The 128,438-nt window shown below is 44.1% G+C and overlaps 3 protein-coding genes and 1 pseudogene across 4 annotated transcripts; 1 reads left to right on the plus strand and 3 right to left on the minus strand.

The window, feature by feature from the left end:
* Positions 1–1,512: 1,512 nt before the first annotated feature.
* On the minus strand, positions 1,513–42,281 carry LOC311102164 (von Willebrand factor A domain-containing protein 5A-like). Its single transcript, XM_084143405.1, has 23 exons — positions 42,137–42,281; positions 37,489–37,539; positions 33,823–34,025; positions 32,910–33,132; positions 32,291–32,466; positions 31,911–32,025; positions 31,539–31,714; positions 31,266–31,354; positions 30,855–30,999; positions 25,501–25,580; positions 23,291–23,405; positions 22,977–23,135; positions 22,635–22,738; positions 12,301–12,518; positions 12,063–12,092; positions 11,781–11,900; positions 11,563–11,613; positions 11,361–11,378; positions 11,233–11,280; positions 11,000–11,035; positions 3,189–3,331; positions 2,748–2,871; positions 1,513–2,483 (listed from the first exon to the last, which is right to left on the minus strand). Exons 2-23 carry the CDS (start codon positions 37,529–37,531, stop codon positions 2,404–2,406), a joined length of 2,496 nt encoding a protein of 831 aa, XP_083999531.1. The 5' UTR covers positions 37,532–37,539; positions 42,137–42,281; the 3' UTR covers positions 1,513–2,403.
* A 1,411-nt stretch (positions 42,282–43,692) lies between these two features.
* On the minus strand, positions 43,693–68,921 carry LOC311102163 (von Willebrand factor A domain-containing protein 5A-like). Its single transcript, XM_084143404.1, has 19 exons — positions 68,841–68,921; positions 55,774–55,824; positions 55,334–55,536; positions 54,422–54,644; positions 53,802–53,977; positions 53,416–53,530; positions 53,044–53,219; positions 52,768–52,856; positions 52,361–52,505; positions 51,233–51,312; positions 49,263–49,377; positions 48,948–49,106; positions 48,528–48,631; positions 47,963–48,180; positions 47,483–47,749; positions 46,062–46,219; positions 45,637–45,760; positions 44,428–45,372; positions 43,693–43,899 (listed from the first exon to the last, which is right to left on the minus strand). The coding sequence occupies exons 2-18, from the start codon at positions 55,814–55,816 to the stop codon at positions 45,293–45,295; spliced, it is 2,475 nt and encodes an 824-aa protein (XP_083999530.1). The 5' UTR covers positions 55,817–55,824; positions 68,841–68,921; the 3' UTR covers positions 43,693–43,899; positions 44,428–45,292.
* An 11,652-nt stretch (positions 68,922–80,573) lies between these two features.
* vwa7 (von Willebrand factor A domain containing 7) lies at positions 80,574–105,277 on the plus strand (the record flags this gene model as incomplete). The annotated part of the gene is given in 18 exon segments (XM_084143221.1): positions 80,574–80,599; positions 80,601–80,688; positions 83,252–83,503; positions 95,485–95,718; positions 95,903–95,999; positions 96,050–96,211; positions 96,440–96,635; positions 96,885–97,054; positions 99,060–99,172; positions 99,371–99,487; positions 99,583–99,783; positions 100,090–100,222; positions 100,325–100,477; positions 100,637–100,729; positions 100,864–101,144; positions 102,197–102,333; positions 102,560–102,719; positions 104,690–105,277. Coding segments are annotated over 18 exon segments (3,201 nt in total).
* A 3,730-nt stretch (positions 105,278–109,007) lies between these two features.
* LOC311101595 (hereditary hemochromatosis protein homolog) lies at positions 109,008–110,939 on the minus strand (annotated as a pseudogene). Its single transcript, XR_014615768.1, has 5 exons — positions 110,889–110,939; positions 110,344–110,603; positions 109,767–110,051; positions 109,365–109,520; positions 109,008–109,246 (listed from the first exon to the last, which is right to left on the minus strand). The product of XR_014615768.1 is annotated as a hereditary hemochromatosis protein homolog (transcript).
* Positions 110,940–128,438: the final 17,499 nt, after the last annotated feature.

Below are 128,438 nucleotides of genomic sequence, written 5' to 3' on the forward strand. Positions count from 1 at the left end.
CACCTACTCATTCAAGGGTTTCTTTATTTTTACTATTTTTTACATTGTAGAATAATAGTGAAGACATCAAAACTATGAAATAACACATACAGAATCATGTAGTAACCAAAAAAGTGTTAAACAAATCAAAATATATTTTATATTTGAGATTCTTCAAATAGCCACCCTTTGCCTTGCATGGCGGTTGCAACACCAGGCTTGTGGGTTCGATTCCCACGGGGGGCCAGTATGAAAAATGTATGCACTCACTAACTGTAAGTCGCTCTGGATAAGAGCGTCTGCTAAATGACTAAAATGTAAAATGTAAATGTAATGACAGCTTTGCACATTATTGGCATTCTCTCAACCAGCTTCATGAGGTAGTCACCTGGAATGTATTTCAATTAACAGCTGTGCCTTCTTAAAAGTTAATTTGTGGAATTTCTTTCCTTCTTAATGCGTTTGAGCCAATCAGTTGTGTTGTGACAAGGTAGGGGGGGTATACAGAAGATAGCCCTATTTGGTAAAAGACCAAGTCCATATTATGGCAAGAACAGCTCAAATAAGCAAAGAGAAATGACAGTCCATCATTACTTTAAGACATGAAGGTCAGTCAATACAGAACATTTCAAGAACTTCAAAAATTTCTTCAAGTGCAGTTGCAAAAACCATCAAGCGCTATGATGAAACTGGCTCTCATAAGGACCGCCACAGGAATGGAAGACCCAGAGTTACCTCTGCTGCAGAGGATAAGTTCATTAGAGTTACCAGCCTCAGAAATTGCAGCCCAAATAAATGCAAAGTCACAGACACATCTCAACATCAACTGTTCAGAGGGCACTGTGTGAATCAGGCCTTCATGGTCGAATTTCTGCAAAGAAACCACTACTAAAGGGCACCAATAATAAGAAGAGACCTGCTTGTGCCAAGAAACACGAGCAATGGACATTAGACCGGTGGAAATTTGTCCTTTGGTCTGGAGTCCAAATTTGAGATTTTTGATTCCAGCCGCCATGTCTTTTTGAGACGCGGTGTGGGTGAACGGATGATCTCTGCATGTGTATTTCCCACCGTAAAGCACAGAGGAGGAGGTGTTATGGTGTGGGGTTGCTTTGCTGGTGACACTGTGTGATTAATTTAGAATTCAAGTCACACTTAATTAGCATGGCTACCACAACATTCTGCAGCGATACGCCATCCCATCTGGTTTGGGCTTAGTGTGACTATCATTTGTTTTTTAACAGGACAATGACCCAACACACCTCCAGGCTGTGTAAGGGCTATTTTACCAAGAAGTGATGGAGTGCTGCATCAGATGACCTGGCCTCCACAATCCCCCGACTTCAACCCAATTGAGATGGTTTGGGATGAGTCGGACAGCAGAGTGAAGGAAAAGCAGTCAACAAGTGCTCAGCATATGTGGGAACTCCTTCAAGACTGTTGGAAAAGCCTTTCAGGTGAAGCTGTGTTATGATGAGTTTCTGGTGTTTAGAAGTTCAGGATGCAAGACAGTAAGTTACACAGAGGATATTTGATTCAATCATTATTTAATGTTTATAATAATGGATTCACAAACGGTGACTACGTGCTTAGCCTCTTGTCATATGAATGATTTCCATGCTTTCTCTCAGCTTATATACTGCTCTTCCAACCTATTTTTATCTTATCCAGTTGCTAACCATTATTGATTGTCACTCATCTACGACCATATCATTCCTTTCCTTGGTGTAGTGTGGCACCCTAGCCAGGCCATTCCATCCCGCACCAATCCTAAGATTAGCACCAGTGGCCCCCAATCTATCTTGGCACACTGACCTTCTATTCCTCACTCGTGACACCACTAACACATGGTGTGTCCCTGTTCATTGTCACTCATTCAGCTTAGGAGTTTACACACATTAATGAATATTGTATCATAAATCATCATATCAAGCTGCTTGAGAGAATGCCAAGAGTGTGCAAAGCTGTCATCAAGGCAAAGGGTAGCGATTTGAAGAATCTCAAATATAAAATATATTTTGATTTCTTTAACACTTTTTTGGTTACTACATGATTCCATATGTGTTATTTCATAGTTTTGAGGTCTTCACTATTATTCTACAAAGTAGAAAATAGTAAAAAAGAAAGAAAGAAAAACCCTTGAATGAGTAGGTGTGTCCAAACTTTTGACTGGTACTGTAGATTAATATTGATATGTTAATAACAACCAACACAATGAGATACATAAGTGTGCTAACAGTAAATTACAGTAGACTATTATAGGTTAGAGGTTGATAATTAGGCTTGTTCAGACCGGTACAGTTGCTAGCTCCACAGGTTGCTTGAAGCAGGTGACTAAAAGCAGGCAGGGAAGCGTGTGTATCTGACCCCAGGTAGAGTAGCAGGCGCATGGGGGACAGAGAGAGGACAGGCAGGGTGAACCTCTCAGAGCCCCAGGGTGTCTTTCTGCACCTGGCAACCCAGAAGGTTATTTCCAGCCTGGACACACTCGGACACACTGGCCACTGAAACACACAACATCACCAGAACAGGTATCATTATACTGTGGCATCATGGTGGCAAGGATGGGCAAAATGTATCTTCAACACTTGTTTGAATACAAAATACCACCAACATTGTATTGTGAATGATTATATAAAAAAAAACAAATATATTTGTCATTGGATCCCTACTAGGAAATTGCTTTCACCTAAACAACTTATTTCCAATCAGGGCAGATGAAGGACAAGAGTTTAGATGCCAGGACTATGAGAGTGAGCTATAGCTACCTTTCTGAGCCTGGATCCATGATGCTGCCTTCATGGCCAGAAACTGCCATTCCTCCTGAGCCTCCATCTTGAAACCATAGAGCCATACCAGGGCTAGAACCGTGGCCCACACCTCATGGTCCACCTGAGAGAGAGACGGAGAGAGAGCAAGAGAAAGACAGATGGAGAGACAGAGCGCGAGAGAGAGAGAGAGAGAGAGAGAGAGAGAGAGAGGAAAGAGGCAGAAGATAAGGACGCTGAGACATGGGTATTTTGGGGAGATTCAGTTCAATGGTCATCATGCCTTTGTCCAGAGCTGATGGTCTTTCTATAGAACACACGTGCAGATACTCTGTGTGAGTGCATCATCTTGCAGCATGCTCATCTGCAATATTTTCGGTTCATCTTGCTGCCTGTGGAAACGCCATATCACTGAGTGTCAGTTGAACTCTGTGGACCTACCTGTGCAGGCTTTGGCTTGGCCACCTCCTCCTCAGTCTTCCCCAGCACCTCAGCCAACGCTGGCTCCAGGACCCAGGAACCAGAGGCCTTCTGAAGGGAGATCAGCTGGAGGAGAGGGTCCCTCACAGGCTTAGAGGTTGGGGCTGGAGAGAAAAAGTTTGATGGGATGGGAAAACATAATCGAAATGCTTCCATAATGTACATGAATACCTCAACCCGAACCGTTGCAGTAAAATTATTGTGCTGTGTTGAGTAATAAAGTCACACTAAAAATAACAATTTAGGGAGCATCAAACAGTGTAACAATTTGCATGAATTTGGAATTAGGTTAACACAGTCATTAACACCAGTCCCAAATTAACTTATTCGTCACATTCAAGCATCATAATCTGAAAAACGGTCAATTGGTAATGTTTGTCGTATATTCCCTTAACACAAGTCTATCAATAACTGATCATAATAAAAAATTATAATTACAGTTTACTTCTATCGAAAATAAATCAATATTAATTATGTGATTCTAACACTTCTCTAAAAGCTATGAAATGTGAAAAGGATAAAGCTATAAACTGTATATTGTCGAGGGCTTCCGATGACGCAACTTAGGAAATTGCTGCCTGATTTTTCATACTGCACATCGATTGGGTATTTCCCTGCCCTAAATTCAACTATTTACTCTTAGCATTATATTAACTTACATTAAAATGAAAAGGGGAAGGTAGGAAAAGGTCGAGGTGCTACAACAATAGTCCGTAACAAGACAGGAGAAGCTATATTCGTGGATGAAAACAGAGATGGCTAATGCTAGCACAAACAAGCTAACAGCAGGAAAAGAACCCTCATTCTGTGAGGTGATAAAGGATGAATTACACGAGGCGCTTGCAGGCTTTCGACAGGAACTTCGAGAAGATGTACGAAAATAACTACATGAGTTCAACAAGGAAATTAACCAGAAACTCGTAAGAACTTCACAGCATATCTACAAGAATGGGGGTTGCAGAACAGCGCATTGGGATAACGGACACATTGAACACTACAGTGAAGGACGCACTTGTACAGTCTTTGAAAAGCCATCATGCACTACAGGCAAAAGTGACAGAACGCTAAGGTTTTTCACGTCGTAATAACATTAGACTTTATTCCGTGGCAGAGGGCGCAGAAAAAGACTCGATGCCCACATTCGTGGAGGGTCTATTCAAATAAATACTTGAAGAAGACACTGACATGGGACTCGAGAGAGAGCACACCAAGCTGTGGCCTCAAAACCACCCAGCGGCGCCCCACCAAGATCCATAGTTGTACGGTTCCTACAATTCTCAGTCAAAGAGAAAGTCCTCCGCGCAGCCTGGAAAAAGCCTGTTAACTTCCAAGTCCAACTAGTGTTCGTTTATCATGACTACGCGGGAGAGATACTGAAAAGAAGATAGGAATACACCCCCATCAAGAAAGCACTAAAAGAGAAGGGGATTCGCTTCTAAACACCATTCCCGGCAAAAAATCGTATATTTCTGGATAATGGCCCGGTTACATACGACCATGCAGACGAGGCGGCTGAGGACCTGAAGTCGAGGGGCATCCCAGTGCAGTATACCGCCAGGATAAAGGTGTCTAAACCGGTGGAAAGACTGGAGCAGGTCTTCCCATGGACCGTGGTCGGCGAGCAGAGTCGCGGAGAAAGAGGGAAGTCATCTCGGCAAGAGGACGTTCACATTCGAGAGAGACTCAGGCATTTCCAACGAGAAGATGGAAGACACTGAATCGGATTTAATAGTTACCGTGAGCTGTTAGACATATTGGGTTGTTACGGTTGACATTGCAATAGGTAAAACGTCTCCCCTATTTTCCGCCACTGCTGAGGAAGGCTGAGTAGCCAAATGTACGTGGCCTTTATGGACACATTATGTATGGTCACGTTAATAACATATCTATTAGCTAATGATGAATGACACTGTGACAACAGGGTGACAGAAGGGCATATCATGGCGAGGATTCATGATATGCACGCATTACCTATATATTTTTCTCTTGTAATTAACCGATGTGTGTAAGCGACGAAAAGGGTGCCCTTTTTATGTGTGGTTCCAACAGGTGTTGTCTGCGTCACGCATTTTGATATTTGAGCGAGGGGCCCCTCCAACGGGCATGCTCATCCCCTCAAACTCCAGAGGCATGAGACAGTCCTCCGACATGGGAGTCCAAATTACAAAGTATTTACCACTTTGGTTTACTTTTTTATTGTTCTTGTTTTTTCGTTCATTTTTAGGTTCATGTTCAGCAGGCTGTTATATGGTGCACAGGGTTTTTGGTTTATCGGGAATTGAAGGTCATAAGTCTCAATGTAAACTGACTGGTGAGTGCCATCAAGAGAAGTAAGGTAATAGCAAAGATGAAACGGGAGAGAGTTGACCTACTATTCTGGCAGTAAACTCACTTATCCCCCACTGAACACGAGAAACTCAAGAAAATGGGATATAGGAATACCGTTTTTTCTTCTTATAAAATGGGTAGAAGTGGCGTTGCAATCTTGATCCCAAATTCAGTTAATTTTGAGTTTATATCAGAAATAAAAGACAAGGAGGGGAGATTTACATTTGTTAAATGTAAACTGGATAACAAGTTACATTATTTAATGTATAGGCGCCTCCGGGGAGTGACATGGTCTTCTACAGGAAGGTGTTTGATTTAATTGCCACAGAAACCTCTGGCACTTATCTGTGGAGGGGATTTTGAACTCAAAATTGGACAGCACAAATCAAAATAGGAAAATGAGCCTGATTGCTAAAAAGATCAATAGGATATGACAGGATTTAGGACTGCTTGATGTATGGCGTGACATCCACATGTCAGATAAGTAATATACCTTTTACTCAGCCCGCCACACTGAATACAACAGATTAAGACTACTTTATCATGTACAGTGCAGATAGGCACAGGCTTAAGGATTGTAGGATCGGGCAGAGCGACTTATCAGATCGTAATGGAGTTTACCTAACTCTACACCTTGAGAGCAAACCAAGAAATACTCTATGGAGGCTTAATACAAGCATGCTGAATGATCCAGCATTCAAGGAATCAATAAAGACAGAATTGAACGTCTATCTGGAGAATAATGATAACGGGGAAGTATCTCCGGCTACATCGTGGGATGCAGCTAAGGCGGGTATCAGAGGGGAGATTATAGCCACATCATCTCCCAAGAAAAAGATTAAAGCACAGAAACTGTTGAAATTACAGGAAAAATGAGTAAGGTTAGAACGATCTCATACTCATTTCAAAGACCCTCTTATATTACGCGAGATTCAAAAGGTAAAACAGGAAATTGACAAGATTTATAGTGAAGAAGTAGAGAAAAAGCTCAGCTTCCTGAAACAAGGATATTACGAAGCAGGCTCAAAGGCAACACAATTACTAGCATGGAGTGTAAGAAAACAACTAGCACAAAATAACATTTTCTAAATAAAAGACCCCAAAACAAAGAAGATTACATGCAGATTAGATGAAATACAGAATGCATTTGAATCATACTATAAATATCTGTACAAGCAACCAGAGAAGGCAGATGCACAGACAATAGAGCATTTTTTAAACTCTTCATCTCCCCTCAATTGGGACAGAGCAAAATGATAAGACTTACTTCAGAAATAACCACTTCAGGAATTAATAATGCAATATCTCATCTAAAAGCAAACAGATCTCCAGGCACTGATGGCTTCCCTTCAGAATGGTTCAAAGCCTTCAGAGAACAACTAACACCTGGACTTCAGGCCTGTTTTAACTGGACTCTGCGGGAGGGGGATCCTCCACCATCGTGGAGAGGAGCCATAATGCAATGCAGAAAAAGCATTTGATTCAGTGGGATGGAATTATCTATTCCAAGTTATGGATAGATTTGGTTTCAACTAAGAAGTGATACAGTGCATCATAACATGTCCGACTGCTAGAATAAAGATCAAGGACATTTGTCACGAACCATAAGTCTAGAACGAGGGGCAAGACAAGGCTGTAATCTTTCACCCATGCTCTTCTCCTTGTACCTCGAACCATTAGCACAGGCAATAAGACAGGAGCCTAGAGGGAGTAACAGTAAGAGGCTGTGAACATTAGATATGCATGTATGCTGATGACATTCTCTTATTCCTTAAAGACCCAGGTTCAAGTGTACGTAGATTGATGGATGTTTTACAAACATTTGGAAGATATTCAGGGTGTGCTTAACGTACACCAGACCCAAGCCCTAGTATATAATTATACCCCACAGCAAGAGCTGAAGAGCAGATAGAACTTCCAGTGGACCTCTTCATCCATTAAATATCTTGGGAGTAAATCTACCAAAAGATACACCCAAACTCTACGACATGAATTACGCTCACATCAACAAGAAAATATATGATGACCTGGACAGGTGGAATTCACTTCCTTTGGATATTAGTAGTAGAATTGAAACAATCAAAATGAATATTGTTCTAATCACTGCCAATAGAAATCCCACGTAAACAGTATAGGGAATGGGATAAACGAATATCAAGATTTATCTGGAACAGTAAGAGGCCAAGCATTAGATATACAACATTACAATTACCAAAAAACAGGGTGGACGGAGTATGGCCTTACCAAGCCTAAAATAATATTTTGTGTCGGCCCAATTGAGACCTCTGGTGTGTTGGTGCAATTCAGAATACGAATCCAAATGGAAAGACATCGAGACTATTTTGACAGAGATACCCATCCAGTCAGTTTTGGGTAATAAGGACATGGCAATAGAAATATACAATAGACAAAATCTGTGGATTAATTTCCCTCTTAAGACATGGTTTAGGGTAGTTAAGCAAATTCATTTAGACAGAGAGGTCAAACTGCTGAGTTGGCCCACATACGACCCCAGCTTCATCCCTGCAATTCAGGATAGCAGATTTTAAAACAGTGGACGCAGAAAGGATCACATCATTTTGTACAATTATAAGGAATGGGGATCTAGAGAACTTCCAGGACCTAAGTAAAAAACATGGCTTGGATAAACAAGATTTTTACAGGTACAGTGAGGGAAAAAAGTTTTTGATCGCCTGCTGATTTTGTACGTTTGCCCACTGACAAAGACATGATCAGTCTATAATTTTAATAGTAGGTTTATTTGAACAGTGAGAAACAGAATAACAACAAAAAAATCCAGAAAAACGCATGTCAAAAATGTTATAAATTGATTTGCATTTTAAATGAGGGAAATAAGTATTTGACCCCTCTGCAAAACATGACTTAGTACTTGGTGGCAAAACCCTTGTTGGCAATCACAGAGGTCAGACGTTTCTTGTAGTTGACCACCAGGTTTGCACACATCTCAAGAGGGATCTTGTCCCACTCCTCTTTGCAGATCTTCACCAAGTCATTAAGGTTTCGAGGCCGACGTTTGGCAACTCGAACCTTCAACTCCCTCCACAGATTTTCTATGGGATTAAGGTCTGGAGACTGGCTAGGCCACTCCAGGTCCTTAATTTATTTCTTCTTGAGCCACTCCTTTGTTGCCTTGGCCGTGTGTTTTGGGTCATTGTCATGCTGGAATACCCATCCATGACCCATTTTCAATGCCCTGGCTGAGGGAAGGTGGTTCTCACCCAAGATTTGACGGTACATGGCCCTGTCCATCATCCCTTTGATGCGGTGAAGTTGTCCTGTCCCCTTAGCAGAAAAACACCCCCAAAGCATAATGTTTCCACCTCCATGTTTGACGGTGGGGATGGTGTTCTTGGGGTCATAGGCAGCATTCCTCCTCCTCCAAACACGGCAATTTGAGTTGATGCCAAAGAGCTCGATTTTGGTCTCATCTGACCACAACACTTTCACCCAGTTCTCCTCTGAATCATTCAGATGTTCATTGGCAAACTTCAGACGGCCCTATATATGTGCTTTCTTGAGCAGGGGGACCTTGCGGGCGCTGCAGGATTTCAGTCCTTCACGGCGTAGTGTGTTACCAATTGTTTTCTTGGTGACTATGGTCCCAGCTCCCTTGAGATCATTGACAAGATCCTCCTGTGTAGTTCTGGGCTGATTCCTCACCGTTCTCATGATCATTGCAAATCCACGAGGTGAGATCTTGCATGGAGCCCCAGGCCAAGGGAGATTGACAGTTATTTTGTGTTTCTTCCATTTGCGAATAATCGCACCAACTGTTGTCACCTTCTCACCAAGCTGCTTGGCGATGGTCTTGTAGCCCATTCCAGCCTTGTGTAGGTCTACAATCTTGTCCCTGACATCCTTGGAGAGCTCTTTGGTCTTGGCCATGGTGGAGAGTTTGGAATCTGATTGATTGATTGCTTCTGTGGACAGGTGTCTTTTATACAGGTAACAAGCTGAGATTAGGAGCACCCCCTTTAAGAGTGTGCTCCTAATCTCAGCTCGTTACCTGTTTAAAAGACACCTGGGAGCCAGAAATCTTTCTGATTGAGAGGGGGTCAAATACTTATTTCCCATTTTTGACATGCGTTTTTCTGGATTTTTTTGTTGTTATTCTGTCTCTCACTGTTCAAATAAACCTACCATTAAAATTATAGACTGATCATGTCTTTGTCAGTGGGCAAACGTACAAAATCAGCAGGGGATCAAAAACTTTTTTCCCTCACTGTACCTGTAAAAATCTTGTTTATCCAAGCCATGTTTTTTACTTAGGTCCTGGAAGTTCTCTAGATCCCCATTCCTTATAATTGTACAAAATGATGTGATGCCTTTCTGCGTCCACTGTTTTAAAATCTGCTATCCTGAATTGCAGGGATGAAGCTGGGGTCGTATGCGGGCCAACTCAGCAGTTTGACCTCTCTGTCTAAATGAATTTGCTTAACTACCCTAAACCATGTCTTAAGAGGGAAATTAATCCACAGATTTTGTCTATTGTATATTTCTATTGCCATGTCCTTATTACCCAAAACTGACTGGATGGGTATCTCTGTCAAAATAGTCTCGATGTCTTTCCATTTGGATTCGTATTCAGAGGGGGTCAAATACTTATTTCCCTCATTAAAATGCAAATCAATTAATAACATTTTTGACATGCGTTTTTTTCTGGATCTTTTTGTTGTTATTCTGTCTCTCACTGTTCAAATAAACCTTTCATTAAAATTATAGACTGATCAATTATTTGTCAATGGGCAAACGTACAAAATCAGCAGGGGATCAAATACTTTTTGTATTTGACAATTGACATTTGACATTTACATTTACAGTAAATGTCAATTGCAATTGACATTTACTGGGGATAAATAAGTTCTAACATTGGAAAAAATAATGGGTTTTGACGTAAAACAAACATTCATTTCATTTGTATTTGGGTGAAATACCTGATAACTTACACAATAGCAAAAAGTACCTGTTGAAGGGTCTACTGGCAGCCAGTAAAAAGGCTATCAATAGGAAGGCTACAAAAAGATCCTCCCACCGTGACACAATGGATAGATAATGTTAAAGAAATACACTATATGGAGCGTATGACCTTTGCTTTAAGAACTCATGAGGAGAGAGGTCAGGAATACTGGGAAAAATGGGTTTCGTACTTGAAAAAAGTATAATTCAAAGATGACGTTACTTTAGCTAATCTGATGAAAGTATGATGTGTGCTGTACCTGCCAGTCCTTTATTTTTTACTTTTTTTTAGTAGTTGTTGTTTTACTTAATTTTTAAGTGTTCTTCATGAACAACAAGGTATATGCATTTTTTTTTTATATTGTCAATTCAGCATTGTCAAATTCTATTATTATTTGAATTGTCCCTGAAATTAATAAAACATGTAGTTTCATCAAAACATGCAGACTTAAAATTTGAGTACATACAGTTGGAGTTGTCAGCCATGCCCATAGGACCACAATCTGCACAAAACATGAAAACAAGATCAACCTAATCCACAACCCAAATGATAAAGTGGTTAGATTTCCACCCACACCACCAATGGTATTACTTTAAAGAAGAATCAGACAATTCACCTTGTATGAGTACCTTGTATTGTTTGTTCAAATTAAATGGATCAGCAACAGTAACAAAGTAAGATTGGCAAAGTAGCACAAACCTGCTGCCATCGCAACTGGAGATGGTCCACAGCGTAAAAGGGTTGCAGCTAAGAAAATACATGAACATTCAAATGAGTATTTTGTTTTTTAAAAATCTAAATTTGAACAAAATGTGTAAATAACACACCTTGCTTAGAGAAGAATCCTACTTGCACCAGGACAGAATAAACCAGGAGGTATAAACCAGGAGGAATAAACCAGGAGGAATAAACCAGGAGGTAAAGGACAAAGAACAGTATTAGTTCTACATCAACTCAATCATTCTACATCAATCACACAAATTAAAACTTAATTCGTTTTTTAACTAAACAAGGTTAGTTTACACGTACCCTTCACCTTAGAGGTGAGCGAACCTTTGGCCTTCTTCTTAGCAGACATATCTTAATACAAATGAACAGTGATTGTATTAACAGGGTTTAGTATTAGTATGTTTATTATGAACTCATAAGTGATACTTGTGCATAATCAAAATATGGTCATGTGCTTGAATCATGCAAATTTGTATCTAAATCAAATATACTTTTTCTTTTACGCATCTTACACTTACTATTTGTTCCGACGTCAAACTCTGATGCAGCGCACTTAAGCTGATCAGCCCGGTCATCCAGTTCAGATAGTTTCATATCGCGATCAAGTACCTTACCCACACTACTGCTACAATCACAATCTGCACAAAACATGAACACAAGATCAACATAATCCACAACCCCAATTATAAAGTGGTTAGATTTCCACCCACACCACCAATGGTATTACTTTACAGAAGAATCAGACAATTCACCTTGTAACAGTAACAGTAACAAAGTAACAGTGGCAAAGTAGCACAAACCTGTCAGTACATATTCCCGTAGATAAAGCACTAAAAAAGAAGGGAAAAACACAGGTCACTGGGTTACAAACAAAGGTACACGCACAGAACACATTAATGACTAAACAATGACGACTCCGTCTTACACGTGCAGAGGGCACAGTTTGCGACACCACAGCTCGCGGTTACCACTTATTTAGCGCGGTTTACATATATACATAAAATAATTTCCTTGCCTCTCTGTAACACACACACTCACTCGGCGTGGGGACTTGTCTGCGTAGCAGCTGTCCTTGCAGGGCCTCTCCATCTCCTTTGTGGACAGCGATGAATGCAGTAAAGGCACTGCTCACTCCTGATTGGACGCTGAGCTCTACCACCTTCTCTTTCACTCCCTCCTTCTCCCCATCCTGCTCCCTCTCTTCCACCTCCAGGGATCGGATCAGGGTTCGAGCCCCCAGCCTGTGGACGGTCAGTCTGGAGAGGAGGGACAGAGAGAAGAAGAAGTGGGAAAAAGGAGAGAGAGAGAGAGACAGAGACAGAGACAGAGACAGAGAGAGAGAGAGAGAGAGAGAGAGAGAGAGAGAGAGAGAGAGAGGGGTTGAAGGTGGGAGGAGGGTTAGAGAGATTAAGTCGGTAGAGTGGGGGAGAGGAGGGTGATAGATTAATTAGTAATGACTAATTATTACACCCTGAAACTGTGTATAATGTGTGAGTGTAGGACCAGTAAAGGCTATGGCATTGAGCCACTATTTAGCAATGTGAGTAAGAGTCAGGCCAGACAACAAAGACAACTGAGAAACTAAGATAAAGAGGCCTCCCAATTTAGGGAGGGGAGAAACTGTTATGAAAACATGGTGCAGAATATTGTGAGAACGGCAATAACTGAGTAAAGCAGGGAGTAGGATATGTGTGTGTGTGTGTGTATGTATGTGTGTATGCATGTGTGTATATGTGTGTGTGTGTGAACTGAAGGTCAGTAGAGCAGTTTTAGAGTGGAAAACTACAGCCTGCCTACAGAGGGAAGGGATTTCTTTTTGTATGACGTATGAGTATAAAAGATGGACTCTGAAATTGTGATGGCAGAATTCTCAATGAATAAATATCTCTGACTATGCAGACCGGGACTCTGGCCGTTACTTAAATCCCAAAAGACTTACAACCTTTTGGGAGACGCACAGAGACACTAAAATAGTTTGTTAAATAATTCACATAACAGCTTGGTCCTTCTGAGCCGGACTCCAATACCCTGTTTCTGTCATTCCAGGTAACTCTGAAAACCGTCGACGGGCGAATGATACATTCGTAAATAGAAAGTCCTGCCCTTTGACATTAAGGGTTAAAACAGGCCAGAGGACACCTGATTAATGACAGAGACGGTGACGGAATCCAAACCTACATTGAATCTCGGCTGCAAGGATAAGGTCAGTAGTCTTTATTCATTAACTTGGTGAAATTGATTTGAGAACTTGCTAAAATATTGAAAAGTAGCAAATTGATCAATGCGTAGCCATTTTAAGTGAAATGTGGGGTTGACTGTCAGGAATTATCAAGATTGCATTGTGAGGATAGACTCCTCCGTAAAGTATGAGATAATTCTGGGGGACTAGTCAACCTGGTGGTGGGTCCGTAATGATTCACGGTAATAGGCCATTACCAAAAGAAACTACCCGGTGTTGAAATAGAAGGAACTATTAAAAGTACACCTATGGGATGTAACCTGTAAGAGATTATTGAGCAGTCAACAAATAATCCGGGTTAAACAAATACAAAAAGTACACCAGAAGGAATTAAAATAGCATGTGTGAGAAATAGAATATTAGTTAAGTCAAAAGTCACAAACAACTGTAGATTTTGCTGTAACTCTATCCGTTCTGGAGCCTTATAAACTCCAGGTTACCGATACAACACCAATAATCATGTAAGGTTGTATACGTGTGAGACCTAATGTTTGCTCAAAAGTCACATGAATAATTCCAGGTGGTTGTATAGAGGAGGGAGAACCCATTCCTGTTGTATGAGACTGTCAGGAATTATCAAGATTACATTGTGGGGATCAATCCCTCTGTAAAAGTATGAGATAATTCTGGGGGACTAGTCAAGACTACATATACAGGGAGAGGTGGTTGTATAGAGGAGGGAGAACCCATTCCTGTTGTATGAGACTGTCAGGAATTATCAAGATTACATTGTGGGGATCAATCCCTCTGTAAAAGTATGAGATAATTCTGGGGGACTAGTCAAGATTACATATACAGGAAGGGGTGATTCAAGGTGTTGTTGTGTGAAGCTATTTTGAATTACTTGTTAAATTGACTTGTTATATAGAAGAGGTGGCTAAGGGATTTTTAACAGTACCAACCATGGGGGGGCAAATCCTCACAAGAGGTCCCAGAATTTGCTGGGGACGAGAAATACTTGATGTAATTAAAATGGAATCCAGGGATAGAAGAAATCTCCATTATGTAACCAGGTGGAGGGAGAGGTAGGGTTTTGAGGGACGTCTAGACGCAGATAAACTCGAATCCATGCTTAAACAGATACATAAGGTGTGTAAAGGAGAAATAAGCAGTGAGAGAGAGAGAGAGTAGGAGGGGGCCAGTACCCACTGATAGCCTTACCTAATCTATTGGCGGGGAATGAAAGGGGCCCCAGCAACCTTAGATGTATACAGTAATAATAATAATATGCCATTTAGCAGACAGGCCATGAACACAGAGGACGTGGCCAGAGCGGTAGAAGGAATGACCCACCCCAAAACAGGAATAGTAAGGTTTGGGCTGCCGTTAGAGGGCAGTGGGTTTCAGGGGATGCCCAGAGGACACTTTTGCCATGGGCCGATTACGGAGAGTATGTTGGGAAAATAACTGAATTGTGTAATAGCCTCAGAGAGACATGCAATCCATCATGAGCAGAATAACAGACAGGACAGAGCCAAGAAAGAAGAGGAAGATGCAGAGTAACTAATTGCCACTCTGGGAGAGATGGCGGGTAGAACTAGAAACTTAGGAGAGAGAGGAGATAAGGCAGGAAGAAAAGAGAAGTGAGTGAGAGGGAAAGAGAAGTGAAGGTTGAGGTCTCCGTGCCTCCCCCAGAGCAGAGGGCAGAAAGGTTATATCCAAACTTGGCAGACCAGGCATGGAGAGAAAATCCAGATGATGAATACATAGGGAGGAGAAGGAGAGTGCAGGGGAATAATGTTGCCCCCCACCGGCCCCACCTCCCTATGAGGAAGAAGGGGCTGGAGGAGGAAGGGAAGATGAAGGTGAGGAAGAGCCAGAGGTAGAGGAGTACAGGACAAGAGCAGAGAAAGTCAGACAGGAGAGAAAAGAGAGAAAAGAGAGAAGAGAGAGAGAGAAGTCCATCCCCCAGCTTTGAGCGTGAGGAAGAGGAAGATAAGGCGTGACTAGTCCTTGAGGGAGAAATAGTAGACTCTAGTGGGGGGAAGACTAAGGAACCCTTTGATCCAAATTGTGAGGTGTTTGAATTGGCTACTATTGACTTAGCACTTCAACAGGAACAGAAACCTTATTTGACATTGACAGTAATGGGTATGAAAATTAAATTCCTTTGTGATACGGGAGCCTGCAGGACAGCAACCTGTGCAACAGACAAGCCAGATGGAGTCAGGATTGATGGGGAGAAAATCATAGTGCGATCTGCCTCTGGTCATCAATTTATTGAAAGGTTATCAGCCCCAATAACCCTAAAACATGACCAATCAGGATGAGAGGCAACCATACCCATCCTGATATCTAAGCTGTGTCGGGTAAATTTACTAGGACGTGATGTAATGACTAAATTGAATGTGGCTGTCATTTCCGCTGAGAGGGGAATGAAAGTACACATAGTCAGAGACAATATGGTGGTCTGTGGGGAAGGGGAGCCATGTTATTGGGATAGGCAATATTTGTTTAGGGGGGGAATAACTGATATTCCCCGAACCTTGATGGAACTTGCTGATGATGTAGTACCAGGCCCCACTAAAATGTCCCCGATGACCTACACTGTACTCTCTGGTATAACAAACACCCAGGTCCAGATGCAATCTATGAGAAAGCATTATTTAAAACCACAGAAAGGACTATAGCCTTGAAATGGTTTCACTATGACAACACCCACGCAGTAGTGGAGGTGGAAATAGGGCCCCAAAGTCAGAGACTGTTCAGGGAAATATGGAGCCCACATGTGTCCCTAGCAAAGGAGCCAGCAGAGGACTGGAAAGACATGGGCCAGTGGGTATCCAAGGGTAAGAGGATCACTGATTGGGTCAATATTGTGAGTGGCGATCAACACAGCCCATCCACAGATAGTACATTTAGATGAGAATAGCAGATGCTGCGGAGAGGAATACCTGTTGACAGAACAACAGGAGTCAGATTTAAAAGAAGTTCCAGAGCATTTGTGGTCCCGGGGTCCAGCAGACGTAGGATTAATAAAAGGGGTAATTCCAGTACAGGTGATACCCAAATCTAATCATAGGCCATATCAGAAGCAATGCCCTATGAAACCAGAAGCAATAAAAGGTTTGCAGTTTACCAAGAGCAGATTGGGAGGGACCTTGAGGGAGGGCCAATTCCCGGGGAGATAGTGAGGCCAGAAACAAAGGTGCAGTGTCCTGGAAATCACAGTCTGTTTTGTTTTTTTCAGTTCTGCTGGGAGTACATTGGATGATGGGGTTTTGTGTTGAATTAGAGACAGTGAGACTATTAGTCAATACCTAGGAGAGAAGAGAGGTTACGGTAGCAAAGACCGACAAGAAGGAAATGGAAATAGTGGAGACAGGAGTGAGTGGAAGTGTTACAATTGTGACAAAACGGGACATTTTGCTAGAGAATGTGAGGAACCGTGTAGTTACTGTGCAAGGAAAGGGCACCAGTTAAGAAACTGTAGGCAGAAGGGGAAGAGAGAAATCAGGAGTCCTCATGACCTGGCTGTTTGGTTGTTGTTTTTTAATTGGGGTTTTCAAATAAAAAACAACACACCTAGTATGATGTTTATAAAGCCTTGTTGTTTCAATTTTGGGGGGTTTTCAGCAGGTCAAGGGTGATAGGTCTTAGAGGAGCACACAGTGAATTTTATGGAGTTTTTTTGGTTTTGGCTGAGTTTGGGGTATATATGATTTCTTATGAGAATGAATGTCATGAGGATTAATGAACACTTGGGATAAGTAACATTTATTAAATATTTAGAATAATGGTAATGTTTGGTATACTATGGGATGGAATTTCAATTGCCTCTGAACTCTGTTTTAACTTTCTGGTGTTAGTTAATCATCCACACTGGTAAATTCTAAAGGCATGAGAGGAGGACTTTAAGATAGTTTATTTTACCAATAAATAAAAATAAGGGATGGCAATTGGATGATAAATTACCAATATTACCTAAGTGATTGTTAGGTAGGTGATACTATTGACACATGGGCAGTGACATGTGTCAAAAGGAGGGATGGATGGTAGAACAGATTAGACAACACTTTGTTGCACATGGGATTACTAATTATTTTTAAAAATATATGTTATCTGTGCTCAAAATAATCACCAGGGCAGACAAAGGGCACCTCAGGGTGGGTATCCTCCGGCTAAGTACCCTTTCCAGCAATTGGAAATGGATTTTATAGAGTTATCACGGAGTGAAGGGAAGAAATTTAGAGTAACCCCAGATGAAGATGGGTTATCCCCCTTTGAGAAAGTGTTTGGAAGACCTTACAGAATGCCACAGTTGGCAGGACCAGACAGGCAGACATAGAACTAGAGAGCACCCTAGCAGAACACGTGAGAAGGTAGTTTATTAACCACACCTGTATGTCAGAGGTTTTGTGCCCCACAGGTGAACTAAAGGAGAAGGTGACCCACTCTATCTAACCAGGAGACTGAAGCAGGCCTGGCGGGAAGGGCCCTACCAAGTACTGCCTTTGCCAGCAGAATAGCTGAGAGATCCATCTGGGTGCATGTCACTCACTGCAAAAAGGTAAACCCAGCTACACCTGACGAACAAACACAGAGTTAGGAGAAAGATCCGATCACCACTAGGGCTCGGGGGTTGGCTCCTTAACGAAGATTCCCTTACCCTGTCTGATCATCCCTGTGTGAGTTCGATAGAAGGTGAAGCAATGGGTTGGCCTCTGGCGTCTGACATGTTCTCAGGGCGAGGGTGGGGATTCACAGGTCTCCCGACGGTAGGTAGCTGTCTGATTGTGGGGGCCATATTCCTAACACACACGGACCCTCCTGTTTCAGCCAGGAGTGGTAGTTAACCTAACACAAGTTGAAAAGGCATAGGAGACAGCTAGACGTAGGGAAAGGGGAAATACTAGGGACTTTAGGGAAGGACATCACCATATGTATGTCACCATGTACATCCTGGGACTATGTAGTTGCTTATACCAAGCGGGGGGGGGGGATATGTCAATCTCCTTACACAGTTTAGGGACAGGTGTAGTATTGTGAAAGTAGGGAATTATCAGAAATGGCAGTGCGACCCATATAAGGGTAGGTACTGTCTGAAAGTCTGAATTACGCTAAAACAGGTAAAGGCTACGGATGAGGGAATGTGGTACATAGGATTTGACCGCAAATGTTGTGGAGACCCATTAGTGGCTTTCTGGGTAGTAATCAACCCAGCAGATGTTACAGACCTGACAAGTGAGATATCCTCTTCAACTGGGGCACCCTATAGAGTAAACCTCTCTGAGGGAGGTAGTGAGACCGGGGCCGTGGTGAAGATAGTGCAAACTATAGACCTGAAGGAAGTAGTACAGGTGGAGAGGGGGTATAGGGATCCTAACCTGTGGTTGGAATGGATTCAGTATACGGCAAGAACTATGTCTAAAGAGGACTGTTATGCCTGTAGGACAGCCAAACCAAGGTTAACAACTACTCCGTTCCCCTTGACAGGCTTTAACTCTCTGTCAGGTTCCATGCAAGCCACCTGGGAATGTGGTGAAAGAGTCTTGTAGTAACTTGCACTATCTGTATCCCCCGATAACAAAGTCATCCCGACCTGGGTTGCCTCCGTTTGAAGTCATAGGGGAGTCTTATTGTTTTTCTAGGACTAATAAGATAGGATACAGGGTAAGGCATCTTAGCTCCTGCTCCCACACAGAGAATATCACAACTAAAAGAGACCATGACTAATCTCTCCTCTTTGTTGCAGCCAGAGGATTTTAGGAACCAAAACCAGGCCCGTGCTGACATCTGATGGTTGTGTGGTGATAACTGATTGTGAACTCACCTACATACGCAAACAATCAAACGTGTCAGAGACTGGTGAGTTGTCACGTAGAAAGTAGAACCTCCTCCCGGGATCCTTTGATGAAAGGATATATTGATGGGATAGGAGTACCTCGAGGGGTTCCAGAACAATTCAAAGCTAGGAATCAGATCGCAGCTGGGTTTGAATCAAGTCTTTTCTGGTGGTCAACAATTAATAAAAACGTAGATTGGATGAATGATATTTACTATAACCAGCAAAGATTTATAAACCACACTCGTGATGCAATAAAGGGATTAGCTGAGCAGACAGCGGCAACTATCTTAATAGCATGGCAGAATAGAATAGCTTTAGATATGCTTTTGGCTGAGCGGGACGGGGTTTGTGTTCTGTTTGGATCTATGTGCTGTACTTTCATCCCCAAACAATACAGCACCGGACGGGTCCGTGACCAAAACGCTTCAGGGACTCAGCACGCTGGCAAACGAACTGGCTGAGAACTCTGGTATTGATAGCTCCATAAACGGTTAGTTTGATAACATATTTGGTAAATGGAAAACTATTGTTGTAACTATTCTGGGTGAAGTTATAGCTTCTATGGGTATACTTGTTCTTTGTGGATGTTGTCTTATTCCCTGTGTCTGAGGGTTGGTGAGCAAGGCGGTTTCCCAACAGATGGTGAGATACGGCCCAATCCCGGACTCCGACTGAAGGATATGACCTACCAGGCTTGGTGGAGGACGACGACGATCCAGATAGTTTGAGACTGGATGTTTTCCTAGAACTATAAATCTCTAGTTTAAAAGTTATTGTAATGATCTTTTGTGTATTAAAGTCTCGTTTTAAGTATGATGTACTAGTTACCATTGCTAAAAAGTAACGTTATGCTTTTAATCATGGGGTAACCCTGATGAACCTGTAATGTTTTAATATGCAAACCAACTTATATACTTCAATGAGTGTGATTCATTTCTATAACAACATATATTTTGTATGTGTGTAATATTTAGTCAAAGGGTGGAATTGATAGATTAATTAGTAATGACTAATTATTACACCCTGAAACTGTGTATAATGTGTGAGTGTAGGACCAGTAAAGGCTATGGCATTGAGCCACTATTTAGCAATGTGAGTAAGAGTCAGGCCAGACAACAAAGACAACTGAGAAACTAAGATAAAGAGGCCTCCCAATTTAGGGAGGGGAGAAACTGTTATGAAAACATGGTGCAGAATATTGTGAGAACAGCAATAACTGAGTAAAGCAGGGAGTAGGATATGTGTGTGTGTGTGTGTATGTATGTGTGTATGCATGTGTGTATATGTGTGTGTGTGTGAACTGAAGGTCAGTAGAGCAGTTTTAGAGTGGAAAACTACAGCCTGCCTACAGAGGGAAGGGATTTCTTTTTGTATTACATTTACATTTTACATTTTAGTCATTTAGCAGACGCTCTTATCCAGAGCGACTTACAGGAGCAATTGGGGTTAAGTGCCTTGCTCAAGGGCATGACGTATGAGTATAAAAGATGGACTCTGAAATTGTGATGGCAGAATTCTCAATGAATAAATATCTCTGACTATGCAGACCGGGACTCTGGCCGTTACTTAAATCCCAAAAGACTTACAACCTTTTGGGAGACGCACAGAGACACTAAAATAGTTTGTTAAATAATTCACATAACAGAGGGTTGATGATAAGATGGGGGTACCTACAGTACTAAATGTATCAAATCATACTACATACAGTTGAAGTCAGAAGTTTACATAGACTTAGGTTGGAGTCATTAAAACACGTTTTTTCAACCACTCCACAAATTTCTTGTTAACAAACTAGTTTTGGCAAGTTGGTTAGGACATCTACTTTGTGCATGACACAAGTAATTTTTCCAACAATTGTTTACAAACAGATTATTTGACTTATAATTCACTGTATCACAATTCCAGTGGGTCAGAAGTTAACATACACTAAGTTGACTGTGCCTTTAAAATTCCAGAAAATTATGTCATGGCTTTAGAAGCTTCTGATAGGCTAATTGACATTATTTGAGTCAATTGGAGGTGTACCTGTGGATGTATTTCAAGGCCTACCTTCAAACTCAGTGCCTCTTTGCTTGACATCATGGGAAAATCAAAAGAAAATCAGACAAGACCTCAGAAAAATAATTGTAGACCTCCACAAGTCTGGTTCATCCTTGGGAGCAATTTCCAAACGCCTGAAGGTACCACGTTCATCTGTCCAAACAATAGTACGCAAGTATAAACACCACGGGACCACGCAGACGACATACCGCTCAGGAAGGAGAAGCGTTCTGTCTCCTAGAGATTAACGTATTTTGGTGCGAAAAGTGCAAATCAATCCCAGAACATTAGCAAAGGACCTTGTGAAGATGCTGGAGGAAACAGGTACAAAAGTATCTATATCCACAGTAAAACGAGTCCTATATCGACATAGCCTGAAAGGCCACTCAGCAAGGAAGAAGCCACTGCTCCAAAACCGCCATAAAAAAGCCAGACTACGGTTTGCAACTGCACATGGGGACAAAGATCGTACTTTTTTGAGAAATGTCCTCTGGTCTGATGAAACAAAAATAGAACTGTTTGGCCCTAATGACCATCGTTATGGGGAACGCTGGCAAGCCGAAGAACACCATCCCAACCGTGAAGCACGGGGGTGGCAGCATCATGCTGTGGGGGTGCTTTGCTGCTTGGTCGCAAATGGGTCTTCCAAATGGCCAATGACCTCCAGCATACTTCCAAAGTTGTGGCAAAATGGCTTAAGGACAACAAAGTCAAGGTATTGGAGTGGCCATCACAAAGCCCTGACCTCAAACCTACAGAAAAGGTGTGGGCAGAACTGAAAAAGCGTGTGTGAGCAAGGAGGCCTACAAACCTGACTCAGTTATACCAGCTCTGTCAGGAGGAATGGGCCAAAATTCACCCAACTTATTGTGGGAAGCTTGTGGAAGGCTACCCGAAACGTTTGACCCAAGTTAAACAATTTAAGGGCAATGCTACCAAATACTAATTGAGTGTATGTAAACTTCTGACCCACTGGGAATGTGATGAAAGAAATAAAAGTTGAAATAAATAATTATCTCTAATATTATTCTGACATTTCACATTCTTAAAATAAAGTGGTGATCCCCAGCCTAAGACAGGACATTTTTACTAGGATTAAATGTCAGGAATTGTGAAAAACTGAGTTTAAATCTATTTGGCTAAGGTGTATGTAAACTTCCGACTTCAACTGTAACAGAAATGCATTAGAAGTGCTGGCATAGTTTCTGTTAATGGAACGTCATGGCAGTCTTGCCTGTAAATAGCGACACATTCCCTTAACGCATCTGACCAAGGCCTGCACAGTGTAAACAGTGTTGTTTTTACCCAGTGTCCTCTGCAGGCTTGAGACTGAAGCTCAGCTGGTTCTCAACAGGCTGCTCAGCCAGGCTGTACTTCACTGTCACTGAGCCCTCTGTGTCCCCTGAGCTCTGAGAGAGGGAGAGAAGGAGAGAGAGAAAGAGAGAGACAGACAGACAGACAGACAGACAGACAGAACGAGAGAACGAGAAAACAAGGAAATACAGGGTTGAGTTAAAGACGTGGACCGTGACCCAAAAAATGGTTGTCTTGCAAATAATGTATGACCTTCCCAGTGTCCTTTGAACATTGACACACTGTATGTTCAACAATATTAACACTCATAACAGTAGAAGGCAGAGCCCTCACCTCCCCAGTGAGCTGGGCATACAGAAGTGCCCTTTGACCCTGGAAGAGCACTCTGATTGGTGGAGATAGAGGGGTGACAGACACCTCCTTTGGGACATTCCACTTGACTGAGATGTCCACCACAGCAGGCTGCAGGGCAAACCGGAGGGACTGCATCACCTGAGGGAGGAGAGTGAAGGAGGGGCAGAGTAAAAAAAGGAAATAAAAAGGAAAGAGAAAAAGCAATAGAGAGAATAATGGAGGTGATGAAAATGTTTGTAACCAATACAACCCTCTCTTTACAGACACACACACACACTAATAAGCTCTCTTACTTTGGGCTGCATCCTGTCCTGTCCTGTGATAAACTGTGCATGCCCTCCGGCCTGTTTGGCCACCCCAGAGATGAGAGCAGTGCTGGCCCCCTCCCCAATCCCAAAGGAGAAGCACCTGGCATGGACACACCCAGGAAACAGTATTATTGTTGTGGTTGTTGTCAAATACCAAAATAAGGCTATCAACCAAATCCCTATTACTTGTATCATTTTCTTGTGCTTGTGGGCTGACTGAATTAAAACATAACTGTACAGGAAGAATCATCAAAACAAAAGCATTAATTTTCTCACAGGGGTGAAAAAACCCTAACCTACATAATTCTCCCACACTGCTGCTCACAGACAGGTTGGGTAGGTTTACTTTAGATTGGGTTTTACAAATAATATTTTGAGTCAAAAATACCAGTGGTTAGAGCCTTGTTGACATACACTTCCAGTCAAAAGTTTGGAAACTTCCACAACAGACCAACACAGTCAGAAACAATAGACAGCCAATCACTGTTAAGACACTGGCCCTTCAGAAGCTGGATCGGGTCTTGGGAACTGTGGACATCTACAGCAGCAGTCAAAAGTTTGGACACACCTACTCATTCAAGGGTTTTTCTTTATTTTTACTATTTTCTACATTGTAGAATAATAGAAGACATCAAAACTATGAAATAACATATATGGAAACATGTAGTAATCAAAAAAGTGTTAAGCAAATGAAAATATATTTTATATTTGAGATTCTTCAAATAGCCACCCTTTGCCTTCATGACAGCTTTGCACACTCTTGGCATTCTCTCAACCAGCTTCATGAGGTAGTCACCTGGAATGCATTTGAATTAACAGGTGTGCCTTCTTAAAAGTTAATATGTGGAATTTCTTTACTTCTTAATACGTTTGATCCAATCATTTGTGTTGTGACAAGGTGTGTGTGGGGGGAATGAAGGTCAGTCAATACGGAACATTTCAAGAACTTTGAAAGTTTCCTCAAGTGCAGTCACAAAAATCATCAAGCTCTATGATGAAACTGGCTCTCATGAGGACTGCCACAGGAATGGAAGACCCAGAGTTACCTCTGCTGCAGAATAAGTTCATTAGAGTTAACAGCCTCAGAAATTGCAGCCCAAATAAATACTTCACAGAGTTCAAGTAACAGACACATCTCTACATCAACTGTTCAGAGGGGACTGTGTGAATCAGGCCTTCATGGTCGAATTGCTGCAAAGAAACCACTACTAAAGGACACCAATAAGAAGAAGAGACCTGCTTGGGCCAAGAAACACGAGCAATGGACATTAGACCGGTGGAAATGTGTCGTTTGGTCTGGTGTCCAAATTTGAGATTTTTGCCTTAAAACCGGCGTGTCTTTGTGAGACGCGGTGTGGGTGAACGGATGAGCTCTGCATGTGTAGTTCCCACCGTAAAGCACGGAGGAGGAGATGTTATGGTGTGGGAGTGCTTTAATGGTGACACAGTCTGTGATTTATTTAGAATTCAAGGCACACTTAACCAGCATGGCTACCCCAGCATTCTGCAGCGATACGCCATCCCATCTGGTTTGGACTCAGTGGGACGATCATTTGTTTCTCAACAGGACAATGACCCAACACACTTCCAGGCTGTGTAAGGGCTATTTAACCAAGAAAGAGAGTGATGGAGCACTGCATCAGATGACCTGGCCTCCACAATTCCCCGACCTCAACCCAATTGAGATGGTTTGGGATGAGTCAGACGACAGAGTGGAGGAAAAGCAGCCAATAAGTGCTCAGCATATGTGAGAATTCCTTCAAGATTGTTGGTAAAGCATTCCAGGTGAAGCTGCTTGAGAGAATGCCAAGAGTGTGCAAAGCTGTCATCAAGGCAAAGGGTGGCTATTTGAAGAATCTCAAATATAAAATATATTTTGATTTGTTTAACACTTTTTTGGTTACTACATGATTCCATATGTGTTATTTCATAGTTTTGATGTCTTCACTATTATTCTACAATGTAAAAAATAGTACAAATAAAGAAAAACCCTTGAATGAGTAGGTGTGTCCAAATTCTTGACTGATACTGTAGTTTCCACTGGTTTACTTTCCAGACAGGTGCAATGGCCTCTGTAACAAACCCTCTATTAAAACCTGTTAGTGTAAATCTTTCAGGTGGGAGGTAACAGAGCTAGCTATGGGATCTCTGCCCCAAGTAGGTAATGATAGGGGAAACAGTGCTTGTGGGTCCACCTGTGAGAACCGGCGTTCGTCTTCACTAGATCCAGGACTTCCTTGGTGTTTCTCACCTCACCATCAGTGAACAAGAAGAGCTGAGGATGACAGAGGGTATGTTCATCATGTGTTAACGTTAAATAATGTATGTGCAGCCCTGAAGTATACTGACTATTTTTGGTTACTGGTTTCTCCAGTAACCAAAAAACACAGGTCTATTTGCTGTCCCAGTAAGCCAGGTGTGGTACTGCAAATACCACACTCAAAAGACACTGTTTGGTTGGGTGTAACTCTGTAACTAAACATGCCATTGGTTGGGTGTAACTCAGTAACTAAACATGCCATTGGTTGGGTGTAAGTCAGTAACTAAACATGCCATTGGTTGGCTGTAACTCTGTAACTAAACATGCCATCGGTTGGGTGTAACTCAGTAACTAAACATGCCATTGGTTGGGTGTAAGTCAGTAACTAAACATGCCATTGGTTGGCTGTAACTCTGTAACTAAACATGCCATTGGTTGGGTGTAACTCAGTAACTAAACATGCCATTGGTTGGGTGTAAGTCAGTAACTAAACATGCCATTGGTTGGGTGTAACTCTGTAACTAAACATGCCTAAAGCCCAAAAGGGAATTTCCTCTTGGTGTAAGATGTTGGTTGCCCCCATGGGAGACCCGGGTTCATATCTTGCATGTTACATTGGCGCCCAACATGGGGCGGGCTCTCGTGAGGGAGGGGGGAATGTAGCGGACATGAGTTAGTCATGGTCTTGTCATGAGGTAGCCCCGACTGCAAACTTCAAAACCAGTGTCTGGGGTCGGTCCAGTGTCTGGGGTCAGTTCATATCCCTCCCGCGTGTTACACATGGAAAGGTGGGAGGAGTTTCAGGTGTTTCAGGAGGAACCTGTATGAATCTCAGTGTGTAAGGTATGTAGAAGGCCAATGAATGAGTTGATTAGAGGTTAAAACAAATATTAAAGTGCCACTCCACAATAACTGACAGATTTTTTTAAACCACATTGTGGACCACTCAGATAGTTGAGACACTAAAAAACAAACCTAGTCAAACATGGTACAGTTGTTCCTTAGGCGTTGTCACGCTCGTTCATTAACGAGAAGGACCAAGGCGCAGCGTGATATGCATCCATATTTAGTTACGTATTGAACACATGACAAAACAACAAACGAAACGTGAAGTCCAAGGTAGACAAAATAACATACCTCAACGGAACAAGATCCCACACAGACTGGTGCCAAAAGGCTGCCTACGTATTGTCCCCAATCAGAGACAACGAGCTACAGCTGCCTCTGATTGGGAACCACCCTGGCCAACATAGATCTAAACGATCTAGAAACTAAACATAGAAATAAACACAACACAAAATATACACACCCTGACTCAACAAATAACCGTCCCCTGAGTCAGGGCGTGACAGTACTGCTCTGGATCTGGGGTGGAGCCGCTGACCGGAACTGGATCAGGCACCGGTGGAGCGGACTGCTCTGGCTCCGGAGTGGAGCCGCTGACCGGAGCTGGACTGGACCCCGGTGGAGCGGATTGCTCTGGCTCCGGAGTGGAGCAGCTGACCGGTGCCGGACCAGGCACCGGTGGAACAGGCCCGGGCAGTGCCGGACTGGACACACGCACCACTGGCTTGGTGCGGGGAGCAGGAACGGGCCGGACTGGGCTGACGACGCGCACCCCTGGCTTGGTGCGGGGAGCAGGAACGGGCCGGACTGGGCTGATGACGCGCACCACTGGCCTGGTGCGGGGAGCAGGAACGGACTGGGCTGACGACGCGCACCACTGGCTTGGTGCGGGGAGCAGGTACGGGCCGGACTGGGCTGACGACGCGCACCACTGGCTTGGTGCGGGGAGCAGGAACGGGCCGGATTGGGCTGACGATGCGCACCACTGGCTTGGTGTGGGGAGCAGGAACGGGCCGTACCGGACTGGCGACGCGCACCACTGGCCTGGTGCGGGGAGCAGGAACGGGCCGGACTGGGCTGACGACGCGCACCACTGGCCTGGTGCGGGGAGCAGGAACGGGCCGGACTGGGCTGACGACGCGCACCACTGGCTTGGTGCGGGGAGTAGGAACGGGCCGGACTGGGCTGATGACGCGCACCACTGGCTTGGTGTGGGGAGCAGGAACGGGCCGTACCGGACTGGCGACGCGCACCACTGGCCTGGTGCGGGGAGCAGGAACGGGCCGGACTGGGCTGACGACGCGCACCCCTGGCTTGTTGCGGGAATCAGGAACGGGCCGGACCGGACTGGCGACACGCACCACTTGATTGGTGCGAGGAGCGGGACTGGGTTCCTTCATTAACCCCCACTCCTTCTGCTGCCTAACCAGCTCCTCTCGCCGTGCCTCTACACTTTCCTTCTGCTCCCTCTGCACCAATGACCCCCTTAATCTGGCGGCCTCCTCTGCTAAACGGCTGAACCGCTCTATCGCGGCCTCCTGCTGCCTCGTCGTCCACGGCGTGAGTCCCCCCCTACATTTTTTTTGGGCTTGTCTCTCCCCCGTGATCATGGCCTCCATCCCTCTTGCCAGACTCTCGCTCATCTCCTCCCAAGTCCATCCTCTCTCCTCGTCACGCTGGTTGATCCAGGCTTGGTGGGATCTTCTGTCACGCTCGTTCATTAATGAGAAGGACCAAGGCGCAGCGTGATATGCATCCATATTTATTTACGTATTGAACACACGACAAAACAACAAACGAAACGTGAAGCCCAAGGTAGACAAAATAACATACCTCAACGGAACAAGATCCCACACAGACTGGTGCCAAAAGGCTGCCTAAGTATGGTCCCCAATCAGAGACAACGAGCTACAGCTGCCTCTGATTGGGAACCACCCTGGCCAACATAGATCTAAACGATCTAGAAACTAAACATAGAAATAAACACAACACAAAATATACACACCCTGACTCAACAAATAACCGTCCCCTGAGTCAGGGCGTGACAGTACTGCTCTGGATCTGGGGTGGAGCCGCTGACCGGAACTGGATCAGGCACCGGTGGAGCGGACTGCTCTGGCTCCGGAGTGGAGCCGCTGACCGGAGCTGGACTGGACCCCGGTGGAGCGGATTGCTCTGGCTCCGGAGTGGAGCAGCTGACCGGTGCCGGACCAGGCACCGGTGGAACAGGCCCGGGCAGTGCCGGACTGGACACACGCACCACTGGCTTGGTGCGGGGAGCAGGAACGGGCCGGACTGGGCTGACGACGCGCACCCCTGGCTTGGTGCGGGGAGCAGGAACGGGCCGGACTGGGCTGATGACGCGCACCACTGGCCTGGTGCGGGGAGCAGGAACGGGCTGGACTGGGCTGACGACGCGCACCACTGGCTTGGTGCGGGGAGCAGGTACGGGCCGGACTGGGCCGACGACGCGCACCACTGGCTTGGTGCGGGGAGCAGGAACGGGCCGGATTGGGCTGACGACGCGCACCACTGGCTTGGTGTGGGGAGCAGGAACGGGCCGTACCGGACTGGCGACGCGCACCACTGGCCTGGTGCGGGGAGCAGGAACGGGCCGGACTGGGCTGACGACGCGCACCACTGGCCAGGTGCGGGGAGCAGGAACGGGCCGGACTGGGCTGACGATGCGCACCACTGGCTTGGTGCGGGGAGTAGGAACGGGCCGGACTGGGCTGATGACGCGCACCACTGGCTTGGTGTGGGGAGCAGGAACGGGCCGTACCGGACTGGCGACGCGCACCACTGGCCTGGTGCGGGGAGCAGGAACGGGCCGGACTGGGCTGACGACGCGCACCCCTGGCTTGTTGCGGGAATCAGGAACGGGCCGGACCGGACTGGCGACACGCACCACTTGATTGGTGCGAGGAGCGGGACTGGGTTCCTTCATTAACCCCCACTCCTTCTGCTGCCTAACCAGCTCCTCTCGCCGTGCCTCTACACTTTCCTTCTGCTCCCTCTGCACCAATGACCCCCTTAATCTGGCGGCCTCCTCTGCTAAACGGCTGAACCGCTCTATCGCGGCCTCCTGCTGCCTCGTCGTCCACGGCGTGAGTCCCCCCCTACATTTTTTTTGGGCTTGTCTCTCCCCCGTGATCATGGCCTCCATCCCTCTTGCCAGACTCTCGCTCATCTCCTCCCAAGTCCATCCTCTCTCCTCGTCACGCTGGTTGATCCAGGCTTGGTGGGATCTTCTGTCACGCTCGTTCATTAATGAGAAGGACCAAGGCGCAGCGTGATATGCATCCATATTTATTTACGTATTGAACACACGACAAAACAACAAACGAAACGTGAAGCCCAAGGTAGACAAAATAACATACCTCAACGGAACAAGATCCCACACAGACTGGTGCCAAAAGGCTGCCTAAGTATGGTCCCCAATCAGAGACAACGAGCTACAGCTGCCTCTGATTGGGAACCACCCTGGCCAACATAGATCTAAACGATCTAGAAACTAAACATAGAAATAAACAATACGAAATATACACACCCTGACTCAACAAATAACCGTCCCCTGAGTCAGGGCGTGACAGGCGTCATCGATAATACATCACATCATCTACATTTTTGGTAACAGTTATTATACATTACGTCATCTATACAAGTATGCATAAACAAAACTAAGTAAAGTAGTTTTTTTTCTCCCTCACTAACTTTAAGCATCAGTTGTCAGAGCACCTTACCGATCACTGCACCTGTACACAGCCCATCTGAAATTAGCCCGCCCAACTACCTCATCCCTATATTGTTATTTATTTTGCTCATTTGTACCCCAGTATCTCTATTTGCACATCATCTCTTGCTCATCATTCCAGTGTTAATACTAAATTGTAATTATTTTGCACTATAGCCTATTTTATTGCCTTACCTCCATAACTTGCTAAATTTGCACACTGTATATTAATTGTATTTCTGTTGTATTTTTGATTTTGTTTTACCCCATATGTAACTCTGTGTTGTTGTTTTTATCGCACTGCTTTGCTTTATCTTGGCCAGGTCGCAGTTGTAAATGAGAACTTGTTCTCAACTGGTTTACCTGGTTAAATAAAGGTGAAATAAAAAATAAAATAAAAAAATAAAGTAGATAAAAGGACATTCAGGAACTTATAAAGAAACGTCTCTGTTGGAGGATACGTTGGCAGGCTTTAGCAGAGGCATTTACATTATTGTTACCTAATAACATTTCACACAATTTATTATTTTCAGCTAGATTGTTAAAATTAGCATTTTGGCTGGACAGCTGACGAAAAAGATCATCCCTAATGTCATTGTATAACCCACAGTAAAGCAAGGCATGAGGTTCTGTTTCAATGGAACCATCGTTACAGAAAGTACAGACATTTCTCTATGGGAGTGGTTGTGTATGTAAGGTGTGTAAGTTACCTGTCTGGGCTGGTCGGGGATGCAGGGCTGGCTGTAGATATGTTTTAAAGGCTGGAGGATCTCTGTACCTCCCATGTCAGCACTCATTCCCTTCACCTTCTGTAGAGCCTCATCCATAGTCTTCTGGCTGTACTCCATACTCTTACTGACGTCCAGATAGACACACACACAAGGTCAAAGGGTCATCACCACAACATATTACAGACCAACGCCATGGACATTTTCATCTTTAACCTACCTGCTGCAAATGTTTAGATGTAAACATTAACTGTCACACAATGTCACTGTTTATCTTTGAATACGGATTACTTGGTGCAACATACATGATAAAACCCTAGAACGACATTGCTAAATGTGTTTAGAAACAACTTGAACTGATTGAGACGGGGGTTGGAAGGAGAGAACACTCACGGAAAGAAGGACTTATAACTGGACCCAAAGCCGATGATGTTGAAGTAGCAACCCATTGGCAGGCTTTTCAGCAAGAGCAGCAGAGTATCCTGCAAGAGAGAAATCCAACAAGTGTCTTTACTCCTCAATAAACCTTATAGGACAGTCTTAAAGAACTTGTACAGAGTAACCACTGTGTCCTGGATTTCACTCCAAACTATCTCTTGGTGAATGCTGTGTAGATTGAGTTGTTCATTTACTAGAATAGGATTGTGTGTGTGTGTGTATTCATACCCTGGCACTGCCAATACGGTCCTGTGCCCCAGACCCATTGTGCATGGGGCATCCCATGCTGCCAGAGCGATCCACCACGAACAGGAACTCCCCGTGTGAGGTCAGCGATGACATCACATCCTTGGGGAACTCTGGGTACAGGCTCAGCATGACCACTGGGTCACCCATCAGAGAGCCTGGGGGGGAGAGAAAAGAAAGAAACAAAAGTAAGAAAGAAGAAAGGTCCAACAGTCTTTCTCCATTTCTACAGGACACCTCTCCATCTGTCTCACCATGTCATTCTCTGTAAACATGGATGAAGGTAGTAGACTAGACTACTCATTAATCTCATATACACCAATCTACAACAGAGTACACCCACCACCCACTCACCTGGCTTGGCAGAAGCCTGTCCTGCCTCTACTATAGCAGTAGGCTGATGGGTGTCTTGGTAATACAACAACAGCTCAACGTCCCGGTCAAACTGATGACCTGCAGCCAGACTGACCTGCAGTTAGAACAACATTCACATGAAGACAGAGCAGTCAGAGGGAATTTAACAACTATGAAGGATTCTGATGGTTCATGATGCTAGTGAGAGTGCAATTACACAGACATACTGTACACACACACACACACACACACAGACACACACACACACACACACACACACACACACACAGACAAACCGTACACACACACATTCATATGTGCGTAAAGAAACACACTTCCACATGCATATGAACACAAACACAGACAGACACACACAGTACCGTGGCTTGGGTTTTCTCTGTGTTGAGGTAGTTGAGTGGGTCCAGGGGACAGTTGGACTCTACTCTAGAGATGGGATGAGGGGACGACACGCGGGCACTGAGGGACAGACTGTAGGGCACAGAACCAGCGGGCACTGAGGACACCTGGGCACTGCCATCACTACCACTGTCTGACCCTTAGAGAGAGAGAGATGGGGTGAGGGAGAAAGGAAGAGAGAGAGATGGGGTGAGGGAGAGAGACAGGGTCAGGGAGAGAGGAAGAGGGAGAGAGAGAGACAGAAGAAAGAAGGAGAGAGAGGAGAGAGAGAGAGAGAGAGAGAGAGAGAGAGAGAGACCAACAAATTAGCATGTTTTTGCTCCAGCCCAGCACTACCACCTTTCAACTCACCAACTCACCAAGACCTTGATTAATTCACTCAGGTGTATTAAAACTGGACTGGAACTAAAGCCTACACCATCCAATGTGGGTCTCAAAGAGCAGGACTGAAGACCACTGCCCTATGGGACCAGGTACTGGTTCCTAGTCACACTGCTGCCCACAAGGTTTTTACTTTGTTTTGCACTGCCCTATGACGTATTACTGGTTTGTGTCTCTCTATACAGGTGTCCATGTTCTTACCCTGGGGTTGGTAGCGGGGGTTGAGCACGGCGGGCAGGCAGAGCCTCAGGCTGTCGTCAGCCTGTACAGCCAGCTCTGTCACATAGTCCAGGCTGACAGAGGCCTTCTCTCCTGGAGGCAGACTACCCACACTCAGCTTGAACACGTCCGGGCTCTCATCACTCTCCTCCAATAGGAAGGCTTGCTGTCCCGAGCTCAATGCATCATCATACTGCTCCTGCGCCTGAGGGGGGACAGAGGAAGACAGGGACGCATCATCAACCTGAGACACAGCATAGTACAGTAGCATACATCCAGGGGAGGGTGCTGTCTGACTGACACTAGTCAGGTCAATGGGGTTTGACAGAGAGTAGGATTTGACAAAGCAGTGGATGGAGAACCAGTTTTACAGGGTCAAAATCTAATACTGAGAGCAGAGAGCTGCTGGTTAACCAATAAGTGATAATAATAAGTAATGGATTGGATTTATATAGCGCCTTTCTACCAACTGAGGTACTCAAAGCAGTTTACATTGTAATGGGGAAACTCCCCTCATCCACCATCAATGTGTGGCACCCACCTGGGTGATGCACAGCAACCATTTTGTAACAGAACGCTCACCACACATCAGATCGCATGGTGGAGAGGAGTGATATATGCCAATTAGGAATGAAGGGGATTATTAGGTGGCCATGATGGAAATGGGGCCAGGTTAGTCGGCCGGTAACACTTAACACCAAGTTGCTCTTAAACCTGTGTAATAACGCTGTAACTACACTAGTAACAACATTTGAACTAACATGTTATTACTTGGTATTAACATGAAATTAACCCAAATCCTGCTATAAATTATACTTTTGTAGATCTCAGAAAATGTCTTAAAAAATGTCTACAGTTGCATTTGTCTCGATGTTGACTTGTCATCTCTCCTCACCTTCTGTTTCTCCTGAACCTCAGCCACCACCTCAGTCTGTCCTATCTTGGCGCTGAACCTGCAGACAGCAGCCTCTCCTGGTAGAGGGAAAACAAAGATGGCCTCCAGAGGGCTTTTCTCCTGGTTCTCATACTGCAGAGTGGAGCTCACAGTGGCCACATGCCCCTGCACACTCACCTCCACAGCAATACTCTTCAGAGGCACTGAGAGAGGGAGGTATGGAGGGAGAGAGGGATAGATGGAAGAGAGAAAACTTACGATGACAATGTTTGGGAACCACTTGGAGATAGTAAATGTGATTTAACGCTCATCTCATGGAAATGTTTAATTTAGTGAAAAACAATATACAGTTGAAGTCGGAAGTTTACATACACCTTAGCCAAATACATTTAAACTCAGTTTTTCACAATTCCTGACATTTAATCATAGTAAAAATTCACTGTTTTAGGTCAGATAGGATCACCACTTTATTTTAAGAATGTGAAATGTCAGAATAATAGTAGAGAGAATGATTTATTTCAGCTTTATTTCTTTCATTTGGTCAGAAGTTTACATACACTCAATTAGTATTTGGTAGCATTGCCTTTAAATTGTTTAACTTGGGTCAAACGTTTCGGGTAGCCTTCCACCAGCTTCCCACAATAAGTTGGGTGAATTTTGGCCCATTCCTCCTGACAGAGCTGGTGTAACTGAGTCAGGTTTGTAGGCCTACTTGCTCGCACACGCCTTTTCAGTTCTGCCCACAAATTTTCTATGGGATTGAGGTCAGGGCTTTGTGATGGCCACTCCAATACCTTGACTTTGTTGTCCTTAAGCCATTTTGCCACAACTTTGGAAGTATGCTTGGGGTCATTGTCCATTTGGAAGACCCATTTGCGACCAAGCTTTAACTTCCTAACTGATGTCTTGAGATGTTGCTTCAATATATCCACATAATTTTCATTCTTCATGATGCCATCTATTTTGTGAAGTGCACCAGTCCCTCCTGCAGTAAAGCACCCCCACAGCATGATGCTGCCACCCCCGTGCTTCACGGTTGGGATGGTGTTCTTCGGCTTGCAAGCTACCCCCTTTTTCCTCCAAACATAACGATGGTCATTATGGCCAAACAGTTCTATTTTTGTTTCATCAGACCAGAGGACATTTCTCCAAAAAGTACGATCTTTGTCCCAATGTGCGGTTGCAAAACGTAGGTGTTTATACTTGCATACTATTGTTTGTACAGATGAACGTGGTACCTTCAGGCGTTTGGAAGTTGCTCCCAAGGATGAACCAGATTTGTGGAGGTTTTCTTTTGATTTTCCACATGATGTCAAGCAAAGAGGCACTGAGTTTGAAGGTAGGCCTTGAAATATATCCACAGGCAGGGGCGGTGTGTTCATTAGGGCGATATGGGCGACGCACTGCCAAACGGGAAAAGGAAGGGATTTTTTTCCTAATCAATTATATCACGGCAACAGTAGTTATCAGTGTTCTAATCTAGACGTCTGATCTGCCACTAAATGTCCAATCAGGCTAAAGTCGTGCTTCAAATGGCCCCGCCCCTTTTGGGGCGGTTTCAGTCAGGTTGAAAATCGCCCAGAAGTGTCTCATAGCCTCTCATGTAAAATCTTTTTTTTTTCAAATATCAGAGCTTTCAATACAATCTCTATGGGTTTCTGAGGGCTTGCACTTACGCGCTTTCGTCATACGTAACATAACCATGAACGTAACTAAGAAAAGAGCGGGTAGCAGCGTCAATCAATTCACGTACTACTATCAAGATGGCTAGCGTTCAGTGCAACTCGATTGTCTCTTTGAAAGAAGTTCACATCAAAGACCATTCAAAACGAGCTACTGGAGTGTATGCTAGCGGTCATGAGGGAACATATTGTGGAGGAGGGGAAGTCGGCGAACTTCGTAGCTATCCAAGCTGACGAGACCACGGACGTTTCTACACAGACACAGCTGGTGCTTGTGCTGAGGTACATAGATAGCAACCACAAAGTGCAGGAGCGCTTTTTTGAGTTCCTTCCCATCTCGGAATCAACCTCAGTCTCAATCGCTAGTGTGCTTTTGGAGAGACTGAACGGTCTTTTTGCCGATGACGAGAAAGTCAAACTGTGGTGCACTGGCACTGTACCAGGTTCTCATGAGCTACAACCTCCAGGAGACGTTCTCTGAGACTGTGACTCTGTTGAACATCCTCATAACTACTCCCATGACAACAGCTGAAGCTGAGAGATGTTTCTCAACTTTGACACGAGTTAAGACATTCCTGCGACATTCAATGGGCCAGGAACGTCTGAATGCACTGGCCATGCTTTCCATGGAGAGGGAACTAGTCCTCAGCATGCCTGATTTCAATGAGAAAGTCATTGACCGCTTTGCTGCATTGAAAGAGAGAAGAGAACAGTTTCAGTACAAGTAATGTAGCCTCTCTCTCTCTTTGTCCCTCCCTGTCTGTCTCTTTAACACACACACACGCCCAAATCAGTTCACAGTTGATGTTGTTTAAAATAGTTATTTTTCATGTAAAAAAAAAATAATAATCTGTTCATGTTCATTTTTACAAATCTATACAGTTGGCCAGAATATGGTTGTTCATATTTACAAATCTATACAATTGGCCAGAATATGGTTGTTCATTTTTACAAAGCCATACAGATAGCTGTGTTTACCTTTTCTAGAAATTATTTTCAAATTCTGTTTTCAGGCAAAATGTATATCACTGTTCATTTTCACAAATCTATACAAGAGGGCAGAATATGGAAGTCTATAAAAATGTCTTATTACCAATAACTTGCATCAATGTTTTCAGTAGCCTCTATCAAAAGCTCCTGCTTGCTTGTTGTGAATTATGCTCAGGTGCACATATTTCCAATTCAACCATGAGGCAAAAAATGTGGTAAAAGCTCTTGTTGATCCTGCAATCTGAACAAATACCAAGATGCTGTATTTTCAGCTGATATTTCATTTGTTTATGGAAATGCATATTGTTTATGCAGTGTTGAGGAATGTGAAAGTACACCCTTGATTATTTTTACTGTGATAACTTATTTTGCTTTTGTAAGCCAACACTTTTGAGATCAGTCAATAAATGCTTCTGGCATTGACTTATATGCTGCCCCTGTCTTCATGTTGTTGCTGGACATATCTTTTTTAAAATGTGTGTAGGTCACCAAAATCATCAGAAAAATTGCCACCCCTGAAAAAATTTTCAGGAGCCGCCACTGTCCACAGGTACATCTCCAATTGACTCAAATTATGTCAATTAGCCTATCAGAAGCTTCTAAAGCCATGACATCATTTTCTGGAATTTTCAAAGCTGTTTATAGGCACAGTCAACTTAGTGTATGTAAACTTCTGACCCACCGGAATTGTGTTACAGTGAATTATAAGTGAAATAATCTGTCTGTAAACAATTGTTGGAAAAAATGTCCTAACCGACTTGCCAAAACTATAGTTAGTTAAAAATAAATTTGTGGAGTGGTTGAAAAACAAGTTTTAATGACTCCAACCTAAGTGTATGTAAACTTCCGACTTCAACTGTAAATGTGGTGGAATGTTCTGAAGTATTTCTTTAATAAAAATATATAAACAGCATAATGATGAGAACTCATGTCTGGGAGAAGGAAGAAACACAGACATCGGAGGTAAACAATCATTTCTGCTTTCAAACCGTACCTGGTTCATTCTTGACAGTTACCAATCCACAAGAGTCCACCATTTTGGCTCCTGTATGGGGAAGTCAGGTGTCATATCATTGTCCTCTTACCGGCCTCTTAATTTAATGAAGTTAATTGCCGTGCAACAGTAAACAGTTAATCATAATATGCCAAGTGTCTATGATAAATTGTTTTATAAAGGCAGCCACAGAATGTAACTACTGACTGTAGGAGGAGAGTCATTGAGAGGTTTATCTAACCATGTTGGCAGGGCTCTACAACAATGTTCCCTCCAATTGTTTTTGCCACTGAGAGCGTTTACTGTGAACGCTGAGGCTGTACCCATTTTAACTTACAGTTTTAACAGTAGCCAAGTAGGCTACTGTGGCTATTTGATCATAATGTAGCCCTACCAGTGGCCTACCATCAAAAACAATGGAGAAAATGCACCCCATAACATTTTAACATGGAAATAGCTGTTATATCATTCAGCCTACAGTAGCAGCAAATGTGTGGTGTTCAATGTAGGACTACATTCCATGAGAATGTTGAAAAAATATATGCAGGGTTTGACATTAACCTGCTCATCCACTTGTCCTTCAGACAAGGAGGCGACTGAAAACATTGTTGTGTTGTTTGATGCAAGAAACCACGTTACAAAATATCATGCATTATTATTCCCAAACCATTATAACAGAGAATCAGACAAATTATGCTACCCTTTTTAAAAATACAACATATAACTGGGCTAATAACTCACTAACTAGCAAAGGATATGAACAAAACGTGCACACGTGGCTACATGCATCTTTTTCTTTGATCTCAAAACAAGCGCATCTACTCATGACCACAGCTGTAAACACAGTCCAGTTCAAAGTAAATGGCACAGATCCACATATCCTTTTGGCAAACTCCAAGCGGGCTGTAACTTCCGTCTGGCCACTCTACCATAAAGGCCTGATTGGTGGAGTACTGCAGAGATGGTTGTCCTTCTGGAAGGCTCTCCCATCTCCACAGAGGAACTCTGGAGCTCTGTCAGAGTGACCATCGGGTTCTTGGTCATGTCAAAGTTGCGTCAATTCAAATCTGGCATTAGGAACAAAAGAGGTCAACACGACTTCTAAGATATACTAGTAGGACTAGGACCCATGTGGTCCTCTGTAGCTCAGCTGGTAGAGCACGGCGCTTGTAACGCCAAGGTAGTGGGTTCGATCCCCGGGACCACCCATACACAAAAATGTATGCACGCATGACTGTAAGTCGCTTTGGATAAAAGCGTCTGCTAAATGGCATATTATTATTATTATTAGTTATTTTAATTAATGCAAAAACCTTCAATGGTAAATATGATGTTTCGTATATACGGGCTCTTTGAAATACCTCGCAGGGCACTTCAGAGAACTAATCCATTGTTTCAGATTCAATACTCAAATACTCTGACAGAGAGTTTCCCACCTCTCTGCTGACCAATTAGAGTAGACTTGAGCGTGGTTTAAACTTACTCAGCCAATCCGTTGATGCATCTCTGTTACCAGGCATATGTCCATATCATAACAACCTGTCATAGTGAGAAGAGCCAGCTCCCTTAGACACCATTCCTACGTCCAAGGAAGGTTCACAGATCACAAAGAACCAGTATATTCCAGCATTTGGAGACACAAATCCCTATCTCACTTTACCCTCTAAAACAGCTCTTCACATCAATCACAGCTTGCCAGGTGTCACAACCTACATTAGCACAGTCCAGAATGCATTCTTTCTAAGTTAGTCATCCCATCAATTATAAAAAATAATAAAATCTCTCACAGTCACCTCCCTGACCAAGGCCCTTCTCCCCCGATTGCTCAGTTTGGCCGGGCGGCCAAAGGTGCTTCAACAAAGTACTGAGTAAAGGGTCTGAATACTGATGTAAATGTTTTATTATTTTTTATTTTTTATATATAGATTTCTAAAAACCTGTTTTTGCTTCGTCATTATGGGGTATTGTATATAGATTGATGAGGGGGTAAAAAACAACAACAATTGAATACATTTTAGAATAAGGCTGTAACATAACAAATTGTGGAAAAAGTCAAGGGGTCTGAATACTTTCCGAAGGCACTGTTTGTGTGCAGCGCACGTGTGATTAATAAACAACATAATGAACAAACAGCTTTGGGAATCCATCTGTATTTTGATCAATTATATAGGATAGATTAAAAATAGCATAGTTACAACAACAATAAATGACTGACACAAGCGGGCCACTGACAGGAATGATGGACTGGCCAGGAGTGTTTAACCTCCCCCTGGCAGCCCTGTATGTGGACAGGTGCATTCTAGTGCTGTTGTTGCCTCTTCAGAAAGTTGGTTTATTTGTTGGTCAATTGCACATTACTGTTTGAATAAATAATTTCATTTTAATAAAACATTGAAAAGCAAATTGTGAACTAAAAAACGAATGTGACCAGGCACATTTTTCACTGGCAGCCTTGCGACCAATTCAAAATGTGTGTCGCACTGCCGAGTCAAACGGTCGCAAATACAACTGTTTTGGTCGCAGTATCAAGCCCTGGTAGGTCATGCACCATAACTGCAGGTTGTTGATAAAGAATATTGCTTTGTACAGTAATACAATTTTGGTCTTCCCAGAACTTTCTTGTTCTCAACTCCAATGGCTGGATGCCGCTGGGGCCTGATGGATGTTTCCCTGCCTTGTCATCTGTCCCTATCCGAATGGCCTGTGCTACCTGGAACTTGCCTGCCAAGGAAGTCGTCTCCATTCTCCATCCTGTAGTGAAGTAGACGGAGAACAGCAAGAAGAATGTTCCAATCAGCGCTGGTCCCATGTCACAAGTCGTTGGAACCGAAGGCAGTGGCATGCTGCTAAGCGGACGGGGGTGACTGCGAGAGGTTCGGAGCAGATTGACATAAGGAATAGCTTCTCTGCACTGGTGCCCACCTGTGCCTTCATCGCTGGGATTGCCTGTGTCTGCGACGGCGGTGCTGACTCCAACTATGCTGACTCCAGCGGCGGCTTCAACGTCGAGTTCAGCTCCTTTCCCTCTCTCTGGATCTGATGGGGCACTGACTGCTGTGGTAGGTCTAGACCTATCGCCGGGAGCAGCGGGCGTATGCTATCCTGCTTCTCGTGGGCCCGTGAAAGGTTAAACAAATTGTGTGAGGGGTAGGAATGGCCGGATTTCTCCATGACCTTTTCCAGCCGTTGTATTGGGCAGTTCAATGGTGAAAAATGTCTCAGTCCCTGGAGCAAAAACGATGTGCTATCCAGGAGCACGAGTACAGGACATCAATAAGCTGCTCCCAAACATTTTAAACCAGCATCAGGATATTGAGTCTATCATAGTTCATGTGGGATTCAATGACATTATGAAGGGCAGCGCAGAACAGCTGAAGATGGATTTCAAAGAACTGATTGGGTCACTACTTGACACCAACAAACGCCCCATAATAGCTGGCCCTCTGCCCTCCCTAAATCGTGGCATTGAACGGTTCAGCAGACTTTTGGCCCTCCATAACTAGCTACGAGACTACTGCAGCTCTGTGGGTACATTTATTGACAATTTTGAAACCTTCTGGAAACAAAGCTTGTTTTATAAGAAGGATCCACCCAAATCATTTGGGTTCCTGGATCCTTTCACAGCATTATAAGGCTGCGTTGAGACAATTACTTATCAATGACCCAAGCCCAGCTCAGCTAATCCCTACCATTGTGTTGCCAAGTTGTCATAATGCAGTGGTTTCCCAACCTTTTTCAGTTACTGTACCACCAAGTACATTTTGCTCTGTTCAGAGTACCTCTTAATTACCTCCTAATGTGCATTTGACCAGTTAGCCTGTGGTCTCATGAGTCTTCTCAAGTACCCTCTGTGGATAGGCCAAGTACCTCCAGGGGTAGAATGCCAAGTAAATTGCAAACAATATATTCTGGGCACTATCAGACTACTCAATATGTTTTGAAAAGGTACAAAATGGTCATGCAGAAACAGGAGAGTAACTGTAAATATTGGTTATGTACAGAAATACCTATATATTTTTGCAAAACCATTAAATGTATCTATGATAATATGTAGCCTAGGATGCCAAGTGGGCGCTAGATCTGCACCAGGCTAGATCTGCACATCGGCTGCCTAGGCTAGATAATGTGCTAATTTATAAATATTAATGATATAGAAGTTCAGTGAGTTTATTTTTCGATTCATCAGGGGCTGCTTCAGCACCCCTACTTCCCGCGGCTATGGATGGAAGTGTCTTATATAAGGAAATGACAGGCCTAGTTCAAGTGGACCCTGTGAAATAGAGTAAAACACACACCAAAAAAATCACAATTGCCCCCGGTCTCCCCAACATGATTCATTTCTGAACGTTCTGTAACGTTGCGCACTCTAGAACAGACCCTGGGGCGTGGTCACTTTGCGTGCTACTCTACACAGTCATTGCGTCTATTCTAGCAACCTAAACCAAACGTCCATAAAATAAGGATAGTGTGATATGTGGATGATATCGAATTGAATGGCTATTTCTGGCCACCAACAATAATAAGCAAAATAGGTTAACGTCATTTCAACATATGTCGTCTGATCAAATGTAGAATATTTTGAGAACCTGAACGCTTTCACATTAATAGGCGAATCATCCCCATATGACGCAGTTCTGTAACATATTACCTTGACATCTGTGATAGGCTAGTTTTCAATGATAGCGTTTTACTGGTCCTGGCGATAAAATCCCACCGTTTCTACTTTCGTTTAGCATTAATATCCGAGTAACCTACTTCTTCTTGGTTTATTACGAAAAACGTAAATCGTAAACATTTCGTAGACACGCCTACTATCTTCCTTGCCATTGGTGAAAAGACACATTGGGCCTATTCAACCAATCGTTGTTCTTGCGTCTGTAGTGCAGGTTTTTTTCTACCTTATAACGCTTTAAACGTATTATTAGGCATATATTTCTATAGGCTATAGCAATTCGTCAATGGACTGAACACTAAACATAGCTGTCTGGTCATTGTGCTTATAGCTGGTCAATTCATTGGATATCTCCTGTCAGATTGAAGTACGGTGTTACGACATTCAGCTGACCATATTAGGCTTAATAAAACGTTAAGATTCTCTCTCACTAAAGCAGAAAAAACTCAAAGGCTTTTAGAGAATAAGTGAGTTGCAAAGGGGTCTGGACACTGTTGAAGCAGCGTAGAAGAGTGGCGTGTGGGGTTGATCTCGAGTGGCGCAGCGGTCTAAGGCACTGCATCTCAGTACTTGAGGCATCATTACAGACCCCCTGGTTCTATTCCAGGCTGTATCACAACCGGCCGTGATTGGGAGTCCCATAGGGCGGGGTACAATTGGCCCAGCGTCGTCTGGGTTTGGCTGGTGTAGGCCGTCATTGTAAATAAGAATTTGTTCTTAACTGACTTGCCTAGTTAAATAAAGAGTGTCTGTGTGTGGGCGGTCTTCTAGCCTACTCTTCCTCATAAGGAGGTACCAAACACTCCTCGTGGACCCTATTAATCCGGTGTGTTCAACAGTGGCAGAAAAAGTATTTGAGTAAAGATACCTTAATAGAAAATGACTCAAGTAAAAGTGAAAGTCACCCAGTAAAGTACTACTTGAGTAAAAGTATGTGGTTTTACACATACTTAAGTATCAAAAGTAAATGTAATTGCTAAAATATACTTAAGTATCAAAAGTAAAAGTATAAATCATTTCAAATTCCTTATATTAAGCAAATCACACTGCACTATATATATATATTTTTTTTTTTAAGGATAGGGCACGCTCCAAAACTAAGACATAATTTACAAGCAAAGAATGTATGTTTAATTAGTCTGCCAGATCAGAGGCAGTAGAGATGACCAGGGATGTTCTCTTGATAAGTGTGTGAATCGCACCATTTTCCTGTCCTGCTAAGCATTCAAAATGTAACTACTACGTCTGGGTGTCAGGGAAAAAAGTACATGATTTTCATTAGGAACGCAGTGAAGTAAAAGTAAAAGTTGTCCAAAAATATAAATAGTAAAGCAAAGTACAGATACCCAAAAACTACTTAAGTAGTACTTTTTACTTAAGTACTTTACACCACTGGTGTTCAAGCAGGGCTGGAACAAAAGCCGGCACACCCAGTGGCTCTCCAGGAGGGGTTGGAAACTCCTGCTGTAGGTTTCATGCAGAAGGAACAGAGTTGAGTCATTAATAAAAATAGATACAATGACCAATAAAGATGTAGATTATGATAGATTTTTATCAAGTGCAGTCGTATATGAGGACTTACATGAATACAGAGACACAGTGTTACATGATCACACAGTAAAGGCACTGGGATAGGCACACATCTGGCTTCCCATATTGTCCACAACTCCTTCCTGCATGCATTTGGCCCCATATACGTGGATAATGGATACGTACAATAATAACCCACTGGGCGCACACTGGTTGCATCAACGTTGTTTACACGTCATTTCATTGACATTGAATTGACATCTGTGCCCAGTGGGAAGGCATTTTACCAAGCATTTTGAGAAATTAAGGCAATCATTTTGGTTAGTGATGACAAGTACTATAGACACATTGTTCCCAGTAGCCCCCCCCCCCCCCCCCCCCCACGCTGCTGCTATTCCCTGTTTATTATCTATGCATTGTCACTTTAATAACTCTACCTACATGTACATATTACCTCAATTACCTCGACTAACCGGTGAACCCCGCACATTGACTTGGTACCGGTACCCCCTGTATATAGCCTCGCTATTGTTATTTTACTGCTGCTCTTTAATTTTTTTTTTTTTTTTTTTTTTTTATGTATTCTTTCGTTAAACTGCATTGTTGGTTAAGGGCTTGTAAGTAAGCATTTCACTGTAAGGTCTACACCTGTTGTATTCGGTGCATGTGACAAATAAAATTGATTTGATTTGACAATGAGATACATAAGTGTGCTAACAGTAAATTACAGTAGACACACTGGTTGCATCAACATTGTTTACACATAATTTCAATTAAATTACATTGAATTGACAACTGTGCTCAGCGGGAAGGCATTTTATCAAGCATTTTGTGAAATTAAGGAAATCATTTTGGTTAGTGATGACAAGTACTATAGACACATTGTTTCCAGTAGCCTATATGGAATTGATAACCAAAACAAAGTCTAACAAGTATAGCTGTATATGGAACATATAGATTCATATTGATATGTTAATAACACCCAATACAAGAGGCTTCTAAACAGCTTCTACCCCCAAGCTATGAGACTCCTGTACATCTAATTAAATGGCTTCCCAGACTATTTGCATTGACCCCCCCCCCCCTTCTTTTACGCTGCTGCTATTCCCTGTTTATTATCTATGCATTGTCACTTTAATAACTCTACCTACATGTACATATTACCTCAATTACCTCGACTAACCGGTGCCCCCACACATTGACTCGGTACCGGTACCCCCTGTATATAGCCTCGCTATTGTTATTTTACTGCTTATTATTATATATTTTTTTTATGTATTCTTTCGTTAAACTGCATTGTTGGCTAAGGGCTTCTTAGTAAGCATTTCACTGTAAGGTCTACACCTGTTGTATTCGGTGCATGTGACAAATAAAATTGGATTTGATTTGACAATGAGATACATAAGTGTGCTAACAGTAAATTACAGTAGACTATTATAGGTAAGAGGTTGATAATTAGGCTTGTTCAGACCGGTACAGTTGCTAGCTCCACAGGTTGCTTGAAGCAGGTGACTAAAAGCAGGCAGGGAAGCGTGTGTATCTGACCCCAGGTAGAGTAGCAGGCGCATGGGGCACAGAGAGAGGACAGGCAGGGTGAACCTCTCAGAGCCCCAGGGTGTCTTTCTGCACCTGGCAACCCAGAAGGTTATTTCCAGCCTGGACACACTCGGACACACTGGCCACTGAAACACACAACATCACCAGAACAGGTATCATTATACTGTGGCATCATGGTGGCAAGGATGGGCAAAATGTATCTTCAACACTTGTTTGAAGACAAAATACCACCAACATTGTATTGTGAATGATTATATTCAAAAAAACAAATATATTTGTCATTGGATCCCTACTAGGAAATTGCTTTCACCTAAACAACTTATTTCCAATCAGGGCAGATGAAGGACAAGAGTTTAGATGCCAGGACTATGAGAGTAAACTATAGCTACCTTTCTGAGCCTGGATCCATGATGCTGCCTTCATGGCCAGAAACTGCCATTCCTCCTGAGCCTCCATCTTGAAACCATAGAGCCATACCAGGGCTAGAACCGTGGCCCACACCTCATGGTCCACCTGAGAGAGAGAGAGAGACGGAGAGAGAGCAAGAGAAAGACAGATGGAGAGACAGAGCGAGAGAGAGAGAGAGGAAAGAGGCAGAAGATAAGGACGCTGAGACATGGGTATTTTGGGGAGATTCAGTTCAATGGTCATCATGCCTTTGTCCAGAGCTGATGGTCTTTCTATAGAGCACACGTGCAGATACTCTGTGTGAGTGCATCATCTTGCAGCATGCTCATCTGCAATATTTTTGGTTAATCTTGCTGCCTGTGGAAACGCCATATCACTGAGTGTCAGTTGAACTCTGTGGACTTACCTGTGCAGGCTTTGGCTTGGCCACCTCCTCCTCAGTCTTCCCCAGCACCACAGCCAACGCTGCCTCCAGGCCCCAGGAACCAGAGGCCTTCTGAAGGGAGATCAGCTGGAGGAGAGGGTCCCTCACAGGCTTAGAGGTTGGGGCTGGAGAGTCAAAGTCTGATGGGATGGGAAAACATAATGGTCAGAAATGGTTACAAATGATCAAAATGCTTACAACCCGAACCCTAACCGTTGCAGTAAAATCCTTGAGCTGTGCTTGAGTATTAAAGTCACAATAAAAATAGTAACAATTAGCATGTATTTGGAATTAGGTTAACACAGACATTAACTCTTAAAATGACCTTCCTAACAGTCTTTGCCTGAAACCCAATGTAAATTGGTTATGTTAGTGCCGTACATTCCCATTTCCCCTTTGCCAAGATAATCCATCCACTTGACAGGTGTGCCATATCAAGAAGCTGATTAAACAGCATGATCATTACACAGGTGAACCTTGTGCTGGGGACAATAAAAGGCCACTCTAAAATGTGCAGTTTTGTCATACCACACAATGCCACAGATGTCTCAAGTTTTGAGGGAGCATGCAATTATCATGCTGACTGCAGGAATGACCACCAGAGCTGTTGCCAGAGAATGAATGTTCATTTCTCTACCATAAGCCGGCGCCAACGTAGTTTTAGAGAATTTAGCAGTACGTCCAACTGGCCTCACAACCTGCAGACCATGTGTATGGCGTTGTGTGGGCGAGCGGTTTGCTGATGTCAACGTTGTGAACAGAGTGCCCCATGGTGGTGGTGGGGTTATGGTATGGGCAGGCATACGCTACGGACAACCAACACAATTGTTATTTGAATATCATGATGAGATCATGAGGCCCATTTTCTTTAAGGTATCTGTGACCAACAGATGCATATCTATATTCCCAGTCATGTGAAATCCATAGATTAGGGCCTAATTAATGTATTTCAATTGACTGATTTCCTCATATGAACTGTAACTCTGTGAAATCAATTAAATTGTTGCATGTTGCGTTTATATTTTTGTTCAGTATAATTCAACATTAACAATTATTTTGTTTCCAACATTTCTGTAAAAGATATGAAATGTGAAAATGATCAAAGTTATGAAATGTGTCAATTCCACATTGTCAAATTTAATTATTATTTGAATTGACAATGAAATTAATAAAACATGTAGTTTCATCAAAACATGCAGACTTTAAACATGAACCCATAAGATCACTATCTTAATACAAATTAACAGTATTATTATTAACTCATAATAGTGATATGTAAGCATATTGAAATAGAGTCATGAACTTGAGACATGCAACTTGTTTCTTAACCAAATAGACTTGGTGCTGACCTTCAAGCTTACTCTTTTTGCTGAACGTTAACCCTTCGCCTGGGGTATACATACCAGCTTGGACATCCTTTAACCTATTCATTTTAATGGCACTCCCCAAAATGATGTGCTCGGGGCTGGACCGAGCCTTTCCACATCCCATCATTATGGGCTTGGGGCTGGAGAGAGCCCTTCTCATTTTTAGCAAGGGGCTGGACCGAGCCTTTTCACATCCCATCATTATGGGCATGGGGCTGGAAGGAGCCCTTCTCATTATGTGCCTGGGGCTGGAAGGAGCCATTCCACATCCCATTATCAAGGGTATGGGGCTGTGATACAACACTGAGAAAGAAGGAAAAAACACAGGTCACTGGGTTACAAACAAAGGTACACGCACAGAACACATTAATGACTAAACAATGACGACTCCGTCTTACACGTGCAGAGGGCACAGTTTGCGACACCACAGCTCGTGGTTACCACTTATTTAGCGCGGTTTACATATATGCATAAAATAATTTCCTTGCACAGCCTCTCTGTAACACACACACTCACTCGGCGTGGGGACTTGTCTGCGTAGCAGCTGTCCTTGCAGGGCCTCTCCATCTCCTTTGTGGACAGCGATGAAGGCAGTAAAGGCACTGCTCACTCCTGATTGGACGCTGAGCTCTACCACCTTCTCTTTCACTCCCTCCTTCTCCCCATCCTGCTCCCTCTCTTCCACCTCCAGGGATCGGATCAGGGTTCGAGCCCCCAGCCTGTGGACGGTCAGTCTGGAGAGGAGGGACAGAGAGAAGAAGAAGTGGGAAAAAGGAGAGAGAGAGAGAGAGAGAGAGAGAGAGAGAGAGAGAGAGAGAGAGAGAGAGAGAGAGAGGGGTTGAAGGTGGGAGGAGGGTTAGAGAGATTAAGTTGGTAGAGTGGGGGAGAGGAGGGTTGATGATAAGTTGGGGGTACCTACAGTATTAAATGTATCAAATCATATAACATAACTGAAATGCATTAGAAGTGCTGGGACAGATTCTGTTAATGGAACGTCATGGCAGTCTTGCCTGTAAATAGTGGCACGTTCCCTTAATGCATCTGACCAAGGCCTGCACAGTGTAAACAGTGTTGTTTTTACCCAGTGTCCTCTGCAGGTTTGAGACTGAAGCTCAGCTGATTCTCAACAGGCTGCTCAGCCAGGCTGTACTTCACTGTCACCGAGCCCTCTGTGTCCCCTGAGCTCTGAGAGAGGGAGAGAAGGAGAGAGAGAAAGACAGACAGACAGACAGACAGACAGACAGACAGACAGACAGACAGACAGACAGACAGACAGACAGACAGACAGACAGACAGACAGACAGACAGACAGACAGACAGACAGACAGACAGACAGAACGAGAGAAAACAAGGAAATACAGGGTTGAGTTAAAGACGTGGACCGTGACCCAAAAAATTGTTGTCTTGCAAATAAGTTATGACCTTCCCAGTGTCCTTTGAACATTGACACACTGTATGTTCAACAATATTAACACTCATAACATGAAGGCAGAGCCCTCACCTCCCCAGTGAGCTGGGCATACAGAAGTGCCCTTTGACCCTGGAAGAGCACTCTGATTGGTGGAGATAGAGGGGTGACAGACACCTCCTTTGGGACATTCCACTTGACTGAGATGTCCACCACAGCAGGCTGCAGGGCAAACCGGAGGGACTGCATCACCTGAGGGAGGAGAGTGAAGGAGGGGGCAGAGTAAAAAAAGGAAATAAAAAGGAAAGAGAAAAAGCAATAGAGAGAATAATGGAGGTGATGAAAATGTTTGTAACCAATACAGCCCTCTCTTTACAGACACACACACACACTAATAAGCTCTCTTACTTTGGGCTGCATCCTGTCCTGTCCTGTGATAAACTGTGCATGCCCTCCGGCCTGTTTGGCCACCCCAGAGATGAGAGCAGTGCTGGCCCCCTCCCCAATCCCAAAGGAGAAGCACCTGGCAGGGACACACCCAGGAAACAGTATTATTGTTGTGGTTGTTGTCAAATACTAAAATAAGGCTATCAACCAAATCCCTATCACTTGTATCATTTTCTTGTGCTTGTGGGCTGACTGAATTAAAACATAACTGTACAGGAAGAATCATCAATACAAAAGCTTTCATTTTCTCACAGGGGTGAAAAAACCCTAACCTACATAACTCTCCCACACTGCTGCTCACAGACAGGTTGGGTAGGTTTACTTTAGATTGGGTTTTACAATGAATCTTTTGAGTCAAATAGACCAGTGGTTAGAGCATTGTTGATATACACTACCAGTCAAAAGTTTGGACACACCTACTCATTCAACGGTTTTTCTTTATTTTTACTATTTTCTACATTGTAGAATAATAGTGAAGACATCACAACTATGAAATAACACATATGGAATCATGTAGTAACCAAAAAAGTGTTAAACAAATCAAAACATATTTTATATTTGAGATTCTTCAAATAGCCACCCTTTGCCTTGATGACAGATTTGCACACTCTTGGCATTCTCTCAACCAGCTTCATGAGGTAGTCACATGGAATGCATTTGAATTAACAGGTGTGCCTTCTTAAAAGTTAATTTGTGGAATTTCTTTACTTCTTAAGTGCAGTCGCAAAAAACATCAAGCTCTATGATGAAACTGGCTCTCATGAGGACTGCCACAGGAATGGAAGACCCAGAGTTACCTCTGCTGCAGTGGATAAATTCATTAGAGTTACCAGCCTCAGAAATTGTAGCCCAAATAAATGCTTCACAGAGTTCAAGTAACAGACACATCTCAACATCAACTGTTCAGAGGGGACTGTGTGAATCAGACCTTCATGGTCGAATTGCTGCAAAGAAACCACTACTAAAGGACACCAATAAGAAGAAGAGAAATGTTTGGCCAAAGAAACACGAGCAATGGACATTAGACCGGTGGAAATTTGTCCTTTGGTCTGGAGTCCAAATTGGAGATTTTTGTCTTTGTGAGACGCGGTGTGAGTGAACGGCTGATCTCCGCATGTGTATTTCCCACCGTAAAGCATGGAGGAGGAGGTGTTATGGTGTGGGGATGCTTTCTGCTGACACTGTCTGTGATTTATTTAGAATTCAAGGCACACTTAACCAGCATGGCTACCACAGCATTCTGCAGCAATACGCCATCCCATCTAGTTTGGGCTTATTGGGACTATCAATTGTTTTTCAACAGGACAATGACCCAACACACCTCCAGGCTGTGTAAGGGCTATTTAACCAAGAAAGAGAGTGATGGAGTGCTGCATCAGATGACCTGGCCTCCACAATCCCCCGACCTCAACCCAATTGAGATGGTTTGAGATGAGTCAGACGGCAGAGTGAAGGAAAAGCAGCCAACAAGTGCTCAGCATGTGAGAAGTCCTTCAAGACTGTTGGAAAAACATTCCAGGTGAAGCTGGTTGAGATCATGCCAAGAGTGTGCAAAGCTGTCATCAAGGCAAAGGGTGGCTATTTGAAGAATCTCAAATATAAAATATTTTTGGATTTGTTTAACACTTTTTTGGTTACTACATGATTCCATATGTGTTATTTCATAGTTTTGATGTCTTCACTATTATTCTACAATGTAAAAAATAGTAAAAACAAAGAAAAACCCTTGAATGAGTAGGTGTGTCCAAACCTTTGACTGGTACTGTAGTTTCCACTGGTTTACTTTCCAGACAGGTGCAATGGCCTCTGTAACAAACTCTCTATTAAAACCAGGTAGTGTAAATATTTCACAGGTGGGAGGTAACAGAGCTAGCTATGGGATCTCTGCCCCAAGTAGGTAATGATAGGGGAAACAGTGCTTGTGGGTCTACCTGTGAGAACCAGCATTCGTCTTCACCAGATCCAGGACTTCCTTGGTGTTTCTCACCTCACCATCAGTGAACAAGAAGAGCTGAGGATGACAGAGGGTATGTTCATCATGTGTTAACGTTAAATAATGTATGTGCAGCCCTGAGGTATACTGAGTATGTTTCCCCAGTAACCAAAAAACACAGGTCTATTTGCTGTCCCAGTAAGCCAGGCGTGGTACTGCAAATACCACACTCAAAAGACACTGTTTGGTTGGGTGTAACTCTGTAACTAAACATGCCATTGGTTGGCTGTAACGCAGTAACTAAACATGCCATTGGCTCTCGTGAGGGGGGGGGGTGAATGTAGCGGACATGAGTTAGTCATGGTCTTGTCATGAGGTAGCCCCGCCTGCAAACTTCAGAACCAGTGTCTGTACTCGGCCCAGGCGGGAATGTCCTCATGGACTAAGACAAATGGTTGCTGCCGTGGGAGACCCAGGTTCATATCCCTCCCGTGTGTTCCACATGGAAAGGTGGGAGGAGTTTGAGGTGTTTCAGGAGGAACCTGTATGGATCTCAGTGTGTAAGGTATGTAGAAGGCCAATGAATGAGGTGATTAGAGGTTAGAACAAATATTAAAGTGCCACTCCACAATAACTGACAGATTTTTTTAAACCACATTGTGGACCTCTCAGATAGTTGAGACACTAAAAAACAAACCTAGTCAAACATGGTACAGTTGTTCCTTTCGCGTCATCGATAATACATCACATCATCTACATTTTTGGTAACCGTTATTATACATTACGTCATCTATACACGTATGCATAAACAAAACTAAGTAAAGTAGATAAAAGGACATTCAGGAACTTATAAAGAAACTTCTCTGTTGGAGGATACGTTGGCAGGCTTTAGCAGAGGCATTTATATTATTGTTACCTAATAACATTTCACACAATTTATTATTTTCAGCTAGATTGTTAAAATTAGCATTTTGGCTGGACAGCTGACGAAAAAGATCATCCCTAATGTCATTGTATAACCCACAGTAAAGCAAGGCATGAGGTTCTGTTTCAATGGAACCATCGTTACAGAAAGTACAGACATTTCTCTATGGGAGTGGTTGTGTATGTAAGGTGTGTAAGTTACCTGTCTGGGCTGGTCGGGGAGGCAGGGCTGGCTGTAGATATGTTTTAAAGGCTGGAGGATCTCTGTACCTCCCATGTCAGCACTCATTCCCTTCACCTTCTGTAGAGCCTCATCCATAGTCTTCTGGCTGTACTCCACACTCTTACTGACGTCCAGATAGACACACAAGGTCAAAGGGTCATCACCACTACATATTACAGACCGAAGCCATGGACATTTTCATCTTTAACCTACCTGCTGCAAATGATTAGATGTAAACATTAACTGTCACACAATGTCACTGTTTATCTTTGAATACGGATTACTTGGTGCAACATACATGATAAAACCCTAGAACGACATTACTAAATGTGTTTAGAAACAACTTGAACTGATTGAGACGGGGGTTGGAAGGAGAGAACACTCACGGAAAGAAGGACTTATAACTGGACCCAAAGCCGATGACGTTGAAGTAGCAACCCATTGGCAGGCTTTTCAGCAAGAGCAGCAGAGTATCCTGCAAGAGAGAAATCCAACAAGTGTCTTTACTCCTCAATAAACCTTATAGGACAGTCTTAAAGAACTAGTACAGAATAGTAACCACTGTGTCCTGGATTTCACTCCAAACTATCTCTTGGTGAATGCTGTGTAGCTTGAGCTGTTCATTTACTAGAATAGGATTGTGTGTGTGTGTGTATTCATACCCTGGCACTGCCAATACGGTCCTGTGCCCCAGACCCATTGTGCATGGGGCATCCCATGCTGCCAGAGCGATCCACCACGAACAGGAACTCCCCGTGTGAGGTCAGCGATGACATCACATCCTTGGGGAACTCTGGGTACAGGCTCAGCATGACCACTGGGTCACCCATCAGAGAGCCTGGGGGGGAGAGAAAAGAAAGAAACAAAAGTAAGAAAGAAGAAAGGTCCAACAGTCTTTCTCCATTTCTACAGGACATCTCTCCATCTGTCTCACCATGTCACTCTCTGTAAACATGGATGAAGGTAGTAGACTAGACTACTCATTAATCTCATATACACCAATCTACAACAGAGTACACCCACCACCCACTCACCTGGCTTGGCAGAAGCCTGTCCTGCCTCTACTATAGCAGTAGGCTGATGGGTGTCTTGGTAATACAACAACAGCTCAACGTCCCGGTCAAACTGATGACCTGCAGCCAGACTGACCTGCAGTTAGAACAACATTCACATGAAGACAGAGCAGTCAGAGGGAATTTAACAACTATGAAGGATTCTGATGGTTCATGATGCTAGTGAGAGTGCAATTACACAGACATACTGTACACACACACACACACACACACACACACACACACACACACACACACACACACACACACACACACAGACAAACCGTACACACACACATTCATATGTACGTAAAGAAACACACTTCCACATGCATATGAACACAAACACAGACAGACACACACAGTACCGTGGCTTGGGTTTTCTCTGTGTTGAGGTAGTTGAGTGGGTCCAGGGGACAGTTGGACTCTACTCTAGAGATGGGATGAGGGGACGACACGCGGGCACTGAGGGACAGACTGTAGGGCACAGAACCAGCGGGCACTGAGGACACCTGGGCACTGCCATCACTACCACTGTCTGACCCTTAGAGAGAGAGAGATGGGGTGAGGGAGAAAGGAAGAGAGAGAGATGGGGTGAGGGAGAGAGACAGGGTCAGGGAGAGAGGAAGAGGGAGAGAGAGAGACAGAAGAAAGAAGGAGAGAGAGGAGAGAGAGAGAGAGAGAGAGAGAGAGAGAGAGAGACCAACAAATTAGCATGTTTTTGCTCCAGCCCAGCACTACCACCTTTCAACTCACCAACTCACCAAGACCTTGATTCATTCACTCAGGTGTATTAAAACTGGACTGGAACTAAAGCCTACACCATCCAATGTGGGTCTCAAAGAGCAGGACTGAAGACCACTGCCCTATGGGACCAGGTCCTGGTTCCTAGTCACACTGCTGCCCACATAGGTTTTTACTTTGTTTTGTACTGCCCTATGACGTATTACTGGTTTGTGTCTCTCTATACAGGTGTCCATGTTCTTACCCTGGGGTTGGTAGCGGGGGTTGAGCACGGCGGGCAGGCAGAGCCTCAGGCTGTCGTCAGCCTGTACAGCCAGCTCTGTCACATAGTCCAGGCTGACAGAGGCCTTCTCCCCTGGAGGTAGACTACCCACACTCAGCTTGAACACGTCCGGGCTCTCATCACTCTCCTCCAATAGGAAGGCTTGCTGTCCCGAGCTCAATGCATCATCATACTGCTCCCGCGCCTGAGGGGGGACAGAGGAAGACAGGGACGCATCATCAACCTGAGACACAGCATAGTACAGTAGCATACATCCAGGGGAGGGTGCTGTCTGACTGACACTAGTCAGGTCAATGGGGTTTGACAGAGAGTAGGATTTGACAAAGCAGTGGATGGAGAACCAGTTTTATAGGGTCAAAATCTAATACTGAGAGCAGAGAGCTGCTGGTTAACCAATAAGTGATAATAATAAGTAATGGATTGGATTTATATAGCGCCTTTCTACCAACTGAGGTACTCAAAGCAGTTTACATAGTAATGGGGAAACTCCCCTCATCCACCATCAATGTGTGGCACCCACCTGGGTGATGCACAGCAACCATTTTGTAACAGAACGCTCACCACACATCAGATCGCATGGTGGAGAGGAGTGATATATGCCAATTAGGAATGAAGGGGATTATTAGGTGGCCATGATGGAAATGGGGCCAGGTTAGTCGGCCGGTAACACTTAACACCAAGTTGCTCTTAAACCTGTGTAATAACGCTGTAACTACACTAGTAACAACATTTGTACCAACATGTTATTGATTGGTATTAACATGAAATTAACCCAAATCCTGCTATAAATTATACTTTTGTACATCTCAGAAAATGTCTTAAAAATGTCTACAGTTGCATTTGTCTCTATGTTGACTTGTCATCTCTCCTCACCTTCTGTTTCTCCTGAACCTCAGCCACCACCTCAGTCTGTCCTATCTTGGCGCTGAACCTGCAGACAGCAGCCTCTCCTGGTAGAGGGAAAACAAAGATGGCCTCCAGAGGGCTTTCCTCCTGGTTCTCATACTGCAGAGTGGAGCTCACAGTGGCCACATGCCCCTGCACACTCACCTCCACAGCAATACTCTTCAGAGGCACTGAGAGAGGGAGGTATGGAGGGAGAGAGGGATAGATGGAAGAGAGAAAACTTACGATGACAACGTTTGGGAACCACTTGGAGATAGTAAATGTGATTTAACGCTCATCTCATGGAAATGTTTAATTGAGTGAAAAACAATATAAATGTGGTGGAATGTTCTTTAGTATTTCTTTAATAAAAAAGGAAGAGAAACAGACACTGGAAGTAAACAATCATTTCTGCTTTAAAACCGTACCTGGTTTATTCTTGACAGTTACCAATCCACAGCAGTCCACCATTTTGGCTCCTGTATGGGGAAGTCAGGTGTCATATTATAATCCTCTTACTGGGAAACAGGCACTGCTGGTTTATTGATTTGTACTGTATCAATATTGATAGAACCAGGCAATAAAACAATATTGGTCTTCCTAGCAGAGGGAACATATTTACTCATACAAATCAAATCAAATGTATTCCTCACATGCTTTATAAACAACCAGACTGGTCTCATAGACTAGACGTAACATAGTAAACGTAAATCCTGGACACTCAATTTAGTATGGTATGTTACGTTTGGCATGGTTACATAAGACAGAAGGGTACTTAAGGCAAAAATGAAAAGATGGTGGTTGGCGGAGTGGATGGGTTGGCGTATAACATGAACGTCTAGCAACCCAAAGGGTGTGTGTTCAAATCTCATCACGGACAACTTTAGGATTTTAGTTAATTAGCTACTTTGCAACTACTTCCACATAACCCTAACCTTAACCCTTTAATCTAACTCCCAACCCTAACCTTAAACCCTAACCCCTAGCCTAGCTAGCGATAGCCACAACAAATTAGAATTCGTAACATATCATACATTTTGCTAATTGTATTGCACGATTTGCTAATTCGGAACGTATCGTACAAACTGTAATTCGTAACATATCATACAAATTGTAATTAGTAACATATTATATATATGTTGGTTCCAGTGCTTTACCAGTGATAGTGTATACTGACCATAACCCCTTAGTTTTTCTCCACCTGATGTACAACCAGAACCAACGCCTTATGCGTTGGGCACTTGTAGTGCAAAATTATAATTTGGAGATCCGCCACAAAAAGGGGTCGGATAATGTGTTGGCTGATGCTTTGTCTCGTGTTTAAAGATCTAGTTTTTTTTTTGTTATCCCGTCAGGATGCGGTCGATCTTTGGATTTTGGGTGTTGTGATGGTACGTGTGTCGCAAACCCTTGTGGTTTGCTCTTTTAAGGGTGGGAGTGTTACGGATACAGGTATCCTGTGTGTGTTTTTGTGTTTTTCCTCTCCTTATGCCCTAATCACAGGTGTCCTTTATGTTCCTGATTGGTGGTCATTGGGGTGTCCCACCTGTCCGACATCCGTTTGTCTGCTGATTGCTGAGGTGGACCAATCAGTGGACATTCCTCTGCATTGCACCACCTGTTTCTGGTTTTTCACTCACATCACACATCCCATTGTTTTAAAAGCCAGTCAGTTGTGTTTGTTGAGAGAGACTATTTCCGTATGTGAGTATGGATACTGTGGTGTCCTGTGTTTTGTGTACTCACCCATTTGCTGGTTACTCTGTTTGGTAACTTTGTTGTGTGTTTCTGGGAAAAGGGGGATTTAAGCAAGTTGCCCTTGGGCATACATTACCCGTAGGAAGAAAATAGTCTAAAAACACTAGTTAGACCTGAGCGGACCACCCACTGTAATTTTTGTATGATTAGCAGTAGCTTAGCGGTTCTTGAGGCAGGCAAGATCAGTTTAGTTTTTTTTTTACATTATTGTTTCATTTCTTGCGTCCTGCTCAGCCCTTTTTCCCAAACCTTTACCGTGTGTTAAAAATAAACATCTTGTGTTTGACGGTAGTTTATGGTTGTCGGTGTATTTTTTGTTCTCACTGTTTCCATGTCATGATACTAATTTGCATGAATTATGTTACGGGTCTCTGTTCCATCCACCCTAGACTTTTAAAGCCACGGGGTTCGTAACACATATCATACAAATTGTAATTCGTAACATATCATACAAATTGTAATTCGTAACATATCATAAGAAATGGATGATGGATTTCCACAAATTAACATACCATATGAAACATACATTTCATACTAAATGGAGTGTCTTGGATTTACGTACAGAATAATAACAAATGTTCTGTAACTTTGCAAACTTTCTGATTTACGTACAGAATAATACGAAATGCTCTGAGACCACGTTGAAACAACAGGTGTAGACTAACAGTGAAATGCTTACTTATGGGCCCTTCCCAACAATGCAGAGAGAAATAAAATAGAGAACCGACAGATTCTTTGTGCAAAAAGGGAAATGACCAAACCTGAAGTTCTGGTGAACAATAAAATATGAAATAATCACAGCAGCCTGATGCAATAATGCCAATCTCTGTCCAGTGTCCATCCTGTGTAACCTCTGGTTGAACTAGTCAGACATCCTATTAAATTGGTTCTAATTCATAATTCTATTGGACTTGTAAAATAGGATGGAATGCAGTAGTTAAGTGGGTGATTTTAAGTCAGGAGGTAGGCCTACCTACCACCTGGAGGGTGTTGGTCAGGTAGGCTATTTCATCATTTCAGAGATTGAGGTGAACACAAATTGATTTACAGGAGGCAAGTAAACATTTTGCACTTGTTTGACAAAATTTATTAAATTAAAGTGTAGCAAAAAGCATCTCAGGACAAACACGCACACATGGATTTAGGCTACTTTATCCCATCACACCAGCGGTAGAATATTCAATAGGGTGTAACTAACCGTAGCTGATTTTCTAATTTTTCTTATAGGGTAACACTTCATTTTAAGCACCACCTGTTTCTGGTTTTTCACTCACATCACACATCCCATTGTTTTAAAAGCCAGTCAGTTGTGTTTGTTGAGAGAGACTATTTCCGTATGTGAGTATGGATACTGTGGTGTCCTGTGTTTTGTGTACTCACCCATTTGCTGGTTACTCTGTTTGGTAACTTTGTTGTGTGTTTCTGGGAAAAGGGGGATTTAAGCAAGTTGCCCTTGGGCATACATTACCCGTAGGAAGAAAATTGTCTAAAAACACTAGTTAGACCTGAGCGGACCACCCACTGTAATTTTTGTATGGTTAGCAGTAGCTTAGCGGTTCTTGGGGCAGACAAGATCAGTTTAGTTTTTTTTTACATTATTGTTTCATTCCTTGGGTCCTGCTCAGCCTTTTTTCCCAAACCTTTACCGTGTGTTCAAAATAAACATCTTGTGTTTGACGGTAGTTTATGGTTGTCTGTGTATTTTTTGTTCTCACTGTTTCCATGTCATTATACTAATTTGCATGAATTATGTTACGGGTCTCTGTTCCATCCACCCTAGACTTTTAAAGCCACGGGGTTCGTAACATAACGTGGGGGCTCGTCTGGGATCATTCTCATTGATACCCATGCTACTCATGCAAATTAGTTTAGTGTCTGGTTCAGTGTTGAGCTTGGCAGCTGTAACTAACTGGTTTTGTGTTCAGTATTCGTCGGCTCGTGTTGCTAGTTTAAGATGGCTACTTTTGAGTTGGATGCCTTTTTGGAAAACCCTACGTGGGAGGTTTTTGAGAATTGCCATAGAGTGGATCTACAGGCTTTGGCTGACCACTTTTCTGTACCCATTTCAAGGGTTTTAGTGAAAGCAGAAGTTAGGAAAGCAGTGTTAGAGATATTATTGAACGAGCGAGTGCTTGAGTTACCGCCGCCTGAGCCTGCTGCTCCTGTAGTGGATGTGGTTGCTACTTCTGTAAGCCTGTCGGTGTCTGAGTACGAGGCTCCACCCACATTGCCCCGTTTTGACCCACTCTCCCCACTGTCCGACAGTGATGCCAGGATGGATGTCCGCTCGACACGGCTCCAAATGGAGGCGGAAGAGCGGGCACAAATCAGGCAAGACAAGCTGGAAACAGAACAGGAGACGTGTAAGCTAGAGGCAGAACAGGAGACGCGGAAGATGGAACTGGAGACGTGTAGGCTTGATCAAGAACTGGAGTTGCGTAAGATGGAACTGGAGATGCGTAAAATGGAACTAGAGGCAGAAACAGCGAGGTTAGTCTCTGCTCATACTATGCCTGCTAGTGAGCCGTCCTCACCAGCTGTGTCGTCTGCTACTTTTGATATTAGTAGACAGATCACCTTGGTACCTGTGTTTAGGGAGTCAGAGGTTGATTCCTATTTCAGTGTTTTTGAGCGTATAGCAGTAGCATTGAAATGGCCCGAAGAGGTACTTTACATCAGTGTAAATTAACAGGTAAAGCCCAAGAGGTTCTGGCAGCGCTACCTCTTGAAGACAGCTTGAATTATGACGTGGTCAAAGCTACTGTTCTTCGTGCCTATGAGCTGGTTCCTGAGGCATATCGACAGAGATTTAGGTCTCATAAAAAGTATTCTACTTGCTAGAGAAAAAGGAAATCTGTTTGACAAATGGCACACTGCTAGTAAGGTAACTGATTTTAACTCTCTACGGGAGTTAATCTTGTTAGAAGAGTTTACAAATTGCTTACCCGAACGCATTGTAGTTTATCTGAACGAAAGTATCCTCACTGTCGGAAGCGTCTGTATTGGCAGACGAGTTTGTGTTGACGCATAAGAGCGTGTTTTCGGCTCGTGCGGAGAGCAGGGCCGCAGAGTTGCTAACTTTTAGTCCTAGTCGTCCAGCAGTACATCCAGCACGCCCAAAAGATGTGCGTCACTGTTTCTATTGTCATAAGGTGGGACATATCGTTAATGATTGCTTTCTGCTAAAACGCAAACAGGGGATGCCTCAGCACGCCAGGCCGCCAACGGGTGTTGGGCTGATACGTACGGTTGTAAGGCCGGAATCAAAACATATGCCTCATAGTGAATGTGGTTTGAAAGTCCCAGTCCCAGATCACAGTTATGAACCGTTCATTTTTGAGGGGTTTGTTTCCATATCAGATGACGAAGCGTCTCAGCGTCCGGTTAGAATCCTCAGAGATACTGGTGCGGCGCAGTCGTTCATACTATCTGATGTGTTGCCCTTGTCCAATAATACATATTGTGGTTCCAGTGTGTTAGTACAAGGAATTGAAATGGTATTCGTCCCAGTGCCATTGCACTTTGTGAACGTTCACTCTGAATTAGTCAGTGGATTGTTCAGAGTTGGAGTACGTCCTATGTTGCCAATAAAAGGTGTGACATTTATAATGGGCAACGATATTGCCGGAGGAAAGGTGATACCCGTATTGGAGGTAATGGATAAAAGTGACCAGTCTCTCTCCGAGGAGCTGGCACAGGGTTATCCAGATGTGTTCCCCGCTTGTGCTGTCACACGTGCTCAAGCACGACAAGTGGGTGACGTGATAGATTTGTCGAACACGATTCTATTCAGAGTGTGACCCAGAGGATAGCTTGGGTGCTACCTCTGGTAAGTTGGTGCAGTCTGACCAACAGCCCAGGAAAAGGAAGAAGTATGTGGAACTTGTAGCCGAGGCAATACAGTTACCAGTCACTCGTGAGCAGCTGATCGCTAACCAGAAGGTTGACATTAGCCTGGCTAAATGTTTTTCTAGTGTTGTCTCAGAGGAGGAGCTAAAGAAGAAAAACATGGCATACTTCATTGATTGTAATCTCCTCATGCGTAAATGGACATCCCATGTTGACGCTGGCGGAGATTGGAATGATGTTTACCAAATAGTGATTCCTACAGCCTTTTGACAAAATGTTTTATCCCTCGCTCATGATCACCAGTGGTCCGTACATCTGGGAGTCACCAAGACTTATGATCTGGTTTTGCGACATTTCTTTTGGCCTGGTTTAAAACAAGATGTGGCTCAGTTCTGTCAACTTGCCACACCTGTCAAGTAACTGGGAAACCGAACCAGGTTATTCCCCCCGCGCCTCTTTGTCCCATACCGGCCATAGGTGAGCCATTCGAACATGTGATGGTTGATTGTGTTGGACCATTACCAAAAACAAAATCTGGTAACCAGTTTCTGTTGATGATTATGTGTGTGGCCACCAGGTACCCAGAGGCCATTCCTCTGCGAAGGATTACTGCTCCGGTGGTGAGTAAAGCGTTGATCAAATACTTCTCAACTTTTGGGTTACCTAAGGTGGTACAAACTGATCAGGGTACGAATTTCCTTTCTAAGCTTTTCAAACAAGTGTTAAAATCCTTGCCAGTTACACACCGTGTGTCAAGCGCATATCACCCAGAGTCTCAGGGTGCGATTGAACGTTGGCATCAGACGCTGAAGTCTATGCTCCGTAAATATTGCTTGGAATCTGAGAAGGATTGGGATGAGGGAGTTCCTCTAGTTTTGTTTGCTGTCCGTGAGACAGTACAGGAATCCCTAGTGTTCAGCCCAGCTGAACTGGTGTTTTGACACACCATGAGAGGACCTATGAAAGTCCTTAAGGATCAGTTTTTATCACAAGAGTTGTGTGCGAAAGAAAATGTGTTGGACTACGTTAGTCGCTTTCGTGAGCGCCTACATGGTGCCTGTGCTCTAGCAAAGGAAGCGCTGTCTTCCTCACAGAGACAGATGAAACGGCATTATGACAACCAGGCTGTTTCTCGTTCACTGCAGCCAGGTGACCAAGTTCTTGTATTGTTGCCTGTGCCAGGAGCGTCATTGTCAGCACGTTTCTCTGGTCCTTATGTAATTGAAAAGAAACTAAGTGAAACTGACTATGTGATACAGACTCCTGAAAGAAAACGCCAATCTCGTGTGTGCCACTTTAACATGTTGAAGACATACCACACCAGACCCGTCACTCAGATAGACAGTCCAGAGAAACTGGCCGACTCGGCTGTCTCTATTGCTGCTACGGCTGTAGTGGGAGGTCATGTTAATGATGTGGACGGAGATGGTTTGGAGTTGCGCAATACTCAGCAGCAGTGTGCTAGATTGCCCAATTCAGAGATGCTGCTGTCTCTCCTTTCAAGCCTGATTCATTTAACGGACAGACATTCAGATGATATTGTGAGGCTATTACACAGCTTTCCATGTCTTTTTAATAATGTTCCTACATGCACAAATGTGTTAGAACATGACATTAATGTTGGAAACGCTGCACCTATCAAGCAACATGCTTATCGTGTCAACGTCTCTAAAAGAAAGATAATGAGGGATGAGGTCGGTTATTTGCTGGAGAATAACCTTGCTATGCCAAGTTCAAGTCCTTGGAGTTCTCCGTGCATTCTGGTTCCTAAACCTGATGGGACATCCAGGTTATGTACGGACTATCGGAAGGTCAATGCTGTCACAGTGCCCGACTCGTTCCCGTTACCCAGACTGGATGACTGTATTGACACTGTTGGTGCTGCTACTTATGTAACCAAACTAGATCTTCTAAAAGGTTACTGGCAGGTGCCGTTAACCTCACGTGCCTCCGACATCTCTGCCTTTGTGACCCCAGATCACTTCCTACAATATGCTGTCATGGCATTTAGGATGCGGAACGCACCAACCACTTTCCAACGCCTGGTTAACACAGTATTGCCTGGAGTTCCTAATTGTAGTGCTTACCTTGATGATCTGGTAATTTATTCAACTGAGTGGTCTGATCATGTTAACACTCTAAGGGTAGTGTGTGAACGTCTAGCAGCCGCTTCTCTAACCCTGAACTTAGCAAAGTGCGAGTTTGGGAAGGCCACTGTTACTTATCTCGGTAAACAGGTCGGCCATGGTCAGGTGCGCTCTGTAGATGCCAAGGTCTCAGCTATAAATGCATTTCCCGCACCTACCACCAGAAGAGAGCTACGCCGTTTTTTAGGGATGGTTGGCTACTACCGTAGTTTCTGTAAAAATGTCTCTGCGGTAGTTGCACCATTAACGGATTTGCTCAGTCCGGCAAGAAAATGTGTATGGTCTGAAGATTGTCGTACTGCTTTCAACACTGCTAAAGCACTCTTATGTAGTACTCCTGTTCTTGCTGCGCCAGATTTTGAACAACCGTTTAAACTGGAGGTAGATGCAAGTGCCAGAGGTGCTGGTGCTGTTCTACTGCAGCCGGACCAGAGTGGAGTGGACCATCCTGTCTTGTATTTTTCGCGGAAATTTAACAAATGTCAGACAAACTATTCCACCATTGAACAAGAAGCTCTAGCTTTGTTGTTAGCTCTGCAGTACTTTGAAGTATATGTTGGTTCCAGTGCATTACCAGTGATAGTGTATACTGACCATAACCCCTTAGTTTTTCTCCACCGGATGTACAACCAGAACCAACGCCTTATGCGTTGGGCACTTGTAGTGCAAAATTATAATTTGGAGATCTGCCACAAAAAGGGGTTGGATAATGTGTTGGCTGAGTCTCGTGTTTAAAGAACTGGGTTTTTTTTGTTATCCCGTCAGGATGTGGTTGATCTTTTGAATTTTGGGTGTTGTGATGGTGTGTCGCAAACCCTTGTGGTTTGCTCTTTAAAGGGTGGGAGTGTTACGGATACAGGTATCCTGTGTGTGTTTTTGTGTTTTTCCTCTCCTTCTGCCCTAATCACAGATGTCCTTTATGTTCCTGATTGGTGGTCATTGGGGTGTCCCACCTGTCCGACATCCGTTTGTCTGCTGATTGCTGAGGTGGACCAATCAGTGGACATTCCTCTGTATTGCACCACCTGTTTCTGGTTTCCCACTCACACCTCCCATTGTTTTAAAAGCCAGTCAGTTGTGTTTGTTGGGAGAGACTATTTCCGTATGTGAGTATGGATACTGTGGTGTCCTGTGTTTTGTGTACTCACTCATTTGCTGGTTACTCTGTTTGGTAACTTTGTTGTGTGTTTCTGGGAAAAGGGGGATTTAAGCAAGTTGCCCTTGGGCATACATTACCCGTAGGAAGAAAATAGTCTAAAAACACTAGTTAGACCTGAGCGGACCACCCACTGTAATTTTTGTATGATTAGCAGTAGCTTAGCGGTTCTTGAGGCAGGCAAGATCAGTTTAGTTTTTTTTTTACATTATTGTTTCATTTCTTGCGTCCTGCTCAGCCCTTTTTCCCAAACCTTTACCGTGTGTTAAAAATAAACATCTTGTGTTTGACGGTAGTTTATGGTTGTCGGTGTATTTTTTGTTCTCACTGTTTCCATGTCATGATACTAATTTGCATGAATTATGTTACGGGTCTCTGTTCCATCCACCCTAGACTTTTAAAGCCACGGGGTTCGTAACACATATCATACAAATTGTAATTCGTAACATATCATACAAATTGTAATTCGTAACATATCATAAGAAATGGATGATGGATTTCCACAAATTAACATACCATATGAAACATACATTTCATACTAAATGGAGTGTCTTGGATTTACGTACAGAATAATAACAAATGTTCTGTAACTTTGCAAACTTTCTGATTTACGTACAGAATAATACGAAATGCTCTGAGACCACGTTGAAACAACAGGTGTAGACTAACAGTGAAATGCTTACTTATGGGCCCTTCCCAACAATGCAGAGAGAAATAAAATAGAGAACCGACAGATTCTTTGTGCAAAAAGGGAAATGACCAAACCTGAAGTTCTGGTGAACAATAAAATATGAAATAATCACAGCAGCCTGATGCAATAATGCCAATCTCTGTCCAGTGTCCATCCTGTGTAACCTCTGGTTGAACTAGTCAGACATCCTATTAAATTGGTTCTAATTCATAATTCTATTGGACTTGTAAAATAGGATGGAATGCAGTAGTTAAGTGGGTGATTTTAAGTCAGGAGGTAGGCCTACCTACCACCTGGAGGGTGTTGGTCAGGTAGGCTATTTCATCATTTCAGAGATTGAGGTGAACACAAATTGATTTACAGGAGGCAAGTAAACATTTTGCACTTGTTTGACAAAATTTATTAAATTAAAGTGTAGCAAAAAGCATCTCAGGACAAACACGCACACATGGATTTAGGCTACTTTATCCCATCACACCAGCGGTAGAATATTCAATAGGGTGTAACTAACCGTAGCTGATTTTCTAATTTTTCTTATAGGGTAACACTTCATTTTAAGGGGTCCTTATTACAGTCTAATTACATGTGTAATTACACTGTAACAAGTATTGTAGTTAATTGTAACAACCAATAGTTACACGGTAATAACAACATATAACTGGTAGTAGTTGCGGTCTGTAATTACAACGGTGTAACAATGAATGCTTGTTACCATGCTCGTTACAAACGGGCAGGTTTCCACTAAATTCACAAACTTAGTGTTTTGTTTCATCTCAGCTGCATCCGATTCAGTAACAACAGTCACAAAGGTTGTGACCCCTCGTGGATGCGCTGTCCGAGAGATTAGGCTCTAATTACTTACAGTGAGGGAAAAAAGTATTTGATCCCTTGCTGATTTTGTAAGTTTGCCCACTGACAAAGACATGATCAGTCTATAATTTTAATGGTAGGTTTATTTGAACAGTGAGAGACAGAATAACAAACAAAAAATCCAGAAAAACGCATGTCAAAAATGTTATTAATTGATTTGCATTTTAATGAGGGAAATAAGTATTTGACCCCCTCTCAATCAGAAAGAGTTCTGGCTCCCAGATGTATTTTATACAGGTAACGAGCTGAGATTAGGAGCACACTCTTAAAGGGAGTGCTCCTAATCTCAGCATGTTACATGTATAAAAGACACCTGTCCACAGAAGCAATCAATCAATCAGATTCCAAACTCTCCACCATGGCCAAGACCAAAGAGCTCTCCAAGGATGTCAGGGACAAGATTGTAGACCTACACAAGGCTGGAATGGGCTACAAGACCATCGCCAAGCAGCTTGGTGAGAAGGTGACAACAGTTGGTGCGATTATTCGCAAATGGAAGAAACACAAAAGAACTGTCAATCTCCCTCAACCTGGGGCTCCATGCAAGATCTCACCTTATGGAGTTGCAATGATCATAAGAATGGTGAGGAATCAGCCCAGAACTCCACGGGAGGATCTTGTCAATGATCACAAGGCAGCTGGGACCATAGTCACCAAGAAAACAATTGGTAACACACTACGCCGTGAAGGACTGAAATCCTGCAGCGCCCGCAAGGTCCCCCTGCTCAAGAAAGCACATATACAGGCCCGTCTGAAGTTTGCCAATGAACATCTGAATGATTCAGAGGAGAACAGGGTGAAAGTGTTGTGATCAGATGAGACCAAAATTGAGCTCTTTGCCATCAACTCAACTCGCCGTGTTTGGAGGAGGAGGAATGCTGCCTATGACCCCAAGAACACCCTCCCCACCGTCAAACATGGAGGTGGAAACATTATGCTTTGGGGGTGTTTTTCTGCTAAGGGGACAGGACAACTTCACCGCATCAAAGGGACGATGGACGGGGCCATGTACCGTCAAATCTTGGGAGAGAACCTCCTTCCCTCAGCCAGGGCATTGAAAATGGATCATGGATGGGTATTTCAGCATGACAATGACCCAAAACACAAGGCCAAGGCAACAAAGGAGTGGCTCAAGAAGAAGCACATTAAGGTCCTGGAGTGGCCTAGCCAGTCTCCAGACCTTAATCCCATAGAAAATCTGTGGAGGGAGCTGAAGGTTTGTTGCCAAATGTCAGCCTCGAAACCGTAATGACTTGGAGAAGATCCCTCCTGAGATGTGTGCAAACCTGGTGGCCAACTACAAGAAACGTCTGACCTCTGTGAATGCCAACAAGGGTTTTGCCACCAAGTACTAAGTCATGTTTTGCAGAGGGGTCAAATACTTATTTCCCTCATTAAAATGCAAATCAATTTATATAACATTTTTTACATGCATTTTTCTGGATTTGTTTTGTTGTTATTCTGTCTCCCACTGTTCAAATAAACATACCATTAAAATTATAGACTGATCATGTTTTTGTCAGTGGGCAAACTTACAAAATCAGCAGGGGATCAAAATACTTTTTTCCCTCACTGTACCCATGAATGTGCACTGATGAAACTATATCTCCACTCAACGTTATTGCTAGCACTTGCCACCAAAATAAAGTGTACCATCTGGGTTAATTTGGTCATCCCAGATTAGGAAAAACACACTATTTCAAAGAATAGTACATGAAATGTTTGCCTAAGTACAATGTAATTACTAGGTGTTAAACAGGATTTAGCTTGTTAAATTGAAGTGTATCTTGAGGGGTTCTTACTTGTAGTTAATGTGTACTTATATAGTACATTACCCATCCTGACAACCTGGCCCTAATTGAAAGCTTCTGGAAGTATTACTTAATTTCTGTACATTATTGTGTAATGAAGTGAAACTTCCAGAAGCTTAAAAGCTGCAATATTTAACTTTTTGGGCGACCCTACCAAATTCACATAGAAATGTTAGTTATAGATCTGTCACGCTCATTGAAAGCAAGTCTATGAAGCGGTAGATCTGTTCTATGTTCTCTATTTCTGTGCTTCCCATTCTTAAGTCTCGTTTTTGCGTCTTTTACTTTCGGTTTTGTACACCAGCTTCAAACAGTTGAAAATACAATATTTTTGGTTATTTTCAAATATACTTCACAGCAGTTTAGATAGTACAATGATTCTCTACATTATGCATTGCTTGTTTTGTCACATAAACTGAAATTAGGCGAGCTATTAGAAATTTAGCAACCAGGAAATGGTTTCTGCATATTGCACCTTTAAAATGAAGGCCAGGTTGTCAGGATGGATAATGTACTGTATAAGTACACATTAATTACAAGTAAGTACCCCTCAAGATACACATAATTTTAATTGGCTAAATCTTGTGTAATAACTGGTAATTACATTGTAGCGTACTTAGGCAAACATTACATGTACTATGCTTTGAAATTGTGTATTTTTCCACAACTGCGATGCCACCCATATTAGAATTTAGTGGAAACCTGCCCATTTGTAACAAGCATGGTAATAAGCATTCATTGATACACCTCTGTAATTACATTCTGCAATTACTACCAGTTACAAGTTGTTATTACACATGAACTATGAGTTGTTACAGTTAACTACAATACCTGTTACAGTGTAATAATGACGCGTTAAAATGAAGCGTTACCCCCAAAAAAATTATGTATAGCGCCTGTGATTCATGTCTGTTCAATAAACATGATAACATTGGTAACGTTGCGCACTCTTGAACAGACTCTGAGGTGCAGTCACATGTTGCGCGTCTATTCTAGCAAGCTAAACCAAATCTCCATAAAATAAGGTTATTGTGATATGTTGATGCTATCGAATTTGATGGTTCAAATAAGTATATTTATAACATTTTTGGCCAACAAAAATACGCATAGTAAATGTAATTTCAATATCTGATCAAATGTTGAATCTTTTTTTAGCAAACCTGAATGCTTTCACAAAGTAATCATCCCCAAACAAGGCATTTATGTAACATACCTTCAAATCTGTGATAGGATGGTTTTCAATTACTGCTCTGCAGGTCCTGGTGATTCGTTTAGAATGAATATGCATCGGAGTACACTACTTCTTCCTGGTTTATAAAGGCGCACGTCAACAGTAAACACTTGTAGGCGGTTGACAAATCAGTGTAAAGGATGCTAATGTAGGTGGAGTTTCCCGGCATCGCCAGGCGTCGTCTAGAGTTTGTGTTCTCGAATACACACAGCCAACATTGAAGTAGCAGTAAATAAACTACACAAGGAGGAATGAGAGGCTGTGTGTGATCAATTAAATATTATGTGAGTTAGGGGAACGAGAGAATGACCCAGACAGACATAGACGGGTGGTCTGTGGCAGTGGGGACCCATCTTTTTTTGGGGGGGGGGGGTGGGGGGTGTTGCAATTTTGCATGTTATTTTTGCATTAATAGAGGTGTCACATATCAGTTTGCAAACAATGTAAAAAAATAAAATAATAATCATTGAGTTAATAAAGCCTCCATACAAACATGGTCTCTTTTTTTGCTTTCTTGAATAAGGCAGCTCCAAAATGCAGGTATTTCAGCCTAGCTCAGTGCTTTCTTTGGTGGCCCCTTGGACAGTGTTGATGAAGCTCTCTTATTTTTTTTTTTACACTGTTTTATTTAAAGCTTCATGCAAAGTTATTGTTACCAGTCTCTGTCATTCAGTCTATTATTGAAGAATTTCAAGATATTCATGACCTTGGTCAATCACATCTTCTTTCAAAGCTCAAGGAGAAGTTGATATACTTGGCATTCCTGAGAATGATATAAGAAATGTAATTGAAGAGCTCCAAAAGGAGGATCTTCTCAAGGCCTATAATGGTTATTTACTAACAAATCAGCGTCGGAAAGGGTTGTTCTTTATTTTTTAGTATTTTCTACATTGAAGAATAATAGTGAAGACATCAAAACTATGAAATAACACATATGTTGTAACCAAAAAAGTGATTAAAAAATCTAAATATATTTTATAATTGAGATTCTTCAAATAGCCGATCCTTTGCCTTGATGACAGCTTTGTACACTCTTGGCATTCTCTCAACCAGCTTCACCTGGAATGCTTTTCCAACAGTCTTGAAGGAGTTCCCACATATGCTGAGCACTTGTTGGCAGCTTTTCCTTCACTCTGCGGTCCGACTCATCCCAAACCATCTCAATTGGGTTGAGGTCGAGGGATTGTTTAGGCCAGGTCATCTGATGCAGCACTCCATCACTCTCCTTCTTGGTAATATAGCCCTTACACAGCCTGGAGGTGTGTTGGGTCATTGTCCTGTTGAAAAACAAATGACAGTCCCACTAAGCCCAAACCAGATGGGATGGCGTATCGTGGCAGAATGCTTTGGTAGCCATGCTGGTTAAGTGTGCCTTGAATTCTAAATAAATCACTGACAGTGTCAGCAGCAAAGCACCCCCCATACCATAACACCTCCTCCTCCATGCTTTACGGTGGGAAATACACATGCGGAGATCATCCGTTCACCCACACCACGTCTTACAAAGCCACGGCGGTTGGAACCAAAAATCTCCAATTTGGACTCCAGACCAAATGACAGATTTCCACCAGTCTAATGTCCATTGCTCGTGTTTCATTGCCCAAGCAAGTCTCTTCTTCTTATTGGTGTCCTTTAGTAATGGTTTCTTTGCAACAATTTGACCATGAAGGCCTGATTCACACAGTCTCCTCTGAACAGTTGAGATGTGTCTGTTACTTGAACTCTGTGAAGCATTTATTTGGGCTGCAATTTCTGAGGCTGGTAACTCTAATGAACTTATCCTCTGCAGCAGAGGTAACTCTGGGTCTTCCATTCCTGTGGCGGTCCTCATGAGGGACAGTTTAATCATAGCGCTTGATGATTTTTGCGACTGCACTTGAAAAAACTTTCAAAGTTCTTGAAATGTTCCGTATTGACTGACCTTCATGTCTTAAAGTAATGATGGACTGTTGTTTCTCTTTGCTTTTTTGAGCTGTTCTTGCCATAATATGGACTTGGTCTTTTACCAAATAGGGCTATCTTCTATATACCCCACCTACCTTGTCACAACACAACTGATTGGCTCAAACGCATTAAGAAGGAAAGAAATTCCACAAATTAACTTTTAACAAGGCACACCTGTTAATTGAAATGCATTCCAGGTGACTACTTCATGAAGCTGGTTGAGAGAATGCCAAGAGTGTGCAAAGATGTCATCAAGGCAAAGGGTGGCTATTTGAAAAATCTCAAATATAAAATTTGTTTAACACTTTTTGGGTTACTACATGAATCCATATGTGTTATTTCATAGTTTTGATGTCTTCACTATTATTCTACTGTAATGAAGATGCTGTGAGTCGAGAAGCAGGTGCAGGTGAAACGTTTAATAAAACAAAAAACATGGAACGAGACCACATAGCAGTAGCATCTACGCATAACCACAGAAACAATACTGACTGGGGAAAGAACCTAAGGGAGTGCCAGATATAGGGGAGGTAATAAGTGAGGTAATGGAGTCCAGGTGTGCCTCATGATGACGCGCAGGTGCGTGTAATGATGGATGCCAGGTGTGCGTAATGATGGATCCCATGAACCACCGGCCTGAGAAGGGAGACATGAAAAGAAGGTGAGATACGGTAGTCACTGGGAAGCTGAAACCTATACGTCACCTCGTTGACCCTCCAGAGAACCTTGAACGGCCCCACAAACCGAGGACTCAGCTTCTTGCAGGGTAGGCGGAGTGGGAGGTTCCTGGTAGAGAGCCAGACACGATCCCCAGGGTGGTAAACGGGGGGGGGGGGGGGTCGCACTGAGGTGGCAGTCTGCCTGCTCCTTTTGATGGTGGACGGTGAACCATTCATCAGCTGCAGGAGCGTTGGTCTGGCCCGGGGTCCACGGAGCCAGGGTCGGCTGAAAACCCAGAACACACTGGAACGGGGTCAACCCAGTGGAGGAGTGACGTAGTGAGTTCTGGGCATCCTCCGCCCACAGAAGGAATTGAGCCCACACTCCCTGCTGGTCCTGACAGTGACTCCTCAGGAACCTCTCCAGCTCCTGGTTAATCCTCTACACCTGCCCGTTGGACTGAGGCCTATACCTGGAAGTAAGGCTGACCGTGATCCTGAGCTTTTCCATTAAGGCTCTCCATACCCGTGATGTGAATTGGGGGCCACGGTCATAGACAATGTCCTCTGGAAGGCCATAATGCCGGAAGACCTGCTGGAATAGTACCTCAGTGACCTGGAGAGCAGTAGGGAGACCAGAAAGAGGGAGTAAACGTCAGGATTTTGAAAATCTATCCACAACCACCAAAATGGTGGTGAAACCATCAGAGGAGGGGAGATCAGTAACAAAGTCAATGGATAGGGGAAGGAGTTTCCCTGCTGGAGCGTTTCGGGGGGATTTGGTTTGGGCACATACGGAACAGGAGTTGACATAGCGAATGACGTCCTGTGCCAAGGTGGGCCACCAGTACTTCTCAGAGATGGATTGGTAGTGCAAGAAATACCTGGATGTCCAGCGACGACAGCTGTGTGTGCCCAGGTCAGCAGCCGATCCCTTATCCCCGTGGGAACGTAGATGCGCTCGGGAGGACAGTTAGTGGGTGCGGGCTCCCTCTCCAGAGCCTGGCGAATGTCCACATCTACGTCCCAGACCACAGGAGCTACGACTCGGGAGGAAGGGATTATAGGTGCACTTAGGACAGGACCCTCTCCCGAATCGTAGAGACGGGACAGGGCATCAGCCTTCGTGTTCTTTGAACCTGGGCAAAAGGTCAGCGTGAAATCGAACCTTGTGAAGAAAAGGGCCCACTTTGCTTGGCGCGGATTCAGCCTCCTCGCTCTCTGTATGTGCTCCAGGTTCCGATGGTCGGTGAGGATAACGAATGGTTCCTTGGCGCCATCCAGCCATTGCCTCCACTCCTCTAATGCCAACTTCACCGCCAGGAGCTCTCAATCACCGGCGCCGTAATTCCTTTCTGCAGGGGACAGTTTCTTAGAGTAATATGCAGACGGATACCATTTCTGTGGATTATCCTTTCGTTGAGACAGAACTGCCCCCACGCCCACCTCTGAAGCGTCCACCTCCACCACAAAGGATATCGTGGGATCTGGGTGTTTGAGCAATGGGGCGGAGGTGAAATGTCCATTGAGTAGACGAAGGCCTCGTCGGCAGCTGGGCTCCACACCAACCTACAGGGACCACCCTTGAGGAGAGAGGTGAGAGGGGCGGCGACGGAGCTGTAGTTCCTGATGAACCGGTGGTAGAAGTTGGCAAACCCCAAAAACCGTTGTAACCCCTTTATGGTGGTCGGGACTGACCATGACCTGACCACATCTACCTTCTTACATTTACATTTACATTTACGTCATTTAGCAGACGCTCTTATCCAGAGCGACTTACAAATTGGTGCATTCACCTTATAGCCAGTGGGATAACCACTTTACAATTGTTTTTTTTGTTTTTTGTTTTTTTGGGGGGGGGGGCGTAGAATGATTACTTTATCCTATCCCAGGTATTCCTTAAAAGAGGTGGGGTTTCAAATGTCTCCGGAAGGTGGTGAGTGACTCCGCTGTCCTGGCGTCGTGAGGGAGCTTGTTCCACCATTGGGGTGCCAGAGCAGCGAACAGTTTTGACTGGGCTGAGCGGGAACTATGCTTCCGCAGAGGAAGGGGAGCCAGCAGGCCAGAGGTGGATGAACGCAATGCCCTCATTTGGGTGTAGGGACTGATCAGAGCCTGAAGGTACGGAGGTGCCGTTCCCCTCACAGCTCCATAGGCAAGCACCATGGTCTTGTAACAGATGCGAGCTTCAACTGGAAGCCAGTGGAGTGTGCGGAGGAGCGGGGTGATGTGAGAGAACTTGGGAAGGTTGAACACCAGACGGGCTGCGGCATTCTGGATGAGTTGTAGGGGTTTAATGGCATAGGCAGGGAGCCCAGCCAACAGCGAGTTGCAGTAATCCAGACGGGAGATGACAAGTGCCTGGATTAGGACCTGTGCCGCTTCCTGTGTAAGGCAGGGTCGTAATCTCCGAATGTTGTAGAGCATGAACCTACAGGATCGCGTCACCGCCTTGATGTTAGCGGAGAACGACAGGGTGTTGTCCAGGGTCACGCCAAGGCTCTTCGCACTCTGGGAGGAGGACACAACAGAGTTGTCAACCGTGATGGCGAGATCATGGAACGGGCAGTCCTTCCCCGGGAGGAAGAGCAGCTCCGTCTTGCCAAGGTTCAGCTTGAGGTGGTGATCCGTCATCCATACTGATATGTCTGCCAGACATGCAGAGATGCGATTCGCCACCTGGTTATCAGAAGGGGGAAAGGAGAAGATTAGTTGTGTATCGTCAGCGTAGCAATGATAGGAGAGGCCATGTGAGGATATGACAGAGCCAAGTGACTTCTTGTCGTCCATGCAGGTCATTCACTAGGTCCCCCAGTGTGGTTCTGGGATTTTTGCTCACCGTTCTTGTGATCATTTTGACCTCACGGGGTGAGATCTTGCGTGGAGCCCCAGATCGAGGGAGATTATCAGTGGTCTTGTATGTCTTCCATTTCCTAATAATTGCTCCCACAGTTGATTTCTTCAAACCAAGCTGCTTACCTATTGCAGATTCAGTCTTCCCAGCCTGGTGCAGGTCTACAATTTTGTTTCTAGTGTCCTTTGACAGCTCTTTGGTCTTGGCCATAGTGGAGTTTGGAGTGTGACTGTTTGAGGTTGTGGACAGGTGTCTTTTATACTGATAACAGGTGCCATTAATACAGGTAACGAGTGGAGGACAGAGGAGTCTCTTAAAGAAGAAGTTACAGGTCTGTGAGAGCCAGAAATCTTGCTTGTTTGTAGGTGACCAAATACTTATTTTCCACCATAATTTGCAAATAAATTCATAAAAAATCCTACAATGTGTGTTTTTGGGATTTTTTGAATTTGTCTGTCATAGTTGATGTGTACCTATGATGAAAATTACAGGCCTCTCTCATCTTTTTAAGTGGGAGAACTTGCACAATTGGTGGCTGACTAATTACTTTTTTCCCCCACTGTACGGTATACCAGTGACTTTCTTATCTGTGGTCCTCTGTAGCTCAATTGGTAGATCATGGCGCTTGTAACGCTAGGGTAGTGGGTTCAATCCCCGGGACCACCCATACGTAAAAATTAGGGGTGTAACGATTACATTTACATTTTAGTCATTTAGCAGACACTCTTATCCAGAGCGACTTACAGTTAGTGAATACATCTTTTTTTTTTATACTGGCCCCCCACAACCCTGGCGTTGCAAACGCCATGCTCTATCAACTGAGTTACATCCCTGCCGGCCATTCCCTCCCCTACCCTGGACGACGCTGGGCCAATTGTGCGCCGCCCATGAGTCTCCCGGTCGCGGCCGGCTGCGACAGAGCCTGGATTCGAACCAGGATCTAGTGGCACAGTTAGCACTGCGATGCAGTGCCTTAGACCACTGCGCCACTCAGGAGTATGATCCATCTACTACGATCCATCTACTACATCGATGTATCGATTTATATTCATATGATCCAACTACATCGATCTGTGCTCGGCGAGTTGGCCTTTTGGACAACATATATCGATCTAACATCGTTTCAAAATGTAATAAATCGATTGTATCGATACTAGGAAATAACCCATTGGATTTAAGCACGTCAGACTTTATATGCAGAGGTGCACATAACTGGTACGCAGATACGCAAGCGCGACAAAAATCAGGAATGCGTAATGTCACTTGTGTTACTACGCGCCTTTGCGTACTTGACCGATCTTCTCATCTAACCTTACACATGACATGTTGCTTGTCAACTACTGTCAGGGATGTCCAAAAAGCAACAGACATTAAGCAGCTTCTTTGGCGTTTCGCCACCTACAAAGAAACGCCAACTGGAGCCAGAGCCGAAGAAAATAATTTTTTCGGAAAAGTGGCTCCAAGATGTGCAGTGGCTTGAAGCTAACGATGAGCGCACTGAAATGTGGTGCAAGATTTGCCGCTCAAATCCACATCTAGCAGACAAAACAGGTGCATTTTATAAAGGCTCAAAGAATTTCAACCATCCTTTATTTGACAAACATGAAAAGAGCAAGGAGCACACGAATGTGGCGCAAGCCATTGCTAAAAGCTAGCCGAGAATAAATGTCCAGTCGCCCACTTGCCAGATGGTGAGACAAGCTGAATGAAGAACAGCGGCAAGCTCTGTTTAATATTTTTCTCTTTCCATAAAGCTAAACACGCACGTCCCATGTCTTCCTATTCTGAGGATGTTCCTTTACTGAATGCTTTTTGATGGATCTGAGGACATCACAAAAACTGAGCAGGAAATAGTTTACATTGTGTCTGTGTCCAGCAACGGAGAGTTTACTTTGGACTTTATTGGACTGATTGAATTGGGTGCTGACCGAACCACACAGGCCATAACAGACGGACTTGTGAGACTTTTCCAGGACACAGGCTTGGATGACTGGACAACAAAGTTGGTCGCTGTGTGCACAGACGGGGCTGCTGTCAACGTAGGTATGGGTAAGTTTCATAATACCAGATGGTCTGCATGGAGGCATGAAACACTGTTAAAAATATCAAGACTATTGCCAGCCATTAAAATGCAACTGGTTACCAGGTATTTATTTCAGTCACACTGGTTGAATTTTTGGCTAAAAGGTTACTGAATCGATTTCAAGTCACTGAATCGTTTCGGATCGTATCGTTCTAAATGAACCAATATCGTCCTTGAATCGTATCGACAACCACGAATCGTGATACAAATCGAATCGTTGTTAAAACGAATCGTTACACCCCTAGTAAAAATGTATGCACACATGACTTTAAGTTGCTTTGGATAAAAGCGTCTGCTAAATGGCATATTGTAATTCTGTCACTTTATATGCTGGAACTGTTATAAACATGCACCTTATTCAGGACGTTGATCTATTTTGAAGATTGATACATTTGAAACCTTTTTGTTGAAAAAAATGGCTTTGCATCTGAATGCAGAATAGCCTTGTGACAAACTATCATAATTTTTTATGTCACATACAAGCTAGAATATCATTAGACATAATTTTGCGCAATTTTTCAATTTGTAAAGGAAGATGCTTCTCAGTTTTGTGGATGTGGTGGTTGCATCCATCCTAACTAATGCTATAATGGAAACCCTTGATTTTGTGAAGTTATGTCATACCAATACTGTTAAGATTAACAATTGTATTCTGTCCAGATGAATCATTTTCAAATTTACACTTTTTGATAGGTGCTAGGGGAAAGGTGTAGGTTTGTAATTGAGGCATTTGTAATGCAGCCCATTTGGCTTCAGTTTATTGGCATTTCCTACGAGCAACGGTGAATTTGTACTATGGGAGCTTATTGAATGTGTTTATTGTCACTTTTTTGGTTTGTTTACATTAAACCATGCTTAAGAACATATTATTTGTATTGCGTTTACTTGTTTTGGTAATGCAAATGTTTTAGATGTTTACTGTACTGTTGGCATATTTTATCTGTAAATGTCATATGCTACTGTAAAAGCACATACAACAGATAACTTTAGTTTTACAGCAAAAATACTGCAAAATAAATTACAGTAATTTAACGGCAATTCGAGTTGCCAAGTAAATCCTGTAAATTTCGTAGATACAAGTAATTACTGTAAAATAGAAGTACAATTGTCACGGATGCTGCCGAGGCTGCTCCTCCTCCTTGCTCGGGCAGGCTTCGGCGTTCGTCGTCCCCGGAGTACTAGCTGCTACCGTTTGATGTTTTCGATGTTTGTTTTGTCATGTCTAGTTAGTGCACCTGTCTCGTATTCTGTATTGATTGTGTCTCCTATAAGTTCCCCTATGTTATGTTTGTATCTTGTGTGTTATTGTTCCACCTGTCGTGTTTTGATAGGTTCGGTGCCTTGGCTCTACGTAGTTGTTTACGCACTCCGCGTATTTTGACTCTTCTTGTTGTTTTACGCACTGCGCGTATTTATTTTCGCCTCCAGTGTTTTGAGGCCGTTTATTTTTGTGTCTATTTCAAGTGTTAGTAAAGTCGTCTTGACTTAGCCTCTGTGTCCTGCGCTTGACTCTACCACCGCATCCACATCAGCACACTCTGACAACAATAATATATTGTAATTAGAAAGGCGTACAGGTACTGTAAAAATACAGCAAATTGCTGTTATTTATAAACAGTAAGTTATTGTAGTACATCTACAACAACATGTTGTAATTCTAATTTACAGTAAATCACTGTTGTTTTACAGTCCTTTTACTGCAACTTTTTTGCCGTTAATTTACTGTACTTTTTACAGTCAATTTTTTACAGTGTACAGTACCTTTGATTGGACTGATCATGTCAACATCATACTTTCAAAATCTTAGCTAGCAGTCATCATCATGAATCAAGTCAACAATCTACTGGCATATCAAGAGAAATAATGAACAGAAATTATAGATAAAATGTATCGGTGCTCATCAGCCAGTGGACATAAACATTACACAACAAGTTGGAAATTGCAAATTCAACGATGAGTGGTTTGGAAGGAATCAGTGGCTACCTGCAAGCATTGCAAATCAATCACTAGCCTGCTATTCAGTGGAGTGGGTGTGTGGTCCCAAGTCTGGGTTTAAGGGTCTCTTTTCCAAGCTTAAAATGATAAACACTCAACATTGGCCATGCTGTCAATCCAGCATGATTTCTGCGGCGCTCAAAACAACTATTAACTCGGAACTGGGAAATCTGACTTCAGTGAGTTCAAGACAACTGGGAACTCAGGAAATAACTAGCTCCGACTGGCAAAAATACATTTTGAACGGTCATCCAACTTGGAATTGTAAGTCAGTAACTTAGGCCTCTTTCTAGAGCTAAGACCTGAAGATCACTGACGTCATCATGATTCTACCTTGTTTTTTTCAGAGTTCCCAGTTGTCTTGAAAGCACCATAAATCCAGAGAATGCCAGACTTTGATTACAAAGTTTGATGACAAAATTTGTCCATGAAGGACCGCCACGCCACCTTCCTGTTCAAGTGAGCACAGCACAACAAGGTGAGCCCAAAAATATATTGTACGCTGCTGCATAAATTATGTAATATGCCAGGGAGATATGTATACTGTAGCTAAGAAATAATACTAAGTGTATGTTGTGTAGTAAGCTGTTAGTAGCCCATGTGCCTCACCCTAAAAATGTGGTCTATTTTCCCCTCTTAATTTCACCTACTGTTCTAATTTGGTGGTGCACTTGTAGCCTATAACCTATTTTAGAGAAATGTAATCATCAAATATTGTAAGAGCTTTCATTGTCTGCTTATATGCCCCCTTTATTTATCCTACGGTTCTGACTTGGTGTACAGGGAGAACAAGGTAAGAACGGCCCAGGTTCTGAATTCTGTTGCTGTACATTTCAAAAGTGCTGAACAAATAATTATATTGACTACGTCCGTCCTAGCTCGCTCATTAATGTCTTAATCGAAATTACGGATTGCCGCTTATCTGCTTGTCGTCCACTTATGCAATAGTTTGTACATCTCAATTGTCAGTGGAAACCACATTTGTTTAAGCAAGTCAGCCATATCAGCTATGTTTTTTTAAAAGGCAGTAAATGAGGCTGAATGAACTGTTTCACTGCCAGACAAGGCTCCGCTGATAGCCAGGTGTAACAGTGGTAAGGTGTTGGGACTCTGCTGTTGGGACAGCTTTATGGGCACCGTTTGTCACCGTTATAGTGCAATTAATGTATTGTTTAGTGTTGTGTTGTGTTGTGTAGTGACTTTGCTGGCATGCATCCCCCCCCAAAAACATGTGCTTGCCCCACCAAGATTTACATGCTAAAATCGCCACTGGTCTGTGGATATCCAGTCTGTCAGCTGGCGCCTGGCTGCTTGAACAGGATCATATGATTAACTGCCTGGGCTGAGTTACTAGAGACACGCAGCGAGAGCATGGCTGGAATGGAATACTATCTATACAATTCAGGTAAGCAGCAGAAGGCCCCCCCTCACTTTTCTGGATATGGTGCAGCTAGGGTGGACTGTGCATGGTTTCACAATATTCACTTTCACGATCTCTCTCTCTCACCATATTTCCTCCATGTCACCTCAAAGCCTGACTCAGATTCCAATTAATTCACTCTCACTGTTGCTTACTGTTTCATTGTCAATCATCTGTTGAGTCATTCACCCAAGCTCTGGTTCATTCTCTAACTCATCTGCTCCCATGTCTCTCATTTTCATGTTTATATTGATGCATGGAAATAAACAATACTAAATAATTTCCCCCCTTTTCTCTGACACTCCCTCTCTAGCTCACACACTCTTCTCAGTCTCATTCACAATTCCCTTCTCCTGTAGAAATATACGGGTTTAAGTTATAGAGCAGCTCTGCTTCCTCTGGGGGTCCGGCCCAAACCCTCTCTGTGCCCCATCTCTTCTTAGAACAAACAGGCCAACGAGCTGAAGTGCAATGCTGAGTCTCTCGTTGGTTAGCAACTGACCTCTTTATAAAGTCATAAGAAAGGATCTACTAGGAGGGAGAGGGTGTGGAGAGGGTGTTTTTCATCGGAGAGGCCGCCACAACGCTTTTCTTCCTGGGAGGGATTGAGAGAAGGGGGAGGGGGGCCTTCACTATGGCTGGTAATATATGCAGCCTTATTGTGGAGAGTCAATGCACCGTGCAGTAATGGGGGGGACAGGGGAATGCCTTCAGCCTTCCGTTTAGCCCCTCAGAAAGACTCAGTGTCAACCAGACTCTCATGCAAGCTGCAACAGCGGCGCCCATCCCATCCATTACTTATTTATGTATTTTCACTCCAGAGAGGACATCTTGAGACAAGGCCCAAGGACAATGGACTGGAAGACTCAATAATGGTGTGATATCATCAGCAACTTTTCTCTGGTTACAGACTGTGGTTGAAGGCTCAGCGGAACTCACATGTGGATTTCCTCTACAGACACTTGACACACAACGTCTGACACGTACGCCAATAGTTTCTGAACTCAGGAGATATATCCAACTTACTTATCAAGCAGGAAGTAGAAGGAACAGGACCAAGAACCAAGACAGGTCATGAACAAAGGTGAAAAAATTACTATGTGTCATACATACGTACAGCAATATGTTATATTATCAAGTTGAAGATGAAGCCTTTCCTCATCTGATATACACTAAGAAATTATAGTAACTATAGTAATTATATGTAACAACTGCTTATGAAATGCAATGCCAAATCCATGGTTGCAAGTCAGCACATGGCACTAAAATTGTTTACCTAACACAATATGATATAATACATGTACGTACAACTTTGTTTACTTTATTACTATGGCGATGATCATGGACATGATTAGTTAACTTTGGGTAAGTTCGTAAATACATTTTTATCTATCTACTCCGATTTCAGAGCACTCTCCTTTGAGTGTGCCAGAGCACAGAATAACTGATGAATTTACGAAAGCACAACACCCGTTGAATATGACAGGTGTCAGTAAAGGTTGGCAAAAAACTGAATTAAATTCTTGCTAGCAGCACAGTTAAAGTTACTAACGCTCTGGATAACATGAAAACAGCCTAACTAGCTTTGCTAGGGTGAGTAAAATGGTCAGAGTGAGGTGTTCTCTCATTTGTGTCTGGAAGTAGCTAGCAAGCTAGCCAACTTTAGCCAGTTAGCTTGGGCGCTTGACTGCAGTTGTGAGGTCAGAACGCTCGGCTCAACCCTACTCCTCAGCCAGAGTGTTCAGTGTGTGCGCTGAATGCTATGAACGGACAATCTGACAACGCTCTGTATTTACGAATAGCCCAGAGCGCACTCTGACACACTGGAGGCAATTTATGAACGCACCCTTTAAGGCAGGTAGCTTAGTGGTAAAGAGCGTTGTGCCAGTAACTGAAAGGTTGCTGGTTCTAATCCCCGAGCCAACTAGGTGAAAAATCTGTCGATGTGCCCTTGAGCAAGGCACTTAACCCTAATTGCTCCTGTAAGTCGCTCTGGATAAAAGCGTCTGCTAAATGACAAAAAAAAAAAGAAGTTAAGAAAACATCCCAATGATGGGGACCACCCACAATCCAGTTAATCTAGTCATCAAGACATGTTATGTCAGGTAAGCATCATTATTTCAGTAAAGTGTACAAATGTGACTCTTCACCGTGTCATTTTTGGTGAGCACATACTTCAAAGTTCAATTAGGCTCCACTGTGCTAAACATTTTAACAAATTCCTACAGCATACACTAGTTAGATAAGCAGAGAGAGAGATAGAAAAAAATATGTTTTCGGAATTGATGGGACATGCAGCAAAAGTGGTTGAGGTTAGAGACATGAAACTGATAGTCACTGTGGTGAGTATGCACAACAGAGAATGTGCTAGAAGGCTTCAGAGATTCCGGAACACATTTGGTGTGGGGTATTTAGGGGATTTCACTGATCAATGCCCCATAAACATGGTGGCTAAATACAAAAGGGTTCATGGCCTATTTTGCTCTACTTGGAAAATCTCTGTGACCACAAACAAATGTTTATGTGGCCACAAGGTTCAAGACACACATGTTTTCGGAATCGATAGGACATGCAGCAAAAGTGGTTGAGGTTAGAGACATGAAACTGATAGTCACTGTGGTGAGTATGCACAACAGAGAATGTGCTAGAAGGCTTCAGAGATTCCGGAACACATTTGGTGTGGGGTATTTAGGGGATTTCACTGATCAATGCCCCATAAACATGGTGGCTAAATACAAAAGGGTTCATGGCCTATTTTGCTCTACTTGGAAAATCTCTGTGACCACAAACAAATGTTTATGTGGCCACAAGGTTCAAGACACACATGTTTTCGGAATCGATAGGACATGCAGCAAAAGTGGTTGAGGTTAGAGACATGAAATTGATAGTCACTGTGGTGAGTATGCACAACAGAGAATGTGCTAGAAGGCTTCAGAGATTCTGGAACACATTTGGTGTGGGGTATTTAGGGGACTTCACTGATCAATGCCCCATAAACATGGTGGCTAAATACAAAAGGGTTCATGGCCTATTTTGCTCTACTAGGAAAATCTCTGTCACCACATTTACCAGACGTAAATTAGGGTTAAGGGCCTTGCTCAAGGGCACATCGACAGATATTTCACCTAGTCGGCTCGGGGATTAGAACCAGCAACCTTTCGGTTACTGGCACAACGCTCTTAACCACTAAGCTACCTGCCGCCCCACAAATGTTTATGTGGCCACAAGGTTCAAGACACACATCCTCCTGTTCTCACAACTAACACAACACACATGGGCATATAACACACGTAACACACTGGTTTGCCTTTCGTGTAAAGATACAATTATCAAAAACCTTGAAAGTCTACCGGTACCAACATACCTAAGACCAAAGTCTAATGGAAATAATGTTATGTTTCAGGTGTAATATCTTCTTCTCCACACCCTATTCCCCAGGAAGTGATGATGTCACAGAGTATGGGTCACGGTGGGTCAGGGGTTCGGATGAGAGGGCTGTATGTTCTGCTGTGTGTGGTACTGGCTCTACCAGGCTGCAGAGCCTTCCTCCCAAACTTCTGGTCCCGTGTGTTAACCCTGTCCTTGGACTCCTACACACACCAGTTCATCACCGAGCAGGGTGTCCTCAACGTCACTCTGGAGACACTGAGCATGGCCAACACACACCAGCACCGACACACACAGGAGCAGGTGAGGCTGTGGTGTGTGTGAACACACACACACACACACACACAATCACATTGCAGTAGTGTGTTCCATCTTTAAAGCGTTTAACTCAGCTCCAGGTAATTGAGGATGCATGGAAGGCTGTCTATAGACACAAACATGAAAATAACATAATTATGATGATGATGGTGATGATGATGATGGTGGTGGTGGTGATGACTGCTGTCAGTATCACTATCAGCATTATTGTGTTATCACTGCTTTTGGGCAATGTTGTTTTGGCTGTATACAGAACCTATTAAAATGATTGCTGAAAACAAAACAGAATTAAAAATATTGCTGCGAGCAGCAATGAACAGGACACAACATCAGTTGGATAACAAAGCAAGCACTCTATCATACAGTGGGGGAAAAAAGTATTTAGTCAGCCACCAATTGTGCAAGTTCTCCCACTTAAAAAGATGAGAGAGGCCTGTAATTTTCATCATAGGTACACGTCAACTATGACAGACAAATTGAGAAAAGAAAATCCAGAAAATCACATTGTAGGATTGTTAATGAATTTATTTGCAAATTATGGTGGAAAATAAGTATTTGTTCACCTACAAACAAGCAAGATTTCTGGCTCTCACAGACCTGTAACTTCTTCTTTAAGAGGCTCCTCTGTCCTCCACTCGTTACCTGTATTAATGGCACCTGTTTGAACTTGTTATCAGTATAAAAGACACCTGTCCACAACCTCAAACAGTCACACTCCAAACTCCACTATGGCCAAGACCAAAGAGCTGTCAAAGGACACCAGAAACAAAATTGTAGACCTGCACCAGGCTGGGAAGACTGAATCTGCAATAGGTAAGCAGCTTGGTTTGAAGAAATCAACTGTGGGAGCAATTATTAGGAAATGGAAGACATACAAGACCACTGATAATCTCCCTCGATCTGGGGCTCCACGCAAGATCTCACCCCGTGGGGTCAAAATGATCACAAGAACGGTGAGCAAAAATCCCAGAACCACACGGGGGGACCTAGTGAATGACCTGCAGAGAGCTGGGACCAAAGTAACAAAGCCTACCATCAGTAACACACTACGCCGCCAGGGACTCAAATCCTGCAGTGCGAGACGTGTCCCCCTGCTTAAGCCAGTACATGTCTAGGCCCGTCTGAAGTTTGCTAGAGTGCATTTGGATGATCCAGAAGAGGATTGGGTGAATGTCATATGGTCAGATGAAACCAAAATATAACTTTTTGGTAAAAACTCAACTCGTCGTGTTTGGAGGACAAAGAATGCTGAGTTGCATCCAAAGAACACCATACCTACTGTGAAGCATGGGGGTGGAAACATCATGCTTTGTGGCTGTTTTTCTGCAAAGGGACCAGGACGACTGATCCGTGTAAAGGAAAGAATGAATGGGGCCATGTATCGTGAGATTTTGAGTGAAAACCTCCTTCTATCAGCAAGGGCATTGAAGATGAAACGTGGCTGGGTCTTTCAGCATGACAATGATCCCAAACACACCGCCCGGGCAACGAAGGAGTGGCTTCGTAAGAAGCATTTCAAGTTCCTGGAGTGGCCTAGCCAGTCTCCAGATCTCAACCCCATAGAAAATCTTTGGAGGGAGTTGAAAGTCTGTGTTGCCCAGCGACAGCCCCAAAACATCACTGCTCTAGAGGAGATCTGCATGGAGGAATGGGCCAAAATACCAGCAACAGTGTGTGAAAACCTTGTGAAGACTTACAGAAAACGTTTGACCTGTGACATTGTCAACAAACGGTATATAACAAAGTATTGAGAAACTTTTGTTATTGACCAAATACTTATTTTCCACCATAATTTGCAAATAAATTCATAAAAAATCCTACAATGTGATTTTCTGGATTTTCTTTTCTCAATTTGTCTGTCATAGTTGACGTGTACCTATGATGCAAATTACAGGCCTCTCTCATCTTTTTAAGTGGGAGAACTTGCACAATTGGTGGCTGACTAAATACTTTTTTTAGTCAGCCACCAAAAAGTATTTGATACACTGCCGATTTTGCAGGTTTTCCTACTTACAAAGCATGTAGAGGTCTGTCATTTTTATCATAGGTACACTTCAACTGTGAGAGACGGAATCTAAAACAAAAATCCAGAAAATCACATTGTTTGATTTTTAAGTAATGAATTTGCATTTTATTGCATGACATAAGTATTTGATCACCTATCAACCAGTAAGAATTCCGGCTCTCACAGACCTGTTAGTTTTTCTTTAAGAAGCCCTCCTGTTCTCCACTCATTACCTGTATTAACTGCACCTGTTTGAACTCGTTACCTGTATAAAAGACACCTGTCGACACACTCAATCAAACAGACTCCAACCTCTCCACAATGGCCAAGACCAGAGAGCTGTGTAAGGACATCAGGGATAAAATTGTAGACCTGCACAAGGCTGGGATGGGCTACAGGACAATAGGCAAGAAGCTTGGTGAGAAGGCAACAACTGTTGGCGCAATTATTCGAAAATTGAAGAAGTTCAAGATGACGGTCAATCACCCTCCATGCAAGATCTCACCTCGTGGGGCATCAATGATCATGAGGAAGGTGAGGGATCAGCCCAGAACTACACGGCAGGACCTGCTGACCTGAAGAGAGCTGGGACCACAGTCTCAAAGAAAACCATGAGTAACACACTACGCCGTCATGGATTAAAATCCTGCAGCGCACGCTAGGTCCCCCTACTCAAGCCAGCGCATATCCAGGCCCGTCTGAAGTTTGCCAATGACCATCTGGATGATCCAGAGGAGGAATGGGAGAAGGTCATGTGGTCTGATGAGACAAAAATATAGCTTTTTGGTCTAAATTCCACTCGCCGTGTTTGGAGGAAGAAGAAGGATGAGTACAACCCCAAAAACACCATCCCAACCGTGAAGCATGGAGGTGGAAACATCATTCTTTGGGGATGCTTTTCTGCAAAGGGGACAGGACGACTGCACCGTATTGAGGGGAGGATGGATGGGGCCATGTATCGCGAGATCTTGGCCAACAACCTCCTTCCCTCAGTAAGAGCATTGAAGATGGGTCGTGGCTGGGTCTTCCAGCATGACAACGACCCGAAACACACAGCCAGGGCAACTAAGGAGTGGCTCCGTAAGAAGCATCTCAAGGTCCTGGAGTGGCCTAGCCAGTCTCCAGACCTGAACCCAATAGAAAATCTTTGGAGGGAGCTGAAAGTCTGTATTGCCCAGCGACAGCCCCGAAACCTGAAGGATCTGGAGAAGGTCTGTATGGAGGAGTGGGCCAAAATCCCTGCTGCAGTGTGTGCAAACCTGGTCAAGACCTACAGGAAACGTATGATCTCTGTAATTGCAAACAAAGGTTTCTGTACCAAATATTAAGCTCTGCTTTTCTGATGTATCAAATACTTATGTCATGCAATAAAATGCAAATTAATTACTTAAAAATCATACAATGTGGTTTTCTGGATTTTTGTTTTAGATTCCGTCTCTCACAGTTGAAGTGTACCTATGATAAAAATTACAGACCTCTACATACTTCGTAAGTAGGAAAACCTGCAAAACCGGCAGTGTATCAAATACTTGTTCTCCCCACTGTAGTAACTATATTCCTTTATGTACAAAATCTGGAGTGAATCTGACGTATGGTTCATTAGGAGAAGATGATTTTGAGCATTAGGGTTACATATGCAAAGAATGAGCTGAAGAGTTTAATTCCAAAACGCTATATATCCATTTTCAGAAATGTTGGTAAATTTGCTTTTATTGTTTAAAGAAATTATGAAAGAAATTGGTGTGTTTTTCACTATCTAATCATGGCATGGGGTTGTTCAATAGCGTACCACAGTATGAGTCATAATACCCATAAAACCAGGGAAATGGTTCCAATCATTTATCCACCATTCATTTTTCCCATAGTGAATTTTAGAAACACTTAAAATAAGGGCTGTGTTTCATGTAGGTTTACCCTGGCGTGACGTTTTGATAACCGTGTAAATCTCTCTAAGACAAGGTGACTTTTATCAATATATTCGCCTGTATTTATTCCCCAAAAATGAAACGCTAATTAGCTGCTAATGTGGGTATCATAAAGTACTACAAACGCCATGATGATCTGGCAAAGGTAAGAATCTCTGGATTTTATCTATCTAATATTAGCTAAATGTAGCAATTAATACATTGGCAACATTTCTTTTAAATTGACAATTCTATTAACTGTCTTGTGCAAGTTTTAAATTGACACAATACCTGCTAGCAAAGGTACCAGCTAGAGATGGCGTGCAGGAGCTTGCAGGGATTTGTAGTCTTGCATGATGTCTACTTTGATGCTAATTAGCATTTTCGAATCTGAGAGTAAATAGAGACGAATATATTGATAAAAGTCACCTTGTCCGAGAGAGACTTACATGGCTATCAAAGCATTGCACCATGGTACGCCTACATGAAACACAGCCCTTATTTTAAGTGTTTCTAAAATTGCCTATGGTGAAAATGAATGGTGGAAAAACGATTGGAACATTTCCCTGTTTGACAGCTAAGTTTTATCGGTATTATGACACCTCCACTGTGGGGATCTATGACAGACATGTATTTGTTTAAAATCTATAATTTGATGGTTTAATTACAGAGAGACAAATGATCATGTTTTTTTGCAAAATGCTATATATCCACCTCACTCTCAGAGTAATAAGTAGTACTACTAGGTTTTACACAGTCAAATGTAACAAATAACTACATTTTTTAATAAAGAACTGTACAAATTATACATTTGTGACATCAATATTTAAAACATGTTTAAAATAAATTATTCAATACAGTAATATGAGATCTGTATGTAAAACTTTTACATTTGACATTTTTGTCATTTAGCAGATGCTCTTCTTACAGGAAGCACATTCATCTTAAGATACAGTAGGTAAGCCAACCACATATCACATATCTCAAACATACAGGATATGAACATTCCATTCCAGCTAAACAATGGATATACACTGAGTGTACAAATTACTTTTGCCCTCAGAACAGCCTCAATTCATCGGGCATGGACTCTACAAGGTGTCGAAAGCGTTCCACAGGGATGCTGACCCATGTTGACTCCAATGCTTCCCACAGTTTTGCCAAGTTGGCTGGATGTCCTTTGGGTGGTGGACCATTCTTGACACACATTGCAGTTCTTGGGGAGAGTTTGTTTTAAAGTGTCTGTACTCTGTCCTGTATCTGAGATATATAAGAGAGATCAGGAAATTATTTCTAGTTTTCTTTAACACATATTTAACCCTCTTTTTTTTAGGCACTAGACTACTTTCCATACATACCGACCGATTTTCGAGATGTCTCATGGTCTGACAAACGCCACTGTAGCTCTGCCACCTTTCACCACATATGCAGATGGCTGACATCCGTGGATGTGGTGGATTGAGATGCAGCCCATGCAAAAAAACAGACATATCTAGTTTAAACAGACACATTTTGATAGGGATTTTTTAATTAGATTAATGGGGCTCTGCATGGGCATGAATTTTTAAGCCTGAGCCCTACCAATGCAGGCGAAATTCAGGCCCTGCCCTACCCAGGTCCGATTGTTTGTGCCAAATTTAAGGCCCGGCCGAAATCAGAAATAACTTCCTCCATTAGTAAATCTATGTCAGTAGCTGAGTGTAGATGCGGTGTGGAAATCAAGCGCAGGAAACACGGGCGTTCGTGAACAGACTTTAGTAAAATAAAGGCAGCACCAAACAGGCGAACAGCCAACCCAACCGGGAGGCAAAATACAAATTACGCACAAACAACAACGTGCGTAAAAGGACAATAGCGCACACAGTGCGGACTCTCGAAAACAACAAAACACGAGAGTAATAACGAGAGCAACAGCTAGACAATAACCAATCACACATAACACCTGACCCAACACACGATAACTAAATAGGAAACCAAATCAAACACTAACAAGGGACAGGTGTACAAACAGACAAAACCAAACAAACATGAAACATCGAACGGTGGTAGCTAGTACTCCGGGGACGACGACCGCCGAAGCCTGCCCGAACAAGGAGGAGGAGCAGCCTCGGCCGAAACCGTGACAGTACCCCCCCCTTGACGCGCGGCTCCAGCCGTGCGCCGATCCCGGCCTCGGGGACGACCAGGACGACGCGGAGCAGGGCGCGTAGGATGACCCCGATGGAACTCGGTCAGCAGGGACAGGTCTAATATGTCCCTCCTCGGCACCCAGCACCGCTCCTCCGGGCCGTACCCCTCCCACTCCACGAGATATTGGAGACCCCCCATCCGGCGTCTCGAATCAAGGATGGACCTCACAGTGTACGCCGGAGCCCCCTCGATGTCCAACGGGGGCGGAGGAGTCTCCTCTATCTCATAGTCCTGGAGTGGACCAGCCACCACCGGCCTGTGGAGAGACACATGGAACGAGGGGTTAATATTTCTGTAATCAATAGGCAGTTCTAACCTGTAACACACCTCGTTCAACCTCCTCAGGACTTTGAATGGCCCCACAAACCGCCGACCCAGCTTCCGGCAGGGCAGGCGGAGGGGCATGTTTCTGGTCGAGAGCCAGACTCGATCTCCAGGTGCGTATACAGGCCCCTCACTGCGGTGGAGATCGGCGCTCGTCTTATGCCGACGGATGGCCCGCTGCAGATGAACGTGGGCAGCGTTCCATGTCTCCTCCGAGCGCCGCACCCACTCATCCACCGCAGGGGCCTCGATCTGGCTCTCGTGCCAAGGTGCCAGAACCGGCTGGTACCCTAACACACACTGGAAAGGGGTTAGTTGGGTGGAGGAGTGGCGGAGAGAGTTCTGTGCCATCTCGGCCCACGGAACGTATCTCGCCCACTCCTCCGGCCGGCCCTGGCAATAAGCCCTCAGAAACCTACCCACATCCTGGTTGACACGTTCAACCTGCCCATTACTCTCCGGGTGGTAACCCGAGGTAAGGCTCACCGAAACCCCCAACCGTTCCATAAAGGCTCTCCACACTCTGGAGGTGAACTGGGGGCCTCGATCAGACACTATATCCTCGGGTACCCCGTAATGCCGGAAGACATGGGTAAACAGAGCCTCAGCGGTCTGTAGGGCAGTAGGGAGACCCGGCATGGGAAGGAGACGACAGGCCTTCGAGAACCAATCCACAACGACCAGGATGGTAGTATTCCCCTGTGAGGGGGGAAGGTCTGTAACAAAGTCCACCGAGAGGTGGGACCAGGGTCGTTGTGGAACGGGCAGGGGTTGTAGCTTACCCCTGGGCAAATGTCTGGGCGCCTTACACTGTGCACACACCGAACAGGAGGAGACATAAACCCTCACATCCCTGGCTAACGTTGGCCACCAGTACTTAGTGCTAAGGCAGTGAACTGTCCGGCCGATACCTGGATGTCCAGAGGAGGGGGACGTATGAGCCCAATAAATGAGGCGATCGCGTACCTCGAGCGGAACGTACTTCCGACCCACTGGACACTGTGGAGGACTTGGGTCGGTGCGTAACGCCCGCTCGATCTCTGCATCGACCTCCCATACCACCGGTGCCACCAGACAAGACTTTGGTAGTATGGGAGTGGGCTCAACGGACCTCTCCTCCGTGTCATACCGCCGAGACAGGGCATCTGCCTTCCCGTTCTGGGACCCAGGGATGTAAGTGATTTTAAACACAAACCGGGCTAGAAACATAGTCCAGCGGGCCTGGCGAGGATTCAGTCTCCTAGCTGCCCGGATGTACTCCAGGTTACGGTGGTCCGTCAAAATGAGGAAAGGGTGTTGAGCCCCCTCAAGCCAATGCCTCCACACCTTTAGGGCCTGTACCACGGCTAACAGCTCCCTGTCCCCTACATCATAATTCCGCTCCGCCGGACTGAGCTTCTTAGAATAAAAAGCACAGGGGCGGAGCTTAGGTGGTGTGCCAGACCGTTGTGAGAGGACGGCCCCAATACCGGCCTCGGACGCGTCTACCTCTACCTGGAATGGTAAAGCGGGATCCGGATGCGCCAACACCGGCGCCGAGGTAAACAGGTCCTTCAGTCTCCCAAAAGCCCTGTCCGCCTCAGCTGACCACCGCAAGCGCACCGGACCCCCCTTCAACAGAGACGTTATGGGAGCTGCCACCTGTCCAAAACCCCGGATAAACCTCCGGTAATAATTCGCAAAACCCAAGAACTGTTGCACCTCTTTCACAGTGGTTGGGGTTTGCCAATTACGCACAGCTGACACCCGGTCAACCTCCATCTTCACCCCTGACGCAGACAACTGATAACCCAAAAAGGAGACCGACTTCTGAAAGAACAGACATTTCTCTGCCTTGACATATAGGTCATGCTCCAACAGTCTCCTCAACACTCGGCGCACCAGGGCTACATGCTCAGCTCGGGTAGAACTGTACACCAGAATATCGTCTATGTACACGACTACTCCCTGCCCCTGCATGTCCCGGAAAATCTCATCTACAAAGGATTGGAAGACTGAGGGAGCATTCATTAACCCATATGGCATGACGAGATACTCATAATGACCGGAGGTCGTGCTAAATGCTGTCTTCCATTCATCGCCCTCTCTAATGCGCACCAAGTTATATGCGCTCCTGAGATCCAATTTTGTGAAGAACTGAGCACCGTGTAATGACTCCGTCATAGTCGTAATCAGAGGAAGTGGATAACTGTACTTCACCGTAATCTGATTGAGACCGCGGTAATCAATACACAGGCGCAAACCTCCATCTTTTTTCTTCACAAAAAAGAAGCTCGAGGAAGCGGGTGAAGTGGAGGCCCGTATGTATCCCTGTCTCAGAGACTCAGCGATGTAAGTTTCCATCGCCTTCCTCTCCTCTTGAGACAAGGGATACACATGGCTCCGCGGGAGTGCTGCTCCTAACTGGAGATCTATCGCACAATCCCCCTGTCTATGAGGCGGCAGCTGCGCCACCCTTGTCTTACTAAACACCAGTGTCAAATCCTCATACTCGGGGGGAATATGCAGTGCGGGCATTTGATTTGGACTCTCCACCGAGGTCGCCCCTATGGAAACACCCAGACATAGCCCCTCACACTGAACAGACCACCCTTTAAGAGCTTTCTCTCACCACGAAATAGTAGGATCATGGGTAATCAACCAGGGAAGTCCCAGCACCACCGGATACGCAGGAGAGTCAATCAGATAGAGCTGAATCGTCTCCTCATGACCCCCCTGCGTCTTCATCCTAAGGGGCGCTGTGACCTCCCTAATTAACCCAGATCCTAACGGACGGCTATCTAGGGCATGTACAGGGAAAGGCTTATCAACGGGAAGGAGAGGAATCCCTAACTCTACACAGAACTGGCGATCTACAAAATTCCCAGCTGCGCCTGAATCTACTAGCGCCTTATGCTGGGAACGAGGTGCAACCTGTGGAAAACAAACAGGCAAGGTTATGTGAACGACAGAAAGCTCTGGGTAAGTAGGGCGCCTACTCACCTGGGAGGACTCCCCAATGCGTGGCCTGCCTTCACCTCCACCGGGGGACCTTCCCCAACACCTAGCCGCGGTGTGCCCTCCACGGCCACAGTTGGTGCAGGGAACGGCCCCCCTCGGGTTCCTACTCCTCCGTTCTCTAGCGCCAGCACCTCCGAGCTCCATAGGGCTCGGCTCGGAGGTGCCGGAAGGTGGAATGGGCAACCCCCACCCGGGACGTCCACGGGTGGCGAGCAGGGTGTCCAGCCGAATGGCCATGTCGACCAGTTGGTCAAACGACAACGTGGTATCCCTGCACGCCAACTCTCTCTGGACGTCCTCCCGGAGGCTGCAGCGGAAGTGGTCTATGAGGGCCCGCTCATTCCACCCTGCATCTGCCGCTAGAGTCCGGAACTCCAAAGCAAAATCCTGTGCGCTCCTCATCCCCTGTCGGAGGTAGAATAGACGCTCCCCCGCCACCTTCCCTTCTGGTGGATGGTCAAACACGGCACGGAAGCGGCGGGAGAACTCCGCGTAGGTAATAGTAGCGGCATCTATTCTCCTCCATTCGGCGTTGGCCCACTCCAACGCCTTGCCGGTGAGACAGGAGATGAGGGCGGAGACGCTCTCGTGTCCCGAGGGCGCCGGGTGTACGGTGGCGAGGTAGAGCTCCACTTGCAGCAGGAACCCTTGACACCCGGCAGCAGAGCCGTCGTACGCCCTCGGGAGCGAGAGCCGAATCCCGCTGGGTTCCGGAAGGGGGACAGGAGGACTGACCGATGGGGATGGTCCGGTAGGTGGGGGCGTGGGTACCCCGCTGCTTTCCCATCGGTGGAGAGTGTTCATCACCCGATCCAGGGCGTGACCGATCTGGTTGATCCTATCCTCCTGCCCACGCAGACGGTCCTCCATGATGTCCGTTGGCGCGGTTGCTCCTGCTGATTCCATGGGTGGATGTGTGATTCTGTCAGTAGCTGAGTGTAGATGCGGTGTGGAAATCAAGCGCAGGAAACACGGGCGTTCGTGAACAGACTTTAGTAAAATAAAGGCAGCACCAAACAGGCGAACAGCCAACCCAACCGGGAGGCAAAATACAAATTACGCACAAACAACAACGTGCGTAAAAGGACAATAGCGCACACAGTGCGGACTCTCGAAAACAACAAAACACGAGAGTAATAACGAGAGCAACAGCTAGACAATAACCAATCACACATAACACCTGACCCAACACACGATAACTAAATAGGAAACCAAATCAAACACTAACAAGGGACAGGTGTACAAACAGACAAAACCAAACAAACATGAAACATCGAACGGTGGTAGCTAGTACTCCGGGGACGACGACCGCCGAAGCCTGCCCGAACAAGGAGGAGGAGCAGCCTCGGCCGAAACCGTGACAATCTATTAGCTGCTCCTCTGTCTTTTCTGGATCTGCATACACTCTGCTCACGCTCTGCTCATGGCGGCTGTGAGTCTGTGTATCTATAGCAACGGCTCCGCTTGGGCTGCTCCAGAGATGTATGAGAAAGAAGGAGATAGGAATCACATTGAAAATGAAAGGAGGAACCTATAACGCTCCACCCAGCAGACTGTCGACCAATCGTGTTCACGTTGTCATGCTGCGTCAAGCGGTTACTAAGTTAATCGTCAAGCAATCCCTTCTCAAAGTCAGGGTATGAGTCGAGAAACGTGCCTATTTTCCTCGAATGTATTTAATGTCACGATTCCAAAACTATACAATATTACAGATAGCAAATTAATTATCTCACATCTCTGAAAATATTTGTAATGTTGTACTTCTTGTTGATGAAAGTCATGCTAATGTTGTGTTTTTGAGCTAGCGCCCAATTGACTCCCATTCACTCCTTGAAGGAAAGCGCTCCTTGTCCCAGAATCGCCCAGGTTGCACCGCGCGGCCCATTGAGGTAGCATGGGCAACGTACACAATGGGCGTTAATACGGTTTCAATGGAGTTTCCCATCTCTTTTAAAATATCTCTGGCTTTGCTTAACTAATGAAGAGACGTGAGAGCAGTTAGCTGTTAGCTACTTTTGCTCACTCAAAACTCTGTCAAGGTACATAATAATGTTTTTGAAATGATCTCTCCTGTCTTATATTTGACGAGGTGTAAGCACATCTGACACCATGTTATGATGATCTTATGGTACGTTCAAGATAACTGGGAGTTAGGGGGAAAAAATGAGGTCATTTCATGACGTCAGTGATCTTAAGGTCGGAAAGTCGGAGCTCTAGAAAGAGGCCCGAATTCCCTACTTTCCGACTTTGGATTCCGAGTTGGATGACCTTTCAAAACGAATTTTGCCAGTCTGAGCTCGTTTTTTCAGAGTTCCCAGTTTGAACACACTGAAGTCTGAGTTTCCAGTTGTTTTGAATATGTCATTAGTCAGATATCACAGGAGGTTGGTGGCACCTTAATTGGGGAGGAAGGCCCTGTGGTAATGGCTGGAGCGGAATTAGTGGAATCCATAATGACGATGACAATGATGATGATGATGAATAAACTAAGTTGCTGGATGATGATGATCATGATGAGGATGATGATGTTGACGGTCTCATAGGCAGGTCTGGGTCGGGGTTTCTGGCATGCAGTGGGGGAGGTGGTGCGTTCCAATGCGGCCATGGACTTCCTGAGCTCCACACGGTCCGACCCAGTCTACCACTTTGACTCGGAGCGCGTGGAGGAAGCTATGGCGATGCTACGGCAGTTCTGGGCCCAAACCCTGCTCTCTGCACAGGCCAAAGAGTACCAGGGGGCAAGACACAGTCTGGGACAGCTGCTACACTCACTGCAGGTACTATAGGCCAAACACATGGTACTCTGTAAGATAGCACATCATGTCAAATGTAAAATCACTCATCCAATAATTTTTTGCATTGCGGCAATTTGAATGTGCATTGAGCCTTTTACATGAGAATGACAGGAGAGGTCCCCAGTGTCTGACCTGCAGGACGCTGACTGTCTGTCTCTGTGAACAGGATTTCTACAGCCATAGTAACTGGGTGGAGATGGGTCAGCACTCGATATACCTCCACCTGCTGCAGCCTGGGCAGCCAGCCTTCCCTGTAGCCACAGGTACAGTTAAATCACATTTTGGGTGATATTAACGAGATCTGTGTTCATAGTTCTCTTTGTCTACCTGTCCTCCACAGAGGACACTCCTACCTGTATGGAGTGTCACAGCGCTACCTGCAGAGACAACCTCCTTCCCAGACTGACCCAGAGTCAGCAGTACCCTCTACTGCTCACCACCGGGTACTTCAGCACCTACCCACCCAAACCACAAGGTACGGAAGCCTAGCTATTTTCATTCTTGTGTAGATTGTAGAACTAACATCTGAGCCAGATATATTGATTCAGTTATTTGTAATCTTTCAAAAAACCTTGAAATACGGTTGGCCTATGTTCAAATGTCTACAAGCTTCAACATGAGTGTGTTATCCATTTGAGAAAATCTCTGTCACACTTTATAATAACTTTATCTTTGACGAATAATCTAATGTTGGGTTTTTCAGGGAAGTGTAGTCACGGGGGTGTACTGGACAGCAGTCGCCACCAGGGGGCCAAGGGGGGCATCAATAAGGACAGCACCTCCCCCCTCTTCTCCCCCCATCACTACCTCCATGTGGAGGCTGCCCGCCTCGCTACCACGGCAACCCTTACTGTGCTCAGAGACCTCCGAGACAGTGTGGGCTATACCAGCTTCCTCAGGTGGGGTCTATGTAGCGTTCATTATGATGTTAAATACACTTTTTTAAATAAAGCTTGATATGATTACATTTTAATTTCATCTATTGACAATCCAATATATATTTGTGCTGATATACTGAACATGGTACAAATACAGAACTTATCATATAATGTGTTGAAACCACTCGTGTCACTGTGTTTTCTGTTCTTGGCTATACTATCCTGAGGGCAGACTGTTTCCTTCTGTTGGCTGTACTATTCTGAGGGCAGACTGTTCAGTGTGAAGCAGCCTCCAGCGCTGGTGTTTGTCATGGACACCACAGGCAGCATGTTTGAGGAGATCACCGCTGCCCGCCTCCGTGCCCACTCCATCATCCAGGCCCGCGCCAACACTCCTGAGCAGCCTGGCACTTTCCTGCTGGTGCCCTTCCACGACCCAGGTGAGGGGCGAGGGCATGACTGGGCCAGGAGGTCAGGGGTCAGGGTCAGGGCCAAACCATAGAGCCCTTAATGTTACCTGTGCCGAAAGTGTGTTACAGACAAAACTCCTTTCTTCAGTTTTGGGGTACCATTTTACGTGTAATTGTCTACAAGAATGTCAAACCTATATGACAGGCATTATGTTAATGTTATAACTGCATTATACAAGTTATTAGTTTAGTTTATTAGGTTCTCCATTAGCTACTGCACATGCAGAAGCTACTCTTCCTGGGGTCCACATAAAACGATATTCCATGAAAAATTATATATATATGTATACAGTGCATTCGGAAAGTATTCAGACTCCTTGACTTTTTCCACATTTTGTTACGTTACGGCCTTATTATAAAATTGATTACATTTTTTTCGTTTTTTTCATCAATCTACACACAATACCCCATAATGACAAAGGAAAAACAGGTTTATAGACATTTTTGCAAATTTATAAAAAAAACAAAAAAACGGAAATATCACATTTACATAAGTATTCAGACCCTTTACTCAGTACTTTGTTGAAGGACCTTTGGCCGTGATTACAGCCTCAAGTCTTCTTGGGTATGACGCTACAAGCTTGGCACACCTGTATTTGGGGAGTTTCTTCCATTCTTCTCTGCAGATCCTTTCAAGGTCTGTCAGGTTGGATGGGGAGCATCGTTGCACAGCTATTTTCAGGTCTCTCCAGAGATGTTCGATCGGGTTCAAGTCCGGGCTCTGGCTGGGCCACTCAAGGACATTCAGAGACTTGTCCCGAAGCCACTCCAGCGTTGTCTTGGCTGTGTGCTTAGGGTCGTTGTCCTGTTGGAAGGTGAACCTTCGCCCCAGTCTGAGGTCCTGAGCGCTCTGGAGTAGGTTTTCATCAAGGATCTCTCTGTACTTTGCTCCATTCATCTTTCCCGCGATCCTGACTAGTCTCCCAGTCCCTGCTGCTGAAAAAGATCCCCACATGCTGCCACCACCATGCTTCACCGTAGGGATGGTGCCAGGTTTCCTCCAGACGTGACAAGAGTTCAATCTTGGTTTCATCAGCCCAGAGAATCTTGTTTCTCATGGTCTGAGAGTCTTTAGGTGCCTTTTGGCAAACTCCAAGCGGGCTGTCATGTGCCTTTTACTGAGCAGTGGCTTCCATCTGGCAGCTACCATAAAGGCCTGATTGGTGGAGTGCTGCAGAGATGGTTGTCCTTCTGGAAGGTTCCCCCATCTCCACAGAGAAACTCTAGAGCTCTGTCAGAGTGACCATCGGGTTCTTGGTCACGTCCCTGACCAAGGCCCTTCTACCCCGATTGCTCAGTTTAGCCAGGCGGCAAGCTTTAGGAAGAGCCTTGGTGGTTCAAACTTCTTCCATTTAAGAATGATGGAGACCACTGTGTTCTTGGGGACCTTCAATGCTGCAGAAATGTTTTGGTACCCTTCCCCAGATCTGTGCCTCGACACAATCCTGTCTCTGAGCTCTACGGACAATTCCTTCGACCTCATGGCTTGTTTTTTGCTCTGACACGTACTGTCAACTATGGGACCTTATGTAGACAGGTGTGTGCCTTTCCAAATCATGTCCAATCAATTGAATTTACCACAGGTGGACTCCAATGAAGTTGTAGAAACATCTCAAGGATGATCGATGGAAACAGGATGCACCTGAGCTCAATTTAGAGTTTAATAGCAAAGGGTCTGAATACTTATGTAAATAAGGCATTTCTGTTTTTAATTTTTTATAGATTTGCAAAAAAATCTAAAAAACAGTTGTTGCTTTGTCACATGGGGTATTGTGTGTAGATTGATGAGGGGAAAAAATAATTTCATCAATTTTAGAATAAGGCTGTAATGTAACAAAATGTGGAAAAAGTCAACGGGTCTGAATACTTTCCGAACGCACTGTATATATAATTCTATAGCGGACCTACCAGTGTAACTGACACAGTGTGTACAGTGCTGAAGTGAGTATGTTTCCCTGTGTTCTCTGTGCTCTAGGGGTGGGGCCGGTGTATGAGACAGAGAACCCGGAGGAGTTCATGAGCTACATGGAGAACCTGATGGCTCTGGGTGGAGGAGACGAACCTGAGATGTGTCTTTCTGCTGTACAGGTAACACAGAGAGTAGCTACAGCTGATTAGACATCAAATGATTACCTTTTAATAACAGCATAGGACAACATACAGTAAACAGAATGTAAATTGTACATAGCAACAGCGAAATCATCATTTTCAGAGTATTTCATTTGGACATTTTAGCCGTTTTTTACCCTCTCTTTGTTGATAGTCTTATGTACCTGTGTGTTGCAGCTGGCCCTCACTCATAGCCCGCCCCTGTCAGAGATATTTGTGTTCACTGATGCCTCCCCTAAAGATGCCCACCTGTACAATACTGTGAGGGCCCTTACACTGGAGAAACAATGCAAGGTAACACTTTCTTTTGTGTGATCAATTTAATGATATGCAAAGACTTGTAACAAAGGATCCCAGATAAATAATCCAATCCCATCTGGCTCCACCAGGTGACCTTCCTCCTGACTGAAGACCCCAGTCACAAGATGAAGGGCAGGGGGAGGAAGAGGAGGAGGGAGACCCTGTCCCCTGACCGTTTCGCTCTCTACTCCTCCCTGTCCTCTGTGTCTGGGGGACTGACTGTCTTCACCACCAACTCAGACATCCATCGTGTCTCTGCCATAGTGGAGGACAACACAGCTGCAGATAAGGTACTGCAACAAGGCAACATGCTCACTATGGTAGAGTGCATTCATTATCTACATAGGTGCAGCTGCCCATACTGATCCACTATTTGTCTGAAATGAATAGGTTTTGTTACTATATGATCCAATGCTAAATAAAATAATGTCTTAGAATGGTACTTTTCAACTTTTTCTTTTCAGGTAGTAGACCTGTCATTGGTATTCTCCCTAGGCAGATGAGTTGCCTCCCACATGTTGCCCTAGGTCTGGGATTTTGTCATTTGGGAAACACTGCCCTCGCTCCAAAGCCTTGCTCTCTGTCTCCCTCTGCAGGTGACTTTGCTACATGCAGAGAGTGACAGTGACTCTGCGTTATCCCACTCCTTCAGAGTGGACAGTGCAGTGAAGAGCGTGACCCTTCACCTCACTGGAGAACTCAGACAATGTGTCCTCAGCAGCCCAACTGGTACGACTACACATTACACACACTGACGTGTAGATATACACATGGACAGGAAGACAGCCATTTCTGTATGACATCTTCCGTCTCTCATCGTCTCCCTCCCAGATCGTACTCAGTCTCTGTTGAGTCAGCAGGGTCCTCTGGCAGAGTGGGAGCGGTTTCAGGGTCTGTACAGGATCAGCCTGCTGTCCCCTATAGAGCCAGGCCAGTGGCACCTCAACACCCTTGCTGATGGTCACATCACCTTTAATGCCATAGGTACCTCGTCTGTCACTGCATTACATTTACATTTACATTTTAGTCATTTAGCAGACTAATCCAGAGCGACTTACTACACACAGTATCTGTTCCCGAAGGGTAATCATTAGCAAAACTCTAGTAGGCCGACTGATAACAGAGCAATACCTGTCTCCCAAGCTGACAGCAGTGTGGACTTCCTGTATTACTTTGCTGTGGAGGCCAATGGAACGCATCCAGGCCTGGCTAGAGTGGAAGGGAGTCCAATCGCAGGTGAGGGTGTGTGGTTTTTGGCTAGAATACAGTATCTATGTATTTATCTTTCATTTGTCTAGCCTATACGCTTCAAAACTAAATAATCATGATCACATCTATTCATCCATTTGGTGTGTTTCATGTCCGTCCAGGTGTCCCAACCTTTCTAGTGCTGGCTGTCACAGGTCTATCGCCCAATGAGGAGGTCTCTTTCAGTCACGTGACCCTGCTGGGAGCCAATGGGGAGAGCCTACAGAAAGTGTGGCTAAACTCGTCCTCTTCCTCTTCGTCCTCTGGAGAGGAGCTGGTTGGCTGGATGGCCTCTGTTCCCAGGGTGCCGTTCTGTGTCCGTCTATCCGGCAGAGACAGGGGAGGGAACCGCCTGGAACGCGTCTCCACAGAGATGATCCAGCCCACAGACATTAAGATACAGGTACAACAACAACAACAAACAGCCAACTGACACCGTACAACCCAACATCTGGACATCATGGGCAATACAGCCGAGCACAATGCCGCACTGTGTATAACAGAACACACCACAAGGATCAGTTGTCAAGCAGAACATTACAAATAACAAGACAGTCTAGCACAACACAGCCATGAACAGAATAACAAGACAGTCTAGCACAACACAGCCATGAACAGAATAACAAGACAGTCTAGCACAACACAGCCATGAACAGAATAACAAGACAGTCTAGCACAACACAGCCATGAACAGAATAACAAGACAGTCTAGCACAACACAGCCATGAACAGAATAACAAGACAGTCTAGCACAACACAGCCATGAACAGAATAACAAGACAGTCTAGCACAAGACAGCCATGAACAGAATAACAAGACAGTCTAGCACAACACAGCCATGAACAGAATAACAAGACAGTCTAGCACAACACAGCCATGAACAGAATAACAAGACAGTCTAGCACAACACAGCCATGAACAGAATAACAAGACAGTCTAGCACAAGACAGCCATGAACAGAATAACAAGACAGTCTAGCACAACACAGCCATGAACAGAATAACAAGACAGTCTAGCACAACACAGCCATGAACAGAATAACAAGACAGTCTAGCACAACACAGCCATGGACAGAATAACAAGACAGTCTAGCACAACACAGCCATGAACAGAATAACAAGACAGTCTAGCACAACACAGCCATGGACAGAATAACAAGACAGTCTAGCACAACACAGCCATGGACAGAATAACAAGACAGTCTAGCACAACACAGCCATGGACAGAATAACAAGACAGTCTAGCACAACACAGCCATGGACAGAATAACAAGACAGTCTAGCACAACACAGCCATGGACAGAATAACAAGACAGTCTAGCACAACACAGCCATGGACAGAATAGAAGAAAGAGTAAGACTTGATGTACCCTCTGTCTCTCTCCCCCTCTCTCTCTCTCTCTCTCTCTCCCTCCCTCCCTCCCTCCCTCCCTCCCTCCCTCCCTCCCTCCCTCAGGTCCTGTCTATCCCACGTCTGGTTCCTGGCCACAGTACAACAGTACGTTTTGATGTTCAGAACCACGCCCCTGCCCGAAACCTCACCCTGACCGCTGACGATGACAGGGGATATCTCTCTCAGAGAGGACCACACAGGTAGGCATGGCAAAATGGACCAACAACGTCAAACTGTCACAAAGTGGCTAATTATTATAATAATTAATAATTTATTACACTTTTATAATGCTTTGGATTACAGACAGAATCGCAAAGCTCTTGTTAAGCAAAATAAACAACAATTAATTAAAAAAGATATGTAGCTGATAGACACCACTGTTCCCTACCCTACCTTTTTTCTCATTCTAAAATTATATTCTCTCAGCCTCTCTGTGGGGGAGAGAGGGTCAGTGAGGGGGGAGGTGGAGCTCCAAACTCCAGAGGGGGCAGAGGCAGGAAGGGCTGTCACTCTGACCCTGACAGTGCGAGGGCTGGACTCCCTGGACTCCAACTACGTAGTGGTACACCTGACTGTGGTTCCTCCGGTGAGACCCATACACTGAGACTGCTGAGCTTCTACTATGAGTACAATACATACACTACCAGTCAAACGTTTGGACACACCTACTCATTCAAGGGTTTTTCTTTATTTTGACTATTTTCTACATTGTAGAATAATAGTGAAGACATCAAAACTATGAAATAACACATATGGAATCATGTAGCTCGGGGCCAGTGTAGCTCATGTTGATGGAGCATGGCGCTTGCAATGCCAGGGTTGTGGGTTCGATTCCCACGGGGGGCCAGTATGATTTTTTAATTATTTTTTTATGTATGCACTCACTAACTGTAAGTCGCTCTGGATAAGAGCGTCTGCTAAATGACTAAAATGTAAATATAGTAACCAAAAAAGTGTTAAACAAATCAAAATATATTTTATATTTGAGATTCTTTAAATAGCCACCCATTGCCTTGATGACAGTTTTGCACACTCTTGGCATTCTCTCAACCAGCTTCACCTGGAATGCTTTTCCAACAGTCTTGAAGGAGTTCCCACATATGCTGAGCATTTGTTGGCTGCATTTCCTTCACTCTGCTGTCCGACTCATCCCAAACCATCTCAATTGGGTTGAGGTCGGGGGATTGTGGAGGCCAGGTCATCTGATGCAGCACTCCATCACTCTCCTTCTTGGTAAAATAGCCCTTACACAGCCTTGAGGTGTGTTGGGTCATTGTCCTGTTGAAAAACAAATGAGAGTCCCACTAAGCCCAAACCAGATGGGATGGCGTATCACTGCAAAATGCTGTGGTAGCCATGCTGGTTAAGTATGCCTTGAATGCTAAATAAATCACAGACAGTGTCACCAGTAAAGCACCCCCACACCATAACACCTCCTCCTCCATGCTTTACGGTGGGAACTACACATGCAGAGATTATCCGTTCACCCACACCGCGTCTCACAAAGACACGGCGGTTGGAACCAAAAATCTCAAATTTGGACTCCAGCCCAAGCACGTCTCTTCTTCTTATTGGTGTCCTTTAGTAGTGGTTTCTTTGCAGGAATTCGACCATGAAGGCCTGATTCACCCAGACCCCTCTGAACAGTTGATGTTGAGATGTGTCTGTTACTTGAACTCTGCAAAGCATTTATTTGGGCTGCAATTTCTGAGGCTGGTAACTCTATTGAACTTATCCTCTTTAGCAGAGGTAACTCTGGGTCTTCCATTCCTGTTGCGGTCCTCATGAGAGGCAGTTTCATCATAGCGCTTGATGGCTTTTGCGACTGCACTTGAAGAAACCTGCAAAGTTCTTGAAATGTTCCGTATTGACTTACCTTCATGTCTTAAAGTAATGATGGACTGTCATTTCTCTTTGCTTATTTGAGCTGTTCTTGCCATACTATGGACTTGGTCTTTTACCAAATAGGGCTATATTTTGTATACCCTCCCCTACCTTGTCACAACACAACTGATTGTCTCAAACGCATTAAGAAGGAAAGAAATTCCACAAATTAACTTTTAAGAACGCACACCTGTTAATTGAAATGCATTCCAGGTGACTACCTCATTAAGCTGGTTGAGAGAATGCTAAGAGTGTGCAAAGCTGTCATCGAGGCAAAGGGTGGCTATTTGAAGAATCTGAAATCTCAAATATATTTTTATTTGTTTAACACTTTTTTGGTTACTACATGATTCCATATGTGTTATTTCATAGTTTTGATGTCTTCACTATTATTCTACAATGTAAAAAATTGTACAAATAAAGAAAACCCCTTGAATGAGTAGGTGTGTCCAAACTTTTGACTGGTAGTGTACATACTGTAGAAACAAGGCCTTTGAATCTCAGCTTTGGAAATGTATAAACAATTTTCAGAATCTCACTGGAATCAAGCATTCAAATACATAGGAAATGTCTATTTAATATACACATACTAATCATCTTGTCCACCCCTCTTTATGTCATCATTTCCTGTGTAGTATCCCTGATAGCACATCCTGTCCCTTTCTCCCCCAGGATCCTGACATGTCTCCCCCGTCATGTTCCACCATGCGAGTAGAGCACACCTGCCCAGGCCCAACTCAGTGCACAGGAGCCAGATGGACTGTCTCTCTGGCTGTGACAGACAGGGGGTGCTCTGGCCTGGATTCCCTCCAGCTCTCCCAGGGTCAGGGCATTCTCACCCTGCTCCACGGCCCCACAGACCCCACAGGGGACAGCCTGGAGGAGAACCAGCCCACCCCCAACCACAACTACCAGAGCCAGAGAGTCAGGGAGCAGACAAGCCCAGCACAGGGTGAGAATGGCTATGCTGAACTGGGACCCAGGCTGGTACAAGGTAACCCTCCTCTGAACGTGGCCCAGTGGACAGGTGGAATGCCCCAGCCTCTGTGGGTGAGGTACACTTCCCCCTGCTGCTCCCCCCAGGCAGAGCTCCTGGTGTGGGACGGGGCCGGCAATGTGAGGCGCTGCCATCTGACCTCCAGCCAGCAGAGGGGTATGCGGGAGAGGAGTGGAGTGTCAAACAGGGCTGGAGAGATGCCGCTGCAAAGTTGCTTCCTGTTGTTTTCATTGTTGAGTTTGATTTGGACTGTTCTACTGTAGGTTGATGTGAGATAATTTCTCCATGTCAAATAAGCTTAAAGATGTTCTGTAACCAAAAGGCTCCTGTTTTTATGGGCCACTAGAAGCACACTTTAGACTTCAGTTCCTCACTTGAAAATATACTGTAACTGGACACCCTACACTGGAAAGACTTGAATTTTCCATGAATGTAGTTCCTCCAGTTCAAACCATTAATGGTGGTGTTGAAATCAAATTACAATTTATTTAAAGTGCATTTAACAGCAGTGGCGTGTATTCGTGGATGCCAAGGGAAGCCAGCCTTCCCCCCAAAAATGACCAAAAACAAACTACTTATCTACAAAATAATGTATCTTTCGTGTCTCTGTGTTTTATAAATGCCCTTCAATTCGCAAGAGGCTGAATGTATCTCACCAGAGAAAGCATCCAAGCGAACGAAACAGCGCCACCTCTGTCTCTGTATGTGTAGCCCGTCTATGCTGTCTGGTCAAAAAGAGTATGACATGGTTGCTGCCTGTACCATTGAATACAAGGGAAACCAGCAAGCATTTGGCTTTATAAAAAAGGAAATAAAAAAAATATCCAATCAGTGTTGAGCTAAACTGAGTGAGCTTAGCTGTGAATGGTCCTGGCGCACCCAATGTTTTTTTAATCTTTCCTAAATTAGCCATGGATGGAGATAGGGATTTGCAGTTGTGTTTTTACTTAATTCTCCGTACTGGCCAATGATTATAATGTTGATTCTGATCCAACCATAAATGCATACATAGTGCCCCTTGCCTGAGAGGATGGAAGTTCAACATGTAGCTAGATGTAGTAACGTTAGGCTAATGTTAACTACCTGGCCTGGAGCATCGTTGCCCATGAAATGAAGTTAGGCTAGCGAGCAAGCATTTTAGCCAGGTAGTCTTGGACAACAAAAACTAAAAGTGTGTATGACAGAGTCATACAACATGAAAGAGGAGGATGGCATTGCCGTTTCTCTACAAGTAGGGTGAGTCAACAGTGGATGCTCCTCAGAGGAGGAAGGGGAGGACCATCCTCCTCAGTGAATTTCATAAAAATAAAAATAGTAAAACATTTCAAATGTTATCCTTTTTAGATAAAACTATACTAAATATGTTCACGTCACCAAATAATTGATTAAAACACACTGTTTTGCAATGAAGGGCTACAGTAGCCTTTCATGACTCCCGAGTGGCGCAGTGGTCTAAGGCACTTCATCGCAGTGCTAGCTGTGCCACTAGAGATCCTGGTTCGAGTCCAGGCTCTGTCGCAGCCAGCCGCGACCGGGAGATCCATGGGTGGCGCACAAGTCGTCCAAGGTAGGGGAGGGTTTGGCCGGCAGGGATGTGGGTTCAAACAAACAAAAAAACATGTATGCATTCACTAACTGTAAGTCGCTCTGGATAAGAGTGTCTGCTAAATTTTTTAGATAAAAAATAAAAACAGCACTCTATAGGGTAGCACCATGGTGTAGCCGGAGGACAGCTAGCTTCCATCCTCCTCTGGGTACATTGACTTCCATACAAAACCTAGGAGGCTCATGGTTCTCACCCCCTTACATAGACTTACAGTAATTATGACAACTTCCGAAGGACGTCCTCCAACCTATCAGAGCTCTTGCAGCAAGAACTGACATGTTGTCCACCCAATCAAAGGATCAGAGATTGAATCTAATACTGAAAGCATAAGCTACAGCTAACTAGAACTGTAGTGCATAAAATGTGGTGAGTAGTTGACTCAAAGCGAGAGAAATACAATAGTTGAACAGTTTTGAACAAATGTATTTATTCAAAATGAAAGCGAAGCGAGAGAGAGATAGAGAAAGAGATTGTTTTGTCACTTTCGCTTACTTAGCTAGTATTTTTTTATTTTTTTTATTTCACCTTTATTTAACCAGGTAAGCCAGTTGAGAACTTAGCTAGTAAATGCAGCTAGCTAGCTAGTTTAGCCTACTCAACACCCGGCTCAAACAGAGGGATGCTATGTTAGCTAGCTGGCTATGACTATACAACACAACACTGGAACTCTTGCAAGTCAAGGTAAGCTTTTGGTTTTACTAATTTATTGCCACCAGGGCCCGTCGGTGTAACTGCTAAACTGCTTATTGAACTGCTTGCAGTAACGTACACTGTAACGTTACTGCATGATTGTAACGGGTTTACTAATGCGTTAGTTCTATTAGCTATGTTGACTATGATGTTACTTTAGCTAATATGGTGACAACGATGTAGGCTGTGTGTAGCGGTTACGATATGGTTTGGCTTGGTACGTTTTTTTCGCCTGGTCACATACAGCTGATGTGTTGTGCATTGAAGTCCACAAGCGAAGGGAAAATGTGAGAGAGCGCATAGATGCGAGAAGGAATACAACGTGGCTGCTATGAAAGTGAACTGTGTTAACGTGTGATCAGGGGTGTATTTATTCTGCCGATTCTGTTGTAAAACGTTTATTAAACAGACACAAACGGAACGAAACAAGGATAAACATACCTGGATTTGTCCAATAGAAACTCTCGTTTGCAACTGTTGGATTAATGATTACACCCTAGATAAGCTAGATGCAGGCAAGAGTGTGCAAGGCGGTATTGAATGTGTTACTGTCTGTCCATGTATCACTGTCTGTAAAAAAAATATCTCGACCTGTGTGCACCTACGTTGTAAACTTTAATTCATAGGCTAGGTTGTAGCAACCTCATGTAGTAGCCTAAACCTATCGATGTTACATTGAACTGGGTGAATGGAATATGAATGACAGTCATCCAATATGCTGTAATAGAAATAAGGCCATGCTCATGAAAAAAATAAAATAATCCACCCTCTTCTTAAACGGCACCGACCGCCACTGGTCAACATGTTTAAAAAAAAAACTTGCACTGGCACGCACGCACACAAACCACACACACACACAGAGAGAAATCAGTACCATGGACAGTCACGTCATATTTAGTTTACGTTGATCGGACTAAATCGTTTTTGGTATATTTTAGTTGTCACTGTATTAGACAAAGCATACTGTAGGTGAATAGATGATGTTGAAATAGGGCTGGAATAGTGGAGGCAGTTTTCTTTGCGACTTGCGGTAACTCGTGGTTCTAAATCAATAGTTGTTTGTAGTCCGAAAATTTCGGAAACATTAACTTGCTTGACAATGCTGTTGGTCATGTAACTGTTTGTTACATGCAATATGTTTTGTGGACGTCACCGGACAGATGTTGCTCTCCGGTTTTGTAATGAAACAAATGTGTGGTTGAATTTATTCTGCCACTGTGTCTTCGTATTGTCTCGGCCGTAGCCTATATATCACAGTGTCAAGGCATAGGACAGGTTATAGAGCAAACAACGCAATTATCACAACACATAGGTTGTACTATGACTTTTTTTTTTCTGGCTTGGCTTCCCGGGTGATTTTAGCCACGCACAGCTACTGTTTAACAGTCACACGAAACTATTCACTTCTCCACCCCTGGAACAAATCGATAAATTATCCTCGATGGAGCTACTTCCTGATGTTAACCACTCCTTCAATGATATGCTCAAATGTTTATTGGTTATTTCCAGTGTATCTTATAATAATAATAATAAAATGCCATTTAGCAGACGCTTTTATCCAAAGCGACTTACAGTCATATCTTGCAGCTAATGTAACAGTAAAATAACAATTAACAGGATTTTTTTTACAACAACATCAACAACAAAAGCAGCAAGTCTAACATTAGTAAATTATCTAGGTTTGTATAGAGCACAAATGCATACAGATATTTATTTGGTGTTGAGAAATGTTTACAAAATGTATACAGATCAACTATACAAAGCCCTCATTGCTCGGAATATGAGCTAGCACTTGGAAGACCAGAAATAAACACTATTAGATTATACTTGGCAAGTGCAGTATATAACGGTAAATTACATGCACCTCATCTCTCTCCACTTCTGAAGATTACTTTTTCAATTAATCGTTGGTCATCCTCTTCCTCTTGATTTTGAGCTGAATTAACATGAGAGAAAAATCGTAAATATGTGGCTGAGGGGGCATTAAGCTCTTGTTTACTTTACTCTGACCAGACATAACACCTAGTGTTGCAAGAGTTAAGATTGACTCTTACCTACTGCTCTCCTCCATGCTAAATTGTAATGATCCACAAAGGCAATGAAAGGCCCAATCACACCCCTCTTGAACAGGACAGCGAGTACAAAGATGAATGTAACAGATACAATGATGCCTATCGCTATGAACTTGATGGCCAGGTTCTTCTTTGGAACTGGAAAAAAAGATCACACGTATGAACATACTACATGCTGTCAGTGGAGGGTGCTGAGGGAAGGACGGCTCATAATAATGGTCGGAATGGTTTTCATGTGTTTGATACCATTCCATTGACTCCATTACACTCCATTCCAGACATTATTATGAGCTGTTCTCCCCTCAGCAGCCTCCACTGCATGCTGTAGTATATCTCCAGCCAATTCAATTGTAAATGATATTGGGAAATGTACCGGTGCCTTACCCCAGGTTACTGTGATGTTCCTGACTACACTGCTGTGGAGCACCTGGCAGTTGTAACTCTGGGTGTACTGTGCTCCTTGTGGGACAGTCAGGCTCTTCCTCAGCTGGTACGAACCGTCTCCATTGGGCAGCACCTCCCCATTGCTCACCACGTCCACCAGGGGAAGCCCCTCTGACCCCAGCCACTCCACCTGCACCGCCCGCGGGTAGAACCCTGTCACATGACACGTGACCTCCACTGCTGAGTTGTCATGAGGCAGTCTCTCAAACAGACTCACCCCAGGTACTTAAGAGAGGAACATTTTTGATTAACACATTTGGTCTGCATTTCCACTGCAAGGGCCTCATGAGACATCTCGACATTACAGACATGTGCTGTTTGTTTACTAGACTAGAGGAATTCTGTCTGCAAAATATCACATCTCAAATAACATATCTAGCTAGTGCTCTGGGTCAATTATTTGGTTTCATCGAAAGGAGAACATAGCCATAGTGATAGTGCAACACACACCTCGTTGCGGTTTACAAAATGTACCAGTTAATTGGTCCCAATAATGAAGTATCTAGTGTGTCCTTACCTTTGGATTCTCGAACTGTAACACTAAATTGTAACAGTTTCTCCAGCCAACTGATGCATCCAGATTCGTAATGAATGACCAGCCTAACAAGATCTTCCAAATCTGCCAAAAATAAAAAGGGAAACAGCTACTGTCTATGTTCTGGTCAGTACATCGAAGCTGACAATCTCCTTGCCGTCATATGCATGGCTCACAAATGCCTCTGTGGTTGCGTCTGACTTCCATCCACAGCATCCATGAGCTTGGTAAATATGATCTATCTGTATAACACATAAAATGACCACAATAAATCAGCACCATTTTCTTCAAATATAGGCTACTGGTTAAAAGCATTACATTTACATTTTAGTAATTTAGCAGACGCTCTTATCCAGAGCGACTTACAGTTAGTGAGTGCATACATTTTTCAAAAGCATCAGCTTACAAGCTTACAAAGGTAGGCTAATGACTGCAACTAAGAAAATATATTATTGATTATTTTACCTCTCTATAGCCATGCCTTGAGCTCTCTGTTGCACTGTCTTGGCACACATATTTTGTCTTACCATGTGAATGATTGTAATGTTCACTTGTTACTCTCACAGCCGTATCCATTACATATCGATTACATTTCAGAATTCAATTCTCTCAAGGTGGTTCAACCATTTTGGCATCACGGCCTCTTGTTCAGCACTGCTGTTGTAGTAATAGACAATGACATCGTCTATCATTACTTACTGGATGTTTTTCGGATACAAGGTTCCTTGGGTTGCGATGCAATGGAGATGAAGAGAATGATTAGCCTATTTCAATAGACAACGTTAGAAGGGAATGATTAGCCTATTTCAATAGACAACGTTAAGACAACATTGTGTAGTGGGAAATAGTCCACAAACAATTTTATTTTATTTTATTTGGTTGTGTTTGCTGGGTTTAGCCTATTGAAGCCTTTTTTTAAAAGTAGACAAAGTAAAACTGCATTCAGTTTGTTATACTATGATACAACTTGGTGAGACAAGAAAGCCAAAAGCATAACTCAAATAATGAACGTACCTACGAAGGAGAATTGCATGAATGAAATTACAATTGTGGTTATCATATTACCAATAACATGTTCTCGTTGGTGTATTCATGAACACAGATTATGAGCTGAAGTGAAAGAGGAAGTAAGTTGAAGCGAAAGAGGAAGTAGGCTGGAGACAAACGACAGAACATGTGTGTTGACAAGTTTGTGTCAGCAGAGGGGGCTGAGCGGAGTGTCAAACAGGGCTGGAGCATAGAGTTAATTAGTGGACTCATCTTTCTATCTGTCCCATTCTGCCGTCTGTGAGAGCACGGGCAGCCTCATTGAGACCATCTCCTTTTTGAAGTCGTCAATTTTCTTCTTCTTTTGTGTTTGAAAAAAGCATAAAGCTAATTTTGATTATGTACTGCCACCTGCAGTGATGGAGTCCTGAACCAAATCTTGTGTGTCATTCGTTTATTGTGGCCACTAGATGACGGAAGGGTTGGGGAGCAACGGATTACATGTTTGATAGACTTAAAGGGTCAATCTGTAGTTGCTACATCCATTTTTGGACTTATAAATTATATATAGTACCAGTCAAAAGTTTGGACACACCTAATCATACATTATAGAATAATAGTGAAAACATCAAAACTATGAAATAGCACATATGGAATCATGTAGTAACCACAAAAGTGTTCAACAAATCAAAATATATTTTAGATTTTAGATTCTTCAAAGTAGCCACCATTTGCCTTGATGACAGCTTTGCACACTCTTGGCATTCTCTCAACCAAATCTGTCAATGTGCCCTTAAGCAAGGCACTTAACCCTAATTGCTCCTGTAAGTCGCTCTGGATAAGAGCGTTTGCTAAACTACTAATATGTAGAGAAAATGAGAGACTTGGCTGCCAAGCTACATCTGGTTTTGAGTTTGATTTGGACTGTTCTACTGTAGGTCAGTGTGAGGGGCGTATGGACACAACTCAAGCTCTGCTGTGGTACCAGTAAAAGACACCAAACTCAAGCAACCACTGGAAATGGAACCACTGGAAACCACTCAACCTAGTACTGGAAATGCCTTTTACAAGACACACACGATTGAGGGACAGTGCAGGTTAAACACGTCTCGTGCACAAACGTAAACATTTCACTTTGTGGAATAACTTACCAAAATACCTCTGTGTTCATCATTGGCCACAAAGTACATTTTTGTTCAATTTCCCATATGACAACCACTGTAACTGGAAACTATACTAATAAGTTGTAGGCCTACACGTCATTTTTTCAATTTATTTTATTGACAATGTGCCATAGAAATATACAAATATTGTATTGTTGCTTGTTTGTTTGTTAGTGTTCTGTGTATAAAGCTATGAATGTTGTTGTACATATTGTTGTTGTGATCAATGCTTCATATGATAAAAGTTTTCATTACCATACTAGGAATTCCCCTAGCCAGCTCACTAACCTAACACCAAAAAATACAATCTGACTTCCTTGTTGGTATAAATTTAGACTACACCAATATTTCAACACAGCATAGTACAGTACGTCAGTGTTCCACAGTCCACATCCTATCTGGAAGTGTATGACAGGTTTTTACAAGTCTGGTTTAAATCTCTCTGTCTTGTCATAGGCTGAGGATAGAAGTACACTGCTCAAAAAAATAAAGGGAACACTTAAACAACACAACGTAACTCCAAGTCAATCACACTTCTGTGAAATCAAACTGTCCACTTAGGAAGCAACACTGATTGACAATACATTTCACATGCTGTTGTGCAAATAGATTGACAACAGGTAGAAATTATAGGCAATTAGCAAGACACCCCCAATAAAGGAGTGGTTCTGCAGGTGGTGACCACAGACCATTTCTCAGTTCCTATGCTTCCTGGCTGATGTTTTGGTCACTTTTGAATGCTGGTTTCACTCTAGTGGTAGCATGAAACGGAGTCTACAACCCACACAAGTGGCTCAGGTAGTGCAGCTCATCCAGGATGGCACATCAATGCGAGCTGTGGCAAGAAGGTTTGCTGTGTCTGTCAGCGTAGTGTCCAGAGCATGGAGGCGCTACCAGGAGACAGGCCAGTACATCAGGAGACGTGGAGGAGGCCGTAGGAGGGCAACAACCCAGCAGCAGGACCGCTACCGCCGCCTTTGTGCAAGGAGGAGTAGGAGGAGCACTGCCAGAGCCCTGCAAAATGACCTCCAGCAGGCCACAAATGTGCATGTGTGACTCCATGAGGGTGGTATGAGGGCCCGACGTCCACAGGTGGGGGTTGTTCTTACTGCCCAACACCGTGCAGGACGTTTGGCATTTGCCAGAGAACACCAAGATTGGCAAATTCGCCACTGGCACCCTGTGCTCTTCACAGATGAAAGCAGGTTCACACTGAGCACATGTGACAGACGTGACAGAGTCTGGAGACGCCGTGGAGAACGTTCTGCTGCCTGCAACATCCTCCAGCATGACCGGTTTGGCGGTGGGTCAGTCATGGTGTGGGGTGGCATTTCTTTGGGGGGCCGCACAGCCCTCCATGTGCTCGCCAGAGGTAGCCTGACTGCCATTAGGTACCGAGATGAGATCCTCAGACCCCTTGTGAGACCATATACTGGTGCGGTTGGCCCTGGGTTCCTCCTAATGCAAGACAATGCTAGACCTCATGTGGCTGGAGTGTGTCAGCAGTTCCTGCAAGAGGAAGGCATTGATGCTATGGACCGCCCGTTCCCCAGACCTGAATCCAATTGAGCACATCTGGGACATCATGTCTCACTCCATCCACCAACGCCACGTTGCACCACAGACTGTCCAGGAGTTGGCGGATGCTTTAGTCCAGGTCTGGGAGGAGATCCCTCAGGAGACCATCCGCCACCTCATCAGGAGCATGCCCAGGCGTTGTAGGGAGGTCATACAGGCACGTGGAGGCCACACACACTACTGAGCCTCATTTTGACTTGTTTTAAGGACATTACATCAAAGTTGGATCAGCCTGTAGTGTGGTTTTCCACTTTAATTTTGAGTGTGACTCCAAATCCAGACCTCCATGGGTTGATACATTTGATTTCCATTGATAATTTTTGTGTGATTTTGTTGTCAGCACATTCAACTATGTAAAGAAAAAAAAAATTAATAAGATTATTTCATTCATTCAGATCTAGGATGTGTTATTTTAGTGTTCCCTTTATTTTTTGAGCAGCCACTAGTTATAGCAACTGAGCACCTTCCTCTCAGTTGGAGAAAAACAGTGACAAATGTGTGGCCTGCAGTACCTTGACTGCGTCATACCGTGGTCAGACTTGGGAGTCACAGTGGTGGTCTCTCTGATTGGTCCTCCTCTCTTCCACAACAGACCAACACAGTCAGAAACAATAGACAGCCAATCACTGTTAAGACACTGGCCCTTCAGAAGCTGGATCGGGTCTTGGGAACTGTGGACATCTACAGTAGCAGTCAAAAGTTTGGACACACCTACTCATTCAAGGGTTTTTCTTAATTTTTTACTATTTTCTACATTGCAGAATAATAGTGAAGACATCAAAACTATGAAATAACACATATGGAATCATGTAGTAACCAAAAAAGTGTTAAACAAATCAATATATATTTTATATTTGAGATTCTTCAAAGTAGCCACCCTTTGCCTTGATGACAGCTTTGCACGCCCTTGGCATTCCTTCAACCAGCTTCACCTGGAATGCTTTTCCAACAGTCTTGAAGGAGTTCCCACATATGCTGACACTTGTTGGCTGCTTTTCCTTCACTGCGGTCCAACTCATCCCAAACCATCTCAATTGGGTTGAGGTCGGGGGATTGTGGAGGCCAGGTCATCTGATGCAGCACTCCATCACTCTCCTTCTTTGTCAAATAGCCCTTACACAGCCTGGAGGTGTGTTGGGTCATTGTCCTGTTGAAAAACAAATGATAGTCCCACTAACCTCAAACCAGATGGGATGGTGTATCGCTGCAGAATGCTGTGGTAGCCATGCTGGTTAAGTGTGCCTCCTTCTCCATGCTTCACGGTGGGAACCACACATGCGGAGATCATCCGTTCACCTACTCTGCGTCTCACAAAGACACGGCGGTTGGAACCAAAAATCTCAAATTTGGACTCATGAGACCAAAGGACAGATTTCCACCGGTCTAATGTCATTGCTCGCGTTTCTTGGCCCAAACAAGTCTCTTATTGGTGTCCTTTAGTAGTGGTTTCTTTGCAGCAATTCGACCATGAAGGCCTGATTCACACAGTCTCCTCTGAACAGTTGATGTTGAGATGTGTCTGTGACTTGAACTCTGTGAAGCATTTATTTGGGCTGCAATTTCTGAGGCTGGTAACTCTAATGAACTTATCCTCTGCAGCAGAGTTAACTCTGGGTCTTCCTTTCCTGTGGCGGTCCTCATGAGCGCCAGTTTCATCAGCGCTTGATGGTTTTTGCGACTGCACTTGAAGAAACTTTCAAAGTTCTTGAAATGTTCTGGATTGACTGACCTTCATGTCTTAAAGTAATAATGGACTGTTGTTTCTCTTTGCTTATTTGAGCTGTTCTTGCCATACTATGGACTTGGTCTTTTACCAAATAGGGCTATCTTCTGTATACCCCACCCTACCTTGTCACAACACAACTGATTGGCTCAAACGCATTAAGAAGGAAAGAAATTCCACAAATTAACTTTTAAGAAGGCACACTTGTTAATTGAAATGCGTTCCAGGTGACTACCTCATGAAGCTGGTTGAGAGAATGCCAAGAGTGTGCAAAGCTGTCATCAAGGCAAAGGGTGGCTATTTGAAGAATCTCAAATATAAAACATATTTTATAAAACATATTTGTTTAACATTTTTTTGGTTACTACATGATTCCATGTGTTAATTCATAGTTATTATGTCTTCACTATTATTCTACAATGTAGAAAATAGTAAAAATAAAGAAAAACCCTGGAATGAGTAGGTGTGTCCAAACTTTGACTGGTACTGTATATAAAGAGAAGACAGGTCATTTCAAAATTACGTTCTAAATGATCATTTTACACTGACGTGAGCACAGGTTTCATTTTTATATAACATTTTCCTCATACTGTAGGTAACAGTCCATTCCTTACTAAACAAACAAATGGAAAGATAACACAAAGGCATGTTCCCTAACCCCAGGTTTTTTTTTTTTTTACCTTTATTTAACTAGGCAAGTCAGTTAAGAACACATTCTTATTTACAATGACGGCCTACACCGGCCAAACCCGGACGACGCTGGGCCAATTGTGCGCCGCCCTATGGGACTCCCAATCACGGCCGGTTGTGATACAGCCTGGAATCGAACCAGGGGGTCTGTAGTGATGCCTCAAGCACTGAGATGCAGTGCCTTAGACCACTGCGCCACTCGGGAGCCCTGTGATGTTCCCCGCTACACTGCTGTGGAGCACCTGGCAGTTGTAGCTCTGGGTGTACTGGGCTCCCTGTGGGACAGTCAGGCTCTTCCTCAGCTGGTACGAACCGTCTCCATTGGGCAGCACCTCCCCATTGCTCACCGCGTCCACCAGGGGAAGCCCCTCTGACCCCAGCCACTCCACCTGCACCGCCCGCGGGTAGAACCCTGTCACATGACACGTGACCTCCACCTTGGAGGGTATCCGTAGGCCTCTTCTCTCAATAACATGCACCTGGGGAACTGCAAGTTGTGATCAAGTCACCTCAACGTTTATAGTGTTGTCAACATTGTCTCTACCACTGACACATTGACCACTGACATAATGTTATGATGTCAGGTCATAGGATCGTGAGGACCGAGGTACAGTTATGAGATAATTGGCTTGGTGCCACAGAGTCTACATTCCTTATGTCAAAGGAGATTAGTGATGTTTATGATAACATGATGGATGGACAGGATATACTGACTTGGGGCAAAGGGTAATAACATCAGAGAAAGGGAGTGCCCATGGTGGTTGCCAGAAGTATGTGAAAGGAAGGATAACCAAGAGTATAAAAGATGTGAATGGGGCAGTTCAACTGACAATGGGGCAAGGCTATGTGATCCAATAAACACTTGGTAAAATCTCCACAGAATGTCTCAGTAAATTCTTGCATCCTCACTTCTCAATACTAGAAACTCACCATAACAGATTGGTGTTTTCACGAACTGGATGCAGTTCACAGCCAAACTAAACTAACAGGTAAGCAGACTTTCATTTTTTTTGTTTATGTCAAATTCTGCTTATCTGTGGTAAAGCTGAACTGTAACGGACGTTTAAAATTCTATATTTTAAAGGGGGACGATGAGTGGTGTTGAGTTATGTAAGGGATGTAAGGAGAATATCAAACAGGACTATGACATGGTGTTATGATTCAAAAATAGGGTGTGTTTAAAGTACTGAGCAAAGGCAATAAGTGGACAAACGAATAGGCGCAGGGCATCTATCATGAAGAGAGAGTGGAATAATCAAGGGTAAACTCTTGATGTTAGATAGGTCATAAAGAGTGGGCAAGGTACCCTTGATGTAAGCTAGGATACATCATAAAATGAAATAGAGTGGGTTTTTAGTCCCGTAATGTGTAAGACATTATAAAAGAATAGGTTACGGACCTTTTAGATGTGGGAGAACATCATAAAATGAAATAGATGGTAAAATATTCAAAGCGGCCAGGAGAGGGAGCCGATGAAATGTAACATATTGAATCATAGCACCAAAATTACATTTAAAGGAAAACTACATTTTAATACATATCAGGATGGAGATTGTATAAGTGTTTAATTACTAATAATTGCATGTACTAATAACAGTAATGAATGGCCAGCTTAGTAGACCGGTATATATATATTTTTAAAAAGTCACCATTAAGAGTAAATCAGAGCTTCATTTAATTTGAATTGAGAGACAGGAAATGACGAAATGATTACAGGCAAATCCGCAGTTAGAATAAGTATTTTGTAAAAGTAATGTAAAGTTAAGTAATTGAATGGGACAAAATTGGCTATCTTATGAACAAAGAGCAGAAGGTAATTTGAATCTGAAAGGTGCAAAATAAGTTCTAAAAATGGGTATAATAATTTGATATAAGTTTGGATAAGAAGTTACGATATATAACATAATAAGGTCATAGAATATCAAGGAGTGGTAAATAGAGCTTGATGTTATTTTAGAGAGTAGTGGAAAGTCTGTGTTATCTGGGACAGGCATGGCAGTGTCCTTGGAAACTATATGATCCATTTTACGTATGGGTAGGTGATTATTAGAGATTTCATAAAATAATAATTGGAATAATAATTATATATTGGCTTTCTCACCCACAACGTAGACGTACGTCGTGGGTGGAAAAGTAATTAATATGGGTTTTCTAAGTTTGTACCGTAGCTGGATAATGTGATCGAGATAAGATTTAAGGTATAAACTGACCGGGAGTAAAGTGGTTAAAGGCGTAAGTTATAATATTGTACAAAGCCAATTTAGGGTTTCCATCTAAATAAAACTAATTATGGAGCTAATATGATATAATAAAGGAATTTCATTATGTCGCAAGGGAAAACATAATCTGTTTTATTAAAATCGCCAGATCTATTTCCAAATCAATGAATGTGGATTTGACTCGTTGACTGCTAATTTATTCATTTTGAGCACGTGAGAGATTTGTAAAGAAACACTTGAAAGATTTTTTTAAGGCTATTTTCTTGTAATTATGTCGTTATTATGTACCAGAGGTTAGGACCACAAACCATTGTAGTTGGGCTATTTGTGGGACTTATTGTCTTTTCAAAAGACATCGGTTCCATGGTACTGACTAAAATCTGTATTTATGAGTGTAATTCATATGATGGTATGTGTTGCTTGATGTCACGATCGTCTTGACGAGAAGGAGTAGACCAAGGCGCAGCGTGTGAAACGAACATGACTTTAATAGTTAAAGCACAAAATACAAAACAAAACACGATCGAGAAGTCCACAGTAACACTGACTGAACACGGAACAAAAACCCACAACCACAAGGTGAAAACACACAGTTTAAATATGGCTCCCAATCAGAGCCAACGAGCCAACAGCTGACACTCGTTACCTCTGATTGGGAGTCACTCAATACAAACAAGGAAAAACAACCACATGACAACCCAACCAAACAGAACACAACGAAACGAACACACCCTGGCTCAACATACAAAGTCCCGGAGCCAGAGCGTGACAGTACCCCCCCCTAAAGGCGCGGACTGCGACCGCGCCTCAAAAACCCCAAACAGGGGAGGGCTGGGTGGGCATTACTCCTCGGAGGCGGCTCCGGCTCCGGGCTTGACCACCACCCCTCTTCAATCCCCCCGTAGCGCCCCCGGTCCGATCTGACCCAGCTGGTAGGATCTGGACTGACGACGCGCACCCCTGGCTTGGCGCGTGAGGCAGGAACGGACCGGACCTGGCTGACGATACGCACCCTAGGCTTGATGCGTGGTGCCGGAACGGGCCTCACCAGGCTGACTACTCGCATCCCTGGCTTGGTGCGAGTAGCAGGAATGGGCTGGATCAGGCTGACGGCTCGCACCCTTGGCTTGGTGCGAGTAGCAGGGACGAGCTGAACCAGGCTGACGACTCGCACCCTTGGCTTGGTGCGAGTAGCAGGAATGGGCTGGATCAGGCCGACGACTCGCACCCTTGGCTTGGTGCGAGTAGCAAGAACGGGCTGGACCAGGCTGACGACTCGCACCCTTGGCTTGGTGCGAGTAGCAGGAACAGGCTGGACCAGGCTGACGACTCGCACCCTTGGCTTGGGGCGAGTAGCAGGAACGGGCTGGACCAGGCTGGCGACCCGCATCCCTGGTTTGGTGCGAGTGGCAGGAACAGGCCGGGTCGGGCTGGCGACGCACACTGTAGGCTTTGTGCGTGGAGCAGGGACAGGCCGGGCTGGGCTGGCGACGCACACCGTAGGCTTTGTGCGTGGAGCAGGAACAGGCCGGGCTGGGCTGGCGACGCACACCGTAGGCTTTGTGCGTGGAGCAGGAACAGGCCGGGCTGGGCTGGCGACACACACTGTAGGCTTTGTGCGTGGAGCAGGAACAGGCCGGGCTGGGCTGGCGACGCACACCGTAGGCTTTGTGCGTGGAGCAGGAACAGGCCGGGCTGGGCTGGCGACGCACACCGTAGGCTCTGTGCGTGGAGCAGGAACAGGCCGGGCTGGGCTGGCGACGCACACCGTAGGCTTTGTGCGTAGAGCAGGGACAGGCCGGGCTGGGCTGGCAACGCACCCCGTAGGCTTGGTGCGTGGAGCAGGGATAGGCCGGGCTGGGCTGGCAACGCACCCCGTAGGCTTTGTGCGTGGAGCAGGAACAGGCCGGGCTGGGCTGGCGACGCACACCGTAGGCTTTGTGCGTAGAGCAGGGACAGGCCGGGCTGGGCTGGCGACGCACCCCGTAGGCTTGGTGCGTGGAGCAGGGATAGGCCGGGCTGGGCTGGCGACGCACACCGTAGGCTTTGTGCGTGGAGCAGGAACAGGCCGGGCTGGGCTGGTGACGCACACCGTAGGCTTTGTGCGTGGAGTAGGAACAGGCCGGGCTGGGCTGGCGACGCACACCGTAGGCTTTGTGCGTGGAGCAGGAACAGGCCGGGCTGGGCTGGCGACGCACACCGTAGGCTCTGTGCGTGGAGCAGGAACAGGCCGGGCTGGGCTGGCGACGCACACCGTAGGCTTTGTGCGTAGAGCAGGGACAGGCCGGGCTGGGCTGGCAACGCACCCCGTAGGCTTGGTGCGTGGAGCAGGGATAGGCCGGGCTGGGCTGGCAACGCACCCCGTAGGCTTTGTGCGTGGAGCAGGAACAGGCCGGGCTGGGCTGGCGACGCACCCCGTAGGCTTGGTGCGTGGAGCAGGGATAGGCCGGGCTGGGCTGGCGACGCGCACCATTAACTTAGTGCGTGGAGCAGGGACAGGCCTCACCGGACTGTGGAGACGGATAGGAGACCTGGAATGAAGAGCGGCCACAACCCGTCCCGGCTGAATGCCTACCTTCACACACTCTGTGTGAGGCATCCGCACAGGACGTACAGGGCTGTGTACCCGTACCGACATGACAGCACGTGATACTGGAGCAGGATATCCGGGACCGCGGAGAGGCATAGGAGACCACGAGCGTTGAGCCGGCACACTCCGTCCTGGCTGCATACCCCCCTTCGCACGACACGTGCGGGGTGCTCGCACAGGACGTACAGGACTGTGCCGGACCACTCGTGGCACCGTACGCTGCTCCGCATACCGAGGAACCTGCCCCGTCCCATGCTGCCATGCCTGAGTACGGGAAGTTGGTTCCGCTCTCCATCCCGGCCTCGCCAACCTGCCTTCTGGTCCCCAAAACCCGGTGGCCTCCTCTCCAAATTGCCCTGTGGCAGCCTCCTGCTGCCCAGCCGCCCAAGCCATGTGCCCCCCCCAAAACATTTCTTGGGGTTGCCTCTCGTCCTTCCGACGATGGCCCTGCTGACGCCGTTGCTCCTCTCTCGCCAGGGCCTTGATCCTACCCCAAGGTCCCTTGCCCCCGAGCATGTCCTCCCAGGACCACGATCTGCCCACCTGGGCCATCGCCAGCCTCTCTATCTCCTTACCCGGCGCTTCCTCCCATGTCCAGTCTCCTTGCTCCTGGACACGCTGCTTGGTCCTTTGTAGGTGGGTTTTTCTGTCACGATCGTCTTGACGAGAAGGAGTAGACCAAGGCGCAGCGTGTGAAACGAACATGACTTTAATAGTTAAAGCACAAAATACAAAACAAAACACGATCGAGAAGTCCACAGTAACACTGACTGAACACGGAACAAAAACCCACAACCACAAGGTGAAAACACACAGTTTAAATATGGCTCCCAATCAGAGCCAACGAGCCAACAGCTGACACTCGTTACCTCTGATTGGGAGTCACTCAATACAAACAAGGAAAAACAACCACATGACAACCCAACCAAACAGAACACAACGAAACGAACACACCCTGGCTCAACATACAAAGTCCCGGAGCCAGAGCGTGACACTTGAATGGATACTACAAAGTATTTGGTTTGGTGATGTTGAATGGAAGATTTGTAGCGTGGTGCATGGTTTAAATAGAAATACTCACTTATTTAACAGGAATAGAGAGACGATTGCGTGGTAGTAATTTCTTTTTGGGCGTTGACTAAGGGTTTGCTAAAATAAACGATTGAAAATGGAGGCGTAATGTCTATGAATAAATTGGATATTGATCATATGGATATGCATTCAATATATGATGGTAAACTACAGCAAGTGTTTGGTCTTACTTGTAGCCTACGTAGAAAGGATAGTTACATACATCTGCTATATTCTGATAATGGAGGAGTGATGGTTTCATATGAGATGTGACTACGATCTTAGTTGATTACATTTACATTTGCATCTTGTCCAGAGCAACTTACAGTTAGTGAGTGCATACATTTTTTTTTTCATACTGGCCCCCTGTGGGAATCGAACCCACAACCCTGGCGTTGCAGGCACCATGCTCTACCAACTGAGCTACATGGGAAATAGAATGTTGTTTAGGACGCACAGAGAAGCGAATGTCTAAGATTCAAGGGAAGTGAAGCAAGGGAACTTAGAGAATAATAGGAATATTAAACAAACACTAGGGATTATGTAACTTTGTTAGAAGTATTATGGACATACTATCGTAATAAATAAACTGAACCAACATGACGTTACTACGGCAATCTAGGATGGTTAATGTTGTTACGTTAGTTTTTAAACCCTACGATAGAGGTAAATGCAGAACGCGGTTTGAGCATGGATGTTAATTGGTATACTAGTAAGAAGGGGTTTCCATATTTTGTCTGCGGGTGTTAGCAACTGGGTCTCGCTGAAACGTGAGAATGCTGTAAGGGACATAATGGGTTAAGTTACGTGTACAAGGATCAGTGGTTGCTGTAGAGAACGATGTCAAAAGGCTGGTGAATGTTATCGGTGTGAAATGGCTAGCTAGTCAGCGGTGAGAGCTAGTGGGGTTTCATTTGGTGACGTAACTTGCTCTGTGAACTGGAAGTAGTTCCTTTGCAAGGATTGCGGATTTTGTGGAACGACGGGTAATGGTGTTTCGATGGTAAATGTCGTTGATATGTGTAGAGGGTCCCTGGTTCGAGTGCAGGTGGGGACAGAAAGCGTAACTTTTACATTGATGCGGGTGACCTAGATTACTAGATGAATTGATAACATTACGTGAAAGGAATTGTCTTACCAGCACATAGCGAATAGTATAACATAGTAATTAAAGTTGCATATCGGTGAATAGATGTTTTGTTAGTTTTGACTATAACTTCACAATAATGTATATTTAGTTGAGGTACCGTTATATGGAAAGGTAGCGATAGAGAATAATAGATATTGTAGAGGGTTTACAGAGTAAGTCAGTTCATTGAGTGATGAGACATGTTGAATTAATGTTGAATTCAATTGTTTGAAGAAGGTTAAGTAGGTTTTTTGGGAGATGTGAAAGGTTGAATTGGATTGCTTAAGTAGCTAGGTATTAAAATAATTATTTCTAGCAAGGTCTATGAAAATATGTTATTAGGTAGTAGTGGTTTGTGGATACAATTTACTAATGACATGATTTCATAAGAGGGTGACAGGAAGTAGTGATAGTTGGGCTATATTGACATATGTAGGACACATTGGGATGATATGAAGAACATGTCTAGATAGTTGAATATGGAACGTTATTTGATCATTGGTAATTATTATTATTACATTATACAGTTTGTGTAAACAACATTGAGTTATGTAGACAGTTCATTAATTCTAAACAAATGATAATCTGTTTATGGTATGTTGAACAATGGGATATAGTTTTTACTATTAGGATGATGGATTAAATTAACATTTTTTTGTAAGTTATGAAGTTATTAAACAATAGGTTTAGATTTTATAATATCAATGCAACAGGTTGTGAGGATTAAATTAATAGAAAGGGGTTATAGGTTTATATTAGAAGGTGTAGTGTACTTAATGAAACTTGTTATTATCTAGTAAGTGGGAGTTTTTTTTCCAGGATTGATGGAAGTCTCCTATAGTATTATGTTAAGGGTAAAGTAGGAGATTACGTATCAAACAATTTTTAAAATAGATGACTGGGATAAAATATAATGTCTTACTTAAGCGGAGTACGTGATTGTATTGGCTAATGAATGAAATATGACATTTACAGGGGTGAAAGGAAGAATAGAAGGGGAAACTGAGATTTTCCTATGTTGGTGATCAAGTACACAATAATGGATAATTTGATATGGGATCACAAGGAGCAGATTTAGGGATTCAATAATCATTGTGAGAAGTAAAGAGGATATGATCTGAAGGGTAATCAATTAAACATAATCATTGTATACTCAAGGAATTTTGAGTGGTTTTCATCTTTTGAGAGATTTTATATAATCTTTTTATGGAGTAGTTATGAGGAATTAGATTGATACAAATGATTATTGATGAGATAGTACTGTGTATATCTGTATCATGTTTTGTGTGTAATTACTGTCTTTGGATTGCTGTTTGTAATTGAATGTTAACTAAATGTATAATTTCTCTTCCAGGAGAAAGGGGATTTGCTTATCTCATTGGAATGTTGCCCAGGGCTAGGGGGACACATAGTGTGGTGTGGCCGAGGCTGAGGAGGGGAAGCTACAGAAAACAGAATTAGTATCATCTTTGTGGAGGTCAGGAGTGTACAGTGAGGGAAAAAAGTATTTGATCCCCTGCTGATTTTGTACGTTTGCCCACTGACAAAGACATGATCAGTCTATAATTTTAATGGTAGGTTTATTTGAACAGTGAGAGACAGAATAACAACAAAAAAATCCAGAAAAACGCATGTCAAAAATGTTATAAATTGATTTGCATTTTAATGAGGGAAATAAGTATTTGACCCCTCTGCAAAACATGACTAAGTACTTGGTGGCAAAACCCTTTTGGCAATCACAGAAGTCAGACGTTTCTTGTAGTTGGCCACCAGGTTTGCACACATCTCAGGAGGGATTTTGTCCCACTCCTCTTTGCAGATCTACTCCAAGTCATTAAGGTTTCAAGCCTGACGTTTGGCAACTCGAACCTTCAGCTCCCTCCACAGATTTTCTATGGTATTAAGGTCTGGAGACTGGCTAGGCCACTCCAGGACCTTAATGTTCTTCTTCTTGAGCCACTCCTTTGTTGCCTTGGCCGTGTGTTTTGGGTCATTGTCATGCTGGAATACCCATCCATGACCCATTTTCAATGCCCTGGCTGAGGGAAGGAGGTTCTCACCCAAGATTTGACGGTACATGGCCCCGTCCATCGTCCCTTTGATGCGGTGAAGTTGTCCTGTCCCCTTAGCAGAAAAACACCCCCAAAGCATAATGTTTCCACCTCCATGTTTGATGGTGGGGATGGTGTTCTTGGGGTCATAGGCAGCATTCCTCCTCCTCCAAACACGGCGAGTTGAGTTGATGCCAAAGAGCTCGATTTTGGTCTCATCTGACCACAACACTTTCACCCAGTTCTCCTCTGAATCATTCAGATGTTCATTAGCAAACTTCAGACGAGCCTGTATATGTGCTTTCTTGAGCAGGGGGACCTTGCGGGCGCTGTATGATTTCAGTCCTTCACGGCGTAGTGTGTTACCAATTGTTTTCTTGGTGACTATGGTCCCAGCTGCCTTGAGATCATTGACAAGATCCTCCCGTGTAGTTCTGGGCTGATTCCTCACCATTCTCATGATCATTGCAACTCCATGAGGTGAGATCTTGCATGGAGCCCCAGGCCGAGGGAGATTGACAGTTCTTTTGTGTTTCTTCCATTTGCGAATAATCGCACCAACTGTTGTCACCTTTTCAACAAGCTGCTTGGTGATGGGCTTGTAACCCATTCCAGCCTTGTGTAGGTCTACAATCTTGTCCCTGACATCCTTGGAGAGCTCTTTGGTCTTGGCCATAGTGGAGAGTTTGGAATCTGATTGATTGATTGCTTTTGTGGACAGGTGTCTTTTATACAGGTAACAAGCTGAGATTAGGAGCACTCCCTTTAAGAGTGTGCTCCTAATCTCAGCTCGTTACCTGTATAAAAGACACCTGGGAGCCAGAAATCTTTCTGATTGATAGGGGGTCAAATACTTATTTCCCTCATTAAAATGCAAATCAATTTATAACATTTTTGACATGCGTTTTTCTGGATTTTTTTGTTATTATTCTGTCTCTCACTGTTCAAATAAACCTACCATTAAAATTATAGACTGATAATTTCTTTGTCAGTGGGCAAACGTACAAAATCAGCAGGGGATCAAATACTTTTTTCCCTCACTGTATATGGAGGTGTAAATACATACAGTTCATTATGTTTCTATGAAATTGAAAGAATAGAAAACGACATCCCATTGTGTAACTTGTGATTTTGTAAATAAATAGACAAGATTATGAGATTATACTATAATGGATATACAAATGCATTGAGTCGACAACACTCACCTGTAAGGTTATCATGCTGCCCAATCGTTTTCAAGGTGATACCCAAAAACCTGCAAATGATTCTGGAGACGAAGTTCATTCCCTTCCAATGTGAGAGACCCTCGTTGCTGCTGAGCCAATCAGGTATTGGGGCGTCAGCATCCATGTGCATGGTGTTTCTGTCATACTGGAGGATGGTTCTGTCATCTACACTCCACGAACCCATGAACTCTGGCAGACCTGCTACACCCTCTGACCCTATGTGATGTAGGTGGAGGACCTGAGCATCTGAAAAACAACACAACATGCAGAGAGAATATTTAATTTGAAAGATGTTATGCAAAGATACAGTGAGGGAAAAAAGTATTTGATCCCCTGCTGATCTTGTACGTTTGCCCACTGACAAAGAAATGATCAGTCTATAATTTTAATGGTAGGTTTATTTGAACAGTGAGAGACAGAATAACAACAACAAAATCCAGAAAAACAGATGTAAAATTTTTTATAAATGTATTTGCATTTTAATGAGGGAAATAAGTATTTGACCCCCTCTCAATCAGAAAGATTTCTGGCTCCCAGGTGTCTTTTATACAGGTAACGAGCTGAGATTAGGAGCACACTCTTAAAGGGAGTGCTCCTAATCTCAGCTTGTTACCTGTATAAAAGACACCTGTCCACAGAAGCAATCAATCAATCAGATTCCAAACTCTCCACCATGGCCAAGACCAAAGAGCTCTCCAAGGATGTCAGGGACAAGATTGTAGACCTACACAAGGCTGGAATGGGCTACAAGACCATCGCCAAGCAGCTTGGTGAGAAGGTGACAACAGTTGGTGCGATTATTCGCAAATGGAAGAAACACAAAAGAACTGTCAATCTCCCTCGGCCTGGGGCTCCATGCAAGATCTCACCTCGTGGAGTTGCAATGATCATGAGAACGGTGAGGAATCAGCCCAGAACTACACGGGAGGATCTTGTCAATGATCTCAAGGCAGCTGGGACCATAGTCACCAAGAAAACAATTGGTAACACACTACGCCGTGAAACTCTGAAATCCTGCAGCGCCCGCAAGGTCCCCTTGCTCAAAAAAGCACATATACAGGCCCGTCTGAAGTTTGCCAATGAACATCTGAATGATTCAGAGGAGAACTGGGTGAAAGTGTTGTGGTCAGATGAGACCAAAATGGAGCTCTTTGGCATCAACTCAACTCGCCGTGTTTGGAGGAGGAGGAATGCTGCATATGACGCCAAGAACACCATCCCCACCGTCAAACATGGAGGTGGAAACATTATGCTTTGGGGGTGTTTTTCTGCTAGGGGGCAGGACAACTTCACCGCATCAAAGGGACGATGGACGGGGCCATGTACATGTACAAATCTTGGGTGAGAACCTCCTTCCCTCAGCCAGGGGATTGAAAATGTGTCGTGGATGGGTATTCCAGCATGACAATGACCCAAAACACACGGCCAAGGCAGCAAAGGAGTGGCTCAAGAAGAAGCACATTAAGGTCCTGGAGTGGCCTAGCCAGTCTCCAGACCTTAACCCCATAGAAAATCTGTGGAGGGAGCTGAAGGTTCGAGTTGCCAAACGTCATCCTCGAAACCTTAATGACTTGGAGTAGATCTGCAAAGAGGAGTGGGACAAAATCCCTCCTGAGATGTGTGCAAACCTGGTGGCCAACTACAAGAAAC

Source organism: Coregonus lavaretus, assembly GCF_964263955.1.
Source record: "Coregonus lavaretus genome assembly, chromosome: 26".
Classification (NCBI taxonomy): domain Eukaryota; kingdom Metazoa; phylum Chordata; class Actinopteri; order Salmoniformes; family Salmonidae; genus Coregonus; species Coregonus lavaretus.

Bases quoted from the DNA above. Each gene is read 5' to 3' on its own strand.
- LOC311102164 (XM_084143405.1), bottom strand. From the start codon at position 37,531: ATGGTGGACTCTTGTGGATTGGTAACTGTCAAGAATGAACCAG. The intron at 22,739-22,976 runs GTGAGGGCTCTG...TCCCTCTCTCAG, and splicing joins ATGCCCAGCTCACTGGGGAG to AGCTCAGGGGACACAGAGGG. The intron at 11,614-11,780 runs GTAAGTGTAAGA...ATTTGTATTAAG, and splicing joins GTTTGACGTCGGAACAAATA to ATATGTCTGCTAAGAAGAAG.
- LOC311102163 (XM_084143404.1), bottom strand. From the start codon at position 55,816: ATGGTGGACTGCTGTGGATTGGTAACTGTCAAGAATAAACCAG. The intron at 53,978-54,421 runs GTAAGAACATGG...TCTCTCTCTAAG, and splicing joins CCCCCGCTACCAACCCCAGG to GGTCAGACAGTGGTAGTGAT. The intron at 45,373-45,636 runs GTAGCTATAGTT...TGTGTGTTTCAG, and splicing joins ATGGATCCAGGCTCAGAAAG to TGGCCAGTGTGTCCGAGTGT.